Source organism: Anarhichas minor, unplaced genomic scaffold (genome assembly GCF_050575085.1).
Source record: "Anarhichas minor isolate MPS153535 unplaced genomic scaffold, ASM5057508v1 ptg000073l, whole genome shotgun sequence".
Lineage (NCBI taxonomy): Eukaryota > Metazoa > Chordata > Actinopteri > Perciformes > Anarhichadidae > Anarhichas > Anarhichas minor.
Genome location: NW_027466519.1, coordinates 6,407,974 through 6,512,009, shown reverse-complemented (window position 1 = coordinate 6,512,009; position 104,036 = coordinate 6,407,974). Strand labels below are relative to the sequence as shown.

The following is a 104,036-nucleotide window of genomic DNA, read 5'->3' as shown; positions in this document are numbered from 1 at the left end:
GCCGTCTCTTAGGAATCTCTGGCGGTGCAGAGTCCCCAAAAGTAGCCTCACGAAGACAGATGCCGGTGGGCGTTTCTGATATCGTTCAGGTTGGAGCGGATGTAGGAGAGGTACGCGGTGGAAGACCAGCGACCCAGAATCTTAATGATGTGGACTGGAATTCCTTGACTCGAGGCGGCTGAGGCGGCGCCGGAGCAGAATGAATGACCTGAGTAAAACTCGGGGGGTATTCCTGATCTGGCTAGTATATAGCGGAAGTGGTGGTGGAACCAGGGCCGCGTGGCCCCATTGCCTGTTTCGGTGATGAAAATGGGATCTAGCGGAGAAGTTTGGCTGGCTGATCTTGAGATTAAGTAGTCTCGAATGGGTTCATACGGACTCAGGTATGTGTCTAGACGGAAGAGGTGGATAGGCTGAGGCGGACCGTGCTGGTTGGTCTTGCTGCATTTGAGGTGGTAAATGACGGTGTCGGGAGGATGAATTGAGATGTCGGATATGGTGGCATGTCGTGATGGATCGTGGTCGGAGTTTGAGGCGGTGAACTCGGAGCAGCGAAGGAAGTCGAAAAAAGCCAGCAAGAACATGAACTCGAGTACTTTGTCCATGAAGGGAGAGAGGTAGCCAGAGCGGAGAGTATGGATGCAGCGGGTGAGAAGGTCCGAGGTGAGGGGCAGATGTTTAGGCATGGGCCGTGGTTCGGCTTTACGGAGACCTTTGAGTAGCATCGCTATATGCGAGTGGGTGGAGGCTGGGCACGGCGTTCCAGAGGACAGTTTTGTGAAAAAGTTAATGCCGCTTATGTATACCCGTATCGTGGAGGTTTTAATCTTAAGGAGGGAGTGGGCAAAAGTAATGAAGTTTGTGAGGGTAAGGATGTCGAGTGATGGGAAGGGAAGGTTAAAAGAGGCGTGGAAGGATTTGAAGCGTTTCCATCCGGTGAAGTATGATGAGAGTGTTTGGGGGGCGATGATGTTGAGGATAGCGTCTTGAGAGGCGGAGATTAGGTGTTCCAGTTGCGGGGTCAGTTGAAGATGGTGGCTGAAAATGGTGGGACCGGAGTTGGCACAGGGTCTGAGGTTGGCGCTAATCATCTGAATTTCTGGAATGAGAAACGGGAAAGTGAATCAGCGATGGAGTTGTAGTGACCTGGTATGTGGGAGGCTCGGATGATGAACTGGTGCTGGGCTGAAACCATTGTTAGTCTCCGCATGAACATCATTATTTCGAGACAATGTGACCGCCCTTTATTGATGATGTCTACTATGGCGCTGTTGTCCGAGTAGATGGCAATGGTCTTTTTTGACCATTCATGCCCCCAAAGAATGGCTGCTACAACTATTGGATACATTTCGGAGAGTGCGGAGGAAGGAGTAAGGGATGAAAATTCAGGCGGCCAAGCGGCTGAGAACCACTTGTCGCCATAGATGCCGCCAAAACTGATGGAGGGTGCTGCGTCTGTGTGCAGCTAGAGGGATGTAGGGTAGGGTAGAGGGTAGGGTAGGGTTGAAGGGTAGGGTAGGGATGTAGGGTAGGGATGAAGTGATGAAGGGTAGGGTAGGGATGAAGGGATGAGGTGGGGGACCGTTGGTGTCCGGCGGCTGGTGGGAACGGAGACTGTTGGGTGGGGGCCGGACTGTTGCGTGGGGGCCGTCTCTTAGGAATCTCTGGCGGTGCAGAGTCCCCTGTCGTTCCTGTGATTCTGCAAGAGAGAGAGAAAAGGAAAACACAAAAAACGGGGTTGGGAGGGAGGGATGAGAGAACGGAGTCGAGGAGGAAGTGAACGGGTTCGTTTGAGCTTAAATACTTGTGCCGGGGAAATGAGCCGTGTTCTGGGCGTGGTCCCGTTCCTGAACTAAGTTTATAAAACTACATTAATTGGGTTCAATCAAAGGCACACCAGTCATGATGCTGATTGTTTGATGGTTGCCAAACAGAACAGGTGTGGCAAACATCATTCAGATGTGTCTAGGCAAGCCAGTGAGTGACAAGATCTTCATCTTGATCGTCTAAATAATATCGAGGTGCCGAGGTTTTATTCCTGTCCCTCTGACATGTTGTGACTGTAGAGGACTGTACATCCTCCACAACAGTTTCTGGCATGGAGCACCACAGGGACCAGTGCTTAGTCCTTTACTATTCTCCTTACTACATGTTACCTTTGGCTCAACTATTTCTGCAGCATATCAGTTATCATTTTTACACAGATTAAGATCTATACTTCGATTCAAGTAACATCATGCAACTGAGCAAACTAAGGTTTGTCTCGAAGAAGATAAAAACTGGTTATCTCAGAACTTCTTTGGGTTAAAGTCAAATAAATCAGAAGTTCAGACTCTTCTGAATTTCATCTCACTCAGGGACGTGGTCTTACAATCCTAAACGTCATCGTAAAATATTGGTGACATATCCAATGCTGCTTCCTACATCATAACATTTCAATTTCCTTTTATCTACAAATCACTTCATAATTGTATTAATCACCTAAAAGGCATGAATGGAGTTGGCACTTGACTATATTTCTGACTTAATAACCCCTTATGAGCCGCAGCCTGAGATCCTCTGGTAGGTCTCTATTTCTTAGTAAAGGTTGAAAACCAGAGTAGACAGGGCCTCATGGAGTACATCTGGTTTCTATGCAGATCCACCCTGAAGCAGCAGCTTTGGAAGATCTAAAAACCCTTTGTCCTGGTGTTAAGAATACCAGAATAATACCAAAATGTGACTTTTAGATGTGACTGTGCCTAAGAGTGCACGCTCTCTCAAGAGAAAACAGCAGTTTAGTTCAACTGTTATGAGACAAACCGTGTATTTCAATGCTCCTTGGGTAAATAGTAACAGGACAGTAGATCCAGGAATGCACATGCAGTGTCCATTTTGCGAGAAAAAAACAAAAACCTTTCGGTGTCTGAAATGAAAAAAGAAGTTTGCAAAACTCAGTTTACTGCCGTGATTCTAATTCAGGAGCAGTTCATCTCTGTGTCAGCAGAGGGAGTCAGAGCATCAGTGTACCAGAAGAATACCGCTGAGTCAGTGCTCCCAGGCAAAGTAATAGTTTGACACTTATGCTAACCCCCCCCCCCCCCCCCCCCCCTACCAACGAAGATGGAGGGAGATTTTTATCAAATACACAGCATGATGGGGATTAAGAGGAAAGAACATTAAAAACAAACACTGGGCAAGAGACAAAATCCTCCATCTTTGTCACCTGACATGACAAAAGACAACTGCCTGACATAAGTTATGGCAACCTCACACAACCACCTTTTCTTTTTTTTTTGCCCCCCTAAAAATCAATGTGTAACCGTGCTTGCTGTGGGAGTACAATAGTCGACTCCATCCAGAGCAGCACCGGATGAGGAGCAAATGAACTGAAATGCCATTCCTTTCCCAAAATAAAACAGGACATGCAGGCAACAGGTGGACACAAAGGCTGCCTCCTGGACTCTGTGTGTGTGTGTGTGTGTGTGTGTGTGTGTGTGTGTGTGTGTGTGTGTGTGTGTGTGTCAACATGTAACAGTGAATACATGTTAAGTAGAGAGTTGGAACATGCCTGAGTGTACATTTGCTTGTGAAAAATGCATAGTGTGTACGGATATTCTTTACACAAATCCTTAGTGTTTATCTGCGTATAAGACTGAATATTCGTGACAAATGAAGATACAGCCCTATACTGTATATGTATCCTGCTAAAACTTATTTTATTCGGTAACCTCCCTTTAAGGGGTGATGTGGCTGTTCTCTGCAGTTTGTTTGTCCTCTTTGTGTCCTTTATAGGGTAAAGATCTGTACACACTGTAGCAACTTGGACTATAGTTTGTGCAAAAAGAGAAATCAGGGATATGTGACAGCAAAACATTTACAGCACGTCTATGAGAAGTGGATTATTATTACTATTATTATTAGTACAGTGAAGTTATCTATTTCCATGTGTTTTGACTTCTGTTTCCGTGTGCTGCGTTGAATAAACACTGTTGTTGTTGATCACTGTGGGTGAGGATAGCTCCCCAGCACCGGACCCCGAGGAGCTTTGAGCAAAGCTACAAAACCTGAGTGACTGTACATAAGGACAGCTAGCAGCTGTCACTGTCCGTCACACACACACACACACACTGAGCTGGTCCTCATCGAGCACAGAGCTCATGGCTGTCCCTGGCTGAGACGCACACAGTGAAAGGAACACAACAAGTGAACCAACGAGACCGTCTCCTTCACCTGCCATGGGGATCTGACCCACTTCCTTTCTGCTCATTCTGCATAGGCTACCTGTGAAAGGACCTTTCTAGAGCCAGGATGAAGGTCGGGGAAACCGTGTCAGTCTTTCTGCTGCTTGTGGTCACCTCGGCTTACGGGATACAGGGAGGTGAGTGAGGTTTCCATTTGTCTTCTTTAGCACAAGTTGTCATTTTGTAGGCTATACCTTTCTTTAATTCATTGAGGTGTATAGAAGCTGTATACAAATATTGATCGTGTCATAAGCAGAATAATAGAAGGAGGGGGTAAAAATGGACAAGGATGAGAAGATAATGCCTCAGAACATGTACGTATCTAATGGCAACAATGAATGAGGAAAACAAATATATCTCCTAGAGAGCATTCTGGCATCTGTAGTCAAATTTCTGCAAAGACTTTTTCCTAAAGAGGATGCAGGTTCTCTCCACATACTGAGATCACCTGTTTTCCACCACATCCTGCATGCAGGGAGAAGGAGAAGGTGTTTAGAGGCCTGCACGGTGTAAATGTGACTAAACTTATATCCTGCCTACAACTCTGGCATATCCTCTGAGCGGGCTGTTGTAAATGTGTTCAGGAACCGATTGGCCTCCACCTCAGCTGCAATGAATGTGCAAATATAATCAGAACCTGTTGTGTTTAGTGGGCACCATACAACCTCTATTTTCGTAACAGAACTCGTAAACTTTAACAAACTTCAGTGACTCATCTATTTTTGCCGTATGAAAGTAAAACAGCTCCAGAAATGATAAGAAAAATGGACCTCTCATGGTTCACTTAAGAATTTGATGCAGCAGCAGCAGTGAGTTCGGCCGTGGCCTCGGGACATGTGAGAATGGTTACCGTATCAAAAGGCTGGCACAGTTTTACAGTCGCATGACTGTTGACATACACTACATGTTTTATATGTAGAGTTCATGCTACAGATTGGCTCAGCAGAAAACAGGTGGCTTAGATGCTGTCACATTCTGGCCCGGGCAGATAGTGTAGCCGGGTTGGGTTGCCATGGCGCAGCGCTGGGCTTTGGCATACACCACGCTGTGCTTGTGCGTAAACAGAAGGCTGTGGACCGCACTGATCTTGTTGGGCCATATAGCATCCTGTCAGCAATAACTTGTACAAAAGGAATGAGAAAATAAAATGTACTCATCTACCAAAAACACTTTACTGCTGTTTATAAATGCAACAATGTTTTCCAAATCAGGAAAATATATACATTATATATATATATATTATATATATATATATATATATATTATATATATATATATTGTCAAAGCCACTGTCATTCTTTCTAGAGCTACCACCTCATTCCTCAGAATCCAGTACCCAAAGGTTATAGTGTGATTGTGAATCCTTATGTTGTTTATCTCACTAGTTCCAGTGTGAAACTCCCCCTAAAAACTTAAAAAGTATATTAATGTACTGGTTATACAAGCAGGATATGTGTTAAGTAGTCCTGATTTGTTTTTAACTTTTGTAAAACAACTCTCCCCCGCCCCCTCCGCCCGCTAGCTTCTTCACCCGCAGACATGAGATCGATACCAGATCCATCTTTGCACAGCTCTCTAGGAAAGAAAGCAAACAAGTGCGTTTCCATTATGTGGAACTATTTATTGCTTTAATTAAATGCAAAAAGTAAATGTGTTTATTTTAACATCAAGTTGAATGGCTTGATTGAACACAGATTTACAAGCTGCTAATATTTTGCAACAAGTGCTGTAAATCTGCATTGTTATTATTATTATATCATTTTTATTGGCTCCTTGTTGTGGTGTTTGGGGCACGGGTCAGTTGCGCAAAGCTGAGATGGATGACACAAAAGGATTTGTGTGTTGTGCTGGCTTTCATTAGCTCTGTTCTATGTCATTAAAAATGAGTCGGAGCAAACAAACACAATGGATGTTGATCATTATCATTAATGTGTCCCCGAAAAGAAGGACATCTGTCTCGTAGGCACCTCAGGTCGCTGTGGTCCCGTGAATGAGGCGGCTTTCAAGTTTCAAGAGTTCAATTTTTTCTGTTAAATGACCTGATGACAGCATGAGCCACAATTTATCCTCGGTCACAATCAAGATTTTTGACGTCTTTTGTAATTATCCACATAATGCTTTCAGTATTGTAAAGTATGTTCTCGCGGGATGAATCAAGACCACTTCTGCATTTAAATGCAGCATGATGGCTTAAAGGGGGTGTCTGCCTTTGAGCCGAAACCACTACAAACAACGGTCGACTCCCCTGCAGACATCTGATCCCCTGATGTTGCCACGAGAACAATACTATTTTTGTGTTTCTATCATTGTGGTCAAACAAGAAACAATCGAGTAAAAGAAACATGTGTCTGGTCTGCGTGATAGAATCGGAAGGGAACGTTTGTTTACGATTTGATTAAAGTGTGGAAAAAAACTAGAGGACAAACTGCAAATCAAAAGCAAACACAGAGGGATGTTACAAGTTACAGGCCTCTGTTCCAGGAAAGAAAAAGGGTCATAATGAATACGGGAGGAAATAAAACACAGAAAAAGATGCAATTACAGATTAAGAGAAAAATATTTATTCAGTGGTCATTGCAGAGAAAGGCATCAACAATGGAAACATGAAGGGCATATGCTGTAAAAGGCATTTGCAGGAGCACAATTGACAGAGCGATTCGATAAATTGCTCCCGTAGCTGTGCCTACGGTGTAGAAATGTGATAGAATCTGAATTGTAAGTCACTTTGGATAAAAGCGTCTGCTAAATGATTTTAATGTATTAAGTAGAAAATGATAGCTAAGACAAAATGGTTTATATGCACTTTCACTTGTTGGCTATAATATGTGAGGGTTTTACATTCATTTTAGGACCTACACGTACATGAAAATTACAATATACAAATCCATAATGAACACAAACAGTAAAAATACAGGAAAGTGAGTGAAAATGAGAGGCACTTCGTTTGGATCAAGAAGGCTTTTGCAATGCGTACAGTAGAGGCCAGATGTGACCACTGTAACTCTTCCGAAGCTCTTAACAGCACTGTATCTTCTGATGTCCAAACAGCATTTCATAACAAGAACCTCTCCCAAGGTGAAATCCTGGCGAGGCTCTCGTTTGCTCTAAACAATGAGTCATGTGACTGAACATGGGCGGCAGCGAAGCCCTCGCTCTTCAGATGGTGTCTGTCTGTTCAGACATAATATTGGCAATAGCAAGAGTAACATTGTGGGGAGAAAAAAAAACACATTAAGCAACAAACCCACTCAAAAACCATCCATCCATTTTCCTACGCTTATCCGGGGTCGGGTCGCGGTGGCAGCAGGCCAAGCAGGCTGACCCAGACCTCCCTCTCACCGGCAACATGTTCCAGCTCATTCTGGGGGATCCCGAGGCGTTCCCAGGCCAGCTGGGAGATGTAATCTCTACAGCGTGTTCTGGGTCTTCCCCGGGGTCTCTTCCCAGTTGGACGTGCCTGGAAAATCTCCAGTGGGAGGCGTCCAGGAGGCATCCTAATTAGATGCCCGAACCACCTCAGCTGACTCCTTTCGACGCGAAGGAGTAGCGGCTCGACTCCAAGCTCCCTCCTGATGACCGAGCTCCTTACCCTATCTCTGAGGCTGAGCCCGGCCACCCTACGGAGGAAACTCATTTCGGCCGCTTGTAGCCGCGACCTTGTCCTTCCGGTCACGACCCAGAGTTCGTGACCATAGGTGAGGGTAGGAACGTAGACCGAGTGGTAAATTGAGAGCTTTGCCTTCCGGCTCAGCTCCCTCTTCACCAAGACGGTCCGGTGCAGCGCCTGCTTTACTGCTGCAGCCGCACCGATCCACCTGTCGATCTCCCGCTCCATCTTACCCTCACTCGTGAACAAGACCCCGACTCAAAAACCAACCCGATCTTATTTTTGGTAGCGTTCTAATTTTGCAACGCACAGCGGAAGGCTGATGGGAGCGTCTTCATAGTTTTACAAGTATTTGGTCATAAACCAAAGTATCGAATAGAGAAATGTTCTGACCTGATGATGCCGCTAGGTAAAAAAGTCTATCAAAATTCATCCTGGGGGGGACATGAATGGAAATCCATCTCAAAATTGTTGAGAGTTTTCACACAAAAAACTCAACAATAACAAATCGTGGCGCTTGAAGAAAAGTCTTCGTCGAAGTCATTAGGATTCATCCTCTGGGAACCATGCATCTCGACCAAATTTCACAGCAATCCTTCCTGTAGTTAATCAAAAGACAAAAATGTCAACTTGCTGGTGGCAATGACTCTGGGATCCCCAAAGTCATTGGGAGTGATTCTCTGGGGAAAATAAATATCTGTAAAAAATGTCACAACAATCCGTCCAATAGTCGAGATATTTCAGTCAAGTGGTGATTCGACAGATGTAAGATGATGACGGCGAAATTGCCGGACTCTGGGCTCCATAACGGCAGTCCACAAACCAATGGGTGACATTACGATGACTACGTCCCCTTCTTATATACAGTCTATGCATGTAACATAAATACGCTAAGGGCTCCCAATGGAGATATGAAGGACGATTAAAGGTGATTAATCTCTAATAAAAACATGATTATGAGTATTATATTTCGTTCCTGCTAATAGATTCCCCCCGGAATGCTACACATTGGCCCTTTAATGAAGAATGCACAAGTGAGATATTTCAACTTACTTCAACCTCGGCTAAAAATATCAACCCAGTGTTTAAAACCCTGTGTTAACACCATGCCAGGGTGTCATTATGATTTACAGTAGCTCCCTTTCCATCACACATTCATAGCCAAACAGCAGCAGTGACCTGAGGTCAGGGGTGTGGAAGTGGGCTGTCGTTTCCGGCGATGTTATTGTGAAATTGTTTGTTTCACAAGAGACGAAAAAAACAAGCATAATGTCCCTTAAACCCAAATCCATTCCTTTATTCTCCTCTCTTTATCTTCTCCATTCCCTTTCCCCTCCTCTGATCTTACCTTTTCTTCTCTCCTGTTTTCTATTTTCCCTCTTCCTCTCCTCTTAGTTCACACAAAGTTCAAGGCGAGCCGTATGTCTCTGATCTGAATCCACATATAAACAGTTACCGCCTCGCCCCCATGTGCTGCTACTATCTCCCTCCATCCCTTTTCCCTTTGAACATGTCTGTTTCTTTTGTTTTTACTCCCCTTCTACTCAATATATTCACCCAGAGCAAGAAAGACCAGCTTACCTATACTTTCCTTTTAATCTTCTCTCACTTGTCTGAAAATAATCCCTCTTCTCCTTTTTCCTTCAACTCTCTTTTGGATGAATTAATATCGATCGCTTCTTTACTCTGGATTCAGCTGGTTTATATCATGGAAAAGAACAGGTGTTTCTAATGGCTTGTATAACCCTAACCCACAGAACTGGTAATTTACCCGCTCTCCTTTTAACAAAGACCATCTGTGGAAACGAGATAGCGGAGAACAGAGTGTGCAACGGGGATGGAGCCTATCCATGAACGTTGAATTGAAATGTCCTTGATTCAACTTCTGCTTGACTAGAAAAATAAAAAATAACGCGGAAGTCGAGTTCAACTACATGTCTTTCCTTCTCTGTCGTCCTCTCTTCCCTCTAATCTTTTTCTTCCTCTCTTTCTCCATACTTTACACAACATTGCAAAACCTCCCCCTCCCCTCAAAATCCCCCTCTTCTGCTCTAATCGGGGGGCCAAAGCTGTAACAAACCTCTGATCTGGTCCCGTTAGTCATAGCTGGATGATGGAAACAGATGACTCTAGCTAGAAAAAGGAATGCCAAGAATGTCAAATAGTTAAGTTGAAAAGATGCAGCTGGGATTCAGCTCAAAGGCACATTCAGCCAAATGTCATGTCCGTGTACTACGGTGGACAGGAAATCAAAAAATTCCAGTATCAAATCCCTTTGTCCAAATACTGTAATGGGTTTTGTAACAAAAGTTGTTTCTTCACATGTTCACCACATAGCGCCTCGCATCATCACCTTATTAGAGACATTGGATGTACTGCTGGATCACAACGCCACCTTTATCTGTGAGGTGGAGTCCCGCCCCCGTGCTGACATCAGTTGGACCAAGAATAACCACCCAATCATGTAAGTTTGACCTCTTTCAACTAGAGCATTCATCTAGGAGTCCACTCTTGTAGGTTCATTCAGGACTATACCACGCAAATGACAAAAGATTTAAAAGGTAATCTGGGATTTACTTTGTCTTTATTCTGTCTTCATATTTGGTGCAAAATACTCTTTCACACTCAGGTATGTCACATGATACTTCCAAAAAGGAAGATGTGTTTTCTGTTCTTGTCTCAGTATTTGCTTGCCATTACAAGGCTAACCTCAAAATGGTGAAACAGCTGCCACATCATCATCCTCAGGCTATGGTTATGTTAAAGTGATAAAAAAAGCAATAGCTGTTAGGTATGGCCTAACCTAACATAACTTGCAACATAACAGGCCAAAGGTTATAAAAAAGACAATACCCACCCCAGTAACAGTTGGGTTACCCTGCTGCCGTCTGACAAGATATACAGAAGTAGGCTGTAAGACTCCTCAACTTACATACCCCATAAGATTAGCTACTCATTTTGACTGTCACAATGCTAATATTTGTGCAGGTATTTGCACAAGTATAATTTCTAAATATTGCCAGGTGCAGATATTGGTCATCACATATTCACTGATTGTTCCGCGTAAGGTTCATATTCGGCCTTTGTCTAACAAGTATAATTCTAAAGCCCAGACAATTTAAAAGTATGGTAAAAAGTCCATTGGTCTCTCCCACTCACAGTCACACTCTTTTTTGCTTCACACCGTCCTTTTTGTCCCACCAGGTACTATGACCCCCGGTACATTACCAGGGAGCAGGGACAGATGCTAAGCATCCCTCACGTGAGAGAGACGGACAATGGGGAGTACTGCTGCCTCGCCACTAACGGCATCGGAGAGGCAGCCAAGAGCTGTGGGGCTCTGCAGCTCAAGATGAGTATGTCTGCTGTGTCCCTCGGTTTTTTGTGGTGGAGTCTTCAGGAGTCTTCAGATTTTCTGAAATAATTTAATAATTTGATGATTCTAAACAATTGTATCTTGTCCGTCCCCTTCCGCCAGAGCCACAGATCAAACGCCATCCTACCAACGTAACCCTTCTGGTAGAATCCAAAGCAGTGCTGCCCTGCGTTACCCTCGGCAACCCCAAACCGGATGTCTCCTGGCTCAAAGATGACGAGCTCATCAAAGTACGCACTTTCTTTCACTTTGACGTGTACAGCATTGGCAAAGGGACGTTTTCCAGCCACATGAGACGTTTCATAGATTTAGCTACATTTGTGTCGGTCTGACCTGGACTGGGAGTGTGTGCGGGATGTTTGCATAGAGGACCACCTCTTCTTTTGGGTTTGGTTTCTATTGTCCCATAGAATCGGATACAAACATAATGGAATACAAATGTAGAGAAATCAATTCCATCTTTTAAATAAAGTAATAAAAATGGTCTCATCTCTGCCAGGTCAGTGACCGTGTTACCATTCTTGACTACGGTGCATTGAAGATCCATCACATACAGAAGGAGGATGCAGGACAGTATCGCTGTGTGGCCAGGAACAGCTTTGGATTGGCCTTTTCAAAGCCTGTCACTATAGAGGTCCAGGGTATGCATTTTAACACAGGTTCACTGTCTGTTCTTGGTACAGTATGTCTTTTTTTTTTTGAAAGAAAAAGAAAAGTGGAATATAATTGATTTGTTGCAATATATCGTGTGTCTGTGTGCATGTGTTCAGCTCCAGCACGAATCCTGCGGGTTCCCAAGGAGAAGCGGGTAGTGTACGGAAGCCAGATTTCTTTGGAGTGTAACGCCACGGGGAATCCCATCCCCTCCATCACCTGGCTGGAAAACGGGAACACGGTGAGTGTTCAGGTTCAGTGTGTGTTTTGTGAGAGCAAGTGTTTGATGGGTTTGACCAATATTCTAAAAGTTCCTTAAACAGATGCTGATTCATTTCGGCTTGTATCTTCTTTTTGATGTATCCCCGAGGGGTCAAAAAGCATCTAAACCACATATAATGAGACACTAAAGCTCTCCACTGAATTTTTCCAAAGTAAAAAAACATTATTTATGGTAGCTCCATCCGGCCATCCATCCGTCCACGTCCACTGTCTCTCATAAATGCTTGTGATCTTGCGGTTGTCTCCTTCAGCGTGGTTGAGTCCGTCTCAGATGTCAGTCCACACAGCCAGCAACAGAGAAATGTCATCGCACGGCTTGACATTGTGACACATTGTCAGCCGCAGAGCCCTGCGTAATGGGAAAGCTCCGACGATGACAGAGTAGATAGTCAGGAACGACCAACACGCACCGCAGTCTGATGAAAATACTCACGTTGAGTTTTTTATTTGTGAAATCTCCACTTACCGTTGCATGGATCTGGAAATCTACACAGTAGCGTTGTCCGCTTTTGTCAAATTAGCAGCGAACAGCTGCCTATAGCTGTCTGGCAAATCCAAAGAGACAGAGGCAGATGCACCAACTTACTGCATGAATACAGTGACTCATTTAGAAACAAATCCATTACTTGTCCTCTACCAGTCCTCCAGTGGATCTCTCTTTATGGTCTATTTGGGGGGGTGCAGCTGCACTTCACGTTCAAGGATTATGGTGTCCATGAGGACTTCCTCAAGTTCAACATTTTGGCCTTCGGAATCTTGTTTCTTTTTCTGTCGTCATCTTGTTTTGTTTTTTTTGCAACCAGAAGGGACACTAGAGGGTGGAGCTAATAAGACTTTTAGTCAACCAAAAAGGGTTACAACTAACTTCCATTTCAACTGAAAACACACTGTGAAAGGGTTAAAGCTCTAAGACGAAAACACAAACAACTCGCAGACTGAACAACGCCGTGGTAGCGACCTGTCAATCACAAGGTAGCCCCGCCCTAAAGCATACCCATTTGTTTGTGGTCTATTTGGGGCCATGTGGTCTAAACTAATATGATGTTCTTCTTTTTTGGGACACCGGGAACCGTACCGCTCAGTGGTGTTATTAATATGTCCATGTGGCTCAATAGATAAAACAATTAAGATCATAAACACAGAAGCAAAACTTCATAGTAACCTGGTCACGCGAGCAAAGGGCGAACGGGGGGGGAAACCGGGACACGAGGAGCACTAATCCACACGCACATACTGTGCCGCAAACGCACAAGAAATGACCCGCTTATCCCTCGCTCTCTCTCTCCCTCTCCCTGGATGTCTCTCTCTCTCTCTCTCTGTCTGTCTCACTCCTTCACACAGTCAATTTAAATGATTTAGCCGCAGGATCAGCGATATAAACAGCAGCGGAATTCTCATTAGGGTGACAGAGGATTGAAGAGATTGCCTTGCATTTAGCCGGTGATGCACAGTGTCATGGGCTTTGATCAGGGGTCGCCTCTTTCAAGATCTTAAGGCGTTGAATGGTTTGCATTAAACTGCTGACTTGTGCGAGACCCCGGCTTCGTGGTCCGACAGCCCGGCCATGTAAGGTGGTCTCACTGGGATATACGGCTGGCACAGAGGGCTGGTCTATGTTAAGTTCATGCAAAGAAAGATAACTTAAAGAGATTTAACAAAGGTACCTGCTGATGAAGGTTTTGAATAAACGACATAACTCAAACAGCTTTTGAGACCCAGAGTGCCAAATGTTGTGATCCGTGCTAAGTCTAATAATCTAGTGACGACGTTCTAACATGTAAGTCACTGTGAAGGTTTGGTTTTAATCCACCCTTGCAGTTCGAACGACATGCAATGCTTAAGGAGAATACATTAATCATGACTCATGCCGAGTGCAAACTATTTTTTATTTTTTTTTAACTTAAGTGAAACACCAGGAGAGCGAGATCTCCACTTCCTGTGTGAGAAAAGGTAATGGATCCGACCAAGAAAGGAGGAAAGAATGCTCTATTTAGATTTCAGTTGATGCGCTAAAATCATAGTCTGTAGGGGAGAGTAGGTCAGTTGGCCAAGTTAGAAAGCAACTATGCCGATGCCATTCACCGTGCTCATACTCAGACCTTCTGAATATTCCTCACATGTTATTCACAGTTTTGATGTCTACAGCATATGTTGTGGCTATTTTGTTGCTGTGGTTTCATTCTACCATACGGTGTTAGCTGTCTGAATTTCTGTTGGATGGGTCCGAAGGGTGTCCTCTCTGTCTCTGGGACGGTTGGGGACAGTACTGTAAAAAGTTCCAACCTTGATACAAATCAACAGAAAGCAGACAGAAACAAGACAGAGGCTTTTCCTGATTGAATAAGTCACGAGTCAATATTTACTCAAGTGGCAGCCAGTCAGAAACTATTTTTGGGTTTTGGGCTCTGAAAAAACGTGATAAATTGTTAGCAGATACCTTTTTCTCTCCAGGAATCTATTTTTTGTCATCACTGTTCCAGTAGTCTGTGAGTGATGAAACGTTATATGATGTTGATAAAAACAGAAGTAGAAAATGTCACTGTGACCTCATCCCTTGGTTTGAGGACCGCCTCGACATTTTGGCTTTTGGAATGTTGTTTATTGTGCCGGCCCTTGTTTTTTTTTTTAAACCAGAAGTGACACGAGAGGGTGGTGCAACCGAACGCTGAATAAGACATTTTTAGGGAACCAGAAAGTTGACGACCGTGAAAGGGTTAAAGTTCTAAGACAAAAACACGGACGACTCCCAGACCGGACAACGCTGTGTTAGCGACTTGTCAATCACAAGGTAGCCCCGCCCTAAAGCATACTCTGCTTTATGGTCTGTTTGACTCTAAATGGACCATAATGTACTAAATGAACATCATGTTGTGTTGAAGAAGACTTGAAACTAGAGATTGAGACCATAAACTCATGTTTACAATGTTTACTGACATCACTGTTCTGGTTTTTGGATTTTGTTGTTACGATCGCCACTCCACCTCTGTAAACCTCTGGCATCCTGATCTAAAAGTTTTTTAAGTTTTTAATTGTTATTTTTTAATCATGGACATTGAATTACTCATTTGACCACCTTAAGAAAAACTGGATTGTTTTTGTTTTTTTCAACCAGGCAGGAGACATGTATCATGCATGCCAATGCGGGCAGACAAACACCACATAACGTCTGGGTATTTAATAGTCTTGGGTGCTAGCTACAAAGTGATTACAGGCCCATTATGCTTGTAAATAATATGTGTGTGTGTGTGTGTATGTGTGTGTGTGTGTGTGTTGATTAAAATGTGTGAGCTGCTTTTCTGGCAGCTTGTTGGGCTCGTTAATTTCAGCGAGGCTGGATCGAGCTCGTCCCAAAAAACAGGAGGGTGTCAGACACAACTTCAAATATAGACATGTCGCACATCAGCACCCATACACACACACACACACACACACACACACACACTACTCTCTCTCCCATATATCATTTATATATTTGTGGGAGTTATGTGTCGATACAGAAACCAAAAACAACAATGGCATTTCATCTGGTTCCATCCGCCCAGTGTGAATACCAGGGAATTTTTAAATTTGTAAATGATCGCAGGCGGTTGTATTAATGCCAGACACATAGCTCACTGTATGCGCTTCATTTCATCAACTCAACACCCATGAGACTGCAATACAATCAGTGTATAAACACTTTACACATTTTGTTTTCATTTTATGATGGAAGATTCAGAGGCCAGATTTTTCCTATTTTTATAATCTGTTCACAATTACATTTTTCCATTACCGCCATCATCTGGTAAAGAGTGCTATTACATGGATAGACTGCCTGATCTCATCAGATAAAGCTCAGTTCTGTTGCTCTGAGTCTCTGAGTGATCTGAATACAACCAAACGCATAATCATCCTGGGACATCATTTTTTCGGTAATTTCTGGGTCTCTATTTTGAGATATTTTACCAAATTCTCATCTGGTTATCCGTAACATCCTGCCGCTTCAAATACAAGTTCCAACAATAAATACTGAGGATGGAAAGTCTGCTCTCAGATGTGCTGCCCTACTTCCTGCTTACCAACAAACGACAGACGGGCAATGTGAGCAACTAGCTGGTGAACACAGTGGAGCATCTGGCAGCTAGATGTTTCCCCCGTAAGCGAATATTAGTTAGTTAAAGTTAGGTTTATTGTTGTCATATATATACATATACAAAATTTAACTTCTGCATTTAACCCATCCCATAGCTTATTGGGAGCAGTGGGCTGCTGAGAAGCGCCCGGGGAGCAGTTTAGGGGTTCAGTGTCTTGCTCAGGGACACTTCGGCACAGGACATGTAGCAGCCAAGGATCGAACCGCCGACCTTGTGGTTGCCGGACGACCCTCTCTACCTGTCGGGTGGACAGAAACACAGCTCACAGTGAACACTAATGTTGTTCTGCAGCTCTTGGTTTAAATAGGAACTGTTTCCTAATACGTTTGACACGACTTCAAAATAATGCGATATGTCAATGTTGTGTTTTCGGGCTGTTCTGCTGCCCAGAAGTGGACGAAAAAAGTAAATCTTTAATTAATTAAACTACTTTAAAGCTACCAATTACCTAACACTATAGCAAAGCTATCCCAGGGAGAAATCTAGTTTAGTTAACTAAAACTAAAAAAAAAAATGGTAATGAAAAAAAAAAAGAAATTGATGATGACACTGTCGCTGTGTGAGAGCACTGAACAATATGAATATAGTTTACAAGCAAGCTACTGCAACATGTGGTTAAACTAGTTGAAGTACATGTAGGTCACTACTCCACAACACTCCTTATGAAGGCCATGTATTCATGGTGTCATTTTTTAACAGTAATTTGTGCTGATGCATGATGACACCCTGTCTGCTGTCATTTATGTAATTTGTTGGGGGGGGGGGGGGGTTATTTTCCAGATTTCGGGCGCATCCGTGGATGAGACTTTGACGGGCGAGGTGATCCTGTCCGTTCTTAAAGTGACGGCGAACAAGCCGGCCCTGTACACATGTCTGGCCTCCAACAGACACAGCGCCGGAGCCAACACCGTCAAGGCAACGGCCAGAGTCACTGTCGCAGGTAGTGACCCCTTCTTTTCCCTCCTCCGTTCGACGCTGACATCTGTGTGTGTGTTAGTGGGGGAGGGTCGTTGATGCTTTGCCTTAGTTGTGTTAGCTGCCAGTTGTATTGTGTTTTGTGTGGCTTCAGCTGTCTGCCCCCCCCCCATTTGGTTACTACCTAAGCGACACTCAGCCACACATCCCATGACAACAGTCGCCTAAAAAAAACGCACACACCCCTTCCTCTCCGACCACACACACACTGTCCCTCCACCTGGTTGTCCCTCACAGCTAGCTATGAGTGGGTGAGAGCAGCACCATGGTTGGTTTTCTTCTCCTGCCGAGACTAATTTTTGTCCTTTTTCCTCCTCTCTTCTCCCCTCTCCTCCTGCTTGTGTTTCTTCAACCGGCATTTTCTGGATATTGCCACTTCCCCATAGAGTGGAGGTAAGCGAAATGCTCCTTATTTCTATAAACTTTATTTTCCTTACCTTTTGTGCGTGGCTTCCCCACAGTTTTTTCTCCTCTCCTCCAGCACATTGCCTTTAACTGAATACTATACGGGCACTACAACCCTCTGCGTTAGAAGATGTACCGTTGCTTGCTTTAGGGCCTGCTGAAGACAATATGCATTTTAGCTCTGGCAATAGACTGCAATGCTCAGCAGGAGCCAGTCACCCATACGGCGTGAGCTGAATTTGAACTTTGCTGAACCACACCACAACCCCAGTAACCACATCTGGACTATGTAACTGCAGATAGAGAGAGCGAGAGCGAGAGAGTAATGTTGACCTTGGGATGCCTGATTTTCTGAGGTAAGAAAGAAGAAAGACACGGTGAATTGCAGGTCACAGACAAACAAAAGGATCAGGCTTAATGGTTAGATCTTACATGATATTCCGACCCATGACCACATCTGGACCGTATTTTAACAGGATGTAAAGACAGAGGGAGTCATACAGAGAGAGAAGAAAGACATGGTGGGGTTGATAGAATCACAAGTCAGCTTCAAGTTCCCCGACATCTGGAGGTTGTAAGTGTTGCAGTATACAGACAGGAGTGAAGGCTGTCGGACAGCAGAGATCCGTGATGTGTGAGACAGACAGACAGAAATGTGGATCATGTCCACGCTGGAGGACAAACAGACATGAGAGCTGGAAATCAAGCAGGCAGACAGAGTGGAAGACGGATAGAGAGGGACACAGAGAGACTGACAGGCAGGTATGACTGATCTCAAACAGGCAGACAGACAGGATGGAAGTCCATACGAGAAATCTACAACCCTTTTCCGTGAGCAACATCTGGATGATTTTAAAGATATTTCAGATGTACACCATGCCTTTTCCCCCGATTAAAAAAAACCCCCTCTTTATTCATTTTGTCCACAAACAGAAAAAATATTGGAAATAAGCAGCTTGAGTTTATTCTTTAAATCCAGTTCACGCTCCCTTGACCCCATAACACAATTTCCACACCTTACGAACACTTTGCTCATCCATCCCTCTTACAGTCACACTTCCCCCCCCACCCTTCCCTCCGATATCCCATCCACTGAATCCCCCCCCCCCATCCCCTCACACCCATCAGACCTTGCACCAAAGAAAGTACGGGACAAAAAAAAACAGAGAAGAGTACATATAAACATGTGTGCATAAAATGCACATTTAAATCAATATCACAGCATGAAATGAATAAATAGATGAATTAATCGAGCAGATGAAAGTGCACACGCCTCAACACAATGCAGTAAAGGACTGATTGCTCCGAGGACCCATAGTCGGGATCTATTTCTCTTTTGTACACAGACATTACGAATGGGTGCAGGTAACATTATGCGAGATGGAAACCTCTGTAAGTGTCACACGTCTCTATTTACTTTTTTCCAACATTTTTCTTCCATTTAGGTCTATGCGTGGTCACTTGACTTTTATCCAGATGTAGTTTAGATATATTGCTAATGAGTCCGACTAGCACATACAAATTACCATGCGACCCGTCCAGGGTCGACTCATCTCTCCCCCATTGTTATCAGGGGTTTAGATAATGGATGGACGAACTTGTCTCCCTCATAGAAAGACTGATATACCTGCTTATCCTCAAAGTACAAATCTGAAAAAAGTGTCATGAACAGATACTATAAATATAAACGCTATACATACATACATACATAAAAATAAAAAAAATACTTGAAATGTGTTTATCTCAAAAATGTCTTTCTGCCGGGACAAGTTGTGGCATGACTCCTCTTTCCTCATTGAATGTCTATAAACACCCATCAGTAAATATTTAAGCTATGAGCCAACTCTACACGAGACACTTAATATATAAAGTCCAGGCCGCTCCTATACAATATATAGTTGCAGTCATGCATGTTTACCTGGAATACGCTTATTTGATCCATTTACAGTGCTTAGTCACCATCAATGACATGAATTATTGTAGTTTTCTTTCCACTATGTGTTTTGGAGGACGTTGTAGTACTTAAAAAATCATTGGAGCTGGGAGACAGAAAGTCGTGCTGACATACAACAACAGACTTAAAGACACATGCACCAACTCTCTACTGCGTTGTGTCAAGCAATTCAACCTGAGAGTCTCTTCTTCCCACGCAGACTCTACAAGGGCGTCTCCGGCTACTGCAGTGCGTACCGCGGCGACGTGTGCCGCTCCGTCCTGCGAGACGACCTGCTGGTGTTCTTTAACTCCTCCCTCTCGGACCCCGAGGACATGCAGGAGTACCTGGTCCAGAGCTGGTGGACGGAGCTGGAGGGCCTCAGCGCGCTGTGCAGCCCCGCGGCACGCTCGCTGCTCTGCCACTCCTCCTTCCCCGACTGCAACCCGTCAGGGTTGGGACCAGCGCCCAAACCCGTCTGCAGGTAGCACACGCGTCTCGCTCTTTGTTGTTGTAGGAATAAGTGGATTACTGAATGAATGAAGTTGCATCTTCCTCTATTTCTTGTTCCTTTTCACTGAACAGAGAACACTGCCTGGCAGTGAAGGAGCTGTACTGCCACAAGGAGTGGTTAATGCTCGAGGGCAGTTCAGTCCAGTCTGGCTTCCTCAGCTCCTTCACCGGGTCCCACGCCTCCAGTTCAATGCTGCCCAACTGTCAGGCCCTGCCGAGTCTTCGCACAGACCCTGACGCTTGCACACATGTCCCTTTTGTAGGTAAGGTTGGCCTTACAGAGACAGCTTTGAGTGTCCCCCCCCCCCCCCCCATGAAAAAAGCAAGTAATCCAAAATGTGAAAGATTTCCTGGAGTAAGTTGGAAAAGATAAACAATAAAAGTAAACAATAAATAAATGAAAAAAAATCTCATTTAATTGATTGGATAGAAGCTGCTTAAATCTCGAGCACAGCAATGTTGCATAAGAGCCGAAAAGAAATGGAGCGTTACGTCAAAGAAAAGCAGCAGTTTGCCGGGTGCAGTTAGTTTTGGCCCAATAAAGCCCGGCCTGCTAAGCTGCGGGTCGCTGATACTGATGAGGTCATTACAAGGGTTCGACTCAGCTGAGCCAAAATACACAGCTACAGGCTTGTGTGCGCGATGTGAGCTTTAAAGGGCCGAGGCGTAGTAGTGGGTATGTTTGCTCTGTAATATAATCGGAACTGTGCTGGAATGACCCTCAGTGATGCACAGACTTTTTCTCAGATTGCTTGACAGCTGTGCTTCCTCTCAAAATGTATTTATTTTCTTATCTGCTCTTTTCTGCATTTCAGACATCAAGAAAGATCAAATCACGAGTAAGTTGACAAAGCCATTAAAGTGAAACACAAATGTCAATCAAATTCATCCATTCAATAAATAGTATTAATGCTGAATGCATTCTGTTTGGTATCGACAGCCACGTGTTTCAGCGACAAAGGCCGTTTCTACCAAGGCAGCGCCAATGTGACGAGGTCCGGGGTACCATGTCAGTCATGGAGCCAACAGGTATTGTGGCTTGTGTGTGTGTGTGTGTGTGTGTGTGTGCTTGATTGTTTCTAAAGCCACAATGTCACATCAGCACACAACGTGTAGAACGGATAAACCTTAATATCGTTACAGTGACTTCTGATTTTCTGTTGTCTTTTCTTTGGTTCTGGCTCTGAATCGCTAGTTGATTCTGAGTCTTCATGCTCGCTTCCTTTCTGATCTTGGCTCTCAGCTACATGAGAGTTGTTGGAGAGGAGCTGGTGGTCTCTTGTTGGTTCTGGTTCAGTGTGGCTGTGTTGTTTACTTCCGCTGGATGTCACATTGTTAAGATCCGACTGTGTAAGTGAGTTACTTTTTTTCCTTCCGCTTCTTTTATATTGTGCTCCATCTCTCAAGTTTGAATTGTTTGAATAGTGGATATCAAGCTGATAGCAGGTGCATACCGCCGCCTACTGCACGGGGGTTTGTGTAGTGATCATTGCTTCCCAATAAAAAAGTCACTACGGTTGCTGTAATGCTTGTTCTGACACGTGCCATAAATAACAAAGTCCAGTTTCGAATATAGGCATTTTATTTCTCACGTAATCAGAGTTCACCACTTTCTCTTCAGTTATCCATTTTCTCCTCATACCAATAAATCATAACATTTGCATTTGTTAAATCTGCACGTTCAAAAACTGTTTGCTTCCACCTATTAGCAACCACCTGTGCCCAATGAACCCACTGATTATATTACCTGTGGCCAGGATCACACCGGCACTACGCCCCCATGTGGTGGGAGGTTGTACAACAACAAAATGGCTCTTACACACCGGCCCCTAATTGGTTCTGGCAGTAGACAAAACAATTATTTATACGTTTTATGTAAGGAGCCATTACATTAGAAACAAAATGTACTGTTTTAAACAGTCAATTTCATAAAAACGTCCAATCGATAAATTATATTTCCATGTCTTGAAAACATGGTTTATTTTTACACGCCAGTCGCTTCACAAAGCAGACAAATCTTTGTCACTGGTCTTTCAATTATGCTGGTCTTGGTTTGCAGACGAACAGAACGCACTAGTCCTTTCCTATCAGGAAATGTCTGTAGTATCTTTCCAAGTATCCAGGATCCACGAGGCGCTGTTGAATCAACAACGACGGCGATATTTCCAGGTAAAAAATTTATTTTTTCCTCGTTCCATCTTTGCCTTTCTTGCAGTAATCAGCTGCTTCCCCGTCTTACTTAAAGTCAGCAAATTCATCTTCAGCATGAGAATCCAACCTACTGCAACTTTCAGTTTTTTCCAATTGGAAAGGTGAGTAATCAGTTGATGCGTGGGACTTGAATCATATTCAGTGACAATTGCATTTACTGTGAAGTTCCTTTTAACTTCTGGGTCCTCAGCAATGTCCAAATCCAAGACGTGCGCTGGCCACTCATCCTCTGGTTTCCACAGAAACTTTGAACTTTCAATCCATCTCTTTTGAACCAAATGTTCAATTTTCAGTCCCCTTGATGAGTCATCTGCTGGATTTTGTGCTGTAGGAATGTATCTCCACTGTGAAGGTTTGATGTATTTTAGTACTGATGTACTGTCAGTCCAGAGTTGTGACTTCTCCAAAGGAAGCTGTAGCTCTGATTGTAGCTTTTTGTCCACCTTAACAGCAAGAGCAGCGGCTGTCAGTTCCAAGCGAGGGATAGTCACTTGTTTTAGTGGAGACACCCTGGCTTTGCCAAGCATGAAAGCAACATGTACTTTGTTCTTGTTGTTTTGCAACCTGACGTATGTAACAGTTCCATACGCATCTTCACTGGCATCAGAGAAGTGATGCACTTGAGCAGATGCTGTGTATCCAAAGTCCTGTCAGTCCAGAGCATCTGTGGACCTTGAAACTTTCCACTCTTTCAAGATCTTCCAACCATTTTTTCCATTTCTGTTGAAAGAATTGGGGTACTGGATCATCCCAACCACATTTCAACCGACACAGGTCCTTCAAAATCATCTTAGCTGGGATTGTAAAGGGGGCTAAGAAACCCAAAGGATCATAGACTGAACTGATCACAGATAACATCCCATGTCTTGTGTGTGGTTGTTCTCGGATGTTAAATTTGAACTTGAAGGTGTCCGTCTCGATGCACCATTATAGTCCAAGAGCCCGTTCAACTGGCAATTTGTCTCTGTCAAGATCCAACTCCTTGAAGGTCTTGGATCTATGTTCTTCTGGAATTACCAATAGCACCTCACGACTGTTGCTGATCCACTTGGTGAGATTGAAACCTCCCAATTTGCAGATAGCTGTGAGGTTCTTGCCCATTATAGTCGCATCTTCTTTAGAAGGCAAACTTTTCAAAAGATCACTCACATAAAAACTTCTTGTGACCGTGTCAATTACTTCTGCTGGAAATCTGTTTTGATTATCATCAGTAAGGAAGTTTGAATATTCTTTGTGTTAACTTTGATCCTTCAGAAGTCTCCTTTTCAGTGAACTGACATGCTGTTTAGCAACGGAAAAGTTGTTTGGCATATTTACATGGGGTGTCTTGAAAGGCAACTTAATATTGTACTGGCCATCTTTAAGTTGTACTGAACCTTTCATTATTTCCATGAACTTTCTTTCTTCTATTGACATCTCCTCTTTGTCATTAGAGACAGTTTCACTGAAATCCTGATTGTACTGTCTTATTAACAGTTCTTCCAATTTGTCAACACCAATCCGATTAACAGTAACAGCAGGGTAGCTACTCTGACACTGCTTTGCACTGTTTCCATGAAGAGGTCCATTAATCACCCAGCCCAGTAGAGTTCTTACTGCATATGGTCCCTCTCCTCGGCTGTTGATCACTTCCCACGGTTCCATTAACTTTGAGGCGTTTGTGCCAATCAACAAATCAACATCAACAATCAACATTTCCTTCTGAGTGAACATATTAGGAAGCTCCAAAAACTGCTCGTCAGCAAATTCAGAGATTTCCAAACCTTTGACAATACAACTTGGAACAGTAGTACTGTGACCCATTGTACGTAGATTAATCTTCGATTTTCTTCCTTTGATGTTCAGCCTTTCCATTAGACTTTCAGAACAGAAAGTGTCAGTACTTCCTGGATCCAGAAATGCATAAGTTTGTACGATTTTGTTTCCCTTTTTACACTTAACATTGACAGGTAAGATTGAAAGGATGCCGTTACTGCCCCCGGCCCCTGTATGACCACAAGTAGAGACAGCCGTGCCACTCACCGACAGTTCCTTTGGCTGATCTTCGCCTTTGCTTCTTTCCTTTTTCTCAATGTGAAGAATGCTGGGATGACTTTGGTTGCAATCCTTGCTCATGTGTCCTATGCGCAGGCAACCAAAGCAAACTCTTTTCTCTTTCAGAAATTCCAATTTTTCCCGATGTGTTCTTTTTTGCAATTGTGGACAATGCTCCAATGCGTGTCCGTGCATACAATACAAACAGGAAACATTTGAAATTGTAGGTGACATACTTTGTGTTTGAGTCTGAATGCTTTTCTTGCTTGCATTCACAGCTGGTTCAGTAGACATAAAGACAGTGGTTGCAAAGCTGTTTCTTTTGAACTGCGCCTTTTGCTCTAACTTGGCCTTGTTGCTTCCTTTATTTACACCACCTTGAGTGTCTTGAATGTCGCCAAAGATTGGATCCGAAACGATCTTGACTTGGTACTCGAACTTGATTATGTCTTTAAAGCCAGATCTGCGACCTTCGGTTTCAGAGATGTCACACGCTGTCACTCTCCATTTCTCTCTGAGCTTGTACGGAAGTTTCTGCATTATTGTTTTCATGTTTGCAGGCATATTGAGTTAATCTAAATATTGCAACTCCTTCATAGCGTTGCAACACTCTCGTAAACACAATGCATATGCCTGTAGCCCTTTAACATCTTCTGCCTTAACAGGAGGCCATCCAACGATTTTATCCACATAGGCAGCTGTGACCTTTATTTCATTTCCAAAATGTTTTCCAAGAAGGTCTTTGGCCACAGCATAGCCTGTCTCTGGAGCCATGTGCTGGCAGCTACGCACCAGATCTCTAGGCTGCCCCCTAGTAAATTGCTCAAGATAATACAAACAATCTCCTCTGTTGTTTGTTTTAGCTTCCACACAATGTTCAAATGCTCTGATGAATGATCTAAATTTCAGCGGATCTCCGTCGAAAATAGGCATTTCTCTGTGCGGTAGAAACTGAGAGTTCTGTGATTGTATAAGGAGTGCTGTTACTTCATTTTGTCTTTGTAACAGACTGTAGAGATCTCCAGTTACTTGAGGATTGCCTTGGGATTGTGTTGCTGGTTGACCACCAGGATTTATATCTGATTGATGCGATTGGTGCTCAGAAATTTGCCACTTGAAGCTTGTCTGCATAGTCGCACTTTTACTTTCATATTTGTCTGCTTCCATTCGTTTTTCCACTGTTGCCTTAGGGTTGGCAGACCATGAATATTTCTGCCGAGATGATTCTTTTTGCAGTGGGTTGTATTGTTCAGCATGAGGATTGAGGTTTGCTCCTTTTTTGAAATAGGATTCCATTCCATCCGAATGTGCATTTGAAACACTGCCATGACACGAGGCATTCAATACTGCTAGTTTTGCTGTAGCTGCTGCTATTTCAGTGTCCATTTCGTGTTGCTCCTTTGTCCTCCTCAGCTGTTCCGCTTGTTCCTCCAAGACATGCCTTTTCTGTAGCGCTGCAGCACGTGCCATGAGTGCAGCCTTTTCTGCCTGTTTGACGCCGTGCACATGATGTTGTAGACTTGCTGCCTTTTGAGACATTACTTTTTCGACCTGAGCCCTTGTTGGAAGCATTTGATACATTTGAAATGCTGTCCTGAGGCTTCACATTATCCCCCTCATTATGAAGATCGCTACCTTCACTATTGAGGTGACTTTCATTGCAAAACAACCATTTGTTTACATCAGCAATAAAGTCATTGACACTCAGCATTTTTAGTTTATACCACATTTCATGTTTATCCACCTCTTCTTCAGGTAACAACCCCATCAACGTTTCATGTATTTCTTTTGCTTCACCACAGAGGACATTATATTTTTCAAATGTACCTTTTACCTCTATAACATAACCTGTATCACCCATCAAATCAACAAGTATCTCTTTGAGATTGTGTGCTCTTTGGAATTTCCCCTTTCTTTGTTTTTGCAAGTTGACAATTTTTTCCATAAGAGCTTTTTCTGTCAACTTAACAGTCCGCTTTTTTACAGCGTAGTCCATACCACCAGATTCAACCCGCGGCTCTGTCTCAGTTAAGAGTTCAGAACCGGCGGCGTGATCTTCTTCCATTGTCCGTTACGCACATTCAGTTTGGTGAATACGCGCTCAGTTCATTTATACTGTCACCACCAATGCATTGGATTTTACGCGTAAAGTCATGTGTGCACACAATTACAACGCTGGCCATTCCTTTGTTGGAGGTAGCGATACACATACCTTGGCGTTGAACTGCATACATTTGTTCTTACGTTCTTTTTCCTCCGTGAGACAACCGCAGCTCCAACCTGCTCCTGTGCGCTTCAAACAGCTCCGGTGCGCTCTTCCACCTCCGCCGCTTCACAGACTGCCTCCGGCGGTCCAACAGCTCCAACCAGCTCCGGTGACCTCACCGACTCTCTCCAGCGCTCCTACGGCTCCGGTCCAAAGGACGAGATGATCAGTAGCCCCCAGCAGCTGGTCCCGGCTCGTAGTCAAACGCCAGCAGAGCTCTTCCACGCCGTGGAAAAAAGTTTTTGACTTATTGTAGTGACCGTTGCTTCTCAATAAAAAAGTCACTACGGTTGCTGTAATGCTTGTTCTGACACGTGCCATAAATAACAAAGTCCAGTTTCGAATATAGGCATTTTATTTCTCACGTAATCAGAGTTCACCACTTTCTCTTCAGTTATCCATTTTCTCCTCATACCAATAAATCATAACATTTGCCTTTGTTGAATCTGCACGTTCAAAAACTGTTTGCTTCCACCTATTAGCAACCACCTGTGCCCAATGAACCCACTGATTATATTACCTGTGGCCAGGATCACACCGGCACTACGCCCCCATGTGGTGGGAGGTTGTACAACAACAACAAAATGGCTCTTACAGTTTGAAACACCATATTTATTATATCCTACCCACCAGCCCTGTGTTGTATAAAAAAACGTGATAAACACGTGAAAGCCTGTAATTCTCACCATCTACCATAAGAGAAAAGTCAAAGCTATGTGCCTATAGCTACAACAGCTGGTAGGGACAGTAACTGGTTTGTTAATTGACTGAGTGTTATTTAAATATTTTATATCACACACATCATTTAACAAGAGATCATATTTAATGCACTATACATTTTGGTTTATAAAAGTCTTAATCAGCAAATAACTATAGCTGTCAAGTAGTGGACTAAAAAGTACAATATTTGCCTGTAAAGTATATGTAACATACAATGAAAGAAGGCAGAATCAAAGTACAAATACCTTCAAATTGATTTTTATTTTTTAATGTTCAACATTTCATGTGTATTTCCATGAAATCTTCTTTGAGCCCTGATCCTCACTGTTCATTCACTTTTCCTTACTATTGCTGAGGCAGATTCTTTCACAGCACCATGTAGCACACCATCTACAATTTGTGTTTGTGTGCCACCTCTAAAACCCAAAACAATTTCATCAAGTTGATGCGATTACAAGAAATAAAAAATATAAAATAAATGAAACGTAGACAAAAAAGAAAAGTTGTCTATTGTACTGATGACAAAATGACTGACTCACCAATACAGAGAGGCTCTCAGCCTAAACATCACTGTTCACAATCTACTCAGATTACTGAAGTAAATACATTCTAAAAACAAAAGAAATCAAATTGGTCAAACATTTGCAGGAACAATGAACTCAAGAACTGAATTGTCTCCCGTGTATTTTGCAAATACAAGGCTACTTATCTGTATGCAATCTTTTATGCCTTGCCAATTGATGGCAATCACAGTATGTCTTCCCGCAGGTCTTTCAGAGGTACGGCTCCTCCCGTGTGGGCTCTTGTCATGTGAACCAACATGGCACCTCTAAGTCTGAACTCTTGTCCACATGTTTTGCAAGAATACGGCTTCTCACCTGTGTGTGTTCTCATGTGAACCAACATGGCACCTCTTTGTCTGAACTCTTGTCCACATGTTTTGCAAGAATACGGCTTCTCACCTGTGTGTGTTCTCATGTGAACCAACATGTCGCCTCTTTGTCTGAAATCTTTTCCACATGTTTTGCAAGAATACGGCTTCTCACCTGTGTGTGTTCTCATGTGGAAACTCAAGTGACTACTTTGTCCAAAATCTTTTCCACATGTTTTGCAAGAATACGGCTTCTCACCTGTGTGTGTTCTCATGTGGACCATCAAGTGGCTACTACGTCCAAAATCTTTTCCACATGTTTTGCAAGAATACGGCTTCTCATCTGCGTGTGTTCTCATGTGAACCAACATGTCACATCTTTGTCTGAAATCTTTTCCACATGTTTTGCAAGAATACGGCTTCTCACCTGTGTGTGTTCTCATGTGGAAAATCAAGTGACTACTTTGTCCAAAATCTTTCCCACATGTTTTGCAAGAATACGGCTTCTCACCTGTGTGTGTTCTCATGTGGACCATCAAGTGACTACTACGTCCAAAATCTTTTCCACATGTTTTGCAAGAATACAGCTTGTCACTTGTGTGGATTTTGTGATGAGCCTTCAATGAGGATGTCTTACTGAATCTTTTCTCACAGAAGCTGCAACAATGTGACTTCTCATCTGAGTGGGTTCTCAGGTGTTTGTCGAAATGCGACCTGAACTTGAAAGCTTCTCCACACGTGTCACATTGGAAAAGTGCTTTACCTGTTTGAGGATCACTGCAAGTCTTTGACAAGTTGTTAATATCGTTACAGTGACTTCTGCTTTTCTGTTGTCTTTTCTTTGGTTCTGGCTCTGAATCGCTAGTTGATTCTGAGTCTTCATGCTCGCTTCCTTTCTGATCTTGGCTCTCAGCTACATGAGAGTTGTTGGAGAGGAGCTGGGGGTCTCTTGTTGGTTCTGGTTCAGTGTGGTTACTTTCCTCATTAGGAGTCAACATGAAGGTCTCAGTCTCCTGCTTCAGCTCAAGCTGCTCTCCCTCCTGACTGGTGCAGAGTTCCTCCTGTTCCTCTTTGATCTGTGGAGGATCTGGGTCCTCTTGGTCCAGACTGGAGTTCCTCTCCTGAATACAGAGCTGCTGGTCGGAGAGAACCTCCTCCTCCTTACAGACATGTTGCTGTGGGAGCTCTGGAGGGACAGAGAGCAACATCAATAGGATACGACTGTGATGTTGAAGGAAAAATGCAAACAGTGCATTCACATGAAACCAGGCATACAGCACACCAGATATCATGACAGTGGACGAGGACAGGACGGTAAAATTAGGTGAACCCGGAAGAGAATACCGGGATCAGTATTGGAATAAATAGAATTTGCAACCGAATGTTACGTAGCTCCCTCACACTGGAGATAGTTGCTTAAGTTTGCAATCGATTATGAAGAGAAAGCACATGTTTTAGCTATATAACGCTACAGTCTGTGAATAATTAAATAAAACAATAGTCACTAAATAGTTGGACCAAATATATATTATTCCATTATGACAAAAAGAGAAAACTTTTTTTTAAACTTTGGACGACAAGTGTACCGTTTCCAGTATTTTCTGTCTGCCTCACCTGATGTTACCAACCTGTTCTCATCTAACAAGACCTGGGCCCCGTTCCTCGTTCGTGGCTAACTTAGTTAGCCGGACACTTTTCAGGATAAGATGACGTAGATCAGGCTTTTCGGTTCCACGAAGCAAGTTCGGCAAAATCACCATGGCAACACATCCATAAGCTTGAACCTGCTCCGGGGCAGGCTAAGTGAGGGTAGCTGGATAAGCTGGTCACTCCCCCGGAAGAAATGGCAGCTCCTGTCATTTACGGTAGTCTAATGCGCTTGTGCATATACTGGGGGTTATACGGGAGTTCCAGAAATGCATGTAAAGTGAGACACATGGTGATCCATTAAAACCAGCTGAGCAAACTAAGAAGCCTCTATTGCATTAATGTACAGCTCCCTTCCTCAGAGATCCACTGATGAAGGAGCGATATTAGTTAGATTAGTGTTTTATAGGGAGAGAGTTCTTCCACATCGCCAAGATCCGTTATCACATCATGATGACTTCCTATACGAGCGCTATCCATTCTGCCGACAAGGAATCATTTATTTACAGACCTTCTGGAGCCATACATTGAACACCACACGCTGCAGCCGAGCACTGACTGTCTCACACACTGGATGCAGCCTTGAGCTGTTCTGCGAGTGGTACATTTTTGTACAATGTCGGCGATGCGGAGAACATCGGGAAAGCCGCTGCATGCCGTGCTGTTCGTAAAGTTTATTTAGCGCTTAATGAACTGATGGATGTGTTCAATACATTACCATGGCACATATTGACTCACCATTCTGAATAATGCGTTTGTGCTTATAGTGTTTACTTGCTCCCATGTCCTCTTGATGGCTGCGTTGCATACATGGGGTTAAAAGCACTCATAATTATATGACAGTGTTATTAGTACACCAGCATATCATTGTTGTAGAAAATGATTAAGGTGGACTCATGATAAGAATAGAGAGAATCACACTATTTCTTTTCACTGCTTCAATTGATTGAATTTCTGATCATGAATAATACACACACACTGATCCGCCCATACAGAGATTCACACACACAGATTCAAACTCCTAGTTCTATATGGTAATCTACACAGACATGTATATACACATATATATAGTAGGCTACATGATACATACGCGCATACAGTACATATATCCTCATATTAATGAGTATCAATTAGATACTCTTTGGGCTTGTTTTATCTACTTATTCTGAAAGAGTTGAGATAATTATTTCCGCTATATCTCATTGGATGATAAGAATCATCCAATGAGCCATTAAGCCTACTGCCAGCAGTCACATTTAAAGACATATAATCTGATTGATTGGGGTGATGAGGCATTACAATTAGCCGATACATTTCCCAACACTTACGCATTTAAGTTGTCTGTGATATTTTGCCGTGCTTCTTGTCTCGCCCTCGCAGCGGTGGCAGTGTTAGATTTAGCCGTGATTATGGTCTTGAATTCCTCATATGCGTTCATGATCATCTCCTGCTCGTCAGCAGAGTAAAAAGAGGCTCTTTCTTTGAGTTTATTTAACATTGTACTGTTAGAAAATCATGGTTTCGGTGATCGACGCTTCCCCCTTTTGACGTAGGACGGGCACGCGCAATTATCCTGATCGTCTGGGTCGAATTAACGAGACTGTTTGAGAGGATCAGCCTTGGAGAAACCGACATAATCATCTCGTTAATTTAGGCTGCTAATAGGACATTTGATCGACCGGTTGCTGAACCACGTACGAGGAATGGGGCCCTGGTTTGCTGTCTACCATCTGCCTGAATCCACGTGAATGCAGCATTGATTAATACCAGCACACATTTAAACAATTTTAATTAAGTGGCATTTCTCTGTTTAGTGGTATTACAATGATGACGTTGTACTCACCTATCCTGTGTAACTTTATTACAGGTTTCCAAGCGATATCCAACAGTCTGCGCTGACGGTCCATCTCTTCCTCGTACTCGAAGATAGTTTTTTCAAAAACTCTGAATATTTCTTCAGCAGCAGCAGATAGTCGCTCGTTGACAAACTCTCTCAAATACTCAACTGAAGACATTGTTGTGTAAAAACAAATGAAATATGCATCTGCGCGAATACAACACTGTCGGCTATCCCTGCACGTGCATACAGGTAAGGCGTGTGTTGTGTTTACTTCCGCTGAGTTCGGTTAGAACGGAGTTCTCCTTCTTCTCTCGGTTTGAATGGCAGATATCAAACTGATAGCACGTGCATACCGCCGCCTACTGCACTGGAGTTTGAAACACCATATTTGTTGGAATGCTGATTCAGCGTTTTTTGGCAGGCATCTCCTTCCACATTTCTTAAGCTACAGAAACCGTTCAACTATCAAAATGTTCAGCTCTTTAAGGACATGCCGGCTACGACGTTTTATGTTTTTAACCTTTAAGCTTTTTGAAAAAATGTTTTGAATGGAGAACATTTTCAAATCCTCCTCAACTTCTTCAACTTTCAAATCCTTCTTCTTCCTCATACGTTCAGCTACAGACACCATTTCAACTTTAAAATGTTGAGAAAACCATGAGCTATTATTGTATGTTATAAGCTTTCTGATATGTTTTATACTTTTTGAACTGTCATATTTAAACTTTTATGATTTTTTTCAGTCCTTTTCTGACTTTATAATGGGTGTGTATTGCACAGCTCAGAGTGTGATGTCACTGCTAGAGTGAAGAGCAGCTTGAGATTCTTGTGAAAAAAGATATTTGTCTTTTGCCACTGACTCCACAATTTTCACTCTTCATGCATTATTTTTCAGTAAAAAGTTAGCTATTCGTGTGCTGGTCTAGAAGAATGAGAGTGGAATCCAACAGATTTACACATTTGGAAAAACAGCTTTTAATTGAGAGGAAAACCAACTATCTGCTCCATAGAGACCAATGCTAAATCTTACTTCAAGAACATCTTCCACAAAACACGGTACCCCCGTTTCTAGATTGCCAGTGAAGCCAGATTTTTTACACTACAGACACAATTTTCACATGATCAGTTCTTCAAGTCATCCTTCCTCTCCAGCTTTAATATCGGAGCAATAGGAGCTACGCTTATGGGGGTTTTGAGGATTTGTTTGACAGGTGTTGTAATGTTTCTGTATTGTAATTATGACCCAGACGAACAACGACTTGATGCACTGCAACAGGCTTTTATTCCGAGCTTCGTATACACGCTGTTCATGCGGTCTTGCTGACTGACCGTGTATATCTTGTTCCGCCCACAAGGTGGCGTGGTTCTACTGTGAACATCACATTGCCCTTTTTTTATTTTTAAAGAAATACCTAAAACTTGACATTCTTAAACTAGGCTTGCTCTTACATATTACTCAAACTTCAACAACTCTATTTACTGTACTGAACATTGTACTCATCTAGGGGTATGGCAGCTCTGTATTAACTCTATCCCTTAAAACATAAATTTTACACTCTGTCTTATAGAAATGTTTAACAAACACTTAACTTCTCAAACTTGGCTAAATCAGTACCTTTTTAAGTTCACAACAGATAAAATTAGTGTCCATGTCCCTGAGCATATTTATTGTATGCAGCCAAGAGATTGTCCACGTTTAACAGTCCATAATCTACCTATAGTCCTGTAGGTAGGCGGGAGGACGTCTGTTGTGCCTTGAGGGGTATCTCGGTGTTGTTGAGGTATTTGAGGCATCACTGTAATCACAATCCTCATCATCGGGATCTGGTGAGATGTCCATTACTTCTGGAGTGATCTTCTTGAAGAATGAAGAATTCCTGACAATGAAGTGTCCACTTCTGGCTGCTGTGATCATGGAGCCTTTGACTTTGGTCACCGTGTATGGCTTACTGTTATACGGTGCAGTGAGCTTGTTGTGCTTGGGCTGACGATGAAGCACAGCGTCACCTGGAGTGAGAGTGTGTGGTGTAGCATTACGATGAGAGTCTGCATGAGATTTCATCTTGGCTTTAGCCTTGTTGTCCCTTGCTCTCACTTCAGAGTCTGAACAGTTCCTTGCAGTGTGAGCGATTGAAGGAATCTTTGTGTACATTTTACGTTGGAACAACAGTTCAGCAGGTGAGCTTTCTGTTGTGCTGTGAGGTGTGGATCGATACTCACGTAGAAAGATGTTCAGTCGTTGTTTCCAGGGAATGCCTTGTGTTTCGGCCACACGAATAGCTTTGCCTAGGGTGCGCATGAATCTTTCAGCTGTAGCATTAGCTTGAGGCCACAGCGGTGTGATCCGGCGGTGGTGGAATCCTAGATGCTCTGCAAACTGGGAGAACTGGTCACTGTTGAATGGGGGACCATTATCAGTTTTCACAACTCTGGGGATCCCAAACATGGAGAAAACTTTGTCCATGACCGGAATAACTGTGTTAGCCGAGGTTGACCTTATGCTCTCTACAACTGGGTAGCGTGTGTAATCATCCGTGATGACAAGCAAGTACTCTCCAGTTGGAAGTGGTCCATAGAAGTCTGCACTAACACTATGCCAAGGAGCTTCTGGCAGAACGGACATTTTTAGTGGCTCAGTATGTGCAACTGGCGTGTTTGCTTGACATGCAAGACAACTGCGTACTACTGCTTCTGCTTTGCGATCAATGTCTGGAAACCAAACCTTGGTTCTGAGTAGGGATTTGGTTTTGACAATGCCCTGATGTCCTTCATGGGCTAGCTGTAACACTCTATCTTGTAGGGCCGTGGGAATTACTATTCTAGTGCCCCGCAGTACAATGTCTGATGCATGTGATGTTGTTAGTTCACTGCTAACTTGTCTGAACTGCTTTACTATGTCAGCATGTCGTGACTTGTCACTCTGGTGCCATGTGTTGTGTCTGATGTGAGCACTAATCTCTTGAAGGATTGGGTCAGCGAGTGTCTCTCTCTTGATCTCCGTGAGTGTCATGGCTTTAGGTGTTGCATGACTTGCAATGAAGTTCACATACTCCTCTGCTACCTTTGCTGCACATGTACTGTCAGCTGTCTGAGACAAGATAGGATGACGAGACATATAGGGTACATCCCAAGTCTCTTAATTCTCATTTCCTCGCTCCTCGATCCTCGCTTGAACCGGAAGTTGTTCTGCGCCGCCATATTGACGGCCGTCCCAAAGCTCTTATTTAGCTCTGAGGATCGAGGATGGAGGAAGGAGGAGGGATCTCTGAGGAGCCATGAGCGAGGACCCACGAGAACAGACTTACAGGATGTCTTTTAATGGCCGACACGCCCCCTCATTGTTCATCTGTTATGTGATTGGACGCTGCAGCCGATCGGACTGATGAGATTTTTTTTCAACATGTAAACAGTGAAGACGGATCACAGATTAAACTCAAGCTTTATATTTGATTCGTTTTCTGATTCAACATCTGGTTTAAATAAATGTTCAGTGTAGACTGAACAACAAAAGGACCACAAACAACTTTCTTCATTTATTAGAAAGATTTGTGTTTTCATGATCTGAACTTTTATTATGGAAACAATTAAAGTCAGAGAGAGCTGGAGAGACGAAACACTTTTTACATCATTTATCATCATTTCATTCAGTCATGTGAGGCTGTTCATTCCTGATTGTCGGGTTTGATGAGTTTTATCATTTAAGAGAAACAATAATCATATTCTGGGTTATTTAATATCGACGTCACAATCTGAATTTCAAAACGTACAGACGCAAATAATTCATAAATAAGACGATCGCATTCCGCCGGTAGAAATGGATCCTGCGCTTATAAACAGAACACAGGACACAGTTTGTTAACAGACTACAGAGAGAAACACCTCTACAGTGGTGATTACTGTGTCTTTATTAGTTATTAGTATTATTAGTTACTATTATTAAGTACAGTGATCATGTGAACAGACACAAACTTCTCAAAAGTCTCTCCAGCTTAAAGCCGACTGACAGCTGATCCAGCTGTGATCAGCTGATCCTCCGTCATCAGAAACAGACGTCGCTTCACGTGACGCAACTGAGGAAAGGACGTCTCATGACTCTTAAAACATATTTCCTCGTTCCTCTCTCCTCGCATGGTTTCCTCCATGCATCCCTGGTGGGAGGGACTAAGATGCAAGGAAAGGACCCAAGTGAGGGAAACGGGGATGCAATTAAGAGACTTGGGATGTACCCATAGTCAGCTGGGTTGTCGGCTCCCTTTCGGTATTCCACCTTGAAGTTGTAGGGCTGAATCCTCAGTCCCCATCTCTCAATCCTGGCGGGTGGTTTTGACCTGGGATTGTTCCATATGATTTCCAGTGCTTTGTGATCTGTCACTAGAGTTAAAGGATGACCATAGATGTACAGGTGGAAATGCTCACAGCTCCACACAATGGCCAGCGCCTCCTATTCTGTTTGGGAGTATCTCCTCTCCACATCGCTGAGAGACCGACTAGCATATGCTAGCACGTACTTCACCCCTTTTTCATCTTTTTGGCAGAGGATTGCACCCAGTCCAACAGGGCTAGCATCCACAATCAGTTCTGTCTCTCTACCTGGGTAAAAGTATGACATAGTAGTGTCACTGGTTAGGCTGTCTTTCAGTGTCTGTAATGCAACTTGCTGTTCTGGGCCCCATACCCAGGGTGTGTCTTTTCTGGTGAGCTTGCGCAGTGGTTCTGAAATGGAGGAGAAGTCTTTGATACATCTGGAGCAATAGTTGGCCATGCCCAGCAGACTCCTGATTTCACCTGGATTCTGGGGGTCTGCAGCTTGCTGAACTGCAATGACTTTCTTGGGATCAGCTGAGACACCCTCTGCAGAGAAGATGAAACCAAAGAACTCGAGCCTGGACTTGTTGAACTCACATTTGTCACGATTGAGTGTGAGACCGCTTTCCCTGAGTCTCTGGAACAGTGCTCGGAGGTTGTTGTCATGTTCAGTCTGGGAGGCACCGTAGACGATGATGTCATTGCTGAGGTTTTTCACACCAGAGAGACATTGCAGTGTTTGGCATATGGCATTTTGAAATACCTCAGCAGCAGACGATATGCCAAAACTCAGTCTCTTGTAGCGCCTCAATCCAAGGTGAGTGGTGAAGGTAGTGATGTATCTGCTGTCTGGATGAAGCTCTAGCTGGTGGTATCCAGCTCTCAAATACAGTTTGGAAAACACAGTTGCTCCATTCAACTCATGTATCACATCGTCCATGGTGGGAGTGATGTGGCGTTCCCTCTCTATAGCCGTGTTAGCTTGGCGCATGTCAACACAAAGTCTTACTTTGTCAGGGTCTTTAGGCTTGGGAGGAGCGACAATAGGGGAGACCCATGGTGTCGGGCCAGTGACCTCCTCAATGATGTCATCTGCCTCCAGTTTCTGAAGCTCATCCTCAACCTTCTGGCGGATGTGGTTGGCATGTAGGCTTAATGTCAGGATTTATGTGAAGTGTAATGGGAAAATATGTCATAGTCTCATGTGAAGGTTTAAAGAATGTAAGTCCTAAAAGTGCAGACACCAAACTGTAGGTTCAGTAGATGACTTTAATTAGTTTAGTATCCAGGTGTCTTGTTATCTGTTATCATTGTGCACTGTTTCTTTGTTCTTCGTAAGACAGACACAGAGAGGCTTTGATTAACAGAGATCCTCTGTTTGAAATACTTTTAACTTCCTTTGTGACGCGTTATCTGAAGTTGTAAAGGCGTAAACCTTTGCATGCAGATATGATGTGTGAGGGTAAAGAATGTCTATCCTGTCTCTGCAATGGTCATTTTGACAATGTCACAGTGGCTTCAAAGGAAGCATCTGTTGTGAGTTTAAACTGTTTATTGTAAGGCAAACGGTGAACAAAGGGATTTGCAAACATGAGATAAAGCATCTTCCTGACTGTCTTAAATGAAGTATACTAAGGCTCGAAGGATGACCTGCCTTTTATTGTGTTCTTTGTGTATTCTTGTTAGCTAAGCAGATAACAGGAAGCTGTCTGAGTATAAATGTCCATGCATTGTGACTGTTAGGCAGAGCACTCTTACAGATCACTGCAATGTGTCTGTGAGACTGTTCTCTTTGCTTGCAAGCAAATAAATTGACTTTACAAACCTTGATCGTTCATCAAAACTGTTTACTTTATATTGATAGAAAACCTCCACTTTCTTCTCCCGACTAGTCATAAGAAATATTCCACAACAGAAGCTTTACCTGAACGTCTTTCAGTTTTCCGATCCCTTGAAACAATACAGGATGACTCTCCACTAGCTCATCTGCGACTGTGCAGCTCTGTGGTGTGGATGATACTGCTGTGACTATTTTGATCAGTCCCAGTGCTTTGGAAGTTTTGTAACTGAGAATATTGAATCCGTCCCCTTTAATTACAAAGAATGTGCACCATGTCCTTTTCTGTCCTTTTTCCACGCTGCACTTGAAAACATCACTGACAGGCAATGGAACCTTGGAGCGGAAGGGGTAGATCTTGGTGCTGGTGGGGCTTAGTTGTGGACGTGGAATCAATTTCTCGAAACTTGTTTCAAAGACAGTTTGCTGTGGCTCCTGAATCAATTAAAACTAGCATACTACTGCCATTTAGCTTGATGTGAGTCTGTGGCAGCTCAGAGGTCTTGTCAGCATCAACTGCAAAAACATAAGCATCATCACTGCTGGAAGAGTTGTGCTCTTTTTCCTCACCTGGCGTCTTTGTTATGTGATGGACTTTTTTAGGGCGTTGGTTAGCCTTGTACTGCGTTCGTTTTGTATCACCGTCTTGGGCTTTAGAACGACATTGCTTTGCAAAATGGTTTAGTTTACCACAGGCTCTGCATTGTTTGTTTCTAGCAGGGCATTCACCATCATGAGGATATCTACTTCCACAGTTCCTGCAGCTGTTGTCAGAACGTCTTCTTTCCGACCATCTGCTGTTTGGATGCGTCTGCGTAGTCTTTTGATCCAACCAGTTGACTGTAGCTGTTGAGCCTCTTTCTATGCCAGTCGCTTGCATTTCAGACAGTTCCAGTGTTGTTCCATGATCAAGAAGCTCATCTAGGCTAAGGTCAGGCTCCCTTAGCGCTTTCCTGCGTAGCCTGGATGATGTACAGCTTTGTATGATTTGCGTTTTAATCTCTGCCTCGACACTTGCAAATTCACAGTTCTTAGCTAACATCCTCAGCCTAGTGTGATAACTGTCCAAATTTTCTCCTGGTTCCTGTACAGTTTTTCTGAAGATATACACTTGATACTGTACGTTTTTCTTAGGAGAGAAATATCCAGATAACTTCTGCTTTGTGTCTGCATATTCGTCATCTTCTGCTGCTAATGTGTCGTAAATATCATGCACTCGTTCTCCTGCTATATGTAGCAATAACGCTTTGAGCCTAGCATCTCCGCCAATGTTCATTGCAGTGGTGTAATTTTCAAACCTTTGCACCCATTTATTCCAGCGAGATCCGACAGAGACAGGGTCAGTTTCGGTGTCGAAAGGTGGGAGAGCAGCGGTGTTTCCTGCCATTCTTGCTGCGGTGTGCCGACTACCATCCACGTGTCTGTGTTAGCTTAGCTAGCTTGGCCTAGCCGCACTCATCCGCATGTCCGTCGTTCTCCCCTCATTTTTTTTCTCTTCGAGTCCTTCCGTTTACTCCTCGTCGCCAATGTAATGTTTCTGTATTGTAATTATGACCCAGACGAACAACGACTTGATGCACTGCAACAGGCTTTTATTCCGAGCTTCGTATACACGCTGTTCATGCGGTCTTGCTGACTGACCGTGTATATCTTGTTCCGCCCACAAGGTGGCGTGGTTCTACTGTGAATATCACAGGTATTTCACAGCTTTATCTCCACGTTAAGGCTGCAGGCACACAGGTGTTTTTGATTGAGCTAATTAGTGAAGTTGATAAACACAGACACACATGACTTGGAGATATTCAGGGCAAGATCGTTAGACCTGTCTGTCCCCCTCACTCCATCAAACTGTCTGTCTCCCTCCCTCTCTCTCTGTCTCTCGCTCTCCTCTATCTTTATGTCTGTGTCTCTTTCACTCTGTGTCTCTCTCTCATACAGTCATTCAGGTCTTAGAGATTTTTAGAGGACTTTTCCCCTCCCCCGTTTCAAAATAAAAGCCCCACAGATTTTGTAAAAATCTTAATCAGCAAATAACTATAGCTGTCAAATAAATGTAGTGGACTAAAAAGTACAATATTTGCCTGTAAAGTATATGGAACATACAATGAAAGTAGGCAGAATCAAAGTACAAATACCTTCAAATCGATTTTTATTTTCTAATGTTCAATATTTCATGTGTAATTTCCATGAAATCTTCACCATCTGAGGACAAAACGTTGTACATCAATACAGTATTTAGGTAAATGTAGTTACATTCCACCACAGCTTGTTCAACATAAGGCAGCTCCAATGATCGAACTATCAGGATCCATCAGCTACGGTATTAAATCATTAATTAACAATCTACAGCCAGTGAGATGAAACATTGAAACACCTCTCACATGGTATAACACTCGTAGAATAACTATTCTTCACTATGACTACTTTTACTCTCGAGGTCAGTGAGACACATCTGCAGCCTTGATGAACAGAATATACGTAAAGCTTTAGACCTCAGTGTGAATCTGGTATTCTTACATCATCACCTCCCAACGCTTTATTGTTAGAATACAAACATGAGATCAAAAAAGGGCATTTCGTTGCTCACTTCCCTTTGAGCCCTGATCCTCACTGTTCATTCACTTTTCCTTACTATTGCTGAGGCAGATTCTTTCACAGCACCATGTAGCACACCATCTACAATTTGTGTTTGTGTGCCACCTCTAAAACCCAAAACAATTTCATCAAGTTGATGCGATTACAAGAAATAAAAAATATAAAATAAATGAAACGTAGACAAAAAAGAAAAGTTGTCTATTGTACTGATGACAAAATGACTGACTCACCAATACAGAGAGGCTCTCAGCCTAAACATCACTGTTCACAATCTACTCAGATTACTGAAGTAAATACATTCTAAAAACAAAAGAAAAATCAAATTGGTCAAACATTTGCAGGAACAATGAACTCAAGAACTGAATTGTCTCCCGTGTATTTTGCAAATACAAGGCTACTTGTCTGTATGCAATCTTTTATGCCTTGCCAATTGATGGCAATCACAGTATCTCTTCCCGCAGGTCTTTCAGAGGTACGGCTCCTCCCGTGTGGGCTCTTGTCATGTGAACCAACATGTCACCTCTGTGTCTGAACTCTTGTCCACATGTTTTGCAAGAATACGGCTTCTCACCTGTGTGTGTTCTCATGTGAACCAACATGGTACATCTTTGTCTGAAATCTTTTCCACATGTTTTGCAAGAATACGGCTTCTCACCTGTGTGTGTTCTCATGTGTTCTATCAGGTGACTACTTTGTCCAAAATCTTTTCCACATGTTTTGCAAGAATACGGCTTCTCACCTGTGTGTGTTCTCATGTGAACCAACATGGTACTTCTTCGTCTGAAATCTTTTCCACATGTTTTGCAAGAATACTGCTTCTCACCTGTGTGTGTTCTCATGTGAACCAACATGTCACTTCTTCGTATGAAATCATTTCCACATGTTTTGCAAGAATACTGCTTCTCACCTGTGTGTGTTCTCATGTGAGCCAACATGACACCGCTTTGTCTGAACTCTTTTCCACATGTTTTGCAAGAATACGGCTTCTCACCTGTGTGTGTTCTCATGTGAACCAACATGGCACCTCTTTGTCTGAAATCATTTCCACATGTTTTGCAAGAATACGGCTTCTCACCTGTGTGTGTTCTCATGTGAACCAACATGGCACCTCTTTGTCTGAAATCTTTGCCACATGTTTTGCAAGAATACGGCTTCTCATCTGTGTGTGTTCTCATGTGTTCTATCAAGTTACTACTACGTCCAAAATCTTTTCCACATGTTTTGCAAGAATACGGCTTCTCACCTGTGTGTGTTCTCATGTGAACCAACATGGTACTTCTTCGTCTGAAATCTTTTCCACATGTTTTGCAAGAATACGGCTTCTCACCTGTGTGTGTTCTCATGTGAACCAACATGTCACTTCTTCGTATGAAATCATTTCCACATGTTTTGCAAGAATACAGCTTGTCACTTGTGTGGATTTTTTGATGAGCCTTCAATGAGGATATCTTACTGAATCTTTTCTCACAGAAGCTGCAACAATGTGACTTCTCATCTGAGTGGGTTCTCAGGTGTTTGTCGAAATGCGACCTGAACTTGAAAGCTTCTCCACACGTGTCACATTGGAAAAGTGCTTTACCTGTTTGAGGATCACTGCAAGTCTTTGACAAGTTGTTAATATCGTTACAGTGACTTCTGCTTTTCTGTTGTCTTTTCTTTGGTTCTGGCTCTGAATCGCTAGTTGATTCTGAGTCTTCATGCTCGCTTCCTTTCTGATCTTGGCTCTCAGCTACATGAGAGTTGTTGGAGAGGAGCTGGGGGTCTCTTGTTGGTTCTGGTTCAGTGTGGTTACTTTCCTCATTAGGAGTCAACATGAAGGTCTCAGTCTCCTGCTTCAGCTCAAGCTGCTCTCCCTCCTGACTGGTGCAGAGTTCCTCCTGTTCCTCTTTGATCTGTGGAGGATCTGGGTCCTCTTGGTCCAGACTGGAGTTCCTCTCCTGAATACAGAGCTGCTGGTCGGAGAGAACCTCCTCCTCCTTACAGACATGTTGCTGTGGGAGCTCTGGAGGGACAGAGAGCAACATCAATAGGATACGACTGTGATGTTGAAGGAAAAATGCAAACAGTGCATTCACATGAAACCAGGCATACAGCACACCAGATATCATGACAGTGGACGAGGACAGGACGGTAAAATTAGGTGAACCCGGAAGAGAATACCGGGATCAGTATTGGAATAAATAGAATTTGCAACCGAATGTTACGTAGCTCCCTCACACTGGAGATAGTTGCTTAAGTTTGCAATCGATTATTAAGATAAAGCACATGTTTTAGCTATATAACGCTACAGTCTGTGAATAATTAAATAAAACAATAGTCACTAAATAGTTAGACCAAATATATATTATTCCATTATGACAAAAAGAGAAAACTTTTTTTTAAACTTTGGACGACAAGTGTACCGTTTCCAGTATTTTCTGTCTGCCTCACCTGATGTTACCAACCTGTTCTCATCTAACAAGACCTGGGCCCCGTTCCTCGTTCGTGGCTAACTTAGTTAGCCGGACACTTTTCAGGATAAGATGACGTAGATCAGGCTTTTCGGTTCCACGAAGCAAGTTCGGCAAAATCACCATGGCAACACATCCATAAGCTTGAACCTGCTCCGGGGCAGGCTAAGTGAGGGTAGCTGGATAAGCTGGTCACTCCCCCGGAAGAAATGGCAGCTCCTGTCATTTACGGTAGTCTAATGCGCTTGTGCATATACTGGGGGTTATACGGGAGTTCCAGAAATGCATGTAAAGTGAGACACATGGTGATCCATTAAAACCAGCTGAGCAAACTAAGAAGCCTCTATTGCATTAATGTACAGCTCCCTTCCTCAGAGATCCACTGATGAAGGAGCGATATTAGTTAGATTAGTGTTTTATAGGGAGAGAGTTCTTCCACATCGCCAAGATCCGTTATCACATCATGATGACTTCCTATACGAGCGCTATCCATTCTGCCGACAAGGAATCATTTATTTACAGACCTTCTGGAGCCATACATTGAACACCACACGCTGCAGCCGAGCACCGACTGTCTCACACACTGGATGCAGCCTTGAGCTGTTCTGCGAGTGGTACATTTTTGTACAATGTCGGCGATGCGGAGAACATCGGGAAAGCCGCTGCATGCCGTGCTGTTCGTAAAGTTTATTTAGCGCTTAATGAACTGATGGATGTGTTCAATACATTACCATGGCACATATTGACTCACCATTCTGAATAATGCGTTTGTGCTTATAGTGTTTACTTGCTCCCATGTCCTCTTGATGGCTGCGTTGCATACATGGGGTTAAAAGCACTCATAATTATATGACAGTGTTATTAGTACACCAGCATATCATTGTTGTAGAAAATGATTAAGGTGGACTCATGATAAGAATAGAGAGAATCACACTATTTCTTTTCACTGCTTCAATTGATTGAATTTCTGATCATGAATAATACACACACACTGATCCGCCCATACAGAGATTCACACACACAGATTCAAACTCCTAGTTCTATATGGTAATCTACACAGACATGTATATACACATATATATAGTAGGCTACATGATACATACGCGCATACAGTACATATATCCTCATATTAATGAGTATCAATTAGATACTCTTTGGGCTTGTTTTATCTACTTATTCTGAAAGAGTTGAGATAATTATTTCCGCTATATCTCATTGGATGATAAGAATCATCCAATGAGCCATTAAGCCTACTGCCAGCAGTCACATTTAAAGACATATAATCTGATTGATTGGGGTGATGAGGCATTACAATTAGCCGATACATTTCCCAACACTTACGCATTTAAGTTGTCTGTGATATTTTGCCGTGCTTCTTGTCTCGCCCTCGCAGCGGTGGCAGTGTTAGATTTAGCCGTGATTATGGTCTTGAATTCCTCATATGCGTTCATGATCATCTCCTGCTCGTCAGCGGAGTAAAAAGAGGCTCTTTCTTTAAGTTTATTTAACATTGTACTGTTAGAAAATCATGGTTTCGGTGATCGACGCTTCCCCCTTTTGACGTAGGACGGGCACGCGCAATTATCCTGATCGTCTGGGTCGAATTAACGAGACTGTTTGAGAGGATCAGCCTTGGAGAAACCGACATAATCATCTCGTTAATTTAGGCTGCTAATAGGACATTTGATCGACCGGTTGCTGAACCACGTACGAGGAATGGGGCCCTGGTTTGCTGTCTACCATCTGCCTGAATCCACGTGAATGCAGCATTGATTAATACCAGCACACATTTAAACAATTTTAATTAAGTGGCATTTCTCTGTTTAGTGGTATTACAATGATGACGTTGTACTCACCTATCCTGTGTAACTTTATTACAGGTTTCCAAGCGATATCCAACAGTCTGCGCTGACGGTCCATCTCTTCCTCGTACTCGAAGATAGTTTTTTCAAAAACTCTGAATATTTCTTCAGCAGCAGCAGATAGTCGCTCGTTGACAAACTCTCTCAAATACTCAACTGAAGACATTGTTGTGTAAAAACAAATGAAATATGCATCTGCGCGAATACAACACTGTGGCTATCCCTGCACGTGCATACAGGTAAGGCGTGTGTTGTGTTTACTTCCGCTGAGTTCGGTTAGAACGGAGTTCTCCTTCTTCTCTCGGTTTGAATGGCAGATATCAAACTGATAGCACGTGCATACCGCCGCCTACTGCACTGGAGTTTGAAACACCATATTTGTTGGAATGCTGATTCAGCGTTTTTTGGCAGGCATCTCCTTCCACATTTCTTAAGCTACAGAAACCGTTCAACTATCAAAATGTTCAGCTCTTTAAGGACATGCCGGCTACGACGTTTTATGTTTTTAACCTTTAAGCTTTTTGAAAAAATGTTTTGAATGGAGAACATTTTCAAATCCTCCTCAACTTCTTCAACTTTCAAATCCTTCTTCTTCCTCATACGTTCAGCTACAGACACCATTTCAACTTTAAAATGTTGAGAAAACCATGAGCTATTATTGTATGTTATAAGCTTTCTGATATGTTTTATACTTTTTGAACTGTCATATTTAAACTTTTATGATTTTTTTCAGTCCTTTTCTGACTTTATAATGTGTGTGTATTGCACAGCTCAGAGTGTGATGTCACTGCTAGAGTGAAGAGCAGCTTGAGATTCTTGTGAAAAAAGATATTTGTCTTTTGCCACTGACTCCACAATTTTCACTCTTCATGCATTATTTTTCAGTAAAAAGTTAGCTATTCGTGTGCTGGTCTAGAAGAATGAGAGTGGAATCCAACAGATTTACACATTTGGAAAAACAGCTTTTAATTGAGAGGAAAACCAACTATCTGCTAAATCTTACTTCAAGAACATCTTCCACAAAACACGGTACCCCGTTTCTAGATTGCCAGTGAAGCCAGATTTTTTACACTACAGACACAATTTTCACATGATCAGTTCTTCAAGTCATCCTTCCTCTCCAGCTTTAATATCGGAGCAATAGGAGCTACGCTTATGGGGGTTTTGAGGATTTGTTTGACAGGTGTTGTAATGTTTCTGTATTGTAATTATGACCCAGACGAACAACGACTTGATGCACTGCAACAGGCTTTTATTCCGAGCTTCGTATACACGCTGTTCATGTGATCTTGCTGACTGACCGTGTATATCTTGTTCCGCCCACAAGGTGGCGTGGTTCTACTGTGAACATCACATTGCCCTTTTTTTATTTTTAAAGAAATACCTAAAACTTGACATTCTTAAACTAGGCTTGCTCTTACATATTACTCAAACTTCAACAACTCTATTTACTGTACTGAACATTGTACTCATCTAGGGGTATGGCAGCTCTGTATTAACTCTATCCCTTAAAACATAAATTTTACACTCTGTCTTATAGAAATGTTTAACAAACACTTAACTTCTCAAACTTGGCTAAATCAGTACCTTTTTAAGTTCACAACAGATAAAATTAGTGTCCATGTCCCTGAGCATATTTATTGTATGCAGCCAAGAGATTGTCCACGTTTAACAGTCCATAATCTACCTATAGTCCTGTAGGTAGGCGGGAGGACGTCTGTTGTGCCTTGAGGGGTATCTCGGTGTTGTTGAGGTATTTGAGGCATCACTGTAATCACAATCCTCATCATCGGGATCTGGTGAGATGTCCATTACTTCTGGAGTGATCTTCTTGAAGAATGAAGAATTCCTGACAATGAAGTGTCCACTTCTGGCTGCTGTGATCATGGAGCCTTTGACTTTGGTCACCGTGTATGGCTTACTGTTATACGGTGCAGTGAGCTTGTTGTGCTTGGGCTGACGATGAAGCACAGCGTCACCTGGAGTGAGAGTGTGTGGTGTAGCATTACGATGAGAGTCTGCATGAGATTTCATCTTGGCTTTAGCCTTGTTGTCCCTTGCTCTCACTTCAGAGTCTGAACAGTTCCTTGCAGTGTGAGCGATTGAAGGAATCTTTGTGTACATTTTACGTTGGAACAACAGTTCAGCAGGTGAGCTTTCTGTTGTGCTGTGAGGTGTGGATCGATACTCACGTAGAAAGATGTTCAGTCGTTGTTTCCAGGGAATGCCTTGTGTTTCGGCCACACGAATAGCTTTGCCTAGGGTGCGCATGAATCTTTCAGCTGTAGCATTAGCTTGAGGCCACAGCGGTGTGATCCGGCGGTGGTGGAATCCTAGATGCTCTGCAAACTGGGAGAACTGGTCACTGTTGAATGGGGGACCATTATCAGTTTTCACAACTCTGGGGATCCCAAACATGGAGAAAACTTTGTCCATGACCGGAATAACTGTGTTAGCCGAGGTTGACCTTATGCTCTCTACAACTGGGTAGCGTGTGTAATCATCCGTGATGACAAGCAAGTACTCTCCAGTTGGAAGTGGTCCATAGAAGTCTGCACTAACACTATGCCAAGGAGCTTCTGGCAGAACGGACATTTTTAGTGGCTCAGTATGTGCAACTGGCGTGTTTGCTTGACATGCAAGACAACTGCGTACTACTGCTTCTGCTTTGCGATCAATGTCTGGAAACCAAACCTTGGTTCTGAGTAGGGATTTGGTTTTGACAATGCCCTGATGTCCTTCATGGGCTAGCTGTAACACTCTATCTTGTAGGGCCGTGGGAATTACTATTCTAGTGCCCCGCAGTACAATGTCTGATGCATGTGATGTTGTTAGTTCACTGCTAACTTGTCTGAACTGCTTTACTATGTCAGCATGTCGTGACTTGTCACTCTGGTGCCATGTGTTGTGTCTGATGTGAGCACTAATCTCTTGAAGGATTGGGTCAGCGAGTGTCTCTCTCTTGATCTCCGTGAGTGTCATGGCTTTAGGTGTTGCATGACTTGCAATGAAGTTCACATACTCCTCTGCTACCTTTGCTGCACATGTACTGTCAGCTGTCTGAGACAAGATAGGATGACGAGACATATAGGGTACATCCCAAGGGTACATTCTCATTTCCTCGCTCCTCGATCCTCGCTTGAACCGGAAGTTGTTCTGCGCCGCCATATTGACGGCCGTCCCAAAGCTCTTATTTAGCTCTGAGGATCGAGGATGGAGGAAGGAGGAGGGATCTCTGAGGAGCCATGAGCGAGGACCCACGAGAACAGACTTACAGGAAGTCTTTTAATGGCCGACACGCCCCCTCATTGTTCATCTGTTATGTGATTGGACGCTGCAGCCGATCGGACTGATGAGATTTTTTTTCAACATGTAAACAGTGAAGACGGATCACAGATTAAACTCAAGCTTTATATTTGATTCGTTTTCTGATTCAACATCTGGTTTAAATAAATGTTCAGTGTAGACTGAACAACAAAAGGACCACAAACAACTTTCTTCATTTATTAGAAAGATTTGTGTTTTCATGATCTGAACTTTTATTATGGAAACAATTAAAGTCAGAGAGAGCTGGAGAGACGAAACACTTTTTACATCATTTATCATCATTTCATTCAGTCATGTGAGGCTGTTCATTCCTGATTGTCGGGTTTGATGAGTTTTATCATTTAAGAGAAACAATAATCATATTCTGGGTTATTTAATATCGACGTCACAATCTGAATTTCAAAACGTACAGACGCAAATAATTCATAAATAAGACGATCGCATTCCGCCGGTAGAAATGGATCCTGCGCTTATAAACAGAACACAGGACACAGTTTGTTAACAGACTACAGAGAGAAACACCTCTACAGTGGTGATTACTGTGTCTTTATTAGTTATTAGTATTATTAGTTACTATTATTAAGTACAGTGATCATGTGAACAGACACAAACTTCTCAAAAGTCTCTCCAGCTTAAAGCCGACTGACAGCTGATCCAGCTGTGATCAGCTGATCCTCCGTCATCAGAAACAGACGTCGCTTCACGTGACGCAACTGAGGAAAGGACGTCTCATGACTCTTAAAACATATTTCCTCGTTCCTCTCTCCTCGCATGGTTTCCTCCATGCATCCCTGGTGGGAGGGACTAAGATGCAAGGAAAGGACCCAAGTGAGGGAAACGGGGATGCAATTAAGAGACTTGGGATGTACCCATAGTCAGCTGGGTTGTCGGCTCCCTTTCGGTATTCCACCTTGAAGTTGTAGGGCTGAATCCTCAGTCCCCATCTCTCAATCCTGGCGGGTGGTTTTGACCTGGGATTGTTCCATATGATTTCCAGTGCTTTGTGATCTGTCACTAGAGTTAAAGGATGACCATAGATGTACAGGTGGAAATGCTCACAGCTCCACACAATGGCCAGCGCCTCCTATTCTGTTTGGGAGTATCTCCTCTCCACATCGCTGAGAGACCGACTAGCATATGCTAGCACGTACTTCACCCCTTTTTCATCTTTTTGGCAGAGGATTGCACCCAGTCCAACAGGGCTAGCATCCACAATCAGTTCTGTCTCTCTACCTGGGTAAAAGTATGACATAGTAGTGTCACTGGTTAGGCTGTCTTTCAGTGTCTGTAATGCAACTTGCTGTTCTGGGCCCCATACCCAGGGTGTGTCTTTTCTGGTGAGCTTGCGCAGTGGTTCTGAAATGGAGGAGAAGTCTTTGATACATCTGGAGCAATAGTTGGCCATGCCCAGCAGACTCCTGATTTCACCTGGATTCTGGGGGTCTGCAGCTTGCTGAACTGCAATGACTTTCTTGGGATCAGCTGAGACACCCTCTGCAGAGAAGATGAAACCAAAGAACTCGAGCCTGGACTTGTTGAACTCACATTTGTCACGATTGAGTGTGAGACCGCTTTCCCTGAGTCTCTGGAACAGTGCTCGGAGGTTGTTGTCATGTTCAGTCTGGGAGGCACCGTAGACGATGATGTCATTGCTGAGGTTTTTCACACCAGAGAGACATTGCAGTGTTTGGCATATGGCATTTTGAAATACCTCAGCAGCAGACGATATGCCAAAACTCAGTCTCTTGTAGCGCCTCAATCCAAGGTGAGTGGTGAAGGTAGTGATGTATCTGCTGTCTGGATGAAGCTCTAGCTGGTGGTATCCAGCTCTCAAATACAGTTTGGAAAACACAGTTGCTCCATTCAACTCATGTATCACATCGTCCATGGTGGGAGTGATGTGGCGTTCCCTCTCTATAGCCGTGTTAGCTTGGCGCATGTCAACACAAAGTCTTACTTTGTCAGGGTCTTTAGGCTTGGGAGGAGCGACAATAGGGGAGACCCATGGTGTCGGGCCAGTGACCTCCTCAATGATGTCATCTGCCTCCAGTTTCTGAAGCTCATCCTCAACCTTCTGGCGGATGTGGTTGGCATGTAGGCTTAATGTCAGGATTTATGTGAAGTGTAATGGGAAAATATGTCATAGTCTCATGTGAAGGTTTAAAGAATGTAAGTCCTAAAAGTGCAGACACCAAACTGTAGGTTCAGTAGATGACTTTAATTAGTTTAGTATCCAGGTGTCTTGTTATCTGTTATCATTGTGCACTGTTTCTTTGTTCTTCGTAAGACAGACACAGAGAGGCTTTGATTAACAGAGATCCTCTGTTTGAAATACTTTTAACTTCCTTTGTGACGCGTTATCTGAAGTTGTAAAGGCGTAAACCTTTGCATGCAGATATGATGTGTGAGGGTAAAGAATGTCTATCCTGTCTCTGCAATGGTCATTTTGACAATGTCACAGTGGCTTCAAAGGAAGCATCTGTTGTGAGTTTAAACTGTTTATTGTAAGGCAAACGGTGAACAAAGGGATTTGCAAACATGAGATAAAGCATCTTCCTGACTGTCTTAAATGAAGTATACTAAGGCTCGAAGGATGACCTGCCTTTTATTGTGTTCTTTGTGTATTCTTGTTAGCTAAGCAGATAACAGGAAGCTGTCTGAGTATAAATGTCCATGCATTGTGACTGTTAGGCAGAGCACTCTTACAGATCACTGCAATGTGTCTGTGAGACTGTTCTCTTTGCTTGCAAGCAAATAAATTGACTTTACAAACCTTGATCGTTCATCAAAACTGTTTACTTTATATTGATAGAAAACCTCCACTTTCTTCTCCCGACTAGTCATAAGAAATATTCCACAACAGAAGCTTTACCTGAACGTCTTTCAGTTTTCCGATCCCTTCAAACAATACAGGATGACTCTCCACTAGCTCATCTGCGACTGTGCAGCTCTGTGGTGTGGATGATACTGCTGTGACTATTTTGATCAGTCCCAGTGCTTTGGAAGTTTTGTAACTGAGAATATTGAATCCGTCCCCTTTAATTACAAAGAATGTGCACCATGTCCTTTTCTGTCCTTTTTCCACGCTGCACTTGAAAACATCACTGACAGGCAATGGAACCTTGGAGCGGAAGGGGTAGATCTTGGTGCTGGTGGGGCTTAGTTGTGGACGTGGAATCAATTTCTCGAAACTTGTTTCAAAGACAGTTTGCTGTGGCTCCTGAATCAATTAAAACTAGCATACTACTGCCATTTAGCTTGATGTGAGTCTGTGGCAGCTCAGAGGTCTTGTCAGCATCAACTGCAAAAACATAAGCATCATCACTGCTGGAAGAGTTGTGCTCTTTTTCCTCACCTGGCGTCTTTGTTATGTGATGGACTTTTTTAGGGCGTTGGTTAGCCTTGTACTGCGTTCGTTTTGTATCACCGTCTTGGGCTTTAGAACGACATTGCTTTGCAAAATGGTTTAGTTTACCACAGGCTCTGCATTGTTTGTTTCTAGCAGGGCATTCACCATCATGAGGATATCTACTTCCACAGTTCCTGCAGCTGTTGTCAGAACGTCTTCTTTCCGACCATCTGCTGTTTGGATGCGTCTGCGTAGTCTTTTGATCCAACCAGTTGACTGTAGCTGTTGAGCCTCTTTCTATGCCAGTCGCTTGCATTTCAGACAGTTCCAGTGTTGTTCCATGATCAAGAAGCTCATCTAGGCTAAGGTCAGGCTCCCTTAGCGCTTTCCTGCGTAGCCTGGATGATGTACAGCTTTGTATGATTTGCGTTTTAATCTCTGCCTCGACACTTGCAAATTCACAGTTCTTAGCTAACATCCTCAGCCTAGTGTGATAACTGTCCAAATTTTCTCCTGGTTCCTGTCCAGTTTTTCTGAAGATATACACTTGATACTGTACGTTTTTCTTAGGAGAGAAATATCCAGATAACTTCTGCTTTGTGTCTGCATATTCGTCATCTTCTGCTGCTAATGTGTCGTAAATATCATGCACTCGTTCTCCTGCTATATGTAGCAATAACGCTTTGAGCCTAGCATCTCCGCCAATGTTCATTGCAGTGGTGTAATTTTCAAACCTTTGCACCCATTTATTCCAGCGAGATCCGACAGAGACAGGGTCAGTTTCGGTGTCGAAAGGTGGGAGAGCAGCGGTGTTTCCTGCCATTCTTGCTGCGGTGTGCCGACTACCATCCACGTGTCTGTGTTAGCTTAGCTAGCTTGGCCTAGCCGCACTCATCCGCATGTCCGTCGTTCTCCCCTCATTTTTTTTCTCTTCGAGTCCTTCCGTTTACTCCTCGTCGCCAATGTAATGTTTCTGTATTGTAATTATGACCCAGACGAACAACGACTTGATGCACTGCAACAGGCTTTTATTCCGAGCTTCGTATACACGCTGTTCATGCGGTCTTGCTGACTGACCGTGTATATCTTGTTCCGCCCACAAGGTGGCGTGGTTCTACTGTGAATATCACAGGTATTTCACAGCTTTATCTCCACGTTAAGGCTGCAGGCACACAGGTGTTTTTGATTGAGCTAATTAGTGAAGTTGATAAACACAGACACACATGACTTGGAGATATTCAGGGCAAGATCGTTAGACCTGTCTGTCCCCCTCACTCCATCAAACTGTCTGTCTCCCTCCCTCTCTCTCTGTCTCTGTCTCTCGCTCTCCTCTATCTTTATGTCTGTGTCTCTTTCACTCTGTGTCTCTCTCTCATACAGTCATTCAGGTCTTAGAGATTTTTAGAGGACTTTTCCCCTCCCCCGTTTCAAAATAAAAGCCCCACAGATTTTGTAAAAATCTTAATCAGCAAATAACTATAGCTGTCAAATAAATGTAGTGGACTAAAAAGTACAATATTTGCCTGTAAAGTATATGGAACATACAATAAAAGTAGGCAGAATCAAAGTACAAATACCTTCAAATCGATTTTTATTTTCTAATGTTCAATATTTCATGTGTAATTTCCATGAAATCTTCACCATCTGAGGACAAAACGTTGTACATCAATACAGTATTTAGGTAAATGTAGTTACATTCCACCACAGCTTGTTCAACATAAGGCAGCTCCAATGATCGAACTATCAGGATCCATCAGCTACGGTATTAAATCATTAATTAACAATCTACAGCCAGTGAGATGAAACATTGAAACACCTCTCACATGGTATAACACTCGTAGAATAACTATTCTTCACTATGACTACTTTTACTCTCGAGGTCAGTGAGACACATCTGCAGCCTTGATGAACAGAATATACGTAAAGCTTTAGACCTCAGTGTGAATCTGGTATTCTTACATCATCACCTCCCAACGCTTTATTGTTAGAATACAAACATGAGATCAAAAAAGGGCATTTCGTTGCTCACTTCCCTTTGAGCCCTGATCCTCACTGTTCATTCACTTTTCCTTACTATTGCTGAGGCAGATTCTTTCACAGCACCATGTAGCACACCATCTACAATTTGTGTTTGTGTGCCACCTCTAAAACCCAAAACAATTTCATCAAGTTGATGCGATTACAAGAAATAAAAAATATAAAATAAATGAAACGTAGACAAAAAAGAAAAGTTGTCTATTGTACTGATGACAAAATGACTGACTCACCAATACAGAGAGGCTCTCAGCCTAAACATCACTGTTCACAATCTACTCAGATTACTGAAGTAAATACATTCTAAAAACAAAAGAAAAATCAAATTGGTCAAACATTTGCAGGAACAATGAACTCAAGAACTGAATTGTCTCCCGTGTATTTTGCAAATACAAGGCTACTTGTCTGTATGCAATCTTTTATGCCTTGCCAATTGATGGCAATCACAGTATCTCTTCCCGCAGGTCTTTCAGAGGTACGGCTCCTCCCGTGTGGGCTCTTGTCATGTGAACCAACATGTCACCTCTGTGTCTGAACTCTTGTCCACATGTTTTGCAAGAATACGGCTTCTCACCTGTGTGTGTTCTCATGTGAACCAACATGGTACATCTTTGTCTGAAATCTTTTCCACATGTTTTGCAAGAATACGGCTTCTCACCTGTGTGTGTTCTCATGTGTTCTATCAGGTGACTACTTTGTCCAAAATCTTTTCCACATGTTTTGCAAGAATACGGCTTCTCACCTGTGTGTGTTCTCATGTGAACCAACATGGTACTTCTTCGTCTGAAATCTTTTCCACATGTTTTGCAAGAATACTGCTTCTCACCTGTGTGTGTTCTCATGTGAACCAACATGTCACTTCTTCGTATGAAATCATTTCCACATGTTTTGCAAGAATACTGCTTCTCACCTGTGTGTGTTCTCATGTGAGCCAACATGACACCGCTTTGTCTGAACTCTTTTCCACATGTTTTGCAAGAATACGGCTTCTCACCTGTGTGTGTTCTCATGTGAACCAACATGGCACCTCTTTGTCTGAAATCATTTCCACATGTTTTGCAAGAATACGGCTTCTCACCTGTGTGTGTTCTCATGTGAACCAACATGGCACCTCTTTGTCTGAAATCTTTGCCACATGTTTTGCAAGAATACGGCTTCTCATCTGTGTGTGTTCTCATGTGTTCTATCAAGTTACTACTACGTCCAAAATCTTTTCCACATGTTTTGCAAGAATACGGCTTCTCACCTGTGTGTGTTCTCATGTGAACCAACATGGTACTTCTTCGTCTGAAATCTTTTCCACATGTTTTGCAAGAATACGGCTTCTCACCTGTGTGTGTTCTCATGTGAACCAACATGTCACTTCTTCGTATGAAATCATTTCCACATGTTTTGCAAGAATACAGCTTGTCACTTGTGTGGATTTTTTGATGAGCCTTCAATGAGGATATCTTACTGAATCTTTTCTCACAGAAGCTGCAACAATGTGACTTCTCATCTGAGTGGGTTCTCAGGTGTTTGTCGAAATGCGACCTGAACTTGAAAGCTTCTCCACACGTGTCACATTGGAAAAGTGCTTTACCTGTTTGAGGATCACTGCAAGTCTTTGACAAGTTGTTAATATCGTTACAGTGACTTCTGCTTTTCTGTTGTCTTTTCTTTGGTTCTGGCTCTGAATCGCTAGTTGATTCTGAGTCTTCATGCTCGCTTCCTTTCTGATCTTGGCTCTCAGCTACATGAGAGTTGTTGGAGAGGAGCTGGGGGTCTCTTGTTGGTTCTGGTTCAGTGTGGTTACTTTCCTCATTAGGAGTCAACATGAAGGTCTCAGTCTCCTGCTTCAGCTCAAGCTGCTCTCCCTCCTGACTGGTGCAGAGTTCCTCCTGTTCCTCTTTGATCTGTGGAGGATCTGGGTCCTCTTGGTCCAGACTGGAGTTCCTCTCCTGAATACAGAGCTGCTGGTCGGAGAGAACCTCCTCCTCCTTACAGACATGTTGCTGTGGGAGCTCTGGAGGGACAGAGAGCAACATCAATAGGATACGACTGTGATGTTGAAGGAAAAATGCAAACAGTGCATTCACATGAAACCAGGCATACAGCACACCAGATATCATGACAGTGGACGAGGACAGGACGGTAAAATTAGGTGAACCCGGAAGAGAATACCGGGATCAGTATTGGAATAAATAGAATTTGCAACCGAATGTTACGTAGCTCCCTCACACTGGAGATAGTTGCTTAAGTTTGCAATCGATTATTAAGATAAAGCACATGTTTTAGCTATATAACGCTACAGTCTGTGAATAATTAAATAAAACAATAGTCACTAAATAGTTAGACCAAATATATATTATTCCATTATGACAAAAAGAGAAAACATTTTTTTAAACTTTGGACGACAAGTGTACCGTTTCCAGTATTTTCTGTCTGCCTCACCTGATGTTACCAACCTGTTCTCATCTAACAAGACCTGGGCCCCGTTCCTCGTTCGTGGCTAACTTAGTTAGCCGGACACTTTTCAGGATAAGATGACGTAGATCAGGCTTTTCGGTTCCACGAAGCAAGTTCGGCAAAATCACCATGGCAACACATCCATAAGCTTGAACCTGCTCCGGGGCAGGCTAAGTGAGGGTAGCTGGATAAGCTGGTCACTCCCCCGGAAGAAATGGCAGCTCCTGTCATTTACGGTAGTCTAATGCGCTTGTGCATATACTGGGGGTTATACGGGAGTTCCAGAAATGCATGTAAAGTGAGACACATGGTGATCCATTAAAACCAGCTGAGCAAACTAAGAAGCCTCTATTGCATTAATGTACAGCTCCCTTCCTCAGAGATCCACTGATGAAGGAGCGATATTAGTTAGATTAGTGTTTTATAGGGAGAGAGTTCTTCCACATCGCCAAGATCCGTTATCACATCATGATGACTTCCTATACGAGCGCTATCCATTCTGCCGACAAGGAATCATTTATTTACAGACCTTCTGGAGCCATACATTGAACACCACACGCTGCAGCCGAGCACTGACTGTCTCACACACTGGATGCAGCCTTGAGCTGTTCTGCGAGTGGTACATTTTTGTACAATGTCGGCGATGCGGAGAACATCGGGAAAGCCGCTGCATGCCGTGCTGTTCGTAAAGTTTATTTAGCGCTTAATGAACTGATGGATGTGTTCAATACATTACCATGGCACATATTGACTCACCATTCTGAATAATGCGTTTGTGCTTATAGTGTTTACTTGCTCCCATGTCCTCTTGATGGCTGCGTTGCATACATGGGGTTAAAAGCACTCATAATTATATGACAGTGTTATTAGTACACCAGCATATCATTGTTGTAGAAAATGATTAAGGTGGACTCATGATAAGAATAGAGAGAATCACACTATTTCTTTTCACTGCTTCAATTGATTGAATTTCTGATCATGAATAATACACACACACTGATCCGCCCATACAGAGATTCACACACACAGATTCAAACTCCTAGTTCTATATGGTAATCTACACAGACATGTATATACACATATATATAGTAGGCTACATGATACATACGCGCATACAGTACATATATCCTCATATTAATGAGTATCAATTAGATACTCTTTGGGCTTGTTTTATCTACTTATTCTGAAAGAGTTGAGATAATTATTTCCGCTATATCTCATTGGATGATAAGAATCATCCAATGAGCCATTAAGCCTACTGCCAGCAGTCACATTTAAAGACATATAATCTGATTGATTGGGGTGATGAGGCATTACAATTAGCCGATACATTTCCCAACACTTACGCATTTAAGTTGTCTGTGATATTTTGCCGTGCTTCTTGTCTCGCCCTCGCAGCGGTGGCAGTGTTAGATTTAGCCGTGATTATGGTCTTGAATTCCTCATATGCGTTCATGATCATCTCCTGCTCGTCAGCAGAGTAAAAAGAGGCTCTTTCTTTAAGTTTATTTAACATTGTACTGTTAGAAAATCATGGTTTCGGTGATCGACGCTTCCCCCTTTTGACGTAGGACGGGCACGCGCAATTATCCTGATCGTCTGGGTCGAATTAACGAGACTGTTTGAGAGGATCAGCCTTGGAGAAACCGACATAATCATCTCGTTAATTTAGGCTGCTAATAGGACATTTGATCGACCTTGCTGAACCACGTACGAGGAATGGGGCCCTGGTTTGCTGTCTACCATCTGCCTGAATCCACGTGAATGCAGCATTGATTAATACCAGCACACATTTAAACAATTTTAATTAAGTGGCATTTCTCTGTTTAGTGGTATTACAATGATGACGTTGTACTCACCTATCCTGTGTAACTTTATTACAGGTTTCCAAGCGATATCCAACAGTCTGCGCTGACGGTCCATCTCTTCCTCGTACTCGAAGATAGTTTTTTCAAAAACTCTGAATATTTCTTCAGCAGCAGCAGATAGTCGCTCGTTGACAAACTCTCTCAAATACTCAACTGAAGACATTGTTGTGTAAAAACAAATGAAATATGCATCTGCGCGAATACAACACTGTCGGCTATCCCTGCATGTACATACAGGTAAGGCGTGTGTTGTGTTTACTTCCGCTGAGTTCGGTTAGAACGGAGTTCTCCTTCTTCTCTCGGTTTGAATGGCAGATATCAAACTGATAGCACGTGCATACCGCCGCCTACTGCACTGGAGTTTGAAACGCCATATTTGTTGGAATGCTGATTCAGCGTTTTTTGGCAGGTATCTCCTTCCACATTTCTTAAGCTACAGAAACCGTTCAACTATCAAAATGTTCAGCTCTTTAAGGACATGCCGGCTACGACGTTTTATGTTTTTAACCTTTAAGCTTTTTGAAAAAATGTTTTGAATGGAGAACATTTTCAAATCCTCCTCAACTTCTTCAACTTTCAAATCCTTCTTCTTCCTCATACGTTCAGCTACAGACACCATTTCAACTTTAAAATGTTGAGAAAACCATGAGCTATTATTGTATGTTATAAGCTTTCTGATATGTTTTATACTTTTTGAACTGTCATATTTAAACTTTTATGATTTTTTTCAGTCCTTTTCTGACTTTATAATGGGTGTGTATTGCACAGCTCAGAGTGTGATGTCACTGCTAGAGTGAAGAGCAGCTTGAGATTCTTGTGAAAAAAGATATTTGTCTTTTGCCACTGACTCCACAATTTTCACTCTTCATGCATTATTTTTCAGTAAAAAGTTAGCTAATCGTGTGCTGGTCTAGAAGAATGAGAGTGGAATCCAACAGATTTACACATTTGGAAAAACAGCTTTTAATTGAGAGGAAAACCAACTATCTGCTCCATAGAGACCAATGCTAAATCTTACTTCAAGAACATCTTCCACAAAACACGGTACCCCGTTTCTAGATTGCCAGTGAAGCCAGATTTTTTACACTACAGACACAATTTTCACATGATCAGTTCTTCAAGTCATCCTTCCTCTCCAGCTTTAATATCGGAGCAATAGGAGCTACGCTTATGGGGGTTTTGAGGATTTGTTTGACAGGTGTTGTAATGTTTCTGTATTGTAATTATGACCCAGACGAACAACGACTTGATGCACTGCAACAGGCTTTTATTCCGAGCTTCGTATACACGCTGTTCATGTGATCTTGCTGACTGACCGTGTATATCTTGTTCCGCCCACAAGGTGGCGTGGTTCTACTGTGAACATCACATTGCCCTTTTTTTATTTTTAAAGAAATACCTAAAACTTGACATTCTTAAACTAGGCTTGCTCTTACATATTACTCAAACTTCAACAACTCTATTTACTGTACTGAACATTGTACTCATCTAGGGGTATGGCAGCTCTGTATTAACTCTATCCCTTAAAACATAAATTTTACACTCTGTCTTATAGAAATGTTTAACAAACACTTAACTTCTCAAACTTGGCTAAATCAGTACCTTTTTAAGTTCACAACAGATAAAATTAGTGTCCATGTCCCTGAGCATATTTATTGTATGCAGCCAAGAGATTGTCCACGTTTAACAGTCCATAATCTACCTATAGTCCTGTAGGTAGGCGGGAGGACGTCTGTTGTGCCTTGAGGGGTATCTCGGTGTTGTTGAGGTATTTGAGGCATCACTGTAATCACAATCCTCATCATCGGGATCTGGTGAGATGTCCATTACTTCTGGAGTGATCTTCTTGAAGAATGAAGAATTCCTGACAATGAAGTGTCCACTTCTGGCTGCTGTGATCATGGAGCCTTTGACTTTGGTCACCGTGTATGGCTTACTGTTATACGGTGCAGTGAGCTTGTTGTGCTTGGGCTGACGATGAAGCACAGCGTCACCTGGAGTGAGAGTGTGTGGTGTAGCATTACGATGAGAGTCTGCATGAGATTTCATCTTGGCTTTAGCCTTGTTGTCCCTTGCTCTCACTTCAGAGTCTGAACAGTTCCTTGCAGTGTGAGCGATTGAAGGAATCTTTGTGTACATTTTACGTTGGAACAACAGTTCAGCAGGTGAGCTTTCTGTTGTGCTGTGAGGTGTGGATCGATACTCACGTAGAAAGATGTTCAGTCGTTGTTTCCAGGGAATGCCTTGTGTTTCGGCCACACGAATAGCTTTGCCTAGGGTGCGCATGAATCTTTCAGCTGTAGCATTAGCTTGAGGCCACAGCGGTGTGATCCGGCGGTGGTGGAATCCTAGATGCTCTGCAAACTGGGAGAACTGGTCACTGTTGAATGGGGGACCATTATCAGTTTTCACAACTCTGGGGATCCCAAACATGGAGAAAACTTTGTCCATGACCGGAATAACTGTGTTAGCCGAGGTTGACCTTATGCTCTCTACAACTGGGTAGCGTGTGTAATCATCCGTGATGACAAGCAAGTACTCTCCAGTTGGAAGTGGTCCATAGAAGTCTGCACTAACACTATGCCAAGGAGCTTCTGGCAGAACGGACATTTTTAGTGGCTCAGTATGTGCAACTGGCGTGTTTGCTTGACATGCAAGACAACTGCGTACTACTGCTTCTGCTTTGCGATCAATGTCTGGAAACCAAACCTTGGTTCTGAGTAGGGATTTGGTTTTGACAATGCCCTGATGTCCTTCATGGGCTAGCTGTAACACTCTATCTTGTAGGGCCGTGGGAATTACTATTCTAGTGCCCCGCAGTACAATGTCTGATGCATGTGATGTTGTTAGTTCACTGCTAACTTGTCTGAACTGCTTTACTATGTCAGCATGTCGTGACTTGTCACTCTGGTGCCATGTGTTGTGTCTGATGTGAGCACTAATCTCTTGAAGGATTGGGTCAGCGAGTGTCTCTCTCTTGATCTCCGTGAGTGTCATGGCTTTAGGTGTTGCATGACTTGCAATGAAGTTCACATACTCCTCTGCTACCTTTGCTGCACATGTACTGTCAGCTGTCTGAGACAAGATAGGATGACGAGACATATAGGGTACATCCCAAGTCTCTTAATTCTCATTTCCTCGCTCCTCGATCCTCGCTTGAACCGGAAGTTGTTCTGCGCCGCCATATTGACGGCCGTCCCAAAGCTCTTATTTAGCTCTGAGGATCGAGGATGGAGGAAGGAGGAGGGATCTCTGAGGAGCCATGAGCGAGGACCCACGAGAACAGACTTACAGGAAGTCTTTTAATGGCCGACACGCCCCCTCATTGTTCATCTGTTATGTGATTGGACGCTGCAGCCGATCGGACTGATGAGATTTTTTTTCAACATGTAAACAGTGAAGACGGATCACAGATTAAACTCAAGCTTTATATTTGATTCGTTTTCTGATTCAACATCTGGTTTAAATAAATGTTCATTGTAGACTGAACAACAAAAGGACCACAAACAACTTTCTTCATTTATTAGAAAGATTTGTGTTTTCATGATCTGAACTTTTATTATGGAAACAATTAAAGTCAGAGAGAGCTGGAGAGACGAAACACTTTTTACATCATTTATCATCATTTCATTCAGTCATGTGAGGCTGTTCATTCCTGATTGTCGGGTTTGATGAGTTTTATCATTTAAGAGAAACAATAATCATATTCTGGGTTATTTAATATCGACGTCACAATCTGAATTTCAAAACGTACAGACGCAAATAATTCATAAATAAGACGATCGCATTCCGCCGGTAGAAATGGATCCTGCGCTTATAAACAGAACATAGGACACAGTTTGTTAACAGACTACAGAGAGAAACACCTCTACAGTGGTGATTACTGTGTGTCTTTATTAGTTATTAGTATTATTAGTTACTATTATTAAGTACAGTGATCATGTGAACAGACACAAACTTCTCAAAAGTCTCTCCAGCTTAAAGCCGACTGACAGCTGATCCAGCTGTGATCAGCTGATCCTCCGTCATCAGAAACAGACGTCGCTTCACGTGACGCAACTGAGGAAAGGACGTCTCATGACTCTTAAAACATATTTCCTCGTTCCTCTCTCCTCGCATGGTTTCCTCCATGCATCCCTGGTGGGAGGGACTAAGATGCAAGGAAAGGACCCAAGTGAGGGAAACGGGGATGCAATTAAGAGACTTGGGATGTACCCATAGTCAGCTGGGTTGTCGGCTCCCTTTCGGTATTCCACCTTGAAGTTGTAGGGCTGAATCCTCAGTCCCCATCTCTCAATCCTGGCGGGTGGTTTTGACCTGGGATTGTTCCATATGATTTCCAGTGCTTTGTGATCTGTCACTAGAGTTAAAGGATGACCATAGATGTACAGGTGGAAATGCTCACAGCTCCACACAATGGCCAGCGCCTCCTATTCTGTTTGGGAGTATCTCCTCTCCACATCGCTGAGAGACCGACTAGCATATGCTAGCACGTACTTCACCCCTTTTTCATCTTTTTGGCAGAGGATTGCACCCAGTCCAACAGGGCTAGCATCCACAATCAGTTCTGTCTCTCTACCTGGGTAAAAGTATGACATAGTAGTGTCACTGGTTAGGCTGTCTTTCAGTGTCTGTAATGCAACTTGCTGTTCTGGGCCCCATACCCAGGGTGTGTCTTTTCTGGTGAGCTTGCGCAGTGGTTCTGAAATGGAGGAGAAGTCTTTGATACATCTGGAGCAATAGTTGGCCATGCCCAGCAGACTCCTGATTTCACCTGGATTCTGGGGGTCTGCAGCTTGCTGAACTGCAATGACTTTCTTGGGATCAGCTGAGACACCCTCTGCAGAGAAGATGAAACCAAAGAACTCGAGCCTGGACTTGTTGAACTCACATTTGTCACGATTGAGTGTGAGACCGCTTTCCCTGAGTCTCTGGAACAGTGCTCGGAGGTTGTTGTCATGTTCAGTCTGGGAGGCACCGTAGACGATGATGTCATTGCTGAGGTTTTTCACACCAGAGAGACATTGCAGTGTTTGGCATATGGCATTTTGAAATACCTCAGCAGCAGACGATATGCCAAAACTCAGTCTCTTGTAGCGCCTCAATCCAAGGTGAGTGGTGAAGGTAGTGATGTATCTGCTGTCTGGATGAAGCTCTAGCTGGTGGTATCCAGCTCTCAAATACAGTTTGGAAAACACAGTTGCTCCATTCAACTCATGTATCACATCGTCCATGGTGGGAGTGATGTGGCGTTCCCTCTCTATAGCCGTGTTAGCTTGGCGCATGTCAACACAAAGTCTTACTTTGTCAGGGTCTTTAGGCTTGGGAGGAGCGACAATAGGGGAGACCCATGGTGTCGGGCCAGTGACCTCCTCAATGATGTCATCTGCCTCCAGTTTCTGAAGCTCATCCTCAACCTTCTGGCGGATGTGGTTGGCATGTAGGCTTAATGTCAGGATTTATGTGAAGTGTAATGGGAAAATATGTCATAGTCTCATGTGAAGGTTTAAAGAATGTAAGTCCTAAAAGTGCAGACACCAAACTGTAGGTTCAGTAGATGACTTTAATTAGTTTAGTATCCAGGTGTCTTGTTATCTGTTATCATTGTGCACTGTTTCTTTGTTCTTCGTAAGACAGACACAGAGAGGCTTTGATTAACAGAGATCCTCTGTTTGAAATACTTTTAACTTCCTTTGTGACGCGTTATCTGAAGTTGTAAAGGCGTAAACCTTTGCATGCAGATATGATGTGTGAGGGTAAAGAATGTCTATCCTGTCTCTGCAATGGTCATTTTGACAATGTCACAGTGGCTTCAAAGGAAGCATCTGTTGTGAGTTTAAACTGTTTATTGTAAGGCAAACGGTGAACAAAGGGATTTGCAAACATGAGATAAAGCATCTTCCTGACTGTCTTAAATGAAGTATACTAAGGCTCGAAGGATGACCTGCCTTTTATTGTGTTCTTTGTGTATTCTTGTTAGCTAAGCAGATAACAGGAAGCTGTCTGAGTATAAATGTCCATGCATTGTGACTGTTAGGCAGAGCACTCTTACAGATCACTGCAATGTGTCTGTGAGACTGTTCTCTTTGCTTGCAAGCAAATAAATTGACTTTACAAACCTTGATCGTTCATCAAAACTGTTTACTTTATATTGATAGAAAACCTCCACTTTCTTCTCCCGACTAGTCATAAGAAATATTCCACAACAGAAGCTTTACCTGAACGTCTTTCAGTTTTCCGATCCCTTGAAACAATACAGGATGACTCTCCACTAGCTCATCTGCGACTGTGCAGCTCTGTGGTGTGGATGATACTGCTGTGACTATTTTGATCAGTCCCAGTGCTTTGGAAGTTTTGTAACTGAGAATATTGAATCCGTCCCCTTTAATTACAAAGAATGTGCACCATGTCCTTTTCTGTCCTTTTTCCACGCTGCACTTGAAAACATCACTGACAGGCAATGGAACCTTGGAGCGGAAGGGGTAGATCTTGGTGCTGGTGGGGCTTAGTTGTGGACGTGGAATCAATTTCTCTAAACTTGTTTCAAAGACAGTTTGCTGTGGCTCCTGAATCAATTAAAACTAGCATACTACTGCCATTTAGCTTGATGTGAGTCTGTGGCAGCTCAGAGGTCTTGTCAGCATCAACTGCAAAAACATAAGCATCATCACTGCTGGAAGAGTTGTGCTCTTTTTCCTCACCTGGCGTCTTTGTTATGTGATGGACTTTTTTAGGGCGTTGCTTAGCCTTGTACTGCGTTCGTTTTGTATCACCGTCTTGGGCTTTAGAACGACATTGCTTTGCAAAATGGTTTAGTTTACCACAGGCTCTGCATTGTTTGTTTCTAGCAGGGCATTCACCATCATGAGGATATCTACTTCCACAGTTCCTGCAGCTGTTGTCAGAACGTCTTCTTTCCGACCATCTGCTGTTTGGATGCGTCTGCGTAGTCTTTTGATCCAACCAGTTGACTGTAGCTGTTGAGCCTCTTTCTATGCCAGTCGCTTGCATTTCAGACAGTTCCAGTGTTGTTCCATGATCAAGAAGCTCATCTAGGCTAAGGTCAGGCTCCCTTAGCGCTTTCCTGCGTAGCCTGGATGATGTACAGCTTTGTATGATTTGCGTTTTAATCTCTGCCTCGACACTTGCAAATTCACAGTTCTTAGCTAACATCCTCAGCCTAGTGTGATAACTGTCCAAATTTTCTCCTGGTTCCTGTACAGTTTTTCTGAAGATATACACTTGATACTGTACATTTTTCTTAGGAGAGAAATATCCAGATAACTTCTGCTTTGTGTCTGCATATTCGTCATCTTCTGCTGCTAATGTGTCGTAAATATCATGCACTCGTTCTCCTGCTATATGTAGCAATAACGCTTTGAGCCTAGCATCTCCGCCAATGTTCATTGCAGTGGTGTAATTTTCAAACCTTTGCACCCATTTATTCCAGCGAGATCCGACAGAGACAGGGTCAGTTTCGGTGTCGAAAGGTGGGAGAGCAGCGGTGTTTCCTGCCATTCTTGCTGCGGTGTGCCGACTACCATCCACGTGTCTGTGTTAGCTTAGCTAGCTTGGCCTAGCCGCACTCATCCGCATGTCCGTCGTTCTCCCCTCATTTTTTTTCTCTTTGAGTCCTTCCGTTTACTCCTCGTCGCCAATGTAATGTTTCTGTATTCTAATTATGACCCAGACGAACAACGACTTGATGCACTGCAACAGGCTTTTATTCCGAGCTTCGTATACACGCTGTTCATGCGGTCTTGCTGACTGACCGTGTATATCTTGTTCTGCCCACAAGGTGGCGTGGTTCTACTGTGAATATCACAGGTATTTCACAGCTTTATCTCCACGTTAAGGCTGCAGGCACACAGGTATTTTTGATTGAGCTAATTAGTGAAGTTGATAAACACAGACACACATGACTTGGAGATATTCAGGGCAAGATCGTTAGACCTGTCTGTCCCCCTCACTCCATCAAACTGTCTGTCTCCCTCCCTCTCTCTCTTACTCTGTCTCTGTCTCTCGCTCTCCTCTATCTTTATGTCTGTGTCTCTTTCACTCTGTGTCTCTCTCTCATACAGTCATTCAGGTCTTAGAGATTTTTAGAGGACTTTTCCCCTCCCCCGTTTCAAAATAAAAGCCCCACAGATTTTGTAAAAATCTTAATCAGCAAATAACTATAGCTGTCAAATAAATGTAGTGGACTAAAAAGTACAATATTTGCCTGTAAAGTATATGGAACATACAATGAAAGTAGGCAGAATCAAAGTACAAATACCTTCAAATCGATTTTTATTTTCTAATGTTCAATATTTCATGTGTAATTTCCATGAAATCTTCACCATCTGAGGACAAAACGTTGTACATCAATACAGTATTTAGGTAAATGTAGTTACATTCCACCACAGCTTGTTCAACATAAGGCAGCTCCAATGATCGAACTATCAGGATCCATCAGCTACGGTATTAAATCATTAATTAACAATCTACAGCCAGTGAGATGAAACATTGAAACACCTCTCACATGGTATAACACTCGTAGAATAACTATTCTTCACTATGACTACTTTTACTCTCGAGGTCAGTGAGACACATCTGCAGCCTTGATGAACAGAATATACGTAAAGCTTTAGACCTCAGTGTGAATCTGGTATTCTTACATCATCACCTCCCAACGCTTTATTGTTAGAATACAAACATGAGATCAAAAAAGGGCATTTCGTTGCTCACTTCCCTTTGAGCCCTGATCCTCACTGTTCATTCACTTTTCCTTACTATTGCTGAGGCAGATTCTTTCACAGCACCATGTAGCACACCATCTACAATTTGTGTTTGTGTGCCACCTCTAAAACCCAAAACAATTTCATCAAGTTGATGCGATTACAAGAAATAAAAAATATAAAATAAATGAAACGTAGACAAAAAAGAAAAGTTGTCTATTGTACTGATGACAAAATGACTGACTCACCAATACAGAGAGGCTCTCAGCCTAAACATCACTGTTCACAATCTACTCAGATTACTGAAGTAAATACATTCTAAAAACAAAAGAAAAATCAAATTGGTCAAACATTTGCAGGAACAATGAACTCAAGAACTGAATTGTCTCCCGTGTATTTTGCAAATACAAGGCTACTTGTCTGTATGCAATCTTTTATGCCTTGCCAATTGATGGCAATCACAGTATCTCTTCCCGCAGGTCTTTCAGAGGTACGGCTCCTCCCGTGTGGGCTCTTGTCATGTGAACCAACATGTCACCTCTGTATCTGAACTCTTGTCCACATGTTTTGCAAGAATACGGCTTCTCACCTGTGTGTGTTCTCATGTGAACCAACATGGTACCTCTTCGTCTGAAATCTTTTCCACATGTTTTGCAAGAATACGGCTTCTCACCTGTGTGTGTTCTCATGTGAACCAACATGTCACCTCTGTGTCTGAAATCTTTTCCACATGTTTTGCAAGAATACGGCTTCTCACCTGTGTGTGTTCTCATGTGAACCAACATGGCACCTCTTCGTCTGAAATCTTTTCCACATGTTTTGCAAGAATACGGCTTCTCACCTGTGTGTGTTCTCATGTGTTCTATCAGGTGACTACTTTGTCCAAAATCTTTTCCACATGTTTTGCAAGAATACGGCTTCTCACCTGTGTGTGTTCTCATGTGAACCAACATGGTACCTCTTCGTCTGAAATCTTTTCCACATGTTTTGCAAGAATACGGATTCTCACCTGTGTGTGTTGCCATGTGAACCAACATGTCACTTCTTCGTATGAAATCATTTCCACATGTTTTGCAAGAATACGGCTTCTCACCTGTGTGTGTTCTCATGTGAACCAACATGTCACCTCTGTGTCTGAAATCTTTTCCACATGTTTTGCAAGAATACGGCTTCTCACCTGTGTGTGTTCTCATGTGAACTAACATGGCACCTCTTTGTCTGAAATCTTTTCCACATGTTTTGCAAGAATACGGCTTCTCACCTGTGTGTGTTCTCATGTGTTCTATCAGGTGACTACTTTGTCCAAAATCTTTTCCACATGTTTTGCAAGAATACGGCTTCTCACCTGTGTGTGTTCTCATGTGTTCTATCAAGTTACTACTATGTCCAAAATCTTTTCCACATGTTTTGCAAGAATACGGCTTCTCACCTGTGTGTGTTCTCATGTGAACCAACATGTCACTTCTTCGTCTGAAATCTTTTCCACATGTTTTGCAAGAATACGGCTTCTCACCTGTGTGTGTTCTCATGTGAACCAACATGTTACCTCTTTGTCTGAAATCTTTTCCACATGTTTTGCAAGAATACAGCTTGTCACTTGTGTGGATTTTTTGATGAGCCTTCAATGAGGATATCTTACTGAATCTTTTCTCACAGAAGCTGCAACAATGTGACTTCTCATCTGAGTGGGTTCTCAGGTGTTTGTCGAAATGCGACCTGAACTTGAAAGCTTCCCCACACGTGTCACATTGGAAAAGTGCTTTACCTGTTTGAGGATCACTGCAAGTCTTTGACAAGTTGTTAATATCGTTACAGTGACTTCTGCTTTTCTGTTGTCTTTTCTTTGGTTCTGGCTCTGAATCGCTAGTTGATTCTGAGTCTTCATGCTCGCTTCCTTTCTGATCTTGGCTCTCAGCTACATGAGAGTTGTTGGAGAGGAGCTGGGGGTCTCTTGTTGGTTCTGGTTCAGTGTGGTTACTTTCCTCATTAGGAGTCAACATGAAGGTCTCAGTCTCCTGCTTCAGCTCAAGCTGCTCTCCCTCCTGACTGGTGCAGAGTTCCTCCTGTTCCTCTTTGATCTGTGGAGGATCTGGGTCCTCTTGGTCCAGACTGGAGTTCCTCTCTTGAATACAGAGCTGCTGGTCGGAGAGAACCTCCTCCTCCTTACAGACATGTTGCTGTGGGAGCTCTGGAGGGACAGAGAGCAACATCAATAGGATACGACTGTGATGTTGAAGGAAAAATGCAAACAGTGCATTCACATGAAACCAGGCATACAGCACACCAGATATCATGACAGTGGACGAGGACAGGACGGTAAAATTAGGTGAACCCGGAAGAGAATACCGGGATCAGTATTGGAATAAATAGAATTTGCAACCGAATGTTACGTAGCTCCCTCACACTGGAGATAGTTGCTTAAGTTTGCAATCGATTATGAAGAGAAAGCACATGTTTTAGCTATATAACGCTACAGTCTGTGAATAATTAAATAAAACAATAGTCACTAAATAGTTGGACCAAATATATATTATTCCATTATGACAAAAAGAGAAAACTTTTTTTTAAAACTTTGGACGACAAGTGTACAGTTTCCAGTATTTTCTGTCTGCCTCACCTGATGTTACCAACCTGTTCTCATCTAACAAGACCTGGGCCCCGTTCCTCGTTCGTGGCTAACTTAGTTAGCCGGACACTTTTCAGGATAAGATGACGTAGATCAGGCTTTTCGGTTCCACGAAGCAAGTTCGGCAAAATCACCATGGCAACACATCCATAAGCTTGAACCTGCTCCGGGGCAGGCTAAGTGAGGGTAGCTGGATAAGCTGGTCACTCCCCCGGAAGAAATGGCAGCTCCTGTCATATACGGTAGTCTAATGCGCTTGTGCATATACTGGGGGTTATACGGGAGTTCCAGAAATGCATGTAAAGTGAGACACACGGTGATCCATTAAAACCAGCTGAGCAAACTAAGAAGCCTCTATTGCATTAATGTACAGCTCCCTTCCTCAGAGATCCACTGATGAAGGAGCGATATTAGTTAGATTAGTGTTTTATTGGGAGAGAGTTCTTCCACATCGCCAAGATCCGTTATCACATCATGATGACTTCCTATACGAGCGCTATCCATTCTGCCGACAAGGAATCATTTATTTACAGACCTTCTGGAGCCAGCGGTGGCAGTGTTAGATTTAGCCGTGATTATGGTCTTGAATTCCTCATATGCGTTCATGATCATCTCCTGCTCGTCAGCAGAGTAAAAAGAGGCTCTTTCTTTAAGTTTATTTAACATTGTACTGTTAGAAAATCATGGTTTCGGTGATCGAAGCTTCCCCCTTTTGACGTAGGACGGGCACGCGCAATTATCCTGATCGTCTGGGTCGAATTAACGAGACTGTTTGAGAGGATCAGCCTTGGAGAAACCGACATAATCATCTCGTTAATTTAGGCTGCTAATAGGACATTTGATCGACCGGTTGCTGAACCACGTACGAGGAATGGGGCCCTGGTTTGCTGTCTACCATCTGCCTGAATCCACGTGAATGCAGCATTGATTAATACCAGCACACATTTAAACAATTTTAATTAAGTGGCATTTCTCTGTTTAGTGGTATTACAATGATGACGTTGTACTCACCTATCCTGTGTAACTTTATTACAGGTTTCCAAGCGATATCCAACAGTCTGCGCTGACGGTCCATCTCTTCCTCGTACTCGAAGATAGTTTTTTCAAAAACTCTGAATATTTCTTCAGCAGCAGCAGATAGTCGCTCGTTGACAAACTCTCTCAAATACTCAACTGAAGACATTGTTGTGTAAAAACAAATTAAATATGCATCTGCGCGAATACAACACTGTGGCTATCCCTGCACGTGCATACAGGTAAGGCGTGTGTTGTGTTTACTTCCGCTGAGTTCGGTTAGAACGGAGTTCTCCTTCTTCTCTCGGTTTGAATGGCAGATATCAAACTGATAGCACGTGCATACCGCCGCCTACTGCACTGGAGTTTGAAACACCATATTTGTTGGAATGATGATTCAGCGTTTTTTGGCAGGTATCTCCTTCCACATTTCTTAAGCTACAGAAACCGTTCAACTATCAAAATGTTCAGCTCTTTAAGGACATGCCGGCTACGACGTTTTATGTTTTTAACCTTTAAGCTTTTTGAAAAAATGTTTTGAATGGAGAACATTTTCAAATCCTCCTCAACTTCTTCAACTTTCAAATCCTTCTTCTTCCTCATACGTTCAGCTACAGACACCATTTCAACTTTAAAATGTTGAGAAAACCATGAGCTATTATTGTATGTTATAAGCTTTCTGATATGTTTTATACTTTTTGAACTGTCATATTTAAACTTTTATGATTTTTTTCAGTCCTTTTCTGACTTTATAATGTGTGTGTATTGCACAGCTCAGAGTGTGATGTCACTGCTAGAGTGAAGAGCAGCTTGAGATTCTTGTGAAAAAAGATATTTGTCTTTTGCCACTGACTCCACAATTTTCACTCTTCATGCATTATTTTTCAGTAAAAAGTTAGCTAATCGTGTGCTGGTCTAGAAGAATGAGAGTGGAATCCAACAGATTTACACATTTGGAAAAACAGCTTTTAATTGAGAGGAAAACCAACTATCTGCTCCATAGAGACCAATGCTAAATCTTACTTCAAGAACATCTTCCACAGAACACGGTACCCCGTTTCTAGATCGCCAGTGAAGCCAGATTTTTTACACTACAGACACAATTTTCACATGATCAGTTCTTCAAGTCATCCTTCCTCTCCAGCTTTAATATCGGAGCAATAGGAGCTACGCTTATGGGGGTTTTGAGGATTTGTTTGACAGGTGTTGTAATGTTTCTGTATTGTAATTATGACCCAGACGAACAACGACTTGATGCACTGCAACAGGCTTTTATTCCGAGCTTCGTATACACGCTGTTCATGCGGTCTTGCTGACTGACCGTGTATATCTTGTTCCGCCCACAAGGTGGCGTGGTTCTACTGTGAACATCACATTGCCCTTTTTTTATTTTTAAAGAAATACCTAAAACTTGACATTCTTAAACTAGGCTTGCTCTTACATATTACTCAAACTTCAACAACTCTATTTACTGTACTGAACATTGTACTCATCTAGGGGTATGGCAGCTCTGTATTAACTCTATCCCTTAAAACATAAATTTTACACTCTGTCTTATAGAAATGTTTAACAAACACTTAACTTCTCAAACTTGGCTAAATCAGTACCTTTTTAAGTTCACAACAGATAAAATTAGTGTCCATGTCCCTGAGCATATTTATTGTATGCAGCCAAGAGATTGTCCACGTTTAACAGTCCATAATCTACCTATAGTCCTGTAGGTAGGCGGGAGGACGTCTGTTGTGCCTTGAGGGGTATCTCGGTGTTGTTGAGGTATTTGAGGCATCACTGTAATCACAATCCTCATCATCGGGATCTGGTGAGATGTCCATTACTTCTGGAGTGATCTTCTTGAAGAATGAAGAATTCCTGACAATGAAGTGTCCACTTCTGGCTGCTGTGATCATGGAGCCTTTGACTTTGGTCACCGTGTATGGCTTACTGTTATACGGTGCAGTGAGCTTGTTGTGCTTGGGCTGACGATGAAGCACAGCGTCACCTGGAGTGAGAGTGTGTGGTGTAGCATTACGATGAGAGTCTGCATGAGATTTCATCTTGGCTTTAGCCTTGTTGTCCCTTGCTCTCACTTCAGAGTCTGAACAGTTCCTTGCAGTGTGAGCGATTGAAGGAATCTTTGTGTACATTTTACGTTGGAACAACAGTTCAGCAGGTGAGCTTTCTGTTGTGCTGTGAGGTGTGGATCGATACTCACGTAGAAAGATGTTCAGTCGTTGTTTCCAGGGAATGCCTTGTGTTTCGGCCACACGAATAGCTTTGCCTAGGGTGCGCATGAATCTTTCAGCTGTAGCATTAGCTTGAGGCCACAGCGGTGTGATCCGGCGGTGGTGGAATCCTAGATGCTCTGCAAACTGGGAGAACTGGTCACTGTTGAATGGGGGACCATTATCAGTTTTCACAACTCTGGGGATCCCAAACATGGAGAAAACTTTGTCCATGACCGGAATAACTGTGTTAGCCGAGGTTGACCTTATGCTCTCTACAACTGGGTAGCGTGTGTAATCATCCGTGATGACAAGCAAGTACTCTCCAGTTGGAAGTGGTCCATAGAAGTCTGCACTAACACTATGCCAAGGAGCTTCTGGCAGAACGGACATTTTTAGTGGCTCAGTATGTGCAACTGGCGTGTTTGCTTGACATGCAAGACAACTGCGTACTACTGCTTCTGCTTTGCGATCAATGTCTGGAAACCAAACCTTGGTTCTGAGTAGGGATTTGGTTTTGACAATGCCCTGATGTCCTTCATGGGCTAGCTGTAACACTCTATCTTGTAGGGCCGTGGGAATTACTATTCTAGTGCCCCGCAGTACAATGTCTGATGCATGTGATGTTGTTAGTTCACTGCTAACTTGTCTGAACTGCTTTACTATGTCAGCATGTCGTGACTTGTCACTCTGGTGCCATGTGTTGTGTCTGATGTGAGCACTAATCTCTTGAAGGATTGGGTCAGCGAGTGTCTCTCTCTTGATCTCCGTGAGTGTCATGGCTTTAGGTGTTGCATGACTTGCAATGAAGTTCACATACTCCTCTGCTACCTTTGCTGCACGTGTACTGTCAGCTGTCTGAGACAAGATAGGATGACGAGACATATAGGGTACATCCCAAGTCTCTTAATTCTCATTTCCTCGTTCCTCGATCCTCGCTTGAACCGGAAGTTGTTCTGCGCCGCCATATTGACGGCCGTCCCAAAGCTCTTATTTAGCTCTGAGGATCGAGGATCGAGGAAGGAGGAGGGATCTCTGAGGAGCCATGAGCGAGGACCCACAAGAACAGACTTACAGGAAGTCTTTTAATGGCCGACACGCCCCCTCATTGTTCATCTGTTATGTGATTGGACGCTGCAGCCGATCGGACTGATGAGATTTTTTTTCAACATGTAAACAGTGAAGACGGATCACAGATTAAACTCAAGCTTTATATTTGATTCGTTTTCTGATTCAACATCTGGTTTAAATAAATGTTCATTGTAGACTGAACAACAAAAGGACCACAAACAACTTTCTTCATTTATTAGAAAGATTTGTGTTTTCATGATCTGAACTTTTATTATGGAAACAATTAAAGTCAGAGGGAACTGGAGAGACGAAACACTTTTTACATCATTTATCATCATTTCATTCAGTCACGTGAGGCTGTTCATTCCTGATTGTCGGGTTTGATGAGTTTTATCATTTAAGAGAAACAATAATCATATTCTGGGTTATTTAATATCGACGTCACAATCTGAATTTCAAAATGTACAGACGCAAATAATTCATAAACGATCGCATTCCGTCGGTAGAAATGGATCCTGCGCTTATAAACAGAACACAGGACACAGTTTGTTAACAGACTACAGAGAGAAACCACCTCTACAGTGGTGATTACTGTGTGTCTTTATTAGTTATTAGTATTATTAGTTACTATTATTAAGTACAGTGATCATGTGAACAGACACAAACTTCTCAAAAGTCTCTCCAGCTGTTAAAGCCGACTGACAGCTGATCCAGCTGTGATCAGCTGATCCTCCGTCATCAGAAACAGACGTCGCTTCACGTGACGCAACTGAGGAAAGGACGTCTCATGACTCTTAAAACATATTTCCTCGTTCCTCTCTCCTCGCATGGTTTCCTCCATGCATCCCTGGTGGGAGGGACTAAGATGCAAGGAAAGGACCCAAGTGAGGGAAACGTGGATGCAATTAAGATACTTGGGATGTACTCATAGTCAGCTGGGTTGTCGGCTCCCTTTCGGTATTCCACCTTGAAGTTGTAGGGCTGAATTTGTAGTTGTAGGGCTGAATCCTCCCGCCACCCGCCGGTGGTTTTGACCTGGGATTGTTCCATATGATTTCCAGTGCTTTGTGATCTGTCACTAGAGTTAAAGGATGACCATAGATGTACAGGTGGAAATGCTCACAGCTCCACACAATGGACAGCGCCTCCTTTTCTGTTTGGGAGTATCTCCTCTCCACATCGCTGAGAGACCGACTAGCATATGTTAGCATGTACTTCACCCCTTTTTCATCTTTTTGGCAGAGGATTGCGCCCAGTCCAACAGGGCTAGCATCCACAATCAGTTCTGTCTCTCTACCTGGGTAAAAGTATGACATAGTAGTGTCACTGGTTAGGCTGTCTTTCAGTGTCTGTAATGCAACTTGCTGTTCTGGGCCCCATACCCAGGGTGTGTCTTTTCTGGTGAGCTTGCGCAGTGGTTCTGAAATGGAGGAGAAGTCTTTGATACATCTGGAGCAATAGTTGGCCATGCCCAGCAGACTCCTGATTTCACCTGGATTCTGGGGGTCTGCAGCTTGCTGAACTGCAATGACTTTCTTGGGATCAGCTGAGACACCCTCTGCAGAGAAGATGAAACCAAAGAACTCGAGCCTGGACTTGTTGAACTCACATTTGTCACGATTGAGTGTGAGACCGCTTTCCCTGAGTCTCTGGAACAGTGCTCGGAGGTTGTTGTCATGTTCAGTCTGGGAGGCACCGTAGACGATGATGTCATCGCTGAGGTTTTTCACACCAGAGAGACCTTGCAGTGTTTGGCATATGGCATTTTGAAATACCTCAGCAGCAGACGATATGCCAAAACTCAGTCTCTTGTAGCGCCTCAATCCAAGGTGAGTGGTGACGGTAGTGATGTATCTGCTGTCTGGATGAAGCTCTAGCTGGTGGTATCCAGCTCTCAAATACAGTTTGGAAAACACAGTTGCTCCATTCAACTCATGTATCACATCGTCCATGGTGGGAGTGATGTGGCGTTCCCTCTCTATAGCCGTGTTAGCTTGGCGCATGTCAACACAAAGTCCTACTTTGTCAGGGTCTTTAGGCTTGGGAGGAGCGACAATAGGTGAGACCCATGGTGTCGGGCCAGTGACCTCCTCAATGATGTCATCTGCCTCCAGTTTCTGAAGCTCATCCTCAACCTTCTGGCGGATGTGGTTGGCATGTAGGCTTAATGTCAGGATTTATGTGAAGCTTTACCTGAACGTCTTTCAGTTTTCCGATCCCTTGAAACAATTCAGGATGACTCTCCACTAGCTCATCTGCGACTGTGCAGCTCTGTGGTGTGGATGATACTGCTGTGACTATTTTGATCAGTCCCAGTGCTTTGGAAGTTTTGTAACTGAGAATATTGAATCCGTCCCCTTTAATTACAAATAATGTGCACCATGTCCTTTTCTGTCCTTTTTCCACGCTGCACTTGAAAACACCACTGACAGGCAATGGAACCTTGGAGCGGAAGGGGTAGATCTTGGTGCTGGTGGGGCTTAGTTGTGGACGTGGAATCAATTTCTCGAAACTTGTTTCAAAGACAGTTTGCTGTGGCTCCTGAATCAATTAAAACTAGCATACTACTGCCATTTAGCTTGATGTGAGTCTGTGGCAGCTCAGAGGTCTTGTCAGCATCAACTGCAAAAACATAAGCATCATCACTGCTGGAAGAGTTGTGCTCTTTTTCCTCACCTGGCGTCTTTGTTATGTGATGGACTTTTTTAGGGCGTTGCTTAGCCTTGTACTGCGTTCGTTTTGTATCACCGTCTTCGGCTTTAGAACGACATTGCTTTGCAAAATGGTTTAGTTTACCACAGGCTCTGCATTGTTTGTTTCTAGCAGGGCATTCACCATCATGAGGATATCTATCTCCACAGTTCCTGCAGCTGTTGTCAGAACGTCTTCTTTCCGACCATCTGCTGTTTGGATGCGTCTGCGTAGTCTTTTGATCCAACCAGTTGACTGTAGCTGTTGAGCCTCTTTCTATGCCAGTCGCTTGCATTTCAGACAGTTCCAGTGTTGTTCCATGATCAAGAAGCTCATCTAGGCTAAGGTCAGGCTCCCTTAGCGCTTTCCTGCGTAGCCTGGATGATGTACAGCTTTGTATGATTTGCGTTTTAATCTCTGCCTCGACACTTGCAAATTCACAGTTCTTAGCTAACATCCTCAGCCTAGTGTGATAACTGTCCAAATTTTCTCCTGGTTCCTGAACAGTTTTTCTGAAGATATACACTTGATACTGTACATTTTTCTTAGGAGAGAAATATCCAGATAACTTCTGCTTTGTGTCTGCATATTCGTCATCTTCTGCCGCTAATGTGTCGTAAATATCATGCACTCGTTCTCCTGCTATATGTAGCAATAACGCTTTGAGCCTAGCATCTCCGCCAATGTTCATTGCAGTGGTGTAATTTTCAAACCTTTGCACCCATTTATTCCAGCGAGATCCGACAGAGACAGGGTCAGTTTCGGTGTCGAAAGGTGGGAGAGCAGCGGTGTTTCCTGCCATTCTTGCTGCGGTGTGCCGACTACCATCCACGTGTCTGTGTTAGCTTAGCTAGCTTGGCCTAGCCTCACTCATCCGCATGTCCGTCGTTCTCCCCTCATTTTTTTTCTCTTTGAGTCCTTCCGTTTACTCCTCGTCGCCAATGTAATGTTTCTGTATTGTAATTATGACCCAGACGAACGACTTGATGCACTGCAACAGGCTTTTATTCCGAGCTTCGTATACACGCTGTTCATGCGGTCTTGCTGACTGACCGTGTATATCTTGTTCCGCCCACAAGGTGGCGTGGTTCTACTGTGAATATCACAGGTGTTTCACAGCTTTATCTCCACGTTAAGGCTGCAGGCACACAGGTGTTTTTGATTGAGCTAATTAGTGAAGTTGATAAACACAGACACACATGACTTGGAGATATTCAGGGCAAGATCGTTAGACCTCCTGTCTGTCCCCCTCACTCCACCAAACTGTCTGTCTCCCTCCCTCTCTCTCTTACTCTGTCTCTCCTCTATCTTTATGTCTGTGTCTCTTTCACTCTGTGTCTCTCTCTCTTACAGTCATTCAGGTCTTAGAGATTTTTAGAGGACTTTTCCCCTCCCCCGTTTCAAAATAAAAGCCCCACAGATTTTGTAAAAATCTTAATCAGCAAATAACTATAGCTGTCAAATAAATGTAGTGGACTAAAAAGTACAATATGTGCCTGTAAAGTATATGGAACATACAATGAAAGTAGGCAGAATCAAAGTACAAATACCTTCAAATTGATTTTTATTTTCTAATGTTCAATATTTCATGTGTAATTTCCATGAAATCTTCACCATCTGAGGACAAAACGTTGTACATCATTACAGTATTTAGGTAAATGTAGTTACATTCCACCACAGCTTGTTCAACATGAGGCAGCTCCACTGATCAAACTATCAGGATCCATCAGCTACGGTATTAAATCATTAATTAACAATCTACAGCCAGTGAGATGAAACATTGAAACACCTCTCACATGGTATAACACTCGTAGAATAACTATTCTTCACTATGACTACTTTTACTCTCGAGGTCAGTGAGACACATCTGCAGCCTTGATGAACAGAATATACGTAAAGCTTTAGACCTCAGTGTGAATCTGGTATTCTTACATCATCACCTCCCAACGCTTTATTGTTAGAATACAAACATGAGATCAAAAAAGGGCATTTTGTTGCTCACTTCCCTTTGAGCCCTGATCCTCACTGTTCATTCACTTTTCCTTACTATTGCTGAGGCTGATTCTTTCACAGTACCATGTAGCACACCATCTACAATTTGTGTTTGTGTGCCACCTCTAAAACCCAAAACAATTTCATCAAGTTGATGCGATTACAAGAAATAAAAAATATAAAATAAATGAAAAGTAGACAAAAAAGAAAAGTTGTCTATTGTACTGATGACAAAATGACTGACTCACCAATACAGAGAGGCTCTCAGCCTAAACATCACTGTTCACAATCTACTCAGATTACTGAAGTAAATACATTCTAAAAACAAAAGAAATCAAATTGGTCAAACATTTGCAGGAACAATGAACTCAAGAACTGAATTGTCTCCCGTGTATTTTGCAAATACAAGGCTACTTGTCTGTATGCAATCTTTTATGCCTTGCCAATTGATGGCAATCACAGTATGTCTTCCCGCAGGTCTTTCAGAGGTACGGCTCCTCCCGTGTGGGCTCTTGTCATGTGAACCAACATGGCACCTCTGTATCTGAACTCTTGTCCACATGTTTTGCAAGAATACGGCTTCTCACCTGTGTGTGTTCTCATGTGAACCAACATGGTACCTCTTTGTCTGAAATCTTTTCCACATGTTTTGCAAGAATACGGCTTCTCACCTGTGTGTGTTCTCATGTGAACCAACATGGTACCTCTTTGTCTGAAATCTTTTCCACATGTTTTGCAAGAATACGGATTCTCACCTGTGTGTGTTGCCATGTGAACCAACATGTCACTTCTTCGTATGAAATCATTTCCACATGTTTTGCAAGAATACGGCTTCTCACCTGTGTGTGTTCTCATGTGAACCAACATGTCACCTCTGTGTCTGAAATCTTTTCCACATGTTTTGCAAGAATACGGCTTCTCACCTGTGTGTGTTCTCATGTGAACCAACATGGCACCTCTTTGTCTGAAATCTTTTCCACATGTTTTGCAAGAATACGGCTTCTCACCTGTGTGTGTTCTCATGTGTTGTATCAGGTGACTACTTTGTCCAAAATCTTTTCCACATGTTTTGCAAGAATACGGCTTCTCACCTGTGTGTGTTCTCATGTGAACCAACATGGTACATCTTCGTCTGAAATCTTTTCCACATGTTTTGCAAGAATACGGATTCTCACCTGTGTGTGTTCTCATGTGAACCAACATGTCACTTCTTCGTATGAAATCATTTCCACATGTTTTGCAAGAATACGGCTTCTCACCTGTGTGTGTTCTCATGTGAACCAACATGGCACCTCTTTGTCCAAAATCTTTTCCACATGTTTTGCAAGAATACGGCTTCTCACCTGTGTGTGTTCTCATGTGAACCAACATGTCACCTCTTTGTCTGAAATCATTTCCACATGTTTTGCAAGAATACGGCTTCTCACCTGTGTGTGTTCTCATGTGAACCAACATGGCACCTCTTTGTCTGAAATCTTTGCCACATGTTTTGCAAGAATACGGCTTCTCATCTGTGTGTGTTCTCATGTGTTCTATCAAGTTACTACTACGTCCAAAATCTTTTCCACATGTTTTGCAAGAATACGGCTTCTCACCTGTGTGTGTTCTCATGTGAACCAACATGTCACTTCTTCGTATGAAATCATTTCCACATGTTTTGCAAGAATACAGCTTGTCACTTGTGTGGATTTTTTGATGAGCCTTCAATGAGGATATCTTACTGAATCTTTTCTCACAGAAGCTGCAACAATGTGACTTCTCATCTGAGTGGGTTCTCAGGTGTTTGTCGAAATGCGACCTGAACTTGAAAGCTTCCCCACACGTGTCACATTGGAAAAGTGCTTTACCTGTTTGAGGATCACTGCAAGTCTTTGACAAGTTGTTAATATCGTTACAGTGACTTCTGCTTTTCTGTTGTCTTTTCTTTGGTTCTGGCTCTGAATCGCTAGTTGATTCTGAGTCTTCATGCTCGCTTCCTTTCTGATCTTGGCTCTCAGCTACATGAGAGTTGTTGGAGAGGAGCTGGGGGTCTCTTGTTGGTTCTGGTTCAGTGTGGTTACTTTCCTCATTAGGAGTCAACATGAAGGTCTCAGTCTCCTGCTTCAGCTCAAGCTGCTCTCCCTCCTGACTGGTGCAGAGTTCCTCCTGTTCCTCTTTGATCTGTGGAGGATCTGGGTCCTCTTGGTCCAGACTTGAGTTCCTCTCCTGAATACAGAGCTGCTGGTCGGAGAGAACCTCCTCCTCCTTACAGACATGTTGCTGTGGGAGCTCTGGAGGGACAGAGAGCAACATCAATAGGATACGACTGTGATGTTGAAGGAAAAATGCAAACAGTGCATTCACATGAAACCAGGCATACAGCACACCAGATATCATGACAGTGGACGAGGACAGGACGGTAAAATTAGGTGAACCCGGAAGAGAATACCGGGATCAGTATTGGAATAAATAGAATTTGCAACCGAATGTTACGTAGCTCCCTCACACTGGAGATAGTTGCTTAAGTTTGCAATCGATTATTAAGATAAAGCACATGTTTTAGCTATATAACGCTACAGTCTGTGAATAATTAAATAAAACAATAGTCACTAAATAGTTAGACCAAATATATATTATTCCATTATGACAAAAAGAGAACTTTTTTTTTTAAACTTTGGACGACAAGTGTACAGTTTCCAGTATTTTCTGTCTGCCTCACCTGATGTTACCAACCTGTTCTCATCTAACAAGACCTGGGCCCCGTTCCTCGTTCGTGGCTAACTTAGTTAGCCGGACACTTTTCAGGATAAGATGACGTAGATCAGGCTTTTCGGTTCCACGAAGCAAGTTCGGCAAAATCACCATGGCAACACATCCATAAGCTTGAACCTGCTCCGGGGCAGGCTAAGTGAGGGTAGCTGGATAAGCTGGTCACTCCCCCGGAAGAAATGGCAGCTCCTGTCATATACGGTAGTCTAATGCGCTTGTGCATATACTGGGGGTTATACGGGAGTTCCAGAAATGCATGTAAAGTGAGACACACGGTGATCCATTAAAACCAGCTGAGCAAACTAAGAAGCCTCTATTGCATTAATGTACAGCTCCCTTCCTCAGAGATCCACTGATGAAGGAGCGATATTAGTTAGATTAGTGTTTTATAGGGAGAGAGTTCTTCCACATCGCCAAGATCCGTTATCACATCATGATGACTTCCTATACGAGCGCTATCCATTCTGCCGACAAGGAATCATTTATTTACAGACCTTCTGGAGCCATACATTGAACACCACACGCTGCAGCCGAGCACTGACTGTCTCACACACTGGATGCAGCCTTGAGCTGTTCTGCGAGTGGTACATTTTTGTACAATGTCGGCGATGCGGAGAACATCGGGAAAGCCGCTGCATGCCGTGCTGTTCGTAAAGGTTATTTAGCGCTTAATAAACTTATGGATGTGTTCAATACATTACCATGGCACATATTGACTCACCATTCTGAATAATGCGTTTGTGCTTATAGTGTTTACTTGCTCCCATGTCCTCTTGATGGCTGCGTTGCATACATGGGGTTAAAAGCACTCATAATTATATGACAGTGTTATTAGTACACCAGCATATCATTGTTGTAGAAAATGATTAAGGTGGACTCATGATAAGAATAGAGAGAATCACACTATTTCTTTTCACTGCTTCAATTGATTGAATTTCTGATCATGAATAATACACACACACTGATCCGCCCATACAGAGATTCACACACACAGATTCAAACTCCTAGTTCTATATGGTAATCTACACAGACATGTATATACACATATATATAGTAGGCTACATGATACATACGCGCATACAGTACATATATCCTCATATTAATGAGTATCAATTAGATACTCTTTGGGCTTGTTTTATCTACTTATTCTGAAAGAGTTGAGATAATTATTTCCGCTATATCTCATTGGATGATAAGAATCATCCAATGAGCCATTAAGCCTACTGCCAGCAGTCACATTTAAAGACATATAATCTGATTGATTGGGGTGATGAGGCATTACAATTAGCCGATACATTTCCCAACACTTACGCATTTAAGTTGTCTGTGATATTTTGCCGTGCTTCTTGTCTCGCCCTCGCAGCGGTGGCAGTGTTAGATTTAGCCGTGATTATGGTCTTGAATTCCTCATATGCGTTCATGATCATCTCCTGCTCGTCAGCAGAGTAAAAAGAGGCTCTTTCTTTAAGTTTATTTAACATTGTACTGTTAGAAAATCATGGTTTCGGTGATCGACGCTTCCCCCTTTTGACGTAGGACGGGCACGCGCAATTATCCTGATCGTCTGGGTCGAATTAACGAGACTGTTTGAGAGGATCAGCCTTGGAGAAACCGACATAATCATCTCGTTAATTTAGGCTGCTAATAGGACATTTGATCGACCGGTTGCTGAACCACGTACGAGGAATGGAGCCCTGGTTTGCTGTCTACCATCTGCCTGAATCCACGTGAATGCAGCATTGATTAATACCAGCACACATTTAAACAATTTTAATTAAGTGGCATTTCTCTGTTTAGTGGTATTACAATGATGACGTTGTACTCACCTATCCTGTGTAACTTTATTACAGGTTTCCAAGCGATATCCAACAGTCTGCGCTGACGGTCCATCTCTTCCTCGTACTCAAAGATAGTTTTTTCAAAAACTCTGAATATTTCTTCAGCAGCAGCAGATAGTCGCTCGTTGACAAACTCTCTCAAATACTCAACTGAAGACATTGTTGTGTAAAAACAAATGAAATATGCATCTGCGCGAATACAACACTGTCGGCTATCCCTGCACGTGCATACAGGTAAGGCGTGTGTTGTTTACTTCCGCTGAGTTCGGTTAGAACGGAGTTCTCCTTCTTCTCTCGGTTTGAATGGCAGATATCAAACTGATAGCACGTGCATACCGCCGCCTACTGCACTGGAGTTTGAAACGCCATATTTGTTGAAATGCTGATTCAGCGTTTTTTGGCAGGCACCTCCTTCCACATTTCTTAAGCTACAGAAACCGTTCAACTATCAAAATGTTCAGCTCTTTAAGGACATGCCGGCTACGACGTTTTATGTTTTTAACCTTTAAGCTTTTTGAAAAAATGTTTTGAATGGAGAACATTTTCAAATCCTCCAACTTTCAAATCCTTCTTCTTCCTCATACGTTCAGCTACAGACACCATTTCAACTTTAAAATGTTGAGAAAACCATGAGCTATTATTGTATGTTATAAGCTTTCTGATATCTTTTATACTTTTTGAACTGTCATATTTAAACTTTTATGATTTTTTTCAGTCCTTTTCTGACTTTATAATGTGTGTGTATTGCACAGCTCAGAGTGTGATGTCACTGCTAGAGTGAAGAGCAGCTTGAGATTCTTGTGAAAAAAGATATTTGTCTTTTGCCACTGACTCCACAATTTTCACTCTTCATGCATTATTTTTCAGTAAAAAGTTAGCTAATCGTGTGCTGGTCTAGAAGAATGAGAGTGGAATCCAACAGATTTACACATTTGGAACAACAGCTTTTAATTGAGAGGAAAACCAACTATCTGCTCCATAGAGACCAATGCTAAATCTTACTTCAAGAACATCTTCCACAGAACACGGTACCCCGTTTCTAGATCGCCAGTGAAGCCAGATTTTTTACACTACAGACACAATTTTCACATGATCAGTTCTTCAAGTCATCCTTCCTCTCCAGCTTTAATATCGGAGCAATAGGAGCTACGCTTATGGGGGTTTTGAGGATTTGTTTGACAGGTGTTGTAATGTTTCTGTATTGTAATTATGACCCAGACGAACAACGACTTGATGCACTGCAACAGGCTTTTATTCCGAGCTTCGTATACACGCTGTTCATGCGGTCTTGCTGACTGACCGTGTATATCTTGTTCCGCCCACAAGGTGGCGTGGTTCTACTGTGAATATCACAGGTATTTCACAGCTTTATCTCCACGTTAAGGCTGCAGGCACACAGGTGTTTTTGATTGAGCTAATTAGTGAAGTTGATAAACAGACACACATGACTTGGAGATATTCAGGGCAAGATCGTTAGACCTGTCTGTCTGTCTGTCTCCCTCCCTCTCTCTCTTACTCTGTCTCTCGCTCTCCTCTATCTTTATGTCTGTGTCTCTTTCACTCTGTGTCTCTCTCTCATACAGTCATTCAGGTCTTAGAGATTTTTAGAGGACTTTTCCCCTCCCCCGTTTCAAAATAAAAGCCCCACAGATTTTGTAAAAATCTTAATCAGCAAATAACTATAACTGTCAAATAAATGTAGTGGACTAAAAAGTACAATATGTGCTTGTAAAGTATATGTAACATACAATGAAAGTAGGCAGAATCAAAGTACAAACACCTTCAAATTGATTTTTATTTTTTAATGTTCAATATTTCATGTGTATTTCCATGAAATCTTCACCATCTGAGGACAAAACGTTGTACATCAATACAGTATTTAGGTAAATGTAGTTACATTCCACCACAGCTTGTTCAACATGAGGCAGGCTCCACTGATCGAACTATCAGGATCCATCAGCTACGGTATTAAATCATTAATTAACAATCTACAGCCAGTGAGATGAAACATTGAAACACCTCTCACATGGTATAACACTCGTAGAATAACTATTCTTCACTATGACTACTTTTACTCTCGAGGTCAGTGAGACACATCTGCAGCCTTGATGAACAGAATATACGTAAAGCTTTAGACCTCAGTGTGAATCTGGTATTCTTACATCATCACCTCCCAACGCTTTATTGTTAGAATACAAACATGAGATCAAAAAAGGGCATTTTGTTGCTCACTTCCCTTTGAGCCCTGATCCTCACTGTTCATTCACTTTTCCTTACTATTGCTGAGGCTGATTCTTTCACAGCACCATGTAGCACACCATCTACAATTTGTGTTTGTGTGCCACCTCTAAAACCCAAAACAATTTCATCAAGTTGATGCGATTACAAGAAATAAAAAATATAAAATAAATGAAACGTAGACAAAAAAAGAAAAGTTGTCTATTGTACTGATGACAAAATGACTGACTCACCAATACAGAGAGGCTCTCAGCCTAAACATCACTGTTCACAATCTACTCAGATTACTGAAGTAAATACATTCTAAAAACAAAAGAAATCAAATTGGTCAAACATTTGCAGGAACAATGAACTCAAGAACTGAATTGTCTCCCATGTATTTTGCAAATACAAGGCTACTTGTCTGTATGCAATCTTTTATGCCTTGCCAATTGATGGCAATCACAGTATGTCTTCCCGCAGGTCTTTCAGAGGTACGGCTCCTCCCGTGTGGGCTCTTGTCATGTGAACCAACATGGCACCTCTGTGTCTGAACTCTTGTCCACATGTTTTGCAAGAATACGGCTTCTCACCTGTGTGTGTTCTCATGTGGACCATCAAGTAACTACTACGTCCAAAATCTTTTCCACATGTTTTGCAAGAATACAGCTTGTCACTTGTGTGGATTTCCATATAAGTCTTCAATGAGGATATCTTACTGAATCTTTTCTCACAGAAGCTGCAACAATGCGACTTCTCATCTGAGTGGGTTCTCAGGTGTTTGTCGAAATGCGACCTGAACTTGAAAGCTTCTCCACACGTGTCACATTGGAAAAGTGCTTTACCTGTTTGAGGATCACTGCAAGTCTTTGACAAGTTGTTAATACTACTAAACCACGCAGTGCAGATACCAAAAAAACCCACATTTAATAGAGGTTGGGGTCTTGATATTCAGGCAGTTCTCATCCGACATTTGTAGCTATAAATACAAAAAGAATGCGCAGCAAATCATAGACAGGGAGTCTCTACATCAGTCCTCTTCTTTAACCTAACTAAGTATTATGTATGTAACAAGCGGAAATTGACACTTGTTGCTTGCTTTTGTAGGAAAACACAAAAAATTACCAATAACTTTTTTTAAGATATCATACGATTCGTTGTATAAAGATACGGTGCAATATTATATTATCTGCTTATGGGAATGTCCTCCTGTCATTTAGTCACATGTTTAAACTCATGACTTCACAATCACCACAAAATAAAGATGGAAAAAAAAAATAATGGCTGGAAATCGTTGAGCAAAGTTCATAACAGTTGTCGACATGGACAGTGTCGCTAAAAGACTAATGCTTATATTTATTAAATCCAAGAGTCTAAGACTCTAGTGTGACTGATATTATGTGTTTGGATGTTCGGTTTTAAATCAAACATTCCTGATCTCTAACCAGAAACAGAAAAACACACAAAAGCACAACACACGCACACACACACACACACACACTCCCTGTGGCCCAAAAGCCTCTTTATGTTTTTATGGCTTTGCTCTGTGAGAGAGTCCGTGAGGGTGAGCTGTTACTACTCTCCTGTGCAGTGTGCATGTGCATGTGTGTGTGTCTGTACCAGGTCAGCAGAGAGAGAGGGGAGGGGCTCATCATGTCACATCCTGCCTCTGGAAGCAATTAGCTTTCACATGCATATGCTGCACAGACTCCATCACTAACACACACTCTCTCTAACATGTTTTGCCAGCTCTCTCTCTCTCTCTCTCTCTCTCTCTCTCTCTCTCTCTCTCTCTCTCTCTCTCTCTCTCTCTCTCTCTCTCTCTCTCTCACACACTCACACACTCACACACACACACACACACACACACACACACACACACAGGTGAAACTGAAACTGAAAGAACGTGTTCTCTCTAATGGAGTTGGCAAATATTAACGTATTCTCTGTCTCCTTTCTCCTTCTTTTTTTTCTCTACAAACAATTTCGGCTTACACTTCCAGTTCACAAATAAGCATAGCAGCAGCAACTTAGGGGAGCTCACCAATGTGTCTACACCAGTGGTTCACACAGTGGGTGCTGCTCGAGGGATGGTTCCCCCCACGGGTCCTTTGATGTGTTTTTTAATAACAATGCACCACATTTTAAATGTCAGACACATTAACTTCATTTATTGGTACGATTTCAACGTATGAAAACAGAAGAAAAACTAATTTATATATAAAAAGCACTGTAGTAAACACTAGGCTATTAATATCCAGTTATGCCACAGCAATCCATGACGACTCACGGGAAGAACGCATGGACAACTTGTCGCGGTAGCACAGCACGCTTTCCAGTGTGGGAGTTTTTCAGGAGCTCAGCAGTCCGAAAAAAAATGAGGTCCAGAGCAAGCAATAAAGATCAAGCTTCTGCGCGGTGAACAGAGCTCAAAGAAATGCTGACACATCTCAGACCTCAACATAGTCTGAGTCCACTGAATCTGAGCCCAGCAACAACACTGAAATCAGTGTGAACGAGGCTTAATGGACAGGTTCTGGCTGCTTGCGGAAGATAGATGTGTATCATTGTACGATAGCACTGTATTGCACATTTCCAACATCATGTGTGATTTGGTTATTTCATCCCTGGTGTACATGAAACACAAAACAAACCATTTGAAGTTAAGTATTTAATTGATAAAATATAATATAATACAATACGATACAATATGATACAATATATAATATAATATAATTTCTGTGTACATATTTGCATGTAATATTGTGGCTCAGGGTGCCAAAAACATGTAATTTAAAGGGGTACCGTCTGAAAAGGTTTGGGACACTGGTCTACATTAAAGTCAGGATTTAACTTTTTTTGAGAAGATGACATCAGGTAGAACATGTGTACCATGTGGTACTTCCAGGAACAGACTGGTATTCTGTGATATGACGTGACGGCCACACAGGCTGTAAAACACAATGGGATCATTTTGATGGTCATGCTTAATGTCTGGAAATGTACACAGAAACTGAAGGGACAACTCTGAAATGAATTTTATCAACTTTCAATTTAATTTGAAAAACTCTCTCTCTTACATTAATCATCTCTGTTTCATGACGCCCTATAGTTGAAGCTAAAGTGTAGCTTTCATCTGCCTCCCTGCTCCATCAGAGGGAAGAGCAGCTGTTCCTAATACTTTGCACAGTCAGTGTCGTTTTTTTTTCTCCTTCTAAAATCTACTACGCAAGATCATTCAGCGGTGGCTCGGTCCAAAGTCATCATTTACCTTCTTCGGATCACAGAGCAGATGTTTTTAAGCAAATATTTTTTATAGTGGGAATAAAATATTCTTCACATATGAGTGCTGGAGGAGATGAGCCCAAGACTCTTATGTTCCACAGGTCACATGTTGCCCTCCGTAGTAAAATCACATTTATGGTCAGCACATACTCAACACATATGAACGCTGTAGTGTGCACGGGCTGAGTAGTGCCTTATTTTGTGCTGAGTCATGGAGAAATACTGCAGCAAAACTTTGATTCAGACAGCTGAGAACCCCAACATTAAATAAATAAAAAGCAAGACATGGCACTTGAGTCACTGTTAGGGTGGTATTCATCATCAGTTTAATATTACACCGACAATGACGTTATACATACTAGGTGATTTTTTTCATTCATAATTTTTCTACGTACATTAATTAAGTTATCTTTTTATCTAACCTAAATTTCACTTGAATCTTTTGTTATCCCCTGTTAAGGGACCTTGTGGTCGTTAGAATAAAGACGGATCTCCCAAAAACCAAAAGCTGAAGTAGTGTGACATTGTGAAAGTGCCATGAAACCTCTTCAGGTAGAAAGTTGGTGGATGATTTGACGCTTAAGACTGCTGTCAGTTCCCATTTCATACAAAGAGTTAATGTCGGTTTCTTCTAACCATGTCCACAGTTTTTCCTTTACATAAACCGAGTGATTTTAATTAACCAAGAAGTTTTTGGCAGCACTGACAAACGAAGCAGCCGGTGTGCCGGAGCAGGAAATGCTCGTACAGTATGGATTGTTTTGGATGGCAATGACAAATGACCTACCTTGTCATTTGGACATGTTGTTTTTAACATTCCTGGTACTAATAGTCAACCCTGTGAGCAGTTTGCTTTACACATTCAGCTTCAGCAGCACGCGTTACAACCAGTCGTTTCAGCTCATAACTTCATATCTCTTGGGATAGGTTGGACCATTGCTCTTTTGATGACTAAGGCTCATGACACACGAAGACACCAGATGTTCAGTAATTGAGTTGGCACTCTAAGGTTGCAGAAACAACCATCCTCTATACTGTCCCTCACTCTAGTACGTTACACCCTCTGCAGTTATTAAACTGTAACCTTACTGTAGACCCTAAACGGTGCCTTGAAAAATGTGTTAGATTATTTGAATGGCCATCTTAGTCTTTGAAGAAGAGTCAGACAGTCCTTGAAAAACTCTGTCCATTGAAGATAAGCCTGGAACAGCTCTTGATCATTACAGGGAAAAAAATGACAGCAAGAAATTTCTGACTTAACTGAACCAGATCACTTTGTCGGAACACAGATGAAGAGGCCCTGTAGCAGGCAGTTGGCAAACGGGGTGCGACGGTGACAAAGGTGGCCGTCATTCAGGTGCTGCAGTTCATGGCAGCTGCCCATCTCGTGGTGCCGCTGGGGCTGCTGCACATGCAGCGCCTGCATAGATGGTTTGCCAGCCTCCGCTTGGATGCCAAGAAGAACAAACTGCAAGTGGTTACCATTCCCCCTGGGTAGAAAATGATCTACACTACTGGAGGTTCCCACAGCACCCGTTGAAGGGAATGACACAGGAACGAGTGACATGAGACGTCACAGTGCTCACAGATGCATCGCGGACGGGAAGAGCAATTGGAAGCATGTGGCCTCCGGTAGAAGGGACCTCTGTTTGAGTGGCGGAATATGTGTGGACGTGGCATGGTCTACACCCCGTCCATTCATACTTCTACGTCATGGACATGTTGGGCTGTGCTTGCTGGAACAACACAGGACTGGTGAACAGGGTGGGGTGTGTGTTGGTTGCGTTGCACCTGTAATCCTCTTCCATCTAATCTGATCTGAAAGGATATGAAGGGTTCCTTGTTCCCTTTATAGCTGGTTCTATACTGCACATTGCTTATTGCTTGGTTCTGACGAGGTCAACAAAGCTCTTCTGCTCGTTGATTTTCTCTACTATACCATTCTGTAGGTTCCTCACCAGCATCGCCTGTCTGTCCACGTGATTCCAGAGTTGAAGAACTCAGACAACTACTGTCGGAACCCAGGGGGAATCAGCGACAAGCCCTGGTGTTACACCTCAAATCCCAACATCCGCTGGGAGTACTGCGCTGTGCCCCAGTGTGGGGAGAAAAGCATAGAAGGTACTGTCTTTGTCCGTCCTCTGTTCTGTTCCAATTCTTGGCTTGGTCACCAGAAAACTCACCCATCAAAGAGAATGTATAGGATTCCATTTCACCAGTTAGCAGCTAACATGCAACTGTAGATTAGCTCACCAGCCCACCAACAAATTAATAAATGCAGATTGTTTTGTCATTTACAATCAAGACAAAGTTTCAAAAGCACATTCACAGCCCAGCACCTTCATTTTAACCGTCTGTTTTTTTAGTGATGAAGCCAGAGTCGCCAGGCCCTCGTCAGACCACTCGTCTTCCTCCCACAGCATCGTCTCCGGCTTACTCTATGTCCGTCATCGTCATCGTCCTGATTGCGTTTGCAGCTGCAGTCTTCCTTATCATCTGCATCCTCGCCTGCCACAGACGGAGGAAGCAGTGGAGAAACCGGAAGAGGTGAGATATAGACGAGATGCGCGGTTCTTTATTTATCCGTGTGTCCAACCTTTCTATCCCTCACTCCCTCTTTCCCTCCGCAGAGCGATGGAGACCCCGACTCTGACCGCTCTTCCATCGGAGCTCCTGTTGGATCGACTCCACCCCAACCCCATGTACCAGAGGGTTCCCCTGCTGCTGAACTCAAAGCTGCTGGCCCTCGAGTATCCCCGGAATAATATCCAATATGTTAGGGATATTGGAGAAGGAGCCTTTGGACGGGTTTTCCAAGCAAGGTGAGAAGGGGAGGAAAGGGGAAGTAGATGTACACAATAGCTATCTGTCCAAAAGGGCAATAAAAGAAGGAAAGAAGGAATGGAGTTAGAAATTGATAAGGAGAGAGAGGGAGAGGTTGAAGAGCCTTCCACCTAAAATGTGAGAGACTGTACAAAGAGGGACTATTTCTGGCAATATTACATTACTTAGACTAGTATTTAACATTGCCGTGTCAATATCATAATTGCCGTCAGGGGCTAACAGGTATGAGGATATTACTCAGGCAGAAAAAGAGAACAGGATTTGGAGAGAGAGGGGGGGAGTGTGTGGCCTAACAAGGCCACTGGTCATTCTGAGAGCTGCTGCGTCATTCACAAACTCACAAGGGGAGCTGTTACAGGTGTCCCTTTCAATCCACACCGTTCACAGCAAGACACGGAAGTCTTAAACTGATCCCTATGATCCGACCAAATTCAACCTGGGTCATACAGTAGTTGCATTTCTGAAATGTCATAAATCTATCAGGCTTGAGGTTGAACCACTGTTAAACAGCATTGACACTTCCATGACATCTCACGAAAGGTTATTTTTTTATTCTTCGTGCATACTTTATGCTATAGACTGCATTTGAGAACTATGAGCTTCTCTCCATGATGTTGCACAATGCCATTAGGTGGAGAACGACAGAGATATCGCGGTAGTACAGTTAGCACAGTAGTCTAGCAGTTGATGGCATTTTCACAGTAGCACCTGCATGTAGCTATGCAGATCTGGGAGACGTCCTTCAGGCTATCTGGTAATCTCTTAATAAAACTGGAATGGTGCCGTATATAGACACCCCTGAGAACTTAACACACTCTCTCATACACACATATTTGGATACATGTGAGGGCATTGGTGCAATGTATTCCCGACTGAACACCTGTGACTTTAATTTCTACTGCTAGATACCCAACCTTAACCTACAAACCTAGCACTAATTCTAAAACTTCCAAAGTCTTGGCCCTTTAACACCTCCTGTAGGAAGTGTTGACTGATCAAAACGTCCTCACATTTCACCCACATCCTCACCCTGAGGTTCTCAAACTCAAACTTTGTCTATAAAGACAAGAAGACAGAACCACAAAAACACACAAACACACTCGCATGCATGACCAGAAACGTGTAACAAATGTGCACATACAGGCTATATCCTGTGCGACCATGCACTCAAGAGTACAGATAAACAATCGTATAAACGCACAGGCAGCACATGCATTACGTTGTGTATGTTCATGAACACAGACACACATGCGCACGCACACACACACACACAACATACATGCAGAGACATAAATAGACCCGAGGAGTAAATATCTTCCCAGACAGATGGGCTTCAATCTGTAGTTTCCCAATGGATGTGTGAGTGTATGTGTGACAGTGACTGAGTGTTTCCATATGTGTGTGTGTGTGTGTGTGTGTGAATGTATAAGTAACTGACATTTACAATGCACAGCTCTAATACAGTTGCTGCTTTTTAGCAGACTTAAAAGACACATGCTTACAGAAATCTGGTGAAAGCATTTGTAACAAAATCGACGACACTAGAACTCTGCACTCACATGCAGATGGCTACTGAAGAAGCAATCTCTTGCTCGCAAACAGTTCCAATCAATACATCATCTCCTATTCTGTACTAGGTGAACTAGCTTAGCGTTTGCATGCGTCCATTATCTGCGCTTGAATGTTTTTGTTTTGTTGCAGAGCACCGGGCCTGCTGCCGGTGGAGTCTTTCACGATGGTGGCTGTGAAGATGCTGAAGGAGGAAGCCTCAGCTGACATGCAGAACGACTTCCAGCGGGAGGCGGCGCTAATGGCTCAGTTTGACCACCCGAACATCGTACGACTCCTAGGTCAGTGTCTATGTACTGCATGTTTGCGTGTGGAAGTACGAAACCAGCAAAAGAAAGAGGCTGCACATCTGGATTTCTCATTGTAGAGTTGCTGGTTTGCCCGTGAGGTATAGGGAAAGTGCAAATATAAAACAAAAGCCAGAGCCAAATGGTTTCAGAACCAGTTTTATACATGTCCAGTCAACATGCTCAAGTGGATTATTGCACCATTCAGTAATCAAGCCATCACCTGTGTCACCTGTATGGACTGCACACTTCATGCACACACTGACTGGGATTGGCTCCTTCCCTGCACATCATTCTCAATCAAAACAGCCCAGGAAATAGACTATGAATCAGTCGGTGAAACCCACCAGAGATACGGATAGGACTGTTTGCCAGGAAGTGCTGCTTGACAAGCTAATGTGCATTTGTTGGCCTGAGTAAAACAAAAGTCCTCTGTTAAAGTTTATCTCCACTAATGCAGCCTATATCTAATCCAATACGAACTGCTCGCATCCAGACAAACTCCCCGGAAGACATTTAGAGATTTAACCTACTCCATTTGGCGCTGTCAGTGAGTAAACGGGGCAGTTGGCCAATGAGTGAAGTTTGTTTACTTTGGTCCATTTTACGGCTCCAGTGGTCGAGAAATATTTGAAGTCAACACTGCCGAAAAAACCCCCAGGAATTGATCAAACGACAGTATGATGCATTTTCTGCTTTGGAGTGACATTGATTTCCGACGACTCATCCTGAGAGTGACGCCGAAGTCTCCGGTGCACATGAAACCGGAGTTAATCGAATTATTTAGTTAACCTCTGATTACCCCCCAGGACTAATAATACAGCGCAAATCGTGTGTAAAAATATAAAGGCAGAATTAGAGATGCTGCGTGTCATAATTTTGTCGCATGTGCGTTCTGCAGGACGGGGGGAGCCCTCTGTGTTCTGTATATTTAGCGATGGAGTGAAACATTTTGAGCATGCAGCTACTGACCTTCAGCTGAGGCTGCTGCTGTTTGTGGACACACACACACACACACACACACAAACACACACACACACACACACACACACACACACACACACACACACACACAGGAGAGGGAGCAGTTCGCTCTCTGGGGAACTGTCCCACTCTGTGACCCGCGGGACATGAACCCACTGAGCATGACCTCCTCTCGCTAAAGTTTCCATGTGAGCATGTTGTTGTTGCAGCTCTTGTGCTCACTTGGACGTAGCAGGAAAAAAACATCCAAATACCAAGTATGTATGTGTTGATGCTTGTTTGACCTCTACAGAACTACAATATCCAAGGTTGGGAAAGGTGTTTGACTGAATCATATTCTGCATCAGCTTGTTCCGATGTGTGTGTTGAAGCTTCTTGATGTTTACACAAAGATTGCATGTTTTTTAATGATTGCACAGGTCCATTCCTACATCATTTTATACACCTCTCCCTAAATACCAGCCTGACATATCTGGTATTTCTGTGGAACTTTCTTTTTTGCTCTATGTGGGTTTGAACAAAGTTTGAGAGACTTTGAGATGACTGAGCTACTGGCGGGTCAGTGAGGTTTCAAATTCATGTTCCACACTGAAACAGAAGTCTGTCAAGTGCACTAAATCTATATTATGATTGTGGCCAAGTGCATTTCAAGTCTCCCACCACATAAAGTGGCCTAATCATGGGCTGCGTCGGAAAGAACACAGACGGGATCTGCAAGGCCTCAAACTAAAAGTTGGCTAAGGAAAGAAAAGCTGAAACTACAGTCTGGTTCCTGGGGGGTATTTATTTTCTTGTTGGCAGTGATTTGTGATTTTCCCCACAGAGCCATAAAGCACTTATAATCTGAAGTTAGTGTCGTGAATGCAGAGTCACCACGAATGGCACATCTGCAACTTCTGCAGGGCTGCCGGGGCTCTGCACAGTCTTGACAGTGTGCGTGCTCTAATTCCTCTAAACGGTGCACATTGAAAAACAGAAAACAAGCATTTACAGGAATGCATGAATAAACAAGCAGACGACCTCTCTTCCATAGAGGCAAAGTAAATAAGTAGTAAAGAATGAATTCGGCGAGCGCAAACCTCTGCCCGTGCTGGAATACTCTCCAATGTGCTTCCACCACCATTACTTTAAGGATCTGTCACTTCAAGTCATAGTCACGGCTAAGGAGAGTTTGTATGTCCACCATATTTGATGGAAATAAATCTGCTCATTTATCAGTCGAAGGAATGATGTATGAAAACACTTTCTCTCCCACACTAGGAATGCAAACAAGTCCGGTTGTGGAAGCTGTCAATGCCAATTGCATAATGCTGAATACGGAAACCCCCCAAAAAAGTTTTTTGTATCTGAAACTACATCTGAGAGAAGAAGAAGAAGAAGAAGAAGAGCAGCCACAATCTGCACCACCTCAAATTTTAGATCTCGCCTTTAACACAAGGCTATTGTAGAAACACGCTGTGTTTACATGACTGTTCTAGTAACGTAAGAGTGTACATCCTCTATGCGCAAGTTTATTTGTGGGCGCGTGCACGTTGCAGTCGTCCGTGTTTATGTCTCGGCTGAATATTTATTTACCTTTTACAGTGAATGAGCTCATTGTGTGGCGCTGTAGAAGGAAAAAAACGCACTTCAGATGATGGAAATAAAATCTCCTGTATGCTTTTTTTCTCCCCCCCCCAGGCGTGTGTGCGGTGGGCAAACCCATGTGCCTGATGTTCGAGTACATGGCCCACGGCGACCTCAACGAGTTCCTGCGTCGCCGATCGCCCTCCCAGTCGGTGCGCACGCTCAGCCGCGCCAGCTTGTCTGGCCGCAGCTTCTCTTCCGAGCTGGAGGCGGGGCTTCTCTCCTGCGCCGAGCAGCTGTCCATCTCCAAGCAGATCGCGGCGGGAATGGCCTACCTGTCGGAGCGCAAGTTCGTGCACCGCGACCTCGCCACCCGGAACTGCCTGGTCGGGGAGGACATGGTGGTGAAGATCGCAGACTTCGGCCTCTCAAGGAACATCTACTCAGCCGACTACTACAAAGCCAACGAGAATGACGCAATCCCCATCCGCTGGATGCCCCCGGAGTCCATATTCTACAACCGCTACACCACCGAATCGGACGTGTGGGCCTACGGCGTGGTGCTGTGGGAGATCTTCTCAAACGGGATGCAGCCGTACTACGGCATGGGCCACGAGGAGGTCATCTACTACGTGAGGGACGGTCACATCCTCGGCTGCCCCGAGAACTGCCCTCTGGAGCTGTATAACCTGATGAGGCTTTGTTGGAGCACACACTCATCAGATAGGCCCAGCTTCAGCAGCATACATCGGATACTGGAGCGGATTCACCAAAGCACGCTAAGCTGCAGCACTGACGCTGAGGCTGACTGCTAACCTGGGAGAAACAAACATTCGCCCATTGACTTATGAAGTGATTTGGTGTCTGAAAACATATTCTAAATGAACCCTGGGACTTGAGCATGAGCATTCGTCCAATGACTTCCAATGAATTACCCAATCAGTTCTCTTTGCCCAGCTTTTTGTTTTCAGGAGACCAAACTGGCACCTTTATCAAATGTTCTTGCATCATAAACACCTCTCATATTTGAGGCATTTGCATATAACTTTTGTTGGAATCTGACTATATGGCTTCGACATGTGCTGTGGAACAAAGAGAGTCAGGCCTTCCCTTTTGCAAGCAAAGGTTTCATCCCGATTGTAGTTTGAGCACCAAACCCCCAGCTCTGAAGAAATTCACATTAGGGTGTGAGTTTCCTCCCCCCAAAAACTATGTGTTCCTGAAGTTACCTGAAAGCAGCGCTGCAATTTAATTGGCCGAGGGCCAAGACAACCCAGGACCCCTGTGGTTCAGCCACCTTTCTACAAAACAACCAGCAACCCCCACCTCAATGCTTTTTCCCTTCGACCTCCGTCGAGCTAGGGAGCACACCAACGTTTTTTCCCTTTTTAACCAAAACCTAGGTTTAACAGTTTATATTCGCTGGCCGAATTCACCAAACTGTCTATTTTATCTTTGTTCGTATCCACGAAGCGAACCCTTCTATTCCTGCAGAAGTGAAGACGCAAGACTTCTTCAGAAAGAGAGAGAAAGAACTTCCACTCTCCACCAAGCGCCTTGCTCACTCCGGTCATAAGGACGCGAACGTCCCTGATCCAGACGAAGCGATTCTCTCCCACCGAGAGAACACCTCCCGCGGCCCGCAGCCGCGCTGCCTGAGCCCACTGAAGCTCAGAAGAACCCCTCAGAAGAACCCCCCTCAATCACCACGATTGCATCGTACCGTAAGGGAAAATAGATTCTGGGCAGAGTTAGAGAGAGTTTCATTTGTGTTTATTTTATCTTATTTGTGTGCTTAAAATACTGTTCATTTTTATAACGTGGTATATGCTTTATGATCACCGACACTGGCGATCCCTGAAATTGCTAGTGTTGTGTAGAAGTTACCGTGTATTCTATGCTACTGTGATTCGTGTCGAGACAGCCGCAGTGAGGTCGAAGTTGCTTCTCATCAGTTCAGGAGGTCAAAACCGCCGGCTGAGACAAAGAGTCGCAGTTCTTGCTCCCCTGGCTGAGAGAGCAATCTTCCGTACTCCCACGCGGCACGGAGGATCTTAATCTCTTGTTTTATTTCATTTTGTTTTGTTCCTTTCCCTTCTCTTTTACTAATCCACACACACATATAGCTTTGAGCTAATGTAGCTACGTGCTAAACGGCTACCGGCACGTATAGACGCCGGGTCTCCTGTTGGCTATCCACCATTTTGAGTCTCGCGCATGAGAGACGTCACACACACACTCACACACGCACTACATGTACACACACACTCCCCCCCCCCCCCCCCCTCTTGTCCATAGTCCGTTGATTTTAGATAGTGTGCTCATCAATGTATAGTTGTTGTTAGTTTAGATATTAGTTGACTAGGTCATTAGTATTAGAATGTAATAAACTCTGATATATTTTAAAGAGCAGCTGTCTGTGATTACTTTGTGCATGTGTATTGTGATGATAGCTGTATATGTGGTCTGTGCTCGAACTTAAACCTTCACTTTCACTCTGAATGTGTAATAGTACTCAGACTGTTGACATTGTGAGTGAACACTAATTATGAGACTTAGTTCATCGTTTGGTTATTGGTCCCTGTTCGCAGGGTGGTGCCCCGTTATTATTAATAATCATTAATAATTGTTACTGACATTAATAATTCTATTGATGTCAAGAATTTAGTTTCTTAGATGCTGATAACCCAAACATGCTCCTTTACGTTCCCAACACTTTCTTCTTCAATTCAGGGTACTTTTACTCCTGCGCATCGAGCACATATCCATCTCTTTACGAACCCCAGAGCCTTAACCTTTGAAGACTCAAAGCCAATAACCATGCAAGTATAAACATAACCATTTCAGATACAAATGCACTCAAACATCACGCTTCATCCATTGCATGTGGAATTGTTTTCAAATCGTTTTGAACCATTAAGCTGTTACAAATGGTCTGACTTCCAAACATTGGGGTGAGGAGGAGAATGGGACGTGACAAGACCTTTGTTGTTAATGTCGCCTCTAGCAAATTCCCAAAGTGGCACACAATCACTTTAAACCAGGGGTCTTCAACGTTTTCAGGCCAAGGACCCCCATACAGATAGAGAGATGGAGCAGGGACCCCCGACTATATATATTGTATAAAATTGTGTTTTATATTAAACTGGGCCTAGTACTGTGTATAAACATACCTCTTTATTGTGCATTCAATACTAAGCTATTCAAATAATACACAGGTTCATATATTCATGTTTTTATCTTAAACATGTGCAAGGTACAGTGAGTAGGGAGGCCGTGCCACTGCCATTTATAAACACACCTTGTCAGCTGATACCAATGCCAATATCAATATTGTCTGTCAATTGCATGATAATCCTTCATACAAGCTATTCAAACTGATGTTTTCATTTTCAACATAAATGTGGAAACATAAATGAGTGATGGCCTATTAGTGCCACTGCCATGCATAAAGATACCTGTTATCTTGCATACAACACTGAACTATTAAATAATGGACACATTCATGATTAGAGATTTTTTTTAATTTTTTTTTAATTTTTTATTGTTTAAATCAACCAAACATTTCGCGGAACCCCTGCAGTACCTCTGCGGCCCCTAGGGGGTCCGCGGACCCCCTGTTGAAGACCTCTGCTTTAAACCATTGCTGTTGATTGTTTTTTATAGACAAGTCGCTATTCCTTTTTTGGGGCATTCTCGTTTTACTTGTTTCCTTTTTTCATGTTGTCGATCTTTGTCTTTTTTTTTGGTGTGAGCTCATTTTAAATTGTTTGACATAACGAGTACATTACAGGAGATAAGTTAATGAATGATTTCTTCCAACCTGCGTCCTCATCGGCCGTAAGTCTCACACAGTAGCGCAGACACACACACACATTTGGCCTAATTATAATTTGGCAGAAACTCATTGACTAGATTCGTTCCCGTGCCTTAAAATAGACTCTTTTTGCAAGTGAAGAACGGGCAAAATGTCTGAATGTTCTGAAAGAGTAAATCTTTAATTGGCTCTCACAAAGACAGAAACTCTCTCTTACCGATGAAACTTTGCTCATTTTAACCTCTTGTACCCGAGAGCTGTGTATTAGAGACACATATTTTATACAAATTCAATATTACCAACATCTCTTGTTTCATCAACCTTGTCTAGTGGCTGTTTTAAGTTTCCTTATGTTTTGTTTAATAATATCCGATGACAGAACATTTTTATGTTGTGGTAAAATGCCTTTTAGATGAATGGATTTCTTTTTCAATGTTGTGTGATGTTACATTTTTATTTTTTTGTGTGTTACATGACATAAAGATGCAGGTTTGTAAAGTATGACATTTCTTTGTATTGCTTGCAAATAAAACCTAATAACCACACACATTTGAGATCTGATAAAATACCAGATCCCATTATTTTTTGTGCACAAAAGGTGCCTGCACCCCCTGTGCTCACATCTTACCAGAACCAAAACCAATTGTTGAAAACTGGATACACGGTTGATGATGTGACTTAAATTTGGTCACAGTGCTACTTGACATTGTTGAATCATTTGAGATGTCTGGATTTCTCTAAAAGAATGGACAGACGGATGGACGGGGCCGTCCATCACCCACCATCCTCGCCGTGCCGACACCAGTCCTCTCGTGCTCGGCTCAAGCAGTTCGCTGCACCTCGTTGAAAATAAAGGGCAGGCGGTAGCCCCACCCAGGCTGCTGTGTCCGGTGTGGCTTCATGGTAAGAGTGCGGAACAGCAGTAAAAAAAAAACACATCCGCAGACGTACCCACAGCAAATGACACGTGCCCTGAATCCTCCTCAGTGTTATTTGAAGGCCAACGATGTAACAAACAGTGGGACTGAGGCGTGAAAGGAGACCGACCTGAAGAATCACTGCAGGTAACGGAGGACTGACTATGTCCACTTATTAACGTAGAAATTCATGACTAGTACGACTGAAAAGACACAGATTTATTTTTTTCTCTGACCCTCAACTTGTCTCTGCTTCTAAAGCCTCTTTCTCTCTGTTTATTTAATCATGAGCCCCCCCTGACACATGTTCCATAACAGCCTCCACCCACACACACACACACACACACACACACACACACACACACACACACGGGGGGAAAAGCATTTCACCATGTGGATGCTGCAGTGTTTCTACTCGCCACGAGAGGGATCAGAGGGGTGACTTGAAGCTTTGCCATACGTGAGTCATTTTTTTGAGGACGTTTTGTGAATGCACTTCCCAGTGTGTGAGTTTTTATGGAGGACATCGTCCTGTGTGTGTGTGTGTGTGCGTGTGTATGTGTGCGTGTGCGTTTGGGATTCCCAAAGTAAACTGTTTAAAGTAGGCAGCATGGAGTTTGGCCTTGGACTGGTCATCCCTCTTCTCCTTGATCTAAACTTTGGAGCAGACCGTCTCACTCCCACTTCCCCCTCTCCTCGCTTTCCTCCTCCTACTGATTTCTCTGTCTGCACCATATTTACTCGTTCCTTCACTCCTTCCCTGTCTCTTCTTTCTATCCTTGTTGTCTTCATATGCATTATCTCTTTATTAACTTTATTTTCTACTTTACTACTGCTTTAGCTTGTTGTAGTTGTTCTTTTAATTTAAGGTGTGCTTAAATATATAACTTTCCAGGTTTCACCATTCCCTCAAAGGTCACCAACGATGGTTCGGAACAACAAGTATTTACTTGTCAAGAGCTCACCCAAGTTGAACGTGACACAAAATGACACTGGTGAATTTACTTTGCTTCTGTATCCGATGTATCGCGCCAGTTCCATCGGAAACATGTGAGACTGAAGACTGATAAGCGTAGCAGAAACTTTCTGTTTCTGTCATTTCAGTCTTGTGCTCAGGGCGTAAATATGGACGGTGCAGTTGCACGGAGGCCTGTTGTAGCTTTTCATTGTGAGTGATCCAGATTAGCACCAAAAAATTCAAAACAATGTATAACAAATAATAGTAATAATAATTTTATTTTTTAAAGCGCGTGTTTATAAAGTGCTTCGACAGAAAAATAATGAAAAATAATAATAAAAAACAAAGTAAAAGGACAACATCCCATGAACGCCAGTCTGTAAAATTGGGTTGACCTTGAAATGATTTTCTTTTTGTACATAAACTACAAAAAAAATTAATAAACTAAAAAATATTTCAATTAAATTAACATTTTCTTCTTTCCTTTGGTATTTTTGTCACGTACAAAAATGAAAACAGAAATGTAAACGCTGTTTACAACTGTTATAATGTCATGTATATGCTTTGTTTATGTTGTTTTTACCATGTAAAGTGCTTTTGAGTACCCTTTAAAGCCCTATACAAAATAAATGCATTAATATTATTATTATTAAATGCAATAATGATTGCTGGGTAATGTGTATGTTGATATTGTCCAATGTCAAGTCTCTATGTAACGGCTAGTTTGGGTGCCAAACCTGCGGCAGTAAGTAAGGAGGGCCCGTCCTGCTGGCGTGCAATGGGGCTAGTCTCAACTACCTTCACAACACTGCTTGTGCTACAGCATTGCCTCATTTCACCCTTTCTTTCCCCATCGTCCTCCTCTCTTCAGTTTTTCCTCCATCTTCCCCCTCCGTCCCTCCTTTCCTCCGCTCCCCATCCCCACTGTTTCCCTTTCTTATCTGTAGCTGCAGTCAGTTCCTTCTTCTCCTTGTCGCTGTTTGCTCTGCCTGTTCGTCAAAATGCATCGCGAAGCGACAGCTGTGGATACCGGGGAGGGAACTCTCATTCACCGCGAATGAGCCGGTGTCCCCTTCTGCAAAACAAGAGGTTTATCTGAACGGACTCTCTGACCTTCAACTTGCAGAAGCAGCTCTTGATGGTCGGGGACCCCGAGATTCATGCTTCCATTTAAAAAAACAAAACGGCTTCCTGTTTTGTCATGACTGGTTTAGTATATCTGTGCAGCGGAGAAATGTAATAATGCTTCAGAGGAAGGTCGGCTGTTGGATTCTCCTGAATGTTCCAACAGCAGCGCTGCGGTTCCTGGACGTTCAGGCTCAGCTTTTTTTTAGCGTCTTGTTGACTTTTCCAATGCGCCATTACATTTTGCCGGCTGCTGATTCTGTCCATTCAAAGTCATTAACCTTATCTGCCACACACACAGTAGGGGACGCATTTGTCTGTCACCAAACCACGGAAAGTGTCTGTATTGACATTGTGATGAAGATGTGACATCCCCCCCTTCACTCAGCGACGGCACACAGGAACTTCCCGTGTGGCCCCGCCGGCTCCGATTGGCCCGTTTAGTGGAGCAACAGGAAGTGGGGAGACATATATCAGTCAGCTGGAGGCTAGCACTTCGAAGCTGTGGAACAATAAACACAGCAGTGTGTGTTTCACACACACACACGCACAGAACATTCTTCCATTTAAAAACATTTTGCTGCTGTCGCTGCGACTGCTGCTTCATTCGTGTCACACGCAACATTAGTGGCACTGGCCACTCTTAAGAGTAGTGTTCAACATACACACATACCACATAGTGCAGTCCTGCATGTAGCGTGTGCTTAATGTACGCAGTCCACATTTTGCAATTCACTTTCAAATGTCCAGTTTTCAGAATGGAATTCATTCGTCTTGTTTTGCTTTTTCCTTTTCTTCGTCGGTTTTGTTTTGCTTGCTTCATTTTTTTTTCTGCAGCGAAAGAGCAGCGGGGATTATGTGTGACGTTTCATCACAACAGCGTCATCACGCACTCACATACCTGTGGTGTTTTTGGTCATTCATCGTCATGATATAAAGATAGAATGAAGTAGCCTCACCTCACAAGATTTTATTAAGTCAACTTTTGAAAGGCCCATGAGACTTTATTTATTTTTCTTAACTTAATTGGGTGAGCATTAGTCTCCTCATCTTCTCCGTTTTCGTATTTTTTACGTATCGTCAATCAAAGCATTTTGAATCACATTTGCTTGAAAGATGCTTTATGAATGACTGATTGATATAAATGTGTGAGTGGGAGGAAGATGTTTCCACACAACAAAATGTCACGGCACACACACGGCACAGTAATGGGAAAAAGGCTGGTCATTAGGCTGGTTATGGCTGGTCATCTTCTACCAGACCATCACGTGTGCTAAAAAAAAGGAGGCGGTCCTCAGATGAAACCCAGTGGAGCTCGCCTAGATTTCACTTAATTTAGAGTCAACGAATAAACACGGACAGAAAATAAACCAAAATCCTTTAGGGGTGAGGGTGATCATCCCCTGTCCGTCATGGTTTCAACAAAAAAAGTTGAGCTCCTCGCAGCACGCCCTCCGACAGGCTCTTATCGGGTAAGACCCGCCCTCTTGAGATCGACAACCAATCACAAATGACAACCTAGACCAAATAGGTTTTGCGGAGAAGATGTTCATGAGCACACAAACTAGCTCTACAACCTTTCATAATCTATTTAAGTTTAAATTTACGACATCTTGTCTCTGGGGGTTTCTCGGCCTTCATTCCTCTCCAATTGACAAAGCACTGATGTTCTCTGGCAAACCGGTTCATGCGAGCAACCATGCGAACCACGCTGGGAACGAATGTGTCCGCCTTACAACATCAGAATCAGCTTTATCGGAATCACACGGACCTCTGCTAA

The 104,036-nt window shown here is 42.9% G+C and overlaps 6 protein-coding genes across 11 annotated transcripts; 1 reads left to right on the top strand and 5 right to left on the bottom strand.

Annotated features, from left to right (window-relative positions):
• Positions 1–4,290: 4,290 nt before the first annotated feature.
• musk (muscle, skeletal, receptor tyrosine kinase) lies at positions 4,291–98,115 on the top strand. Of its 2 annotated transcripts, none has more exons than XM_076079956.1 (17): positions 4,291–4,350; positions 10,164–10,294; positions 11,035–11,186; positions 11,309–11,436; positions 11,706–11,847; positions 11,977–12,101; positions 17,056–17,215; positions 17,637–17,643; positions 19,809–20,072; positions 20,174–20,364; positions 20,917–20,940; positions 21,042–21,130; positions 90,139–90,310; positions 90,556–90,736; positions 90,820–91,011; positions 92,735–92,883; positions 95,554–98,115. In XM_076079956.1, exons 1-17 carry the CDS (start codon positions 4,291–4,293, stop codon positions 96,252–96,254), a joined length of 2,868 nt encoding a protein of 955 aa, XP_075936071.1. In that variant the 3' UTR covers positions 96,255–98,115. The 2 variants fall into 2 exon arrangements, with proteins under 2 accessions (XP_075936071.1, XP_075936070.1); XM_076079955.1 differs by having other exon boundaries at positions 4,291–4,360; positions 10,168–10,294.
• On the bottom strand, positions 27,575–31,943 carry LOC142935543 (uncharacterized). The gene is given in 3 exon segments (XM_076079965.1): positions 27,575–28,121; positions 28,123–29,389; positions 31,694–31,943. Coding segments are annotated over 3 exon segments (1,527 nt in total). The 5' UTR covers positions 31,866–31,943; the 3' UTR covers positions 27,575–28,033.
• LOC142935541 (uncharacterized) lies at positions 40,614–44,999 on the bottom strand. The gene is made up of 2 exons (XM_076079963.1): positions 44,734–44,999; positions 40,614–42,429 (listed from the first exon to the last, which is right to left on the bottom strand). Exons 1-2 carry the CDS (start codon positions 44,903–44,905, stop codon positions 40,868–40,870), a joined length of 1,734 nt encoding a protein of 577 aa, XP_075936078.1. The 5' UTR covers positions 44,906–44,999; the 3' UTR covers positions 40,614–40,867.
• On the bottom strand, positions 52,990–58,039 carry LOC142935542 (uncharacterized). The gene is made up of 2 exons (XM_076079964.1): positions 57,757–58,039; positions 52,990–55,454 (listed from the first exon to the last, which is right to left on the bottom strand). Exons 1-2 carry the CDS (start codon positions 57,926–57,928, stop codon positions 53,893–53,895), a joined length of 1,734 nt encoding a protein of 577 aa, XP_075936079.1. The 5' UTR covers positions 57,929–58,039; the 3' UTR covers positions 52,990–53,892.
• Positions 66,041–70,376, bottom strand: LOC142935540 (uncharacterized). 5 transcript variants are annotated; one of them, XM_076079960.1, is made up of 3 exons: positions 70,123–70,376; positions 67,696–68,673; positions 66,041–67,611 (listed from the first exon to the last, which is right to left on the bottom strand). In XM_076079960.1, the coding sequence occupies exons 1-3, from the start codon at positions 70,292–70,294 to the stop codon at positions 66,944–66,946; spliced, it is 1,818 nt and encodes a 605-aa protein (XP_075936075.1). In that variant the 5' UTR covers positions 70,295–70,376; the 3' UTR covers positions 66,041–66,943. The 5 variants fall into 5 exon arrangements, with proteins under 5 accessions (XP_075936075.1, XP_075936076.1, XP_075936077.1 ...); XM_076079961.1 differs by having other exon boundaries at positions 66,041–68,123; positions 68,280–68,673; XM_076079962.1 differs by having other exon boundaries at positions 66,041–68,033; positions 68,280–68,673.
• LOC142935544 (uncharacterized) lies at positions 78,306–82,901 on the bottom strand. Its single transcript, XM_076079966.1, has 2 exons — positions 82,676–82,901; positions 78,306–80,371 (listed from the first exon to the last, which is right to left on the bottom strand). Exons 1-2 carry the CDS (start codon positions 82,845–82,847, stop codon positions 78,558–78,560), a joined length of 1,986 nt encoding a protein of 661 aa, XP_075936081.1. The 5' UTR covers positions 82,848–82,901; the 3' UTR covers positions 78,306–78,557.
• Positions 98,116–104,036: the final 5,921 nt, after the last annotated feature.

Excerpts from the sequence above, each read along its gene's own strand:
- musk (XM_076079955.1), top strand. The coding sequence starts at position 4,291 with ATGAAGGTCGGGGAAACCGTGTCAGTCTTTCTGCTGCTTGTGGTCACC. Across the intron at positions 11,848-11,976 it reads TGTCACTATAGAGGTCCAGG|CTCCAGCACGAATCCTGCGG; the intron begins GTATGCATTTTA and ends GCATGTGTTCAG. Across the intron at positions 20,073-20,173 it reads GCGCCCAAACCCGTCTGCAG|AGAACACTGCCTGGCAGTGA; the intron begins GTAGCACACGCG and ends TTCACTGAACAG.
- LOC142935541 (XM_076079963.1), bottom strand. The coding sequence starts at position 44,905 with ATGTCTTCAGTTGAGTATTTGAGAGAGTTTGTCAACGAGCGACTATCT. Across the intron at positions 42,430-44,733 it reads AATAAAGTTACACAGGATAG|AGCTCCCACAGCAACATGTC; the intron begins GTGAGTACAACG and ends CTGTCCCTCCAG.
- LOC142935542 (XM_076079964.1), bottom strand. The coding sequence starts at position 57,928 with ATGTCTTCAGTTGAGTATTTGAGAGAGTTTGTCAACGAGCGACTATCT. Across the intron at positions 55,455-57,756 it reads AATAAAGTTACACAGGATAG|AGCTCCCACAGCAACATGTC; the intron begins GTGAGTACAACG and ends CTGTCCCTCCAG.
- LOC142935540 (XM_076079959.1), bottom strand. The coding sequence starts at position 70,294 with ATGTCTTCAGTTGAGTATTTGAGAGAGTTTGTCAACGAGCGACTATCT. Across the intron at positions 68,685-70,124 it reads GTAATAAAGTTACACAGGAT|TGTCCCTCCAGAGCTCCCAC; the intron begins AGGTGAGTACAA and ends GATGTTGCTCTC.
- LOC142935544 (XM_076079966.1), bottom strand. The coding sequence starts at position 82,847 with ATGTCTTCAGTTGAGTATTTGAGAGAGTTTGTCAACGAGCGACTATCT. Across the intron at positions 80,372-82,675 it reads AATAAAGTTACACAGGATAG|AGCTCCCACAGCAACATGTC; the intron begins GTGAGTACAACG and ends CTGTCCCTCCAG.